The sequence below is a fragment of the Chionomys nivalis genome, chromosome 7, assembly GCF_950005125.1.
Source record: "Chionomys nivalis chromosome 7, mChiNiv1.1, whole genome shotgun sequence".
In the NCBI taxonomy this organism is placed as follows: Eukaryota; Metazoa; Chordata; class Mammalia; order Rodentia; family Cricetidae; genus Chionomys; species Chionomys nivalis.
In genome coordinates this window covers 82448775-82592654 of record NC_080092.1, presented here as the reverse complement: position 1 = coordinate 82592654, position 143880 = coordinate 82448775, and the positions used below count along the sequence as shown (strand labels likewise).

General features: G+C 44.6%; 2 protein-coding genes across 6 annotated transcripts; one reads left to right on the top strand and one right to left on the bottom strand.

The window, feature by feature from the left end:
* Window positions 1–26183: 26183 nt before the first annotated feature.
* Fzd2 (frizzled class receptor 2) lies at window positions 26184–28433 on the bottom strand. Its single transcript, XM_057776815.1, has one exon. The coding sequence runs from the start codon at window positions 28113–28115 to the stop codon at window positions 26403–26405; it is 1713 nt and encodes a 570-aa protein (XP_057632798.1). The 5' UTR covers window positions 28116–28433; the 3' UTR covers window positions 26184–26402.
* A 41522-nt stretch (window positions 28434–69955) lies between these two features.
* Window positions 69956–137237, top strand: Gpatch8 (G-patch domain containing 8). 5 transcript variants are annotated; one of them, XM_057773808.1, is made up of 10 exons: window positions 69956–70206; window positions 83325–83399; window positions 84390–84424; window positions 90040–90057; window positions 93580–93652; window positions 113256–113323; window positions 113891–113977; window positions 117409–117552; window positions 129356–129486; window positions 131056–137237. In XM_057773808.1, the coding sequence occupies exons 6-10, from the start codon at window positions 113297–113299 to the stop codon at window positions 134954–134956; spliced, it is 4290 nt and encodes a 1429-aa protein (XP_057629791.1). In that variant the 5' UTR covers window positions 69956–70206; window positions 83325–83399; window positions 84390–84424; window positions 90040–90057; window positions 93580–93652; window positions 113256–113296; the 3' UTR covers window positions 134957–137237. The 5 variants fall into 5 exon arrangements, with proteins under 5 accessions (XP_057629791.1, XP_057629789.1, XP_057629792.1 ...); XM_057773809.1 differs by lacking the exon at window positions 84390–84424 and adding an exon at window positions 111072–111116 and having other exon boundaries at window positions 70158–70206; XM_057773807.1 differs by lacking the exon at window positions 84390–84424 and having other exon boundaries at window positions 70158–70206.
* The last annotated feature ends 6643 nt before the right edge of the window (window positions 137238–143880 follow it).

The window sequence follows — 143880 nt, the reverse complement described above, 5'->3', positions numbered from 1 at the left end:
GAAGCTTTTCCTGTGACTCAAGAAGTTGCTGTCTTGCTGTTGGCCCCGGGCTGTGGCAGGGACTCACACTCCCATTCATACCCCATGTCCTGTCCGTCACTGGCTCATCTTCCCTCCAACAGCCATGCTTAGAGGCTTGGAACAATGTCTCCTGTGTGCATGAGGGGGTATAGTCGGGATATAAAAGTGTGGGCACCTGGCACTGTTTGGGCGCCTGTGCATCTTGTCCTAGAGGGGCGCATGTGCTCATGCCTGTGCTCACACCACCCCTAGGGTCCCTGGGTGCATGTGTGTGCCATGTGCTGGGGTATCTGCTTGTGTCCACGTGCGTGACTGCTTGTCAAACAAAATCCCTGGGGCTGGCTCTGTGGGAAGGGTCAGACAGCAGTCTGAGCCGCTTTTCATGTGTCAGGAAAGCCGGGTTCCCCTTTCAGGAAGCCCTCCCAGGGAAAATAAACCAGCAGAACTCCTGGGGCAAAGCCGATGGGGGCTGCGGGGTAAGAAGGAGAGGGGGCGCTGAGCAGAGAAGCCTCCAAAGGAAGGCAGTCAAATGATACCCTTTGACCTTTTAACCCCTTGACCTCCTCATAAATGCATTTCCCCCTTCATTCTTTTCCCTCTGCTGCACCTTAAGAGGCCTTTGTCCTCTTTCCCTCTTCAGATTCTTTGCTTTGTTTTAGGTTTTTTGAGACAGACTATGTAGCCCAGGCTGGCCTCAGCCTCACCGTCCTCCTGCTTCAACTTCCTGGGTGGTGAGTTTACAGGCACGCACTACTGTGCTTGTGCCTTTATTTATTTATTTAGTTTGTGACTTTTGTCCTTTGATGCCAAGTGGGCCGCAAGCCCGTGGCTGCTGTTCTTTCACTTGGTGATTGGCTGACAGATAAAGAATATCATACGCTTATGAAGTCCCCGATTAGTGCCAGGTTTGGGGCTTGGCTCTTGAACTTCCATAGTTCAAGAGCAAGAATCAGAAGAATGCCTTGCCTCGTGAAACTCACCAGTCTAAAAGGGGAGCCGGAAACCAATCAAAACTACGTAGTGAAGTGCAAAATTGAAACAACTTATGCTGGTGAGTTGGCTCAGTGGGTGAGGGCTCTGGTCACCAAACCTGACAACCTGAGCTCCATCCCAGGACACACATGGTAGAAGGAGAGAACAGCTTTCTAAAAGTTGACCTCTGACCTACACACACACAGTGTGGCACACACACACTAAGTAAATATAATTTTTTAAAATGTAGGGGCTGGAGAGATGGCTCAGCAGTTAAGAACACTTGCAGCTCTTGCAGAGGACCCAGGTTCGATTCCTAGCACCCATGTTGGGCAGCTTACAACTGATTGTACCTCCAGTTGCAGGGGATCTGAGGCCCTCTCCTGGCCTCTGCCTCCCAAGTGTTCGGATGAAAGGCTTATAGCACCTCACTTAGCAACAGGCAGGGTTTCACTATGTTGCTGCGTAGGTTGTCCTGAGCTGCTGGGTCTAAGTCCTTCTGCTTCAACCTCTTGGCAGTGCTGGGGATCGAACTTAGGGCGTCATTCGTGCTGAACAAACACTCTGCCCTGAGCTATGCGCTCAGTTTCCAGCATGATTTATATGCGTGATGCACTTCATGTGTGTGTGTGTGTGTGTGTGTGTGTGTGAATTTTATTGCTGTTATGAGGGGGGTTCAATACAGGGTTTCTCTGTGTAACAGCTCTGGCTGTCCTAAAACTCGTTTTGTAGACCAAACTGGCCTCTCAGAGATCCACCTGCCTCTGCCTCCCCAGTGTTGATATTATGGGCATGTACCACCACTACCTGGCTTTATTGTTTTGTTCTGAAACAGAGATTATCTGTAGCCCTGACTATTCTGGTACTCACCATGTAGTGAACTTTCAGCAATTCTCCTGCCTCTGACTCCTGAATGCTGAGATAGTAAGTATGAGCCACCATGCCTGACAATGTTTGTAAAATTAAGAAAGTAACACTTATAAGTTTTTCAATGCTTTGTATTTTTTTACAATAATATCCCCCTTACATACTGAAAGAACAGCAGGACGCAGACCTGGGAGACACCAGAAAAATGTTTGTGGATGACACTCGGACCATTTAGGAATCCCCAAAACCCTCAGAGAATGAGGAACACTGTGCTTAGGAAGAAAGAAAGTGAAGCCACAGTTACCCCACTATGTTACAGGGGCCTGGGTCCCATAGAAACATACAAGTTGAGCCCAACTCCACACCCTCCCGACTTGGGCTTCTGTAGGGCACTGACCCTGGGCCTCTGCCACTAGAGCCATGTGATAGCCTTTAACAGCTGGTAGGGCTTGTGGAGGGTGGGGGGAGGGGGGAGGATGAGACAGCTGAGCAGGGACACTCCAGGGGGGTGCGTGTGGCCTATAGACCCTGAGGAGCAGCTGAGAGCCTGCTGGAAATTCAAATTCTCAGGATCCAGACTAGATCTAATCAGATTCCTAAATTGAAGCAACAGATGAACAGGTGAGCCAGCGGACCCCCACGATAGGCATGGCACACACCTGTAACCCCAGGACCTGGGAGACGAGGCAAGAGGCTCAGGAATTCAAGGTCATCCTTAGCTATGTAGTAAGTTTAAAGCCAGTCTAGGCTACAGGAGGTTATCTATCTCAAAAGCAAAAATAAAATAAGATAAAATAAAAATAAGCCACCCAGGCAATTCCTCAGTATGGCAGAGTTTGAAATCTGGGACCATAAGGATAGAGACTGGTGGGAACTACCCCAGGTTAGACTCGGAAATGGAGCTGAGCTCCAGGCTAGACCCGGAAATGGGCCTGAGCTCTTCACCGACCTCATCTCAAGGCTCCGTTGTCACTTACTCTATCTCTGTGTCACCAGAGTGCTTGTCAGGTAGGTTGCCTCTACCTCTCTCTTTTTATTGTTTGAAAGAGGGTCTGCCTCATGGAGGCTAGCAACAGACTCACAAAGTAGATGAGGCTGGCCTCGAACCCCTGACCCTCCTGCTTCCAACTTCCAAATGCTGAAATTAAAGGTATACACTACCACACATGGCTCTCAAGCAAGTCTTCTGGCTGGAACCATGTTGGCCCTGCTTCTGTCTGCTCTTTGTCTAGCCTCTTGCTGGCGTGGGTGAAGAGTCCCTTTATCCCAGCCTTGAGGGCAAGGGGCAGCTCAGGATTGGTGTCAGGCCCTATTTCCTGGACAACCCCAGCTGTCCCTTCAGATCCACACACTACCCTCAGCTCCTCAGCAACAAGCACACCCACCCAGCAGCTGCGGGAACCACCCAACCTGACCCAGCTCGTCCCACTGCCCGCAAGCTTAAGGGAAGTGAAGCACAACCTTTGCTTCTATGTCTGCCCTCCCACACCTCCTCAAGGGAGACAGACCCACCGCAGTCCGAACCGCGGCATCTCCTGAGTCCTCTTCTCCCTCACATAACTGCCAACCAGAGGGTACTGAGGAGGCCCCCCAAGGTCCCCTCAAGCCCCCAGCCTGTACCCCAAATCCCAACTAGTACAGCCTAGCCAACAGCTCCTCCTAGGGTTACAACCCATCCGCACCGGGTACCACCCACACGGTGGGTGGAGCCTCATCACTATACCGGCCAAACAGCTGGCTGGACCACCTGCCTCAAGAGAGAGCAAATGGAGGCAAAAGGAAGGTCAGCCATGAGGGAGGTTGTGAGGGAGAGAAAGCGGGGTGAGAGGGCCGGCCAGGAAGTCCAGGACTTTCCGGCTTGAAGGGATGTTAGGACTCCACTGGTGCCCTCTTACCGGTTCCCAAGCTCAGAGAGGTTGTGTTTTACTCAGCGTCACACAGCAAACTGATACCAGAGCCAGCGCAAACCTAATCCCTCCATCCAATGCCCTTTCCACTGCCCCCCTAGTGACAGGCCCCAGGGTGGCTGTGTCTAGAGGAAGGTCATTTTTCTGTGCCCCTCCACTATGGAGGAGCCCCTAGAGCAGCAGGTCCTTCAGTGGATTCCCGGTTTCCCCTCACCTGTCGCTCCTTATACTCCTCCTCTCTGTCCCTAACTGAGAGCTAAATTCCCTGTGTGCTTCCTGCACTCCCTCAGCCCTATGGCATCTCCAGGCGGGGTGAGGGCTGCCCCACTCAAGGTGGTGATTCTAGAAATGTTCATGAATTCTGTCAGGTCTTGGGGAGTTCAGAGGCTGTGACAAAAATCCTTGTACCCTGTCTGGGGAGCAGAGACGGAAGCATGGAAACCAGGCCTTAAGGAAGGTCTTAGCTGTGACGGATTTACATAGTTGAAAGCTTGGTGACCCAACTGCTCATGGGAGTTGGGGGGTGGGGCTGAAGCTCATAAGAGAGAAGGCTAACGGCCCGGTGGTGGTGGCGCAAGCCTTTAATCCCAGCACTTGGGAGGCAGAGGCAGGCGGATCTCTGAGTTCGAGACCAGCCTGGTCTACAAGAGCTAGTTCCAGGACAGGCTCCAAAACCACAGAGAAACCCTGTCTCGAAAAACCAAAAAAAAAAAAAAAAAAAAAAGAGAGAGAGAGAGAGAAGGCTCTAGTGGGGGCCCTGGGCAGCTCTGGAGATGGCTCTGCCTCAGTCATCCTAAGACTTTGGGCACAGTAATAGCTGCAGAGGTTCTTTCCCCCTCCTTGCTATGGGACTTTGTAGTTCAAAATGTCTCCAGTGTCAATAGGGTTTGTTATGGTTTTCGTCTGAGAGGCAAGCCACGCCCACTCCGGCGGACCCCCCCCCCTGCTCTCCTCCCACCATCTTAGTTCTCTCACTGTCCCTCTGGCGCTTCCCTCTCTCCGCTTCTCCCCTTCTCTGTCTCTTTCTCCTCTTCTCTCTGCCCCCCTTCTCCCTTTCCCCTCCATAACCCCCTGAATAAATATTCAACCTCACTCTACCTGTTGTGTCTATCCATGTCTCTGTCTCCTCCCTCCCCCGCCATGCACCAATCCGCCTGGGATCTTGCAACCGCTCTGGGGACCAGCAGCCTTCTCTGTCTGGGACTGGCTGCTCCCAGGGCCGGCTGCCTGCCTACTGCCGCCGGGGACCCGCCAGCATTTTTAAAAGGGTTCCTTCAAAATATCAGAGAATTCCCAAGGGAGCAGGAGGCGCTGGACCCACAGAGCATCAAGACTGGCTGTCACTATGACAAAATGATCGAGATCTTGGGGATGAGCGAGGAATGGGGACTTCCGACTGAGATTTTGCCAGCTATGCCTCCAAATGCCACCTGTCATTAAGCCACAGCCTTTGGGCTGAAGACTCCTTGTCTGAGGGTCTCCCACACTTGTGTTCCAGATCATGTGGGCAAGGGATTATCAGGACTGCTTGTTAAAGAAAATTGGGATGTCACACACCTTTAATCCCAGCACTCGGGAGGCAGAGGCAGGCAGATCTCTGAGTTTGAGACCAGCCTGGTTTACATAGTGAGTTCCAGGACAGCCAAGGTTACACAGAGAAAAGTTTGAATGTTGAAAAACAAAGAAAGAAAGAAAGAAAGAAAGAAAGAAAGAAAGAAAGAAAGAAAGAAAGAAAGAAAGAAAGAAAAGAAAAAAGAAAGAAGAAAGAAAATTGGGGTGATAAAAAGAAGCCTACAAAATTCTGGAGGCTCAAGTCCTGCCTTGAAAGATCCCCCAATCTGTATAAGGAAGGGAAGGTTCTTTGGAAGGGAAATGATACAACTTCTAGACATACCTAGTGTGAAGATAGAGGCATTGTAGTCTCTGACCTGAGGACCTCCACCCCCATCCCATGTGCACACACAAACACACACACACCCTTGCATGGGTTTCTAAGCTGCAACATGGAGTGAATTTGAACTGGACTAATGAACCACCTGCAATTCCCCTAGCTGAAGATGTGACAGAGATGGCCAAGAGAGCGTTAACTACAAGGGAGCAGGAGCCTCAGTTCTATCCCATGAGATCTGCAGGGCCGCCTGTTCCACTGTACTGGGACTTTTGGGGTATGGGGTGCCTTCCCAGATGTCGCCCTAAGCATGCTGATGTAAACCTGGTGACTATCCCTCCTCTGCGCACCCCACAGCATCAGGGTGTAACTGACTACCCCACACCAAGTGTGAACTGCCTGATGGCCAGCGGCCTCGGGAACCACAGAGCATGCGGCAGGCAGTCATGCTTGATGGATGGCTTGGCGCATGGATGCATAAACGGGCAATGAACATGAATGAGAAGCTTAGACTGGCTGTGGATGGAGCTGGGGTGGAGGGCTTATCTAGCAGACCCTGGCAAATCCACAGAACAGCGAGCTACAGAGGATAGACTGTGTTCGGGTTAGTATACAGGGAAGAAGGGCTCAGAGGCACACGATCTCATGGCTAACCTGGAGAGATGGGACCCATGTCTGGACTGTCTGTTTCACAACTTCCGGCAGTGCCAGTTTAGAATCAAGGCCCCCAGAATCCTAGCCTTTCCCCCAAGAGCGCTGTGTATAGCAGGTCGCACACTGTGCAAAACCTTGAGTGTACGCCTTACATCGGAGCCCCAGTAGAGAGCAGTTCCAGGAGCTGTTGCAAGATGTCACCCTCCTGGCTGTACGCAGACACCCTGCCTCCAGAATCTTCCCTGAGCTGCTTTGTGAACACATTCAAATACTTGGGACATGAATGCATGCTCCCTTTCTCTACTACTCAAGGTACCAGCTAGAAAGAGCTCTTGGAAGACAAGAATGGGTGCCCCAGGAATAGGTAAGATCTGTCTCAGGACCAGTAATGCCTCCTGCCTCTCCCAGGAAGAACTCTGTTAGACCTGGTCACGTCCCCAAGAGGCCCCTCACGTAGTCCCACACCTGGTTCTATGATTATCTCTGTTAATACCGTGAGGTGGGAGGCGCAGATGTCCAGGCTCCTTCCTATCTGAGACACAACCAAGCAGGGGCCTGAGGGCTGGGGCCCACCTCTCCCAACAAAGCCCCCTCCCCCTCCACTCGTGTGCGGGGGCCCTGGCCCCACCCGGGGAACAAGGCTGGGATTAATAAGCGGCCCGGCTCCCTCCCCTAATGGGCTCCAGCTGCACAAACATTCCCAGAATTCAGAGCCGGCTCTGTCTGGGGCGGCCCAGGCCTCAGCCCCAGCATTCCTGACCCCCTCCCCCCAGGCTTGGGACAGCTGCTCCGGAACTCAGCAACTGGCTGGGGATCGAATCCCAATTCAGCTCTTCCAGAGGTGGGGGGCACTGGGAAGGCTGGGGCTGCAGGCTAGGGGTGGGAGCCACGAGAAGGGAAGAGGGAAGGAACTTTAAGGGATTTCTCTGATCTGACTCACAGCCCCACCCCCAGACCCTCCCCCCTCCCCCAGTGCTGCGCCTGCTCTCTCAGCAGTAGGTACCAGGGGTCTGCTCAGTGTTACCTAATTTGTCTCACCAGGCAGTGCCCTTGGCTGGCACGGCCCAGAAGGAGGTAACAGTCTGTTCTGAAAGGAAAGATAAGCATCTGCCCTTGTGTTTAATAAAGAGATCCGGCTGTGTCTTCTCAGACCCTGTGGCCAGGCGGGAGTTAGTACAAACAGGTTCTTATCAAGAATGAGAAAGAGGCTGGGGACGCAGCTCAGGAAAGAGTTAGCCCAACTGTGCGGAAGGCTGGGGTTTGTCACCTGGAGCAGGGAAGTAATCTGGGGATCCGGTGACAGGAGTCCCAAGAGGACACAGGTATGCTGTATTGATAAATCTAGACCTGTCTTCACATATCCACTCTGCAACTCTGGATCCAGGACCAGAGGGGACCGTGCATCTGTCCTGTATCTGTTGCCCAAAGTCATGCCAGCTGTAGACAACAGTGAGGGTCCATCTGGGGAGTTGGGGAACCACATAGGGACTAATGGAAATATAGGTCTGTCTGTCTGTCTCTCTGTCTGTCTCTCTGTGTGTATGTGTGTGTGTGTGTGTGTGTGAAGCTGCTCGGAAGTTGTTAGTGTTTGTGTTCCTCACTCTATACTTGCCTCAAGTGCTCACTCACTAAAGCGAGTTACCCACCATTACCCCAAGTTCTGAGTCCCTACCAACAAATCTATGCTGGAGAGAAGCTGAGGAAGAAAGGATGGGAAGAGAAGGGGGTTTTGCGGTGGGTGTTGGGAGGGGCAAGGGATTGTTGCAAGGGATTGTGGGATGAGGAGGTTGTCGTTTCCTGGGAGGTCAAAAATGGACCTGGCCTCTGGTCAGTCAGGACACACCACTTCCTGACCTGGGCCTCAGTCTCCTTACCTCAGATATGGGAAGGCTGGACAGGAGTCTCTCCTTAGCCCCTTCTCTGACTCTACTGCGACAAGAGTTGGGTTGGGGACCTAAGAAAGATCCCCATCTCCTCAGATCTGCAATAGGACTGTAGAAGATCCTCAAAGAGCAGTCAAAGGGGTCTTTGCAGAGGGCCCCAGATATCCCCAGTCCTTGGAGGGAATTCAGAAAAAGGGATGAGGTCCCTGCCCAGGGGAGCCTCAGACTGTATGGAAGCTATGTGTCCCATAACGTGGGGACAGATAAAGGTTGGTTCCTCTAACTAGCTGAGCGGGCAACAGTCCCGGGTTAGGGGAGGGGAGGGCAATTGGGTCAAAGAGCCTGAAGTCATCACCCCCTCCTTCAGGAGCAAACAAGCAGCACACCCACTCCCCTTCAGGCCTCTGCTGGGGAACGAAAGAAGAGGAGGAGGAAGGGGGGGAAAAACAACCTCCTTGGATCTTTGTTCTGATCAATCACACTACCCTTGCACATCACTTCATCCTCTTGTAGCTCAGCCATTAATCCATGACGAGGGAGGTTGGCCCTTAGTCATTGTTTCAGGTCTCCAGCTCCGCCTCACCTCAGCACCCCCAGCCCCCAGCCGTGGAACCCACTCCTGATTTGGATAGAGAGGAGGGTGTGATCTTTTTCTCATGAATGGAGAAACCAGGGGGCTTTGAAGGAAATAGGAATTCAGGAATTGGAGCCCACGTAGGACTCTATCAGTGAGCCCCAGTTAACCATACATCTCTGGCATTTAGTGAACAGCTACTTGGTCTGTATCCCTGTATTAGAAATAGGAATCTCCCAGGCATGGTGGCTCACATCTTTTTTCTTTTCCCAACATAATGTTTTTATTATCTGAGAATTTCACACAATGCACCCATCACACTCACTTCCCAGTCCTCCCAGGTGTATATCCCCACCTCTGTGACCCCCTCCCCACCCTACCACACCCCCCCAAAAAAAAAGAAAAAAAAGAAAAAAAAAATATACCACGTCCAATTTATGTTGTTCATACACTCAACGGAGCATGGTCAAATGCCCAGTAGCCGATCCCTTAAAGAAAACTGAGTCCTTCCCCACCCCCACGCCTGCCAGAGCCATCAACTGTGAAGAGCTACACTTCAGCATCTCTGTCAGGGTTCTTAAGAGTGCTCTTCAACGGCTTCCTGTCTAGACTGTTTCTTTTTTGGGGGTGAGGGGGAGAGGTTGTCACAGAAGCCCTCCTTTTCAACTGTGAGTCCACAGTCCTAGATACCACTGCAAAAGCTGCTTTCCTTACTCTTCACCGTCATGGGTAGTTAGCACAGGTCATGGACTTCCACGTGGTTTCTGGTGACAGCATGGACCATGGACCTCAGTGTGGTCTCTGGTAGCAGTGCAGACCACAGACATCGACACAGTCATAGGCCACAGCACAGGCCACGGACACCATCGTAGCCTTCAACAACAGCACAGGCTAAGAACATCGACATGCCCTCTGATGACAACACAGACCACAGATACCAACATGGCTTCAGGCGGCAACACAGACCACGGATATGCACACAACCTTGGGTGGTAACCGGACCATAGACATCAGCATGGTCTCCAGCAGGAACACTGACTGTAAACATCAAAACAAGTGGCCCACATCTTTAACCCTAGCCCTGGGGAGACAGAGGTAGGCAGATCTTTGGGAGTTAAGAAGCCGGCCTGGTCTACATATTGAGTTTCTGGATAATCAAGGCTACACAGTGAGACCTTGTCTCAAAAACAAAAACAAAACAAACAAACAAAAACAGAGAGAGAGAGAGAAAAGAAAAGAAAAGAAAAGAAAAGAAAAGAAAAGAAAAGAAAAGAAAAGAAAAGAAAAAGCACATTCCCAGGAGTATGAAGTTAGGAGAAAGAAAAAATTATTTCCCCCAAACTGAAGGTAGATTGGAAACCAGCAGAGGCTGACCCAAGGCAGTCATAATCCAATGCAATTGAATTGCAGAGCTGTTAATGAGTCATAAGAGAAACAACAAATCAAGACCCCTAAACCTCCCGTGTGGAAGCTCTGGACCACAGACCTGCAGCAGCTCACAGGAACACTAAGGCTAGTGGACCTCACACTCCCCTCCTCCCTCTCCTTTCCGTTACTCACTGAGTGACAATCCACCCCAAAATGAGAGGCTTAAAACAATAGTAATTTTTAAAATTTGCCTACAGTTCTGCAATACAAGCCTAGAACACTATAGACAGCTCTTAGCAACATGTAGTAAGGCTGGACTGACTCCTGTGGTTCTGGGAAATCCAAGAGGGCATCACCAGCGAGGAGTGGGAGGTTATTAGGGTGGCTGGCTGGGAGAGACAGGGCCATGGGGACTTCTGCTTCCCTAGGCAGCCACATCCTCCAGGATGCCTCTCTTCCTGCATCTCTTGTTGCATTTGGTTTTTCAGGACTGGGGATGGAACTGGGGTGACTCGTGTCCTCGGGACCTCTCCCTCTCTTTTGATGCAGCCTTTCCCCCCTTCAGAGCGGTTAGACTTCTCTGTCATCACTGGCTCCCAAGAGGGCAGAAGTACTTTAATCCCAGCACTTGGGAGGTAGAGGCAGGTGGGTCTCTGTTAGTTCAAGACCAGCCTGGTCTACAGTGTGAGTTCCAGGACACCCAGGGCAATAAAGAGAGATCTTTTCTCAAAAAACAGCAAAATAAAATAAGCAACTAATACCTAACTAGAATATGGAATAAGTTGCTAAATGGTCTCCATTCTAGGGCTCACTTCTTACCAGGCCAGAGGGATCACCCTAAATCCTGCACGACATCTAGGAAATCTTGATGGCTGGAGACAGGAGAAAAGCGGAGATTTTTATTTCATCATGTGCACCCCCTTAAAAATATTTATTTATGGGCTGGAGAGATGGCTCAGAGGTTAAGAGCATTGCCTGCTCTTCCAAAGGTCCTGAGTTCAATTCCCAGCAACCACATGGTGGCTCATAACCATCTGTAATGGGGTCTGGTGCTCTCTTCTGGCCAGCAGGCATATACACAGACAGAATATTGTATACATAATAAATAAATAAATATTTAAAAAAAATTTATTTATGAGATGGAGAGATGACTCAGCAGTTAAGAGCACTGGCTGCTCTTCCAGAGGACCTCGGTTCCATTCCCAGCAACCACAAGGTGCCTCACAACTGTCTATAACTCCAAGACCTGACACCGTCACACAGACATACATGCAGGCAAAACACCAATGCATATAAAATAAAAAGAAATTATTTTTTTTAAAAAATTATTTTTTTGTTTATGTAGGGGGGGTGTTTCGCCTGCACATATATCCATGCTCCATGCATACAGCATGGAGGAGGCCACAGGAGGGCAAAAGACCCCCGGGAATTGTAGTTAAAGATGGATGCTAGGTGCCATCTGATGCTGGATACTAAACCCGGACCTTCTGAAAAACTGCCAGCCCTCTTCACAGCCGAGGCATCTCTCCAGCCTTCCATTTTGTGCCCTTTGGTGCCCTATACGTTCCTTCTGAAAAACTAAGATGTCTTAAAAAATTGACGTAGAGTCAAATTTAATTATTAAATAAAATACCCCAGCAGGGTGGTGGTGGCGCACACACCTTTAATCCCAACATTCAAGAGGCAGATGCAGGCTGATCTCTGTGAGTTCGAGGCCAGCCTGATCTACAAAGAGAATTCTGGGACAGTCAGGGCTATTACAAAGAGAAACCTTGTTAAATAAATAAATACCCCAAGTTCTCATTATTTCCTTCTTGGACTAAAATCTCCTTGGTCATGGCTCATGGCTCCTTGGATGAAGTCCAGAGTGTAGTTTGAATCTTAAGCATTCCCCACAGGCTGATGTGTTGGAGGTTCGGTCCTCAGCCTGGGTATGGGAGACAGTGAGTCTCTGAAGAGGGGCACCCACTGGGAGGTCTTCCGGTGATGTCTTTCACATCTGGTCATGAGGAGAGAACTGCTCTCCTCCACCAAACACTTCCTTGCTGTGACTTACTACTTCACCACAGGCCCCAAAACAATAGGTTTACCAGGTATAGTGAGTGGCCTACACCTTTAATCCCAGCACTCAGGAGGCAGAGACAGGCGGATCTCTGTGAATTCAAGAACAGCTTGGTTCAGCAAGCTCCAGGCCAGCCAGGAATACACAGTGAGACTGTCTCAAAGAAATAAACAAAACTAGACTGGAGAGACGACTCAGCAGTTCAGAGCACTTAATACTCTTACAGAGGACTCAGGTTCAATTCCCAACACCCAAATTGTAGTTCACAATCATCCACAACTAGTCCCAGGGGATCCTAGATCCTCGCCTCAGCTCCATGGGCACTAGGCACCCAAGTGGTGCATATACACACACATATAGATAAAATGCTCATGCATAAAATAAAATAAATCCTAAAAACCACATCCACACAAGAACAACAGTGCTGGTAGATCATGATCTCTCTCTCTCTCTGTCTCTCTGTCTCTGTCTCTCTCTCTCTCTCTCTCTCTTGGATAGAACCGAGGTCCTCGTGCATGCCAACTAGGTAAGTGCTCCGCCATCCAATGTTACATCTCCAGTCCTTTGATTTTTATTTTGAGAAAGGGATCTACTAAGCTGTCAGGGCTGGCCTTGAACTCTATGCTGTGGCCCAGTCAAGTCCTACATTTGTGATCCTCCTGCCTCATCCTCTGAGTCGCTAGGATAACCGCATGCATCAGCAGGCCCAGCTCACCTTTTCTCTTCACGAATTGATTTATAGTAACCAAAGCTGACTGATACGGACACCTTCTCAGAAATTACAAGGTCCTTAAAAATCTGTCTACATGTCCCTGAAGGCATTTTCCCAGTTTGAGTTCTGTGTTCAGTCAAATGGAACCCTTTGAACTCCTTACAGTTCCTGGGAAGCACCATTTTCTCTTGCCCCACCTGTAGCTTCTGCACGGGCGACTGCCCACAGCACTCTTCCTCCTTCGGGGCTCTGTCTAGATGTCATTCCTTCCAGGAAGTCTTCCGTGGTCCATCAAGTTGGGATTTGACTCATCTATACATTCCCACAGCAACTTTGACATCCCTGGGTGGGGTGGGGGCAGGCTGCCTGTGTGCACATAAATCCCGAGAGCACTAATTCTAATTGGCATTAATAATAAAAACCCGGAGTCAGACATTGGGGGGCGAAAGCTGAGAGCTCAGAGAAGCAGTGCAGTCAGTCACTAGAGAGACCGTTTACCTCGACCAAATCCTCAGATCAAAAGGGCGATCCTGTCCTCAGACTGCATCCTCAGTCTGGCTACAGCTGTCTCCACCAAACCTCCCACTGCATCTGAGCACCTGTCTCCTCCCCTCTTATGAGCTACCTAGTTTTTTTATGCCTAAAAGTTGACAGTAATGGAAGCCACGGTTTTTGGTGTGGCGGCTCTGGGACATGAAGAGTCAGAGTCCGGAAGGAAGGAGGTGGGAACACTGGATGGTCACTGTCTTCCCCATAAACTGGAGGGGTGAGAGGGAAGTGGGGCTGTGCTTTCATAGGGCTTCACAATCCAGACCCCCATGTTACACAGCATCACGTCCGCCATGTTCAGTTGGTCAAAGAAGTCCAAGTACAATGCAAGAGACAGAGACCTTCTATGTTTTTGTTACAGCTTTATTTCGCATGTGGTATTAGTAGGGGTGGCATAGGCTGCCGCGGCAAATGTGAGGACCAGAGGACAGTCTTTAGGTACTGGCTTTCTCCTTCACCTGTGTGAGTCCTGGGGATCAAACTCAGGACATCGGGCTTGATGCAAGTGCCTTTCCCCACTGAGCCATCTTGTCGGCCCTCTCTTGACTTTTTAACACGGGGTCTCCTATGTCCCAGGCTGGCCTTAACTCAGCACGTAGCTAAGGATGACTTTGAACTGCTGGTCCCTGTGTTTCTACCTCCCAAGTTCTGGATTATAGGCATGGGTCATAGCCTGGTAACCCTAACTCTTTTTTTTTTTTACCTTTAAAAGGAGTTTTCGGTACGACTTCTAAAAGGAGTCCAGCCGGGCGGTGGTGGTGCACGCCTTTAATCCCAGCACTTGGGAGGCAGAGGCAGGCGGATCTCTGTGAGTTCGAGACCAGCTTGGTCTACAGAGCTAGTTCCAGGACAGGCTCCAAAACCACAGAGAAACCCTGTCTTGAAAAAACAAAAAAACAAACAAACAAAAAAAAGGAGTCCAGTGAAACCATAGGTCAGATCCTCCTGAGCCTTCGGGATAAGTAATGTCCTCCCTTCCTAGGGTGAGCACGTACACGCCCACACAGCTACAGCTGAGCTCACCAGGATCACACCGCCATGTGGTGAGATCCGATTCAGACCTGTAACTCAGTCTGCCCCCAGCTCTAGCACATCTCAGGTAAGGAAGACCCCAAAGTCCTCCCCTAGAGTTCTTTCCCAGGAAGCTAATTTGCTGACCATTCCTGTCTCTCCTGGTATTAGTACAGGATTGCTGGGGATGGAATCCAACCACCCATCCACTGGGAGGAAGGGATCCCAAACTTGCTCATCTGTGCCTTTGACACGTGGGGATGTGTGCAACTTTCTCCTGGTCTTTTAAGCTTTTTAATTAAATTAAATTAATCCATTCATTCAAGACAGGGTTTCTCTGTGTATCCCTGGCTGGCCTGAAACTTATTTTGTAGACCAGGCTGGCTTTGAACTTATAGAGATCTGCCTGACTCTGCCTCCCAAGTGCTAGGATTAAAGGCATGTGCCACCACCACCCAGCTAAAATTTTACTATTTTTATTTTAATTCAACGTGTATATGTAGAAGCCACATATGTAGGAAACCTCAGAAGCCAGAGGCTGCAGGTCCCCTGGAGCTGGAGTCACAGATAGTTGTGGAATGCCTGACACAGGCATTGGGAGCCAGAAGAGAAATTCATCTCTTAACTGCAGCCATCTCTCCAGACCATTTATTTTTTTAAAGATGTATTTATTTATTATGTTTATTATTTATTTGTTATTATACAGTGTTCTGACTGCATGTATGCCTGCATACCAGTAGAGGGCACCAGATCTCATTGTAGATGGTTGTGAGCCACCATGTGGTTGCTAAGAATTGAACTCAGGGCCTCTGGAAGATCAGCCAGTGCTCTTACCCTCTGAGCCATCTCTCCAGCCCCAGACGATTTAATTTTTTTCTTTAGTTTTTTTTTTTTAGTTTTCAGGCTAGTTTGGGCTCAAGTCGGAATAGATCTGGAGCTCAGAGCAGGAAGAGATGGCTCAGACATCTGCTGCAGGGCCTGGAAAGATAGTATGAGATTTATAGATTTTGCTGGGAATCAGTTCAAATCCTCATTCTGCTCAGCCCTACCGTGTTCTTCTGCACATCCGCCCTGAGTCAAGCACATCCTCATGTACCTGTGACGTAGCCTTCCTTCTTCATGGTGGGCTGTTCCCTCTGCACGGAATGTTCTCAGTTCTCTTTTTCTGAACAACTCCCATGTCTTCCTTTGGTATCACGTGGATTTATGTCTGATCGGTTTATATGTCCGCTTTCCCAAAGCACAGGGAACAGAGAGCCTTGGGGTGTATCTCAATGGTAGAATATTTGCCTGGTGTACACAGGACCCTGAGTTCAAGCCTGAGCACTGCCAAATATGAAGAAGGCACAGCCAGGTGTAGCGACCCACACCAGGAGTTGTAGCCTGCAGGAGGATCACTGCAAGATTAAGGACAGCCTGGTCCACAGTGAGTGACAGGTCAGTCAGGGATACACAGGGAAACCCTCTCTTAAGGGCAAAATCAAAAAGCAACCGTCAAACGCTGTCCATTACCGTATCTCCAGGCCCTGGCACAGAAAAGTACTCGCCAAACTCTGGGTGAACTACAGCACTCAGATTCAGCAAGTGTTCCTTTCCCCTTTCCACCTCTGCAGTGTCCGGCTCCACCCCAACTCCTAGGTTCCCATGGGAAGGGCCAAGGCCTTCAAGGTTATGTGGGAAGTTTGGGCAGGACTCTAGAGACCCCCGAGGCAATTCTGTAGAGTCTCCCAAATAGGAAAGGGACCCAATGTTGTGCTGTAGAGGTGTGGTCCAAAGATCCGCAATCCGATTCTCACACCCTAAGAGAACAGGCCAAAGAATTCCGCAAGCCTTCTCCAATGTGGGGGCAAAATGGTTCCAAATCCTCATGCCTCGGTTGAAATAGTCCGTGAACACACCTGTTTCTGCTGGGGTGCGAGTCAAGAGTCTGCCGGGAAAACTTAGACCTGGGCCCCGGCCAGCACCTTCCCGGCAGATGACCAGCTGCTGAACTGAGGCAGGGCAGGGTAGGCTGAGAATGAGGTGCCCCTGAACCAGCATTCTTCACACTTGAATGTATCAACAAGTCCAGGGAACCTTGTGAAGATGCATCTTCTGGTTTTGCGGTTTGAGGTCAGACCAAAAAGTCTGCTTTTCTCCGCATAGGAAAGCGGAGGATGGGGTATCTGGACTCACAATCTGAGGAATAAAAACCTAAAAGCCGATGACGATCCAGGCACTGGGTTTCTTAAGCTTTCAAGGAAGGGCTGTAGCCAGACATAGAGGCACATGTCTTTGATCCCATCATTTGGGATGCAGAGGCAGGTGAGTCTCATTGAGATTAAGGCTAGCCTGGTTTACATAGGGAGTTCTGGGGCAGCCAGGGCTACATGGTAAGACCCTGTCATGGAGATAGAGGGCCAAAGGCAATGTTTAAAATTGGTCAGGAGGTGATAGAGGACAGCGTATGGTATAAGCCAGCCTGACAAATACCCAACAGGCAAGAAAACGATTCGAGTCTATGACTCTGTGGCCAAGTTAGACATCACTGATGGATCCCAGCACTGTGTTCTGCTAAACCAAGAGATACCTCAGTATCCGTCTCTGGCCAGTACTCTGGGGGTAGCTACATACACAATTCATTATAGTTGGCACAAGCCTCCTCCTCCTCCTCCTCCTCCTCCTCCTCCTCCTCCTCCTCCTCCTCCTTCTCCTCCTCCTTCTTGTTTGTTTTTTGTTTTTCTTTGTTTTTCCAGACAAGGTTTCTCTGTGTATCTCTGGCTGTCCTAGAACTTGCTTCGTAGAGTGAACTCACAGAGGTCCACCTGCCTCTGCCTCCCAAGTGCTGGGATTAAAGGTCTGGGTCACCATGCCCAGCTAATATCATTATTAATATTATTAATACTATAGATGCATAGTGTTTGGTATATGTGCAGTCAGTGGTGACTACTATGAAGAACAGATCACAGTTCACAGGGAAATGAATGGTGACGTGGGAGAAAGAAAGGCAAAGGAGGGGCTGGAGTGACGACTCCAAGGTCAAGCATACCGGCTGCTCTCCCAGAGGCCCCAGGACGGACCCAGAACCCACAGGGCAGCTCACAACCCTGGAACCCAAGTCCAGTTCCAGGGAATCTAAAGCCCTCTTCTGGCCTCCAAGGACACCAGGCTTGTACATGGTGCACAGACATACATGCAAGCACAATACCCATAAACATAAAATAAAAATTAAAAAAAAGAAAAAGAAAGGCAGGGGAGACAGGAACCAGAGATATGGGGTGAGGAAGGATAAAGCCCTAGGCTTTGCCAGCCTGGGAATGGTAGAAGGTTTATCAGCTACAACTGAAACGAACGCTCTTTGATAGGCATGAGTGACACTTGTCATGTTTAGATACCTGTGCTCAGAACTTCCTAGGGAAACTGTGAAAGACGTGGCAATGGGCAAGAAGGCATTGCATGCCCTTGCATGTTTTATTGACCTGGAGCGGTTTTACAGCCCAGACAGCTAATGATAATGGAAGTGATTCCTCTCCTCAGAAACGCAGATGCTCTGCTGGAGACGTAATTGATTACGGCCCATGGATGTGACCCAGCTTGGCACCCATTCTCTACTCATTTCGGCATTCTGGAGAGCCCAGACACGTCTCCGCTTTGGGTTCTCCTCGGAACAGGCTGTAATAGCTTATTGGTTCCTTCATCAATTAATGAGTTAACTGGAAATTCTGACATGTTGATTGCATATTTGAATAATTACTCTGGCTGATAGGAAATCTATTTTTTTTTTTTAAACATTCTCATTAGTGGTGAAGATCGTGTAGGTTTCCAGAATTCTCTGTCCTGGTTAAGCTTTGTCAACATATTTTCAGGGGTGTGCGTGTGTGTGCATGTGTGTGCGTGTGTGCGTGCGTGCGTGTGTGTACGTGTGTGTGCGTGTGTGTGCGTGCGTGTGTGTGTGAGTGGGTGTGCAAACTAAAAGGCTAGAGGAAGACATGAGCTGTCCTTCTCCGTCTCTCACTGAACCCGACGCTTGCTGCTTTTCAACTCGGCTGTGAACCCTCCTGTCTCCCACTCCCAGTGCTGGGGCTAAAGGCACAGACAGCCAAGTTCAGCTTTGACCCTGACACTGGGGATCCAGACTGAGGTCCTCGTGCTTGTGCAGCGAGCACTCTTACCCTCTGAGTCATTTCCCTACACCCATTTACCTATTCTCAATACATGCGAGTTTTATGGAGGATTACTCTGGTTCATTGCTGGGTGATGGATGATTCTTTATTCTTCTTTCTTTTTTCTTTCTTTCTTTCTTTTTTTTTTGACAAGATTTCTCTGTATAACAGGAACTTGCTTTTTTGTTTTATTTTGTTTTTCGAGACAGGGTTTCTCTGTAGCTTTGGGGCTGTCCTGGAACTAGGTCTCCTAGACCAGGCTGGACTCGAACTCACAGAGATCCGCCTGCCTCTGCCTCCCGAGTGCTGGGATTAAAGGCGTGCGCCACCACCGCCTTGATTCTGTACAAGAACAAAACAGTGACTTCCCTCCACCATCCTTGACATCTTGATTGGGCCATGAATTAAACCAACATCAAATGAAGTAGTAGAATAAAATCTAATTAGACGTGTCCACAAGGAGGCCCCTCTAAGCACAAGGGTCAGGTGATAGAAGATTACACACTCCCTGGGCCAGGAAGGACAGATGTTCAGGACTGCTGGGGAGTGGCACACAAAGGATGATAAGAGGGTCAGAGGAGGGATGGGGACAGCGCTCAGCTGGTAGAGTGCTTGCCTATCGTGTACAAAGCCCTGGGCTCAACCCCGAGCACACACACCTATGATCCCAGCATTGGAAGGGGATGAGTGGGAAGAAGACAGAAAGACTGGGGATTCTGGACCAGCCTGGTCTACCCGAGACCCTAACAAAACAAAAAAAGGCTCAAGAGACAAATTGTAGGGCTGGAGAGATGGCTCAGCGGTTAAGGGCGTTGCCTGCTCTTCCAAAGGTCCTGAGTTCAATTCCCAGCAACCACATGGTGGCTCACAACCATCTGTAATGGGATCTGGTGCCCTCTTCTGACCTACAGGCATACATGCAGACAGAATATTGTATACATAATAAATAAAAAAAGAGACAAATTGTATGAGTGAAAATGATTCTATTAGATGGACAATGTCTCTCATGGAATAAGAGCCCTCACCATCCTACCACACACACACCACACACACAGCACACACATACCACACTGTTGTGTGGAGCTGCGGGGCTGCTTCCCGCCACCCAGCTAGCTTTACCCGAAATAATTACACGGAAACTGTATTCTTTTGAACACTGCCTGGCCCATTAGTTCCAGCCTCTTATTGGCTAGCTCTTACATATTGATCTAACCCATTTCTAATATTCTGTGTAGCACCATGAGCTGGCTTACCAGGAAAGATCTTAACCTGCGTCTGTCTGGAGTAGGAGAATCATGGTGACTGCCTGCCTCGGCTTCTTTCTCCCAGCATTCTGTTCTGTTTACTCCACCCACCTAAGGGTTGGCCTATCAAATGGGCCTAGGCAGTTTCTTTATTAATTAACCAATGAAAGCAACAGATTAGAAAGAAGTCACTCCCACATCACCACTCATACAGCACACACCACACACACCACACATATACACACTCACACACACACACCACACACCACACACCACATACATATACACACACCATGCACATGCACACACACATATACATGCACACACACATATACACACACCATACACACCACACTTCATAGACAGGCCCCAGAGCCTGTGGTCTTGAGCCTTTTGCTAAGCTCTGGCATACAGAGATAAAGACACCAAACACAGAAGGAAGATGGTGTCATGAAGACTGGAAGGGATATGGCTGTCTGCTAACCTGAGGCAGTTCTGAGGACCTTGTGAGCTACAGGAAGGGAAGGGTAGGGCATTCAAGTCGCAGGGATTGGTTTTTTTTTTTTAACTATTTATTTATTATGTATACAATATTCTTTCTGCGTGTATGCCTGAAGGCCAGAAGAGGGCACCAGACCTCGTTGTGAGCCACCATGTGGTTGCTGGGAATTGAACTCAGGACCTTTGGAAGAGCAGGCAATGCTCTTAACCGCTGAGCCATCTCTCCAGCCCAAGTCTCAGGGATTGTAAATTACAAAGTCAAATGGCAGTTTGGTCTGAGACTGTGAGATCCAACCCATGTGTCATACGCTGTAGGAAAGAAGGACTTCAGACACTCCTTGGGGCTCTGGTCAGATTTTTCTCTTTTTGCCCATGCTGGGGATTGAACTCAGGACCTTCTCCACATGTGGTAGACCTGTACTCTTCTACCAAGCCACACTCTCAGCCCATCCTGGCTGGGAGGATCTAAGCAAAGGAATTGTGAGCTCTGCCTCCATACTGCCTTTGGCTCTCCCAGCCCCCTTGGCACAAAACACTAAGTCCTGCGGGTAGAACTCCCCTCAAGCCACTTCTACTGGAGAGGTCCTTGGGATGCTTAGCCAGGAAGGACATGTTCCATGCCGCCTGGGAGCTGCAGCTGGGAACTCTCTCTAGCCTTTCCACCCAAAATTTGCTGTCCCCTCAAGCCCTGGCTCTTCTACCTTAGCCCAACTCTTCTATCACCCAGGAGGCCAGAGATAAGAATAAGCCGCCTCCTTTCCCACATCCCTTCCCTGACCACACTCTGCCTCCAGCAGCTGCAGAGCCTGCCTTCCCCAGGCCCTTAGGGAGAGGAAGAAGGACGGCAGGCAGCCAGAGCTTCCTGGGGGAGCGGGGCTCTGACTGCACCCTCCCCTCCCACAGGACTGAGAGGTGATTACTTGTGTTAATTATAACCAAGCTATTTCCGACTGGCATGAGCCCACCCACCCACAGAGCCTGCCCTGAGTCAGGATGCTGGGGGTCAGCTATCCTGGGAAGGTGTCCTGACCCCTGCTATGGCCAAAGAGGGGGCCTTTGTTCCCCTGAGCACCCTCTTACCCCTCCCTCTCCTGAGGCTTCTTGTCACCACCTTCCACCCCACCCTCTTTTTTTGCTTGCCCCCACACAACTCCCTTTCCCTCCCCTCCACATCTCCCCAGGTTTTAAATGAAATCACGGGGCTCTGAGTTCCGCACTAGGCCCTGACATAAACACTCTGATTGGGGCTAATTATAAGGGCCAGATCGGGAAGCTGGAACCTTCAGAAAGCTTTGGCTTTCAAACAAAGGGCTCCGAGCTCAGCCCCCAGCCCAGGTTGGCTCCTCACTAGGTCTCCTTGGGAAGGAGGAGACATCCCAAGCAACTGGCAGTCAAGACTCTACACTGCCAAGTGTGCCCGAGAACCACCTTCTTACTTTTGCCTTAATTCTTCCGGGTTGCAGATGCTGGTGCCTTTGTTGAGGGCTTGGAGGATTAGTCTGCAGGGGCGGGCAAGGTGGCTGGGGAAGGCTCTAAGGCTGGGAAGCCGGGGCAGGAGGTTCGGGAGGAGCGGAATGGGGGGGTGGGGGTGGTGAAGCAGCCGGGAAGCCAGCTGTGACAGCCCTTGCCCTAATTAGCCGTCTTCAAAGTCCATGGAGAGGCAGTCCCACCCTGGTGTGTGCCCTGCTCACTCAGGCAAGTAAGACATTTGTGTCCTAATCAGAGAAGGAGAACGTTGCCCACCACCACCCAGAGGAGCCTCTAGACACATTCAGAACCAGAGATCCAGCCTAGAATCATGGGAAATCATTCCAATCTGTGAAAAGTACCAGCAACAGTAGGTGATAAGGACCTCAAGAAACATACGTCCTTTGTGTCGGCAGCTCCACTTTCAGGAATTTATCCTAAGTAGTTGGGAAAGTGCTAGGGTTTATCTGACACGTGCTCTGGGCTGGCTCTGAGTCACCCAGCTTATCCTCTGGGTGCCTTGCGTGATGGGAGCCATGGCCTTTCTACCTATGGGAACTCTGGTGCAGGTAAGAAAGCCTGCAGAAGGGTGCACTATTGGCCTGCCTCACCGAGGCGTCTGTCCACACACAGATGCAGGGACCTGTCCTTTGCCCCTGCAAACACGCCCTGTTGGGATTCCTCACACTCTGCCATGGCTGGTAATTTGCTACATGAGAGGCATGTGCTTCTATAGGTCCAGTTAGTCATGCCTCGGCCCGTGTGTGTGTGTGTGTGTGTGTTTGTGATTATTGTTGTATTGAGAAAGTTTCATCATAGCTCAGACAGGCCTAGAATTCACTTTGGGCCCAAGCCACCCTCACTCTGAGCCTCCCTAGTGCTGGGATTACAGGTACGAGCTGCCATGTCAGTCACACTGATTGGTGTCGTCCCATAGCAGAGATGAGCGTGACTAGCTGGAGCAGGGGAGTGGGCGAAATGGTCTGGAATCCTCCTGTACTTAAAATACAAAATTGTAGCCGGGCGGTGGTGGCACACGCCTTTAATCCCAGCACTTGGGAGGCAGAGGCAGGCGGATCTCTGTGAGTTTGAGGCCAGCCTGGTCTACAAGAGCTAGTTCCAGGATAGGCACCAAAAACTTGAGAGAAACCCTGTCTTGAAAAATCCAAAAAAAAAAAAATACAAAATTGTGTGTTCATGTGAGCTGGCCTCTCCCCGTCCCCACAGCCTTCAAAGACCTGAAGATTGTTCATAGTTCAAGTCAGTGCATTCTTCCATCATAAGTTTAACTGTAGGGAGTTTGAGGTGATCTGATCCGGCGAGCAGCAAAGGCCGCGGAAGGGATAATTCAACTGTAGGGGCAGGAGTGTGGCTCCATGAGCCCACACGCACGCCCCATAACAGAAGGATGGCTCCATGAACTCACACGCATGCCCCATGGCACCCAGGAGGTGTATCCAAGACCCAGCCTCTTAGAGACGATGCCCTTCTAGGAACCCAGGAGTTGGCAGCTGTAGCCCCACTAAAAAGAACCCGATCCTCAGTCTTTGGGAGACAGGAATTTGTGGGGGAAACGTCAATGCCTTTCTTGGAGGCTAGCTTTTTAACCATCTCTTAAAGGGCTAAGAGTTTGTGACCCTGGGGATGTTTCTGAGATAAGCTGGGATTTGGGGGTGAGGACAACAGTCTGGCCAGGAAGAAGGGGGTCTCCTAGGGAGATGTAGCCACTGCAGAGCTGCACATCACCTGTGGTCTGTGATTTACCAAGTTTTCCTTTTCTATCCTTCCTGGAGTTAAAATGCAAGGCCTTCCTAAGGTGGAAAATGGAAGTTCCTACACCTAAGACCTAGAAATGGCAAAAGTGGACCTGAGGCCACGTGTTTTAGCTGGGTTCTCCAAGCAGCAGAGACACTGATTCCAGTTGTAGCCTCAAGCTCAGGCAGTTTATCATTGGAGTTCCCTTTAGGGCCTTTTCTAACCTACAGCTCCCCTTTCTTTCAGACAGCTCATTAAAGTGGGAGTGGGATGTAGGGAGTCCCCCCCCAGCTTTCTCTCAGGCACTCCAGCTTCTCGGACACCTCTTAAAGGAGGGTGTTGTTTCTTTAAGATCTGTGGTCCCTTAAGAAGCTGATTTATCTTCCCTCCCCGGCCCTGTCAGGAAACCACTTTGTTGTGGCAGACCTTGTATCCCTGTGTTGGCAGACCTTGAGGTAGGGGGAGCGAGCTGGAAAGAAAAGGCAATTGTCACCCATTCACCTCTCTTTGAGCCATTCTTGTGAGGGCACAGAAACGGATGTCACAGAGGCACACAGAGCCAAGACCCTGGGGCTCTTAGGGGTGGGGGAGGCTCTCCCCAAATCTTCAGCAGAAATGAGCATCCCTCTTCCTGTAGGGCTTCATCCCAGGCACTGGTAAGCCCCACTTGACTCCTGGGGTCTCACCTTTATTGCCAGGAGAGGCACTCAGAACTGTGTGGAATTGACCTCTTTCCTATAGCCTTTGAGGGGTTCTTTCAGACTTGAAGGAAATGGAGCTGTGGGGGGGTGACACTGCTCCCCCCACCTCGATAGTTAAGACAAATTTATATTAAAGACTTAGTGAATTTAGCACAAATAATTTGGAGAAAGACTATATATTTGGGGAGGGAGGTCTTTGCCGAAATGCCGGGCTTCAATACAATTGCAAACAAAGCCCCACATATGACTTCAATTACCACCAAACATTTCCACTCCCCTTCCCCCAACATAAACTAACATACACACACACTTGGAAGTCGGGGGGAGGGTCCAACTTACTTTCTCCCTTGTCCCCAAGGCTGCCAACAAAAGATGATAAGAACTCAATTTTTCCCATAACTATTTAGTCAAACAATTGAGGCCTTGGGCGAAGAGCCCGCTCTGCCCAACCCCCAACCAAAAAGGTGAAGGAGAAGGAAGGAGGGGCTGTGGTTTGGTTGGGGGGAGTTACAACCCTGTTAAATACAATTAAAGGGCTAGATCTCTGAAGATAATTAAATGCACTTTATTATGATGATTATTAGATTTTAATTTGCACTATTATCAAGAAACAGGAGAGACGGCAATAGCACAGTCCTGGCATACTAGTCTTCAGTTCTTTAGCCTTCGAATCCTAAGACTCCAAACAGTAGACAGAGCCGATGTGTGTTGGAAACTGGAATTCTCATACTGGGAAAGATACTTTATACATCATCCCTCAGGCAGCTCACTTAAGAAAAATCTTTACTTTTATTTGTGTGCAGGGGGAAGAAACATGTTAGGAACACTCTATCAATCTTATGATATAGAATGTCATGTAAACACTCCACCCCACCCCCACAACCACAAAGAGCCTGCCCAGAGAGACCTTCTAAAGCAAACTTAACCCAGTAGTTTCTGTTCTTTTCCTGGACAATTTCTTTCTTTTTTTTTTTTTAAAGGCCACTCTTGTCAAAAGAAAACTAAAATTCCCACCAGCTCATCCATTCCCCTCCCTCCAACCCAAGCACTTTTACTGCTTTTGGGAAAAAAGAAAAAAAAAACCTCAAACAAAAACCCACACATAACACACAACCCAGCCCTAAAAACTGCTAACCTGGATACCACTGCGAGGAGCAGACTACCGGGAGAGAAGGAAGGGACGACCAAAAGAGCCCGGGGTTTGCTAGTGGTATCCCTAACATTCAGGGAAAGAGGGTGTCTCTTAAAATGGTGTGTGTACTGGGCGGGGGGGGGGGGGGGGGTGTCAAAACACACTTCACAAAGCGTTTTGTTGCCCCTTCTCTGCGCGTGGGCCGGAGCCGAAACCACAGAAAGATCTCGGTGCCCGCGGGAGAGTGGGCTAAGGGGGGTGGAGGCCATTCCTCCCCACATCTCCGCCCTCCCCCTAAAAGCGGTGTGTTTTTCCACGTCTGCATCTGGATTGGGAGGGTTCCAGATTTCGAGTGAGGGAAGACAGAACAAATGAGAAGGGTGAAAAGGGGGTGGAGGGGGGAAGAGGACGGGAAATAAAATATAACAAAACGAATCCAAGTCTTGTTAAAAAATATCCCACAGCTTCCACAGGCCCCGCGTCGGCGAGGAGGCTCGCAAATTCGGCTTTTATAGAAGTTGAGTGGAACTAACTCCCAACTCCTAGAAGCCAACAAAAACAGCGCGCATGCTAGGTGCCTCTCCCAGCAGGCCCAGCCCTGCCAAGTCACCAAAAAATTCGAACCAGAGCACAGGGCGGCTTTTAAAAGGGCACTTAGAAAAAGCGAGACCTCCTCCCCACCCCCACCCCATTCTTCAGCCTAGGCGCCCTCGCTCGTGTTTTTTTCCCCCCTTTTTCCTTTTAAATAGAAAATATATAATTAAATTTACAAACACTATTTACAGTTTTAATCACAAACCTGGTAGGGGGTGTTGGACAGAGTTCTTTTTAAAAAGCGACCTAAAATAAAATGTGTTTTTTTTTTTTTTTTTACTGTTCTTTATTTTTTAAAAAAATAAAATAGGAGTCCATAGGTGCACTCTCTCCCGAGAGGAGGAGGGTATCGTGCGGTCCGGTCCTGGGGGAGGGGGTGCCCACCAGGCGAGGCCGCTTCACACGGTGGTCTCGCCATGCCGGCTGTTGGTGAGACGCGTGTAAAACTTCCTCCAGGAGTGCAGCGTCTTGCCGGACCAGATCCAGAAGCCCGACGTGATGCCTACGATGAGCGTCATGAGGTATTTGATCATGTAGACTGTGAAGTCGGGCGACATGCGCGGCGTGTAGTGGGCCGGGCACGGGATGGCCAGGCTCTTGCAGTGCTGGCTGACCCACGAGCGCTCCCAGTGCTCGCGGAAGGCCTGCTCGTAGAAGTAGCAGGCGATGACGATGGTGGCCGGTACCGTGTAGAGCACCGAGAAGACGCCGATGCGCACCATGAGCCTCTCCAGCTTCTCCGTCTTGGTGCCATCGTGCTTCATGATGGTGCGGATGCGGAAGAGTGACACGAAGCCGGCCAGCAAGAAGGATGTGCCGATGAACAGGTACACGAAGAGCGGCGCCAGCACGAAGCCCCGCAGCGGGTCCAGGCTGTTGAGGCCCACGAAGCACACGCCGCTCAGCAGGTCGCCGTCGATCTGGCCCATGGCCAGGATGGTGATGGTTTTGACGGCTGGCACGGCCCAGGCGGCCAGGTGGAAGTACTGCGAATTGGCCTCGATGGCCTCGTGGCCCCACTTCATACCGGCTGCCAGGAACCAGGTGAGGGACAGAATCACCCACCAGATGGAGCTGGCCATGCTGAAGAAGTACAGCATCATGAACAGTATAGTGCAGCCCTCTTTCTTAGTGCCCTGCACCACCGTGCGGTAACCGTCTTCAGAGAAGCGCTCGTTGCACACCACGCGCTCCTGGAGCACGAAGCCCGCGATGTAGGCCACCGACACCATGGTGTAGCAGCCCGACAGAAAGATGATGGGCCGCTCTGGATAGCGAAAGCGCTGCATGTCCACTAAGTAGGTGGTGACCGTGAAAAACGTGGAAGCGCAGCACAGCACCGACCAGGTGAGGATCCAGAGACGGGCAAAACGCGTCTCCTCCTGCGAGAAGAACATGGAGCCGTCGGGCCGTGCGGGCTCGCAGGGCGCTGCACAATCGCGTTCACCCAGAAACTTATAGCTGAGATAGGACGGCACTTTGAGGACGCGGGGACAGTGGAAAGGGTGCTCCAGAGTGGCGTAGCGCGGGGGCGCGCCACCACCGCCAGGGCCGCCCGGGGTGCCACCCGCGCCGGGCTGCAGCCCGGAGGGCGGCGCGGTGGTGAGTAGCGCAGGAGCTCCGTCCTCGGAGTGGTTCTGGCCCACGCAGATCTGCTCCGCGCCGTGACGCGGGAAATGCTCGCAGCGGAGGCGCTCGGGCCACTGGAAGCCGAACTTGTTCATGAGAGCCTCGCAGCCTTGGCGCGCGCGCTCGCAGATGGAGCGGCACGGCGGGATGGCCTGCTCCAGCACCGTGCACACCGGAGCGTACATGGAGCACAGGAAGAAACGCAGCTCGGGCGAGCACTGCACCTTCACCAGCGGATAGAACTGGTGCACCTCCAGGCCCGCGTCCTCCTGGTTCGTGTGGCCAAGGAGGTTGGGCATGATGGTCTGGTTGTAGGCGATGTCCGTGCACAGCGGGATGGAGATGGGCTGGCAGAAGCCGTGGTCCGGGATGGAGATGCCCTTCTCCCCGTGAAACTGGGCCGGCCCGGCGGCCGGCAGCAGCAGCAGTGGCAGCAGCAAGCGGGGCAGGGCGCTGCGGGGCAGGGCGCTGCGGGCCCGCATGCTGGCCGCCGCCCCCCACTCGGCTCCTGGGCGCCCCCCAGCCCCCGCCCCCAACCCCGAGACCGCGCGCCTTCCCCGCTGTCGCCTAGCTGCCCGGCCGCCTCCCGCGCCTCTCTGCAAACTTTGCTCGCGGCCGCAGAGTTGGGGAGGCCGGGCGGGGGAGGGGGCGGCGCACCCGCCTGCTGGCTCGCCGCGGTCGGACTGAGTGGTCGAAGTCGCCGCGCACCGCTGCCCTCACTTCTCTTCCTCCTCCTCTAGCTCTAGCCTCTGGGCTTCCCCTCTCCCCACCCTCCGCTACCCAGCGACTTCTTTGTGCCTCCTTCAGCCCTCACCTCGGCCTCTCCGATCCCAATTAGTCGGTTTCAAGGGGGCCCCCGCTGGCGGCCCCGCCCTCTCCTCACCCCCCCCTTCAAAGGGATCCTTGAAACCGCCCCGTCGAGCTTTGCACCGTCCCAAAATGTGCTCTCGGCCAATCAGATTTAAACTCGAGGAACAGCCCGGAGGGCTGGATTGGTCGACCGCAACATAATGAGATCAGAAACCAGATGCCAAGAAAACTCTACCCCCCTCCTTTTGCTTTTTTAAAGAGACAAGCTATTATTATATTAGGAGCTGTTTGCTCAATCCGAGATTTCTTCGGAGTCGCCGGGACGAGGTCCGGAGACACGTTTTCCCAGGGTGGCGTCCGAACCAGTCAGCTCTAGCCTGATCTGTAGTCCTGGAGCCCAGGCGCTCTGAGGTACTCGAGCTCTTTGCTCACGGCCCCGCTCCTCAACCTCCTCCACTTTTTCAGTACCATTTATAAAATCAAGTGAAAAAACTCTCAGGTTAAAAAAATATATAAATGTAAATGTGTGTGTTAAAAGCGCGTAAGCGAAGAGTTTGCAAAGACTTCTCTTCAAACCCCTCTCATACAGTGGAGGTAAAAGTGTCACTTCACCCTAAAAAAGGACCCCGAGAAGTTTCCTCGCCCCTCCCCCTTCACACACCCTTAAGTAACCCTCTGAAAAATTGAGAGCCTGTCTCTTTAAGGGGCTCTTAAAGGGGCCGGGACTCCGGGGTGTAATTGCCCCATAGCGAGCACAAAGGAGCCCATTATGGTTCTTTGTGTTCGGTGGCACCTCAAAGTGAGAAAATTCAGGAACTCAGAGGCCAGGCTTCAGGGCTGGGGGGGGCGGGGTTGAGGTGAAGGAGAAAGGCCCAGAGTTGAGGTTTCAATCCACCCCCCTTCCGAGGAAAATCTTAATTATGCAAAGTAAAGTTTAGTTGCCATAAGGAGGAGGTCTTAATGGAAAGTTAATGGCGGGGGTGATGGGCAGTTTCGAGAGAAGAAACCTCTTTAGGTCTGACGAATGTTTTGGGGAATTTGCCTTCTCCCTCCCCATCCCTGCTCCGCCTCCTAAAAGCTTCCAGATTTGATCTCCTGGGAGAAAAGGGAGTTTTACCCAAACTTTAAGTGATTCCACACCCGAAAGATGGTGTGTGTGGCGGGGGAGGAGGCTGGGGGAGTTGTGGTAGAGAATTTCTCCTGTCCAGCTCTCACCTGGCCGAGGGGTGGGGTGGCCCGTAGACCAACACCCCCCACCCTCACCCCACCCCCGCCAAACACACTAGACTTGTAAATTTGAGGTCTGGAGAGGGAAGGGAATTGCATGGGAATCTGTGTCTGGTCCTGGATGATGGATCAATTATCTCTGTTGTCTCTCTGGAGAGAGGAGGAGACTTAAAAAGAAAGAAGACTGTCTAGAAAGCCGCTTTTGCTTCTCAGTACGGGCCGAATCCTTCCAGCTCGGGAAGCTGCTTCCTGCTCTGATCTGGGATTGGACTGCATACAGAAACCGCAAAACAGCAATTTAAGGAGAGAAGAGTATATGATGAGCCTGGGCTTCCCAGGGTTGAAAAGAGGTGCTCCCCCGCACCCCCACCCCGACTAGGGGAATGAATGTAAATTTTCAGCAGCTCACACCTGTGATCCCAGAAGTCGAAGCTGAGGCAGGAGAATTACCAGGAGTTCCAGGCCAGCCTCAGGGGCAGTGTCAGTACGAGAATGAAAGAAGAGAAACAAACAAAAATGTTTAAGTTCTTTACAATCTGAAAGTGCTCCTTATTGGAATTTTTTTTCTTTTTTTTTTCTTTCTTTCTTTTTTTTTTTTTTTTTTTTTTTTTTTTTTTTTTGTTAGACAGGGCCTCACGGTATAATCCTGGCTGACCTGAAACTCTCTATGTAGACCAGGCTGGCTTCAAACTCACAGAGCTCTGCGTTCTAAATGTGCTGAGATTAAAGGCATGTATCAACACCCTCAGCATCTTTAGTGGAGTCCTAAATATGTTCTCTTTTCCCTCTTTTAAAGAAGAAAGTGTTGTGGGACTGGAGAGACGGCTCAATGGTTAAGAACTCTGGCTCCTGTTTCAGAGGACCTGCCTGGCAGTCCCAGAACCCACAGCCTCTATAACTCCAATCAGACGCCCTCTTCTGGCCTCCCTTGGTACTACATGAACGTGATATACCTATATACTGGCAAAATACCTGTGTACATAAAATAAACAAATTAATAAATCCTGTGTCGTATGCCCTCCTCCCCCAAGCCTTCCACACACTGGGGTTTCTTACTTTAAGTCCAACTGCAGGGGCTGAGAGGAAAAGGCTATGTCCTTGTTGTTACCCAGCCTGGTCTCAGACTCATTTCACAGTGTGAACCCTTGGACGGACTAACTCCAGGACGTGCCAATGTTCTGAAGGGCTGCTGAGACAACTCTGTGGGTAAAGGCCCTTCCTGACAAGCCTGATGATTGGAGGTCATCCTAGGACCCACACAGAAAAAGAGAACTGAATGGCGCAAGCTGTGCTCAGACCTCCCCATGCACGCGTCTACACGCAAAATAATTAGATATGATTTTTAACAGTTAAAAATAGGTCAGGTGGTGGTGGCACACACATTTAATCCCAGCACTTAGAAGGCAGTGGCAGGTGGATCTCTGAGTTTGAGGCCATCCTGGTCTACAGAATGCGTTCCAGAACAGCCAGGGCTACACAGAGAAACTGAATTAAAATAAATAATTAATAGCCGGGCAGTGGTGGTGCACGCTTTTAATCCCAGCACTTGGGAGGCAGAGGCAGCAGGATCTCTGTGAGTTTAAGGCCAATCTGGTCTACAAGAGCTAGTTCCAGGACAGGCTCCAAAGCTACAGAGAAACCCTGTCTCAAAAAACCAAAAATAAAATAATAATAATAATAATGATGATGATAAATAAAAATACAAAAAAATTAAGGTGCTGGAGAGATGGCTCAATAGTTAAGAACACTTATCCTTGTTGAGGACCCATCTCAATTCCCAGCACCCACATTCTGCCTCACAACCATTCATAAGCCCAATTCCAGAGGTTCTGACACCCTTTTCTAACCTTAGCAACCACCAGACATGCAAAGGGCGCACAGACATACATGTAGGCAAGACACACATTCACATAAAACTGAAAAGTCTCAAAAGAGAGCCAAGCATGGTGGCTTGTGTTTTTAATCCCTGCACTTGAGAGGAGGAGGCAGAGGATCTCCATGAGTTTGAGGCCAGCAAGAGAAGATAGCGAGATCCTGTTTCAAAAAACAAAAAATAAAATCAAGTTGGCTTGGATATAATTTGGTGTTGCTAGGGACTGAATTTATGGTCTTTCATATTCTAGGCAAGTGCTCTACCACTAAGATACATTCCTAGTCCTGTCTTTTTTTTTTTTTTTTTTTGGTTTTTCGAGACAGGGTTTCTCTGTGGTTTTGGAGCCTGTCCTGGAACTAGCTCTCGTAGACCAGGCTGGTCTCGAACTCACAGAGATCCGCCTGCCTCTGCCTCCCAAGTGCTGGGATTAAAGGCTAGTCCTGTCTTTTTAAAAAATAATTTATTTATTTTTATTTTACATGCATTCATGTTTTGCCTAAATGTGTGTCTGTGTGAGGGTGTCAGATACCCTGGACTCAGAGATATAGACAGTTGTGAGCTGCCATGTGGGTGCTGGGGATTGAACCAGGGTCCTTTGGAAGAGTAGCCAGTGCTCTTAACCTCTGAGCCATCTCTCCAGCTCCCCTAGCCCTGTTTTTCATTTATATCTGTGTATGTGTACAGTTATTATTAATTTTGTTTACTTGTTTCACTTTGATCAGGTCTGCCTCTGCCTCCTGAGTGCCACCACACCAAGCTATTTTGTTAAAGACTTATTTCTTTACACTTTATATGTATGAGGGTTTTATTTTATTTTATTTTATTTATTTTGGTTTTTTGAGACAGGATTTCTCAGTGTAGTTTGGAGCAGATGTTAGTGTGGACCAGCTCATCATGGGCCATCCAAGGGCTCTATAAGCAGATGAATTCTTTTCTTAAAAAAGTATTTATTTATTTATTTATTTATTTATTTATTATGTATACAATATTCTGTTTGTGTGCATACCTGCAGGCCAGAAGAGGGTACCAGACCCTATTACAAACAGTTTTTTTTTAAAGATTTATTTATTTATTATGTATACAGTGTTTTGCCTGCATATCTGCCTGCAGGCCAGAAGAGGGCACCAAATCTCATGACAGATGGTTGTGAGCCACCATGTGGGTGCTGGAAATTGAACTCAGGACCTTTGGAAGAGCAGTCGGTGCTCTTAACCACTGAGTCATCTCTCCAGCCCTAGGCAGATGAATTCTGAAGCCCAGTGCCCAGTAGAAGGGCCCTAGCCTCGAATGGGGAGCTGTGAACGAGACCAAGAGCATCCAGAGAAGACCGAATGGGAAAGCTAAAAGTTGTCCGAGATGCCAACTGTTAAGAGCCAAGAAGGGAGACTGAGGAAAAATGAGGCCAGGCCGGATTCTAGACAACAAGAGAATGCCACGGGGCTTGTTTTTCCTGATCCCAGTTCAGAAGTTTTATTTACCTTGCTTCAGTTGTGAAATGGCATGTAGCCCTCCCTTGACCTAGTGATGAGCTAAAAGCTTGGTTAATTTGCATTGCTATTTCTTAAATTACATTTATTTATTTGCTTTGTAGGTGCAAGGGCCTCTCTGCGCATGCAGAAATCAGAGGACAAGGTCTGGGAATCCTGTCTGTTCTTTCACCATGTGACTTCCCAAGATCGAACTCAAGTCATTTAGGCTTGGTGGCAAGGGCCTTCGACTGCTGAGCTGGGTGGCAGCTGTTTCTGTTGTTTTTTAATCCAACAAATTATGGGGCACCTGTCTTATATAGAGCAGATAGCCTCGGTCAGAGCTGGGATGGCGCATACCTGTGACACTAGCACTTGGAGGCAGACGCATCAGGGGTTCGAGAGCAGCCTCAACTACACAGCAAGCTGAAGGCTAGCCTGGGTCACATGTGACCTTGTTCCAAAAATTAAAAAATAAAAAGTCCAAGTATGGTGGCACATGCCTTTAATCCCAGAGGGTAGGATATCTCTGAGACTGAAGACTAGCCTGATCTCCAAAGCAAGTTCTAAGCCTAATAATAAATAAAGTTTTTTAAAAAGAGAAAGAATTCTAGTTGATGTTGGGGGGCTGTGAGAATGCTATGTTTAAAGCCTCCCAGACATGCTTAAAGACTTGTGTGTCACACACAGGGAACGAATGACAGCCTGCTCATGATACCCTGCGCACCACAGGCATACTCAGAAGACGGCAGAGAACCAGTGCCCAGCGCTGCCTAGGGCTCCCTCTTCCCCTCAAGTTCTCCATGTAGGCCTCCCGCCTTAGGACAGCTGTCAAAGTACTTACCTTGCCCATCCCTTCTCCCCCCAACCACACTCCTTCTTCTCAGAGAAGCCGGCTTCTCTCCCTCTCTCTGCTTTGTCTACAGAACCCCTAGGGGATCATGCCTGGTGTGGGGTGCTCATAAGGGAACTGCCTCTTCTCCAGGAAGCCCTGGCAGAGGGCGAGCCCCACCTTGTCTCTTCCATAATGGGTAAGTGTTCTTCCTTCCCAAGGCATTATTGTCCTTCCGCCCTGAAGAGGGAGGGATTGTTGGCATCTGTCTGGGAAATATGAAAAGAGAACAAAAAAAGGAAATATAATTTCAGATACTTTCCAATCCTTAAAGATTTTATTCTTTAATCAAAAATACTCTGTTCGGGGCTGGAGAGATGGCTCAGCGGTTAAGAGCATTGCCTGCTCTTCCTAAGGTCCTGAGTTCAATTCCCAGCAACCACATGGTGGCTCACAACCATCTGTAATGGGGTCTGGTGCCCTCTTCTGGCCTGCAGGCATACACACAGACAGAATATTGTATACATAATAAATAAATAAATATTTTAAAAAAAAATACTCTGTTCTTGGGCTGGATGTGGGAGAGCATAGCTTTAATCCCAGCATTTGGGAGGCAAGCGGGGGGTCTGCAAGTTCAAGGCCAGACTGGTCTACACAGTGTGTTCTAGTCTAGCCAGTCTAGTCTACACAGTGAGACTCTGTCTCAAAAACAACAACAACAAAACACACACACACACACATGTCTTCTTGGGCCTAGAGACTCAGATGGGGCTAGAGAGATAGCTCAGTGGTTAAGAGTACTGGCTGCTTTTCCAGAGGACCCAGGTTCAGTTCCCAGAACTCACAGAGCAGCTCACAGCTGTCATGCAATGCCAGCTTGGCTGGAAGAGTGCTGGTCTAGCATGCACAGGCCTGTGAGTGGTGATCATGCCTGTAGCCCCACAGTTAGAAAGCTAATGAAATAGGATCAATGGAGGTCAGCCTCATCTACTTATGTAGTCGAGGTTATTTGGGTCTACCTAAGACCCAGGGGCTGGAGAGATGGCTCCCTGGTTGAGCTTTTCCAGAGGTCCCAGGATTTACTTCTCTGACATCTCCATAGGCAGGCAGATAAATAAAATTAACTAAAAGATCCTGCCCAAAAAAAGAAAAAAGAAAAAAAAAAAGGAAAAATGATAAAGATAGAAACCTGCTTTAGATTAACCAAAAACCTAGGATTCTGGGACCGCTGCTTCCTGGCCTCCTGAGTCCTCCATGCCTGTCACCTCAGCAATGCCAAAATCCAAGGCTGTTCAGTTAGCTCCTTCATCTTTCCAGCACCTACACCAATGTTTCTGGAAGGCAAAATGGGCTTTAAAAGGATTAAACAGATATTACAGAGAATCTATTAATTAAGGGCTTTAATTAGTCCAGGCCTTAAGTTGAGCAGAAACAAGCGTGGGTGGCTCAGGGCAGACTAGGCAAAGCGAAGCACCGAAATCCATTCTGAGTTTGATGAGTGAAGTTCTTGAACTGACTCTACTTTTTACATGGAAGAAATTAGGGTTCGTAGGAATGAATGGATCAAGTATTGTCTCCTAGAACCTTCTAGAACCTAACACCAAGAAGGCAAGAAAGGGAAGCCTGAATTATAGGTTGTAGGTGTGGAGGGGCTGTGAGGGAAATGTGTGGGTACCCGTTGCGAAGGTTGGCTTTTCTCTCGGGGCTCCCTTCGGTTCCGGTCACCAGCTTCCACTTGGGAGGGGGTTTCTCCTCCTCTCGGTCCTCTCTCCCAGGATTCCTCCCCTTCGCCTCAAGGCAGGGGGTCACCTTGCCCCCTCCCTTCGCTGCTCGCTCTTTCCTGTAACTTAAGCTGTTGTTGGGAATTGGAGGAGCGGGGCGGGTTTGAGAGGAGGCCCCACTACTTTTCAGGGTGGAATTGAAACCCCGGAGCTGGGCTTGTGGGGGAACACAGAGGGGGAGGGAGGAGGGAAATCAAAGCGGCGGCTGGGAAACCAACTTTGATTTACTAGCAAGGACCTGGCTCTCTCACCACCCCCACCGTCCCCACTCCCCCCTCCTCCCCCCCAACTCGGCTTTGTGGGGATAACTGGGGGGATGGGGAACCGGCTTCTTCTCCCAACTTGAAAACCAGCTCTTGTGGTGGGAGGACCCTCCAGCGGGAGCAGACTTAGGCAATGCTGGACGTCTTGTCCAGCTGCGGACTCTTAAGGGGGCCCAGAGTCTCAGAAACTAGGGAGGGTGTACCCTTGGAGAAAGTAAAGGCCTCAGCCCCGGCAGATTCATGCCTGCTCTGGCTGAGCCAACTCCCTGTCTGAGACTAGGGGACACTACAGTGGGGAGCTGCGGATACTTTCTGTTATTTATCTATGACCTAGGATCCCTTTAAATTGATGGTAAGAACCTATAATATAAGAGGATAACTGGGGGCTGGAGAGGTGGCTCAGCAGTTAAGAGCACGTGGGTTCAATTCCCTGCACCATCATGGCAGCTCACTCCTGTCTGTAACTCCAGTTCCAGGGCTTCTGACCCCTCACACAGACACACATGCAGGCAGAACACCAATGAACATAAAATAAAATAAAAATGAAGACATCTGAGAAATAAAATGTAAAATACTATTTCAGGGGGCATGAAGACCTGAGTTTGGGTCCCCACATGTGTGTAAAAAGCCAGATGCAGCCCTGGGGCTAAGGAGGGGCTGAAGGGTTCCTTGCTGGTCAGCCAGTTCAGCTGAATTTGCTAGCTCTTGGTTTAGTGAGAAATCCTTTCTCAAAAAAATCAAGAGACTGAGTTGGGTACTTAGGACCCCCCATGGTGGAAGGGATCCTCTGCCTCCACTTGGGGCTCATGCACACAATTTTTTTTTAAATATTTATTTATTCACTTATTTATTATGTATACAATATTCTGTCTGTGTGTATGTCTGCAGGCCAGAAGGGGGCACCAGACCTCATTACAGATGGTTGTGAGCCACCATGTGGTTGCTGGGAATTGAACTCAGAACCTTTGGAAGAGCAGGCAATGCTCTTAACCACTGAGCCATCTCTCCAGCCCCCACACAAATTTTTTTAACTTACTCATTTTGAGGCAGGGTCCCTCTACATAGCCCTGACTGTCCTGGAACTTGCTCTAAAATCCAGGCTGGCCTTGAACTCGGAGATCTGCCTGCCTCTGTCTCTCAAGGGCCAGGACTAAGGGCATGTGCCACCACATCTGGATTCAAATAAATTGTAAATGTAATTTTTGATGGGACCTTAAAATATTCTTATTGCATTTATTTATTCTTTGGGGGGGGGGTGCATGCGTTCCTGGGGAAATGTGAATAAATGTCTACCCGCTCCAGGCAAATGGCAAATAAACCAAAGTTATGTACAGCACCAAGGTCCAACTTGGTAAGCCAATGAGTACTATGGTGGTTATGTACAAAAGTATGGGTGAAAGATTACAGGAACAGAAATAACCTAAAGACAGTCACGTCACCAAAAGCCCAAGCCAGCATGGGTAACAGGTACAAAAACTGGGAGCCGAGTGCTCACTGTACAGTTTTGAAGGCAGCTTGGTAGATTGGAGAATCTCCTCCAGGCAGGGCAGTTATTCTCAGAATGTTTCTAAGAGAAGGAAAGGGCCAGTGAATCTGGTCAGTTTCAGGGACTTCCTAAAACTTCTGAATTGTTTCCTTGCTTAGTTTTCAGGGACTTCCTGCAGGATGGCATGTTTTACCTAGGAGGAAACTGCCACACGACACCACAGCAGGCAGCAGGACTGTGCAGGTCAGAGGGAAACTTGCAGGAGTTGTCTTTTCCACACCATGTGGTACTGGGGGTCGAACTCAGGATGTGAGGCTTGACAGCAGATGCATTTGCCTGCTGAGCCCAGAAAGCTTTGTAAAATACATAAATAAGGAGTAGAGCTATTGAGGAAGACACTGGACACCCACCTCTGTCTCCCGCGTGCACACACACACACATGCATATGACCATATGTTGCACAGACACTGACTAGAAGGCAGCTCACACCCAACACTGACACGCATATCCACCACCCAATACATGCACCACAAATATCTCATCAAATTCTCTGTGCTTAAGTTCTGTGTGAACCATGGAGGATGCTGGCTTCCAGTGGAACCGTTAACCCCTCTCTCGCTTATGACCCCACACCCACCCTTCTCTCGTCACATCCTTAAGCCCCTCAGGGTTTAAGATGCTCTCTAGCTAAGGCCCTCCAGTAGAAATAGGATCATGAAGATGCTTGACCTCAGCATCAGAATGGAAAGAAGACAGTGAGTCATAGCTTGAGGGGGTGCCATGCTATTGGCTTGATGCTGCTCCAGCTGGGTGTTCATCCTCAGTGGGATGGGATGGGATTAATCCCCAGACTCTTGTGTTCTAGGCAGAGCCTTCACCTCACCAGTATTTCTTTTTCAGGTTCAGTATCCAACTTTAGTACAAGTGAGAAGAAAGGACTAATTGAGTATGTGCTTAACACAAATAGAACTATTCTTTCTGAGATAGGGTCTCATAGAGACTGGACAGGCCTCAAACTCACTAGATAGCCAAGGACAGCCTTGAATTTCTCACTCTCCTGCCTTCATCTCCCAAGTGCTGTGATTTGTAGGCATGTGCCACCATGTGCAGGTCAAAAAAGAAGCTTTTTAGAGCTCAAGTGTTCCATCAGAAGTAGGGTCAGCTGGGCAGTGGTGACGCACACCTTTAATCCCAGCACTTGGGAGGCAGACGCAGGCGAGTTCAAGACCAGTCTGGTCTACAGAGATAGTTCCAGGACAATCAAGGCTATACAAAGAACTAAATAACAAAACAAAGCAAAAAACTCCTACAGTCTACAAATATCAAAATCATGGATTGGATTGAAAGGAGGGGATTGGAAGCCCATTTCTTGGCCTTGCCTATTAATCCAATTTATAATCTCCAAATAACTCTGATGCACACTCTAGACCTATAGGCTTCCCTCTTGACAGAGGCCCAGTCCAGCTCTGTTCTACACTATTCAAGGCCGGACAACAACTAGCAACAATGTGTCCTTTTAGCATTCAGTTTAGCCACATTTCACCATTAGAGTGGGCAAAACCAACTGGCCCCTAGCATCTTTCCCCACATAACTCCTGTCCTGCAGAGGTTGGAAGACAAAAGCATCATCTCCTAGTCCCTTAGAGTATGGGTTCCAGATCTCAAAAACATTTTTTTTTTTTTTTTTTTTTGGTTTTTCGAGACAGGGTTTCTCTGTGGTTTTGGAGCCTGTCCTGGAACTAGCTCTGTAGACCAGGCTGGTCTCGAACTCACAGAGATCCGCCTGCCTCTGCCTCCCAAGTGTTGGGATTAAAGGCGTGCGCCACCACCGCCCGGCTCAAAAACATTTTTTTAAAAATATTTATCATGTATACAATATTCTGTCTGTGTGTGTGTCTGCAGGCCAGAAGAGGGCACCAGACCTCCCATATAGGTGGTTGTGAGCCACCATGTGGTTGCCGGGAATTGAACTCAGGACCTTTGGAAGAGCAGGCAGTGCTCTTAACCGCTGAGCCATCTTTCTAGCCCCTCTCAAACACATTTGAAGGCATCAAAGATAATCTACGCAGTCCCTTGCCAGTCCCGGTAAGATGCTGAACATCTGGAGGTCCCAGTCACCTCGTCAAACTCCCATGGCTCTTTTGCTGATACTCCACATATCAAAAACCTTCTGTTTGACAATCTTTAGATAATTGCATTAGTGTAGAATAAAATTCTGGCGCTTGAAAGGCTCCCAAAACCTTGTAGCCATAACATAATGCAAAAATGCATTCAGTCCAACTTCAAAAGTCCCTATAGTTGCCGGGCAGTGGTGGTGCACGCCTTTAATCCCATCACTCAGAGGCAGAGGCAGGCAGATCTCTGTGAGTTCGAGGCCAGCCTGGTCTACAAGAGCTAGTTCCGTGACAGGCCCCAAAGCTACAGAAAAGCCCCAAAGTCTATAACAGTCTCAAACTTACTTAAAAGTCTAGAGTTCAAAGTTTCTTCAGAGATTCATGCAATCTCTTAACTGTAATCCCCTATAAAATCAAAATCAAAAAGCAGATCACATACTTCCAACATATTATACATTACCATTCCAAAATATTGGGGAGGGACCTAGACCAAACACTGGGAAGAAATGCTGAACCAAAGCAAGATCAAAAACCCGCAGGGCAAATTCAAACTCTGCACCTCCATGTCTGGTGTCAAGATGTTCTTCAGATCTCCAACTGCTTTGTTGACTGTAACACACTTTCTTCTCTTGGGCTGGTTCCGCCCCTGTTCTCAGCTTTCTTTGTCAAGTATCCCACGGCACTGGCATCTACATCATCTTGGGGTATCTAAGGCAATCCAGGCTTTAGCTTCACAGCTTCATAAAATGACCTGTCTAGGCCTCCATTCAGTGACACCCCTAACCCATGCCTGGCCGGGACAGGTTTTTTTAGTCACAGAAGCAAGTTCCATAGTCCCTTTCTTCTTTCCTTAACTCCAGAACCATGTGGCCAAAGCTGCCGGGTTCTGCTGCTTACTGGGGCTGGAACATGGTCACCTCGTTCAATTACATCTTCACCAAAGTTCTCTTTTTTAGCAGTTTCCTTCACTACCTAAGCTTGGCTCTCCTGAAACTGGATCTATTGACTAAGCTGGTCTCAGATTCAGAAATCCACCAGCCTCTGTCTTGTGAGTGACGGCACTGAAGGCATGCACCACCACATACTGCATTAAGCTTTTATTTAATTCCTTTTCAGAAGCTGAAAACAGCTGGGTGGGATCTTGCCCTGATAGCACCATTCCCTTTATTCCATTTCTTTTTTTCTTTTTTCTTTATTTATTATGTATACAATATTCTGTCTGTGTGTATGCCTGAAGGCCAGAAGAGGGCCACCATGTGGTTGCCGGGAATTGAACTCAGGACCTTTGAAAGAGCAGGCAATGCTCTTAACCACTGAGCCATCTCTCCAGCCCCCCTTTTATTCCATTTCTTAATTCGTTCATCTCTTTGAACACAAGACCTAGCTCCATTCTATTTCCTGGTGCCCCTTCTCACTATAAATCTTTATAAGCATGAACATTAGTAATCCCTCAAAAGAGTCTATTTATTTATTTATTTATTTATTTATTTATTTATTTATGATTTTTCATGACAGGGTTTCTCTGTAGTTTTTGTGCCTGTCCTGGAACTAGCTCTTGTAGACCAGGCTGGCCTTGAACTCACAGAGATCCACCTGCCTCTGCCTCCTGAGTTCGGGGATTAAAGGTGTGTGCCACCACCACCTGGCCCACAACAGAGTCTATACTAGGCTCTTTAGAGATTTCCTCTGCCAATGGAATTAATCCAAATCTCTTCACTTTCACCTCAAGCACACTCTTTGGACAAAGGCAAAAAATAGACACTTTCTTCACCAAAATATCACAAGAATAATCTCTAGGCAACATACTAAAAATTCTTCTCTGGAACCTCTCGAGCCAGTCACCCACTGTTAAAATCAATCTCAGCACCTTTGTCTTCTATGCTCCTCCTAGTGTGGCCCATTAAACAGTGCTTAAAGCAGTCAACTGCTTTCCTAACCTAAAGTACCAAAGTCTAAATCCTCCAAGGGCAAACATGGCCCAGCCTATCACAGCAATACTCCAGTCCCTGGTACCAGCTTCTGTCTTAGGGTTTCTACTGCTGTGAAGAGACCAGAGACCATGACTATGGTAACTTCATTTTGTTTTGTTGTTGTTGTTTTGTTTTGTTTGTTTTTTTTTTAATTATTTGTTTTTATTTGGTGTGCATTGGTGTTTTGCCTGCATGTTTGTCTGCATGAGGATGTCAGATTCCTAGGAGCTGGAGTTACACACAGTTGTAAGCTGTGTGAGCTGCCATGTGTGTACTGGGAATTGAACCTGGCTCCTCTTAAAGAGCAGCCAGTGCTCTTAACTACTGAGCCATCTCTCCAGTCCTTGTTTTGGTATTTTGAGACAAGGTTTCTCTGTGTAGCCCTGGTGGCCTCAAATTCACAGAGATCAACTGCCTCTGCCTCCCAAGTGCTGAGATTAAAGGTGTGTGCCACCACTGCTCAGCTACAGAAACTCTTATAAAGGAAAACATTTAATTGGGTGGCTTACAGTCTCAGAGGTTTAGTTCATTATCATCATGGAGCAACTTGGTAGTATGCAGGCAGACATGGTGCTGGAGAAGGAACTGAGAGTGGAGGAGCTACATCTTTATCCTGCAGGCAACAGGAAGTGAACTGAGTGTCATACTGAATGAAGCTTGAGCAAAGGAGACCTCAAAGCTCACCCCTACAGTGACCCACTTTCTCTAAAAAGGCCACACCTACTCTGACAAGTTCATGCCTCTTAATAGTGCTACTACCTTTGGGAGCCATTTTCTTTCAAACCACCACACAGCATATGCTTACGAATGCAGACTAGCCAGGTATGGTGGCTCATTCCTTTAATCCCAGCAGAGGCAGGTGAATATTTGATTTGGAGGCCAGATTGGTCTACATAGAGAGGTTCAGGACAACCAGAGCTATATAGAGAAAACCTATTTCCAAAAGAAAGAAAGAAACAACAACAAAAACCTTGGGCCACTTTGATCTCCATATCATAAAGAAAAAATAACAATAATAAAGGGTAGTATTTTTCTGTCTTCAATTTTGGCAAGAATACCAGATGGAAAATGGGGGAAAATGGCTCCCCAGAGGGTCACTGTATTTAAAACCTGAACATGTTTTCCTGAGAAAAGAAAAAATGGGATGACTGTCTGTGTAAGCAAGATTTCTTTGCTTTGAGAGGAAAACCTGATATATGATATATGTATCATATATACATACACACATACATATATATATATCATATATACATATACACATGAAGGACTGAGGAGACGGCTCAGCACTTATTGCTTTCCAGAGGACCTGGTTTTGGTTGCTAGCACCCACCTGGTTTGCTCACAACCAGTTCCAGGGGATCTCATGCCCTCTCTTGACTTCCATAGTTACCCGGTATTCACATGGAGCATATATACACATGCAGGCAAAATACTTACACACATGAAATAAAAATAAATTTAAAAAATGTTTAAGCTTAAGCTGCATGGGAGGCTGGAGATGGCTCGGTCGGTAAGACCACTTGCTGCTCTAGCAGAGGACCTGCATGTGGTTCCCAGCACCCATGTGGAAACTCACAACTGTCTAACTACAGTTCCAGGGGATGTGATGCCCTCTTCTGGCCTCCATGGGCCCCAGGAACACACATGGTACACATACATACATGTAGGCAGAATTTTCTGACATGGAAAATAAAAACAAATCTTTAAAAACAAACAAATAAACCACACGGGTTCACGAATTCTAGCTGTGACTTTTGACTCAATCCCCAAAGCCTTCAAACAGCACATTGGGGGAAAGAAACTGTCTCATAAAAGACAAAAAAGCCTCCATCTAGGAAGGAGTACCTACAGTGTCTCCTTCCTGCCCACCCTATGCAGGGTAACCAAAAGTCCAGACTCCCCTCGACCTTTTGCCCTTGAGAGAGGCATACCTAGAACCCCACAAAAGATCCAACCGGGTCCATACTCTCCTTTCCCTCCGAGACTGAAGGCAAATTAAAACCAACCTGAGACACTCCTGATTAGTAGGTATTTCCAGGAACTAGCCAATCCTGTGATTTGACACGGACTTGAAAAGGCATACTAATGTTTAACCAAACCTTAACACTCCCAGAAGACTGCAGTCTCACGGACTGCAATATTGTATGGGGATAAAACATAGCAGGTAAATTCCACAGGAGACTGGCCCAGAGAGGAGATTGTCCCCCTACTGATGGGGGCAGGCAATCCCCATGAGTGACCCTGAATGGTACTGCCTCCTGGGGAGACTGACACAAAAGCATTTCTTACTGTGCACCTTAGAAAGCTGAAAAAGAACCCACACTAAACCCTTCAATTACTCCAAGCTCTCTCAAGTCATTCAAGGCATAGAGACTCCCACAGCCTTCCTAGAGAGACTCCGGGAGGCACTAATCAAATGTATCAGCTCAGATCCCTGGTGAACAGGCCGACTCCTCCTGACCTCTTTCATTTTTTAAGATTTATTTACTTGCTGTTCTGTGTATGTGTGTGTGGCCTTACATGAGTTTGTGTGTACCATATACATGCAAAAGCCTGTGGAGGTCAAAAGAGGTCAACGGCTCCCCAGGCACTGGAGTTAGAGATGGTTCTGAGCCACCATGTGGATTCTGGGAACAAACCCAAGTCTGAAGCAAGAACAGCAAGGGCTCTGAACTGCCGAGGCTTCTCTCCACCGCTGAGGGACTCCTGATCTTGATAGATCACATTTACAACAGGGACAGCCCTGGACATCAGACAAACAGTACAAAGGATCCTCTAGGAGCTAACAATACCCTATATGATTTTTTAAAAATTAAGGTTAGTTTTTATGTGTATGGGTGTTTTGCCTGCATGTATGTCTGTGTGCTACATGTGTGCAGTACCCACAGAAGCTGTCAGACTGAGTTGGGGCAGGATTTATACATGGTTGTGAGCTCGTATGTGGATGCCAGAAGTTAAACCTGATCCTCTGGAAGAACAGCCAGTGCTCTTAACCACTGAGCTATCTCAAGACCCCTAAAGATTATTATTTTTAATTTACTTATTTTTATTTTATGTACACTGGTGGGTTTTGGGACAGGGTTTCTCTGTGTTGCAGTCCTAGTCCTGGCTGTCCTGGAACTAGCTCTGTAGACCAGGCTGGCCTCAAACTCAGAGATCCGCCTGTCTCTGCCTCCCAAGTGCTGGGATTAAAGGCGTGCATCACCACTGCCTGGAGTACATTGGTGTTTTGCCTGCCTGTATGTCTGTGTAAGGGTGTCAGATCATCTGGATCTGGAGTTACAGACAGGTGTGAGCTGTCATGTACGTGCTGGGAATTGAACCTAGGTCCTCTGGAAGAGCAGTCAGTACTCTTAACCACTGAGCCATCTCTCCAACCCAAGATTTTTTTTTTTTTTTGGTTTTTCGAGACAGGGTTTCTCTGTAGCTTTGGTGCCTGTCCTGGAACTAGCTCTTGTAGACCAGGCTGGCCTTGAACTCACAGAGATCCGCCTGCCTCTGCCTCCTGAGTGCTGGGATTAAAGGCGTGCGCCACCACCGCCCTGCCAACCCAAGATTTTTTTTTTGTTGTTGTTGGTTGTTGTTGTTGTTTTTCAAGGTACAGTTTCTCTGTAGCTTTGGAACCTGTCCTGGAACTCAGTCTATAGTCCAGGCTGACCTCAAACTCATAAAGAACCACCTGTCTCTGCCTCCCAAGTGCTGGGATTAAAGGTATGCACCACTACTGCCCAGCCCAAGATTATTTTTTAATGTGTATGAGTATTTAGTCTGCTTCTATTTCTGTGCACCACATGTGTGTATTGCCAGCAGAGGCCAGAAGAGGTCATTGGATCCCTTAGAAATAGAGTTACAGTCAGCTGTGAGCTGCCATATAGTGCTGGAAATTGAACCCTAGTCCTTTGGAAGAGCAGCAAGTGCTCCCAATTGCTGAGCCATCTCTCCATCTCTCCCTGGACAAATTTCTCAACAGTGCCACTAATTTAGTCTACAGTCAAGGCCAAGAGGAAACCAGCGAAAGAGCGGTGAGATCAAAGAAAGACTTCCCTGTTAGTGTCCTCCCTCCCAGCCGGAGCTGTCAGGACATCAGGTGTCTCCTATCCGATGGTGCTGATATTGTCAAAGGAGAGGACTATTTTTTTTAAGATTTATTTATTTATTATGTATACAACATTCCTTCCAAGTATGCTTGCAGGCCAGAAGAGGACACCAGATCTCATTATAGATGGCTGTGAGCCACCACGTGGTTGCTGGGAATTGAACTCAGGACATCTGGAAGAGCAGTCAGTGCTCTTAATCTCTGAGCCATCTCTCCAGCCCCCCCCCCTTTTTTTTTTGGTTTTTCGAGGCAGCAAATGTTGTGACGCTGTGGGTGCTACTAAGGCTTGCTCAAGGGGATACCCTCATTGTTCTTGTCCTTGAACTTTCCATTTTTAGGACTTACCTGCTCCTTTCTCAGGGCACCCTTCTCCTAATACTTACCTTTTGTCAACCCTGCCCCTAATGGGTGACATTATAGGTTTCCCTTTCCTGAGTGTCCTTCTGCTTTTAACTCTCCAACCAGGAAGAGGGCTTCTCCCGTTGGGGTGGGGGTTGTGGCACACACCTTTAGTCCCAGCACTCGGGTGCTGCGGAATAATCCTTTTGTACACTGTGTGGATATATGTCACTATGGTTGGTTTAATAAACAAGCTGACTGTCCAATAGCTGAACAGGATAAAGTTAGCCAGGAAAGCCACATGATGGGATGAGGAAGGGTGGAGTCAGAAGAGTCGCTAGGTAGACACAGAACTAGTTGGATGAGCCTCAGGGCAGCACATAGAGTAATAGAAATGAGTTAAATTGTAATAGCGAGTTAGTAACAAGCCTGAGCTACTGGCCAAATATTTAAAATTAATATAAACTTCTGTGTAGTAATTTGGAAGCAGCTTCCGGGACAGGAAAACTCTGCCTACACTCAGGAGGCAGAGGCAGGCGGATCTCTGTGAGTTTGAGGCCAGCCTTGTCTACAGAGTGAGTTCCAGGACAGCCAGAGCTGTTACACAGAGAAACCTTGTCTGAAAAAAAAAAAAGGGGGGCTTCTCCTTCTCCTGTTCTGGGGTACTAGCCCTTGGTCACTGAAATTGCTACTCACCCTCTTACCCTAGTGGTCAGCCTACCTTTCTACTGCTAGCTCTGTCCCCTATGGCACCCACCAGATCCTGAGCTTTTCTCCATAATCCTATGTCTTAACCATTTGGAAATGGAACAGTCTCGCTGACAGCGTTCCGGTTTCTCACACACCCTGTATACTGAAACCATCAATAACAGAGGGGAAGGCAGTGTCCAGCTGCCCCAGGCTGGCAACAAACAGACTCCTTCCAACCAGCCGGATGGGCCTCGCTTTGTTCTCCACACGCTAAGGAAGACGGAGTCTTTTCTCTTTCTCTCTGCAATGAACCCTAGTGCTCCTTTCGAACACAACAAATGGGAGCGCGTTCACCAGATTCCTGGCTGGTAGCCCAAAAAATGACTAAATCGCTCTGAGAACATGGAAGCTAACAATCATGCCATCAGTCTGTGGTGAGGCAGTCACCAACACACACATGGTCCATGAACAACTCTGCAGTCATAAGCACACACATGGTCCACGCACAACACACACATGGTCCACGCACGACTCCGCAGTCATCAGCACACACATGGTCCATGCACGAATCCTATTTAGAATTGAATGGGTAGCCTGGAGGTGGTGGCACGCCTTTAATCCCGGCACTCAGGAGGCAGAGGCAGGCAGATCTCTGTGAGTTCAAGGCCTGAAGAATGAATTCCAGGACAATCAGGGCTACACAGAGAGACCCTGTCTCAAAAAATAAAACAAAACAACAACAACAGCCGGACGGTGGTGGCGCACGCCTTTAATCCTAGCACTTGGGAGGCAGAGGTAGGCGGATCTCTGTGAGTTCGAGACCAGCCTGGTCTACAAGAGCTAGTTCCAGGACAGGCTCCAAAACCACAGAGAAACTCTGTCTCGAAAAACCAAAAAAAAAAAACAACAACAACAAAAACCAGAATTGAGTCATTAAGTGATTCCTATGGGGGCACGCAAACAGGGGAAAGATGGGTATTGCTATAGACGTCACTCCCTCCATGGGTGCCATTTTCCACTCTCACTCATATTGCTCTCTGGAAGTGTCTAGTGCCAAACACCTCATAGTCATTCCACCTTAGACTGACCTCTCAGTGGATAATTATTCCCAGGGGTAAGACCTTCAGATTTTTACCTAAGGGATCCATGGGACTTCTCTGTTAGGACTAATCAGATATGGATATCTTCCAATTAAATCTTTACTTAAATTCCCGGTTAGCCTAAATGCAACAGGCTTCTTTTCCTTGTGCTTTCTCTATCTAATGCTACCCACCTGCTGGTGGGGTCCAGTACCATAGCAAATGCCTTCCCAATGCATCGCCCATAAAGCTTTGGGCTTCCTTTCTTTTTAAGGATTTATTATTATTATTATTAGTAGTAGTAGTAGTAGTATACGTTTTGCTTGCGTCTGTGTGCACCACGTGTGTGCCCAATTCCAGAGGAAGTCAGAAGAGGGCATCAGATCCTCTGGAACTGGGTACAGATGGTTGTGAGCCACCTTGTGGGTGCTGGGATTTGAACCCAGGTCCTCTGCAGGAACAGTAAGTGCTCTTACCTACTGAGCTATCTCTCCAACCCCAAAGCTTCTGATTTTTCCTTCATCAAAAGACTGTTCTAACTTTGATTCCTTTAGATTCTAACTGGATTTCCTAACTTAGATTCCTTAGATTCTCTCCCATAAAACCACACTCGAAATGTGATCAATCTCCTGCCTTCTCTAGCCTGTCTTTAAATCCATAATGATGGCTTGGTTCATCCTTAAGAATTTCTTCTTGCCTTCCAATTTTGCTCCACTGTCATTCCAATCAAATACCCGCGGTCCACCTGGGCCTCCCATTCAGACTGCCGTAGCTCATTGGCCAGTGTGGTCCTTCCTGGGGTAGGTCACACAGCGATACAATGGAGACATTAATCTTCTTCCTCAAAAGGTTGAGCAGGTCAGACAAAGTGATCGCGTCTCTTGATGGACGCTCAGTCCTCGCCTGCACTGTTTATTTTCCCTCCATTCCCTGGGTCAGGGAGAAGCAATGGGAAAGGGGTGCCTCCCAGGGAGAGGAGCAGGTATGAGGACCTCTGAGCCTGGAGATAAATGGGAAGGGGGCCCAGGAGTTTCAGGTTGTCTCCCCCCAGGGCCAGGTCACCCTGATAACTCCTGAGGAATTCTGTGGTCTGGGGTGGCAGGGTAGAAAGACAAGTCCATTGCCCGGTTAAAGAAGAACTTTGTGGGGGCTGGAGAGATGGCTCAGTGGTTAAGAGCATTGCCTGCTCTTCCAAAGGTCCTGAGTTCAATTCCCAGCAACCACATGGTGGCTCACAACCATCTGTAATAAGGTCTGGTGCCCTCTTCTGGCCTTCGGCACACACACAGATAGACCATTGTATACATAATAAATAATAAATAAATATTAAAAAAAAAAGAAGAACTTTGTGGATTTCAGTCTGGGGGATTGATGGGATAGGATGTGACTTCTTTGAAGCTGGGACTGAACCCAATCACTCTCCAGGCGATACCTCTTTTGCTCATTCTCCTTCCCAATGCATCCTAGCATCCCCTGGGGATGGGGCGGGGGCTCAAGAGGAAGAAAAGGAAAAGATCTCAGCCCTGAGTATTGCCCCTATATTGGGAGAGACCTTAAAGGGGCAAGGGCCTCTGGCTACCATCGGTGCAGGCTGGTCCTAGGGTCCTACTCGTGTGGCTGGGGGGTCAGCTGATGAAAACAAAGATAGATCCCTCTTCCCGAGGCAGCTGGTGCGCCAAGGATGCTCCTCCCCACCACGGCCCTTCCCTTAGAGAGCCTGCTGAGCCTGGAACGAACGGAATCTGAACTACAAACAGACTTCTTGGCTACCTCCCCAAGTCCTCTCCAACCACTCCGAGGATGCAGGCTTCCAGGCAAGGCTGAAAGGGGGTAGGTGGGCAGACCCCACACACAGACCCCGGAGAACGGGGTGCAGGAGATGAGGGGGAGACTGGACAAGCACACTTTTTCTTTTAAGATCCAGTTAGCCTGGAACTTACCCCCATAGTCCAGGCTGACCTTCAATTCTTGGCAATCCTCCTGCCTCAGCTTTCTCAAATCCTAGAATTATAGATGTGAGCCAGTACTTCCAGCTTGAAAAAAAAAATCATATTTTCCAAATCAAAACCTTTCCAAGTCAACTTGCTGGAGTCATGGGATTAGGGATTTGAAACCAAGCTCGCTCTAGAATGATCCAGGCTGCCAAGCCTCCATCCATCCCAGGGTGACAAGGAATGATCACGAACCTGAGACCTTAGCCCTTGCCTTTCCTCTGCTTGGCTCTGTTCTCACAAGGGCCGAGCTCTCCTGCTGCTATCTAGGCAGCATTACAGGCCGAGAATGCCCTGGGTAGTCTGGGAGAATCAGGAGAAATGGAGAGTGGTCTCTAAACAGATGGCACAGAGCCAGAGGCCACTCCTGCCTGCCACACTTCCCCAGACCTCAGCATCCTGCCCACCATCTCTGTAGCCTCCTATCTACGCCACCTGAATGGTATGGAACTGTGGTGCAATTTAGCCAGGGCTGTACGTGCCCCCAGACACCCAGGCAGTGTACTAGAAGGGTGACCCCAGGAGAGGACCAGGGAACAAGAGAGTAGAGGTTTCCTGCCAGGAGCAGGAAACTGCCTGAGGCAAGATGACCTCTTTCCAAGGGCAGCTCTCTCCAGCTTGTATAACACAGCTCCTGCCAAGGGTGGTATAGAAAGGCACAGAGCCCACAGCAGGCTGGGGAAGGACATTGAAAAGGCAGCTTAAGGGCTTCCTGCTGGGTGAGATGGATTAGGGGCCTGTGGGGAGTGAGTCCAGCCGCAAGAAAGGCCCTGGCCTGGTGCCAGAGCCCATTGGCCAAAGCCGCTCTGAGACTTAGAAGCCCCGGGTATCTGACAGCCTGGAAGTCAGTATCTTCCACCAGGCTGAGTGGCCCAGACAGGGTGACATATGGAGATGAGGTGACAGGCCACAGAGCACAAAAATTGAGGAAGGAAAGGGGGCTACGCTTGTGTGAACTAGAGGACCTCTCGCAGGGAAAGAAACGACCTTCCAGTGATCTTATCCGTGTCCCCCTGAGACCTTGAACTACCTTCGTCCTCCAGAGCGGCTTCACTCCTAGCTCTGCTCCTCTAGTCTGTAAAATGGGAGTGCTGAGGCCACACTGGCAGTAAGGTAAATAGTGGAATCACGCTTTGTTTTAGTTTGTTTTGAAACGGTCTCTCTGTGTAGAACAGACTGGCCTGGAACTCGCTATGTAGACCAGGCAGGCTTTGAACTCACAGGAATTCTTAAAACATTTAGCGTATGTTTCTTTCTTGATATTGTTTATATTGGTTGTAACTCTAATTTTTATACTAGATATCTGTTCTTATTGTATATAGTTTTGTATTGGGTTTGAAACTCATATTTAGACAAAAGGGGGAGGTGATGGGTCACCTCCTTTAGCCAATGGCCTTTGAGAGGCTGGACCGGGTGGGGCGTGGCTTTGGGTACCAAAACAGCCAGTGGGACCGCCCTCTCACAGCCAGTGGGACCGCCCTCTCACTCTCGACTGCTTGCCACACCTGTATATCCGGCTCTGTTTCTGTTTCCTCGTTGTGATCCGTGAGTTTCCTTTTTAATAAAGAACACCTTAGTATACCATATTAAGAACTACTGTGGGGTTCCTTTATTCACGCCCCCCCCATGTTCCCCTCCAGAAATCCACTTGTCTTCCTGAAGGCTAGGATTAAAGGCGTGCTCCACTATACCTGGTTATATGTGGCACTGGGGATCAAACTTTGTGCATGCTAGGCAAGCGTTGACCAACTGAGCTATACTGCCAGCCTATTTCCAATGATCAACTTTTCTGTCTTCACAAGACTCTTTCTGTGTAGCTCTGGTTGGCCTGGAACTCAACAGAGACCCTCCTTCCTCCACCTCCTGAGTACTGGACCACTCCTTCCACAAATCTAAAAGTGCATGGCTCAGGGCTCTACCTGGGAGACGGAGGACGGAGAATAACAAGCTAGAGGTTATACAGTGATACCCTAACTCAGAACAAAAATCAATCTACCAAAGCTAGGTTATGTGATATGTGCTCTAATCCCAGAATTCAGGAGGCAAAGGCAGGCACATCTCTATAAACTTGAGGCCATCCTGGTCTACACAGTGAGTCTGAGGACAGCCACATAAGGATACCCTGTCTCGAAGAAAGAAAAAAAATATCAATCCTAATCCCAGCACTCGGGAGGCAGAGGCAGGCGGATCTCTGTGAGTTCGAGGCCAGCCTGGTCTACAAAGGGAGTTTCAGGACAGGCTCCAAAGCTACAGAGAAACCCTGTCTCGAAAAACCAAAAAAAAATAATTATATATATATATATATATATATATATATATATATATATATATCAATCCATCAGTCGTGTGGCCCCAGGGATCAGAAGCACCAGTATTGTGATTATTATTTTGAGGCTAGACTCTTATTAAGTTGCCCAAGCAGGCGGCTATCCTTGGGTCGTGATCCTCTTGCCCCATTCCTCCTCACATCTATGCGAGAGCAGCCCAAGGCCTGTGTTTAGAGCAAAGATATCTCCTCTGATAGGTTGTTAGGAAGCAGGCTAATATCCTCACATCTTCACCCCACCTCACAAGACAAACTGGGAGAGAGGGTTCACTCAGCAGGTGAGAAAGGGTCAGGCAACCAGAGTAGACGTGGGTGACCACTGAGAACATCCTTAGGGAAGACGAGACTTCAATGCTGGGTCCTCCAAGCTCAGGATGTGCCCCGATCAGAGCTGCCCTGTCTCCCAACTCACTGGGCCAGCCCTTTCTTTGTGCTCAGTTCTTTCCCACAGCCCAGCAAGGGGGGTGCTAGGATCCCAGGCCCACCCCCTCCTGCTGGGCAGCACCCCATCAATCCCCACATAAAAAGCTCGAGAGCGGACAAGGAGGTGGGGACGTTCTCACTCCGAGGAGGCCTCGGCACCCTTCTCCCTTTCTGGGGAACAAGAAACTTGCCAAAGGCTTGGGCCCCTTCCCCAGCCCCTGGCCCCAGCCCTGGCTCCCCCAGACAAAAAGCTGCTTTGCATGAGAAGAACGGGCTGGCCTGGCCTTACCCGGGCACTCAAAGAGGCGGTAGCCCCTGTCAGCCCGGGCTGCCCCTTCCCCCACGCCGAGGCCTCGTTTAGTTGCAATTAGCAATTCTTTGCAGACGCCCCTCGAGACTGGAGGGACTCCGATCCTCACCGCCTGTACCCAGCCTTCAACCTTCCGGGAGGGATACTCCTGCTCCTATCTCCTTGAAGCCTCTCCTCTCCTCCCGGCCCTGTCCTAGCTGGGCACCGAGCTGCCTAGGAGTCCTCCGAAGAAGGAAGCACATTAGAGAAGCCAAACCAAGAAATCTAAGGGGTGGCGGGGGAGAGGGGGGAGACTGGGGTTGTGCAAGCTGGAAGACCCATCACAAACCCCCCTGCTGCGACTCTCCTCCCTTCCTAAGCCATGCCCTCTCCAAAGCAAGCCTAACTTTTGGGCGGCATAGAAGAACGACCAAAGGGAAAGAGGTTTTTAGTAAGAGATCCAGTGGTGAGGTGGTTGGTAGGAGGTAAGGTGGGAGTGGCAGAGAAGGGGCTGCATGCGGGGTGAATCAGGGGCTCCGTTCTCCCGATGGCTCGACCGTCTCTCATTTCCAAGAACTTCTATGTAGGGCACACCTAAGAGTTTTTCCAGGGACCAGAGAGGGAGTAGCAGGGTGGGGGCCAGGCTTGGAGGAAGAAAAGAAGTGATAGGAACCCGGGTCTTCTTTAGGCTTGCTTTCAATTGAAATGGATGAGAGCGAGGGAAAGGGACTGTCTCTCAAGAGAGGACTCCAAGCCTTTGACTCACATTATTTCCAGGGTCTGCCCTTCCAAGTTTCTGCTAGGTTTTTCTTGTCTCCGCTAGGGGGAGCCCTCGGTTCAGTGGAAACTTCTCTGGGCTGGAGGAAGCGCCTATAGCCACAGGGCCTTACTTTTCTCCTTGGACAGAGAAGAAATGTCCCACTGGGAGAGGCGATCCTATCTTGATCTCTGTGAGAAATGGAGCAGGGTATGCAATACCCTGTGATCTTGCTGGGCAATAAAGGGGTGTGTCAAGGCAGCGGGGCTGTGAGGCCATGCCACAGGTCCCCGAGTGGCAGCAGGCAGCAGGCCATGAGGGCCAGCGGGGGTTCCAGGGAGGGAGCCACTTGGCGGGTGAGAGACAGACAGGCACGCCATGCTGAGTGAGGTTGGATATTTATTTAGTGGGTTATGGAAGGAAAGAAACACATACAGAGAGAGAGAGAAAGAGAGAGGGGGCAAGGGAGGATACAGCAGTAGCCACCTCTCTGAATGAGAGAGAGAGAAAGGCACGGAAAGACTGGGTTGGAAGCTGAAGATCAGCTTGCCTGGGCAGATGTGGGGGAGGTGAGGGGGTGGGCGGGGCTTGTCTCTTTAAAGGGACAGGACATTACATTCCCATTTCTTTTTCATACTAAAAAGGCGGGAGGTTAGGCACAATAAGGAATTGAGACGGCAGATTCTCAAGACTGCTTCCTGCTTATTTGTTGGCATCATTTTGTGGGGGGGACCTGAAAAAGCTGGGTGCTGGTCACATCCTAGCGTAGTTGGTCTCTTTGCTCCTGACCAGTGTTTTTGGTATGGAAATGTCTGGTGTCTCTTACACCTGTTTAAGGTACTGGCAGAACAGAGGACAGAGTTAAGTTTAGGGAAAAAAAATTTTAGGACCAGGGAATTGAGAGGGGTGTATCTGACCTATTTAAGGTGGATCCTTCAATTTGGCTCCCTGGAACTCACAAGAATTCTTTGGGTTTGTGAAAATATAAGTCTTTTTTTTTTTTAAAGATTTATTTATTATGTATACAACATTCTGCCTCCATGTATGCCCGCATGCCAGAAAAGGGCGCCAGATCTCATTACAGATGGTTGTGAGCCACCATGTGGTTGCTGGGAATTGAACTCAGGACCTCTGGAAGAGCAGCCAGTGCTCTTAACCACTGAGCCATCTCTCCAGCCCCTGAAAATATAAGTCTTAAACTGCAGCATATTTATATCAGAATGACTGTAACAGATACTTTTGCATAATGAAAAGTATCTTTAAGACTATGAAAGGCAGCATGAGAGAGAAGTTTGATAACTTGTATATGTCCTCACACCTTTATAACTTGCAGGTACATACCTTAATAACTTGTATTTTGCTGAAATTTGTTTGGTGAGGTTGTCCTTTTAAACTGTATCAGAGATCTTTGAAAAGGATAAAATTTTACTTGAGTTACTGATTAAAAAACGACAGAGAACTTACTTGGTTGGCACCTAGAACTAATCCTCAGAGTCCTCCATGGTCTCTGAGGGTCGTGTTTGCCTTTTGCTGTTTAGCTGCCAGGCTCCAGAAGGTCCTGTGGACTAAGAAATCTGTAGGAAGACAAGCCTACCTTGACCTGAGTAGCTAGGCTGTCAATTCCAGCGATTCTTTCCACTGTCTGGTGATCTTCGGTTTAGATGAAAGGCAGTTTTACCCAGTGGTCAGCGCTTGGCAGTTGAAGCAAATTGTGGATGGACATTGTTCTGTGCCCATTTGTCTTCTGTCTTCTTTAAAGGAAGTATAGTGCTTCCGCTAGGAGCCAAACTGTCTCTTTTTGTTATGAAAAAGTCTTTGAATAATTAAGTATTTAAATGCCATATTCCTCAGATCTCTGAGCAGTTGAGGGCTGTTTATCAGGTGTAACTACAGAATAAAATCTGCCTGGAGAGTTGGATCCAAGATTGACTGTACCGGTTCTCAACTGAACAGGTAAAGCAGGGTTGGACTAAATATAAAGTAATTTTGTAAGAGACTTGGAAGTAAATACCAGTTAAAACATGAGACTTATTGTTTTTATAGTTTGGAATGAGATGCAATGAACAGACAATTATAACATTTAACAGAAAACATAGGCGCATTTAAGTTACATGTATGAACACGCATACACAGAATGAACAGGAATTGGGTGAAGTGGATGTTCTTGGTGGGCCCTACCAAAGGCATGCCAGTGCACAAAACACACATGCAACGGAGTCAGCAAGAGGAATTTAAAGACAAACACATAAGTAAACTGGGGTACCAGGCAGGGTATACCTCAGTAAAGAAAGATGGTGGGACTTGAACACCTGACCTGGCTCTCAGTTAAGATGGCGGAAAGGTCACAGGCAGAGGTGACGAAAACCATGGGAAGGGAAGAAAGGCCTGCTGGGGCTAAAGTCCTAGGGTGCAGTGAAGCCTCTGCTCCTTCCTCCAAAATCTGCCTCAGGAGCTTGCAATATCCATGCCTCAGAAGGCCGCAGATGTCTGTGATCCTTCAGTTTGCTGAGGACTTGTGGGGGTCTCTGGACTTGTGAAGCCTTCATGGCCACCTAACTCCCCCTGAAGGAAGGAATTTAATGGGGGTCAAGTGTTGGGAGTTTGGGGCAGGAAGCAGTGTCAGACTGTAGGAAATTCTGGAGAGCCTCCTCCTTAGGTCCCTCCTGGAAGCGCTCTCTCCCCACACCCCAGCAAGTGCCTTCTCCTCAGGCTGGAAGGAGGACCTGAGAAGAGACACCTGAGCAGAGGGAGGAGGCTGGTGCTGGGATTCACTGCCTTTCAATTCCTCCCTCACCTCATAGTATCCCCCAGCCTACCCCTTCCAGACCTGGGACTTGTGGAGTCAAGGCCCCTGCCTCAGCCTGTGCTAGCCTCACTAGGTGCCGGAGCCTGCTGCTGCCTTTGCCCTCTTCCTTCCCTGCTTTGCCTCTGCTTCCCTCGGCTCTTCTCCCCAGAACCATATTTGGACTTGGAGAACTCCCTGGGACCTGCCACAGCAGCATCCCCTCCCCCGGGGTTCTCTCCTCAGGAAGCTGACCACATTCCCTGCTCTCGATGTCAGGGTTGCCCCAGATCTTCCTCCCCACAGATTCCACACCAAAGGAGTCAACCAATCAAGACTAAAACATTATGAGGGGAAAAAAAGGTGTGTGTCTACATTAAACATCTTTTTTTATTCCTTCTTATTATTCCATAAACCATAACAATTATTCACATGACACAAGACAGGAGGGATTGTTAGTTTCCAAGAAGATGTGCACAGGCTGTACTCAAATACCACATCATTTTATATGAAGGATTTCATCACCTGAATATTTTGGTACCCGTATGGTTACTGGAAGCAGCTCTTCTGGATACCAAGGGAGGCCCATATTTGAATCATCTGTCTGTCTGCATTGCGCAGACAGCTCCCAGAGCAACTCTGACTCACAGAGAAAGAATCTGAGTCACCCGTGATATTTAAAATATCCTAGTAGCTACATATTTGAACAGGAAAAAAAATTAAGACAAGTGAAATTAATCCTAATAATATTTAATTCAGTGATCGAAATTATTTCCATATGTAATAAATATAACTGGTGCTAAGTTTGCTTTCTTTTTTCTTTTCTTTCAAATTGTCTTTGGAATTAGTTTGCACTTACAGTGCATCTCAGTTTGGTACAGTTGTGTGTTCACGACTCATCTGCCACCAGTGGCTATGATATCAGACAGCCACTGGGTGTGCAGGTGCACGCCATTTGATCCCAGTACTGGGGAGGCAGAGACAGGCAAATCTCTGCGAGTTCAAGGCCAGTCTGTGTTACATAAATAGTTCCAGGCCAACCAGGGCCATATAGTGAAAGCCTGTCTCCAACAACAACAAAAGATGCTGGATAGTGGGGCTCATAAGATGGCAATTGGCACGCAAACCTAAGGACCTGAGTTCAATCCCTGGAACCCACGTAAAAGGTGGAAGGAGAGAACCAGCTGTACAAAGTTGCCCTTTGACCTCTACTCACGTGCTGTAGCATGTATTCACTTATGCACATGCATGACACACACATGATAATGATAAGATTAAGAATTACAAAAAGATGTTGAGCAATGTGTGGAGCTTGCTTGGTTCCAACAAAATGTCAAGGTGATATCCCATTTAAAAAAATTGTTGGATGGGGCCGCATGTGTTTCATCCTAGCATTCAGGAGGCAGAGGATCTCTGTGAGTTTGAGGTCAGCCCAGTCTACAGAGAAAGTTCCAGGACAGCCTGGAATTGTTACACAGAGAAACTCTGTCTCAAAAAACAAAACAAAGGGGGGCTGGAGAGATGGCTCAGTGGTTAAGAGCATTGTCTGCTCTTTCAAAGCTCCTGAGTTCAAATCCCAGCAACCACATGGTAGCTCAGAACCATCTGTAATGAGGTCTGGTGCACTCTTCTGGCCTGTAGGCATACATGCAGACAAAATATTGTATACATGATAAATAAAAAAAACAGTACTGGATTAGTTTAAAAACAAACAAAAAATAGTTATTCCAGAGCACCCTGGTTCCATTCTCCTCATCAGCACGTGGCTCCAGTTCCAGGGAATCCAGTGTCCTCTTCTGACCTCCACGAACACTGAAAACATATTCTGGAAAGACAAAATATTCATACATGTAAAATACATTTTATTAAAAAAAAAATTACTGGGCTGGTGAGATGGTTCAGTGGGTGACGGTGTTTGACACCAAACCTGGTAACCTGTATTCAATCCCTGGGGTCCACGTGGTAGAGGAAGAGAACCAATTCTTGCAAGTTGTCCTCTGACCTCCACACATCCACTGCAATGTGTACATGCCCTCATCTCATAAACAAATGCAGTAAAATTCTTGGGGCCTGGAGAGATGGCTCAGGGGTTAACAGCACTGGTTGTTCTTTCAGAGGACCTGGGTTCGATTCCCAACACCCACATGGTGACTCACAACCATCTATAATGGAAGCTGATGCCCTCTTTTGGTGGGTAGGTATACATGCAGACAGAGCACTCATACACACACACACACACACACACACACACATATATTACGTATATAAATCCTTTAAAAATGTTATTGAAAGGCACTAGGGCTGCAGTAATACCACTTTTGGGTATATATCCAAAGGATGCTCAATTGTGCCACAAGGACATGTGCTCAACTATGTTCATAGCAGATTTGTTTGTCATAGCCAGAAACTGGAAACAACCTAAATGCCCCTTGACCAAAGAATGGATAAGGAAAATATGGTACATTTACACAATGGAGTACTACACAGCAAACAAAAACAAAACAAAAAAACCACGACAGTTTGAATTTTACAGGAAAATGGATGGAGCTAGAAAACATTTTGAGTGAGGTAACCCAGACACAGAAAAACAATTATCACATGTACTCACTCATAAGTGGTTTTTAAACATAAAGCAAAGAAAATCAGCTCACAAATCACAATTCCAGAGAACCTAGGCAACAATGAGGACCCTAAGAGAGACTTACATAGATCTAATCTACATGGGAAGTAGAAAAAGACAAGATCTCCTGAGTAAATTGGGAGCACGAGGACCTTGGGGGAGGGTTGAAGGGGGAAGGGGAGCAGAGAAAAATGTAGAGTCAATAAAATTCAATTAAAAAAAGAATTTAGTAAAAAAAGAAAGAAAGAAAAGAAAAGAAAGGCTAGGGCTGTTGCTCATGGTATAGCATTTGCCTGAGTTTAATCCACAGGGCTCCTGCTAGAGGAATTGAACTGACCCCACAGAAGATGCTCGGAACTCCACAGGAACACCCCAATCTGCCCTGGAGTGTGCAGAAGGCAACACGCAAAATTAACTAATTAAAAAAAATTAAAGTTTTTTTTAACTCATATGAGTTAAAAAACATTTATGTTTGTGTACCATATGTGTATCAAGGAGGCCAGAAGGCGTAAAATCCTTGGTACTGAAGTTATGGACAGGTGTGAGTTGCCATGAGGGTGCTGGGGACTGAACCTGGGTCCTCTGCAAGAGCAATGAGTGTTCTTAACTGCTGAGCAAGCGATCTCTCCAGCCTCCTGTCCCCTCCAAAAGTTATTTTAAATGAAAAAAGTGCCTGTGGCCAGGCAGTAGTGGAATATGCCTTTAATCCCAGCACTTGGGAGACAGGCAGGTAGATCTCTGGGAGTTTGAGACCAGCCTGGTCTACAGAGTGAGTTCCAGGCTCTAAAACTACACAGGGAAACCCTATCTCAGGAAAAATAAATAAATAAATAAATAAATAAATGTGTTTTCCTTTGAAAATAGCCTTGTCACTGTGTGACCTTAGACCTGTCCCGTAACTCCTCTGCTCCTCAACTGTCTCACCTATTAAATGGGCCTGAAACCTCTCAGAGTTATTGAGAGGACAAAGTCAAGTGCTTGCTACTCTGTGGGTGTCCAGTAAAGGTTAACTCTCTTTGCAAGTTGGTAATCTTGGTCCCAAACAACTGTCTGAAAAGAATTGAGAGAAGTGATCTTTTGTCTTCCGGCAGAGTGAAGCAAGAGTCATCTCGACAGTGTGTGGATTTTGTTTGGAGGAGCTGGACTGGGATAAAGATGGCTGCGGGTGGCCAGAAGGCTAAGAAGAGGTTGTTGTTGTGGAATTTGGAACAGTAAAAGAACAGCATAAAGCCGATGATTCACTACTGGAACGAAGCTTCTAGGGTTTAAAAAAAAAGGGGTGGGGTGGGATCCAGAGGGCTAGGAACTTGAGCCATCTCATCGCAGAGCAAGCGAGGGTGATGTTCACACTGCGCAAGCTGCGTGACTGCTGTGAGGTTTGCTGAGTGCTTGAAGAAAGGCGTTAGTTGGGACAAAGGGTCTGACGGGGGCGCAGCCAAAGCGCCCCAGTGGGTACCGTCCCTCCCGCCCTCCCTCCACATGCCTTGCTAAGGGGGTCGAGGGCGGGGAGAGAATTGCATCTTGAGGTCACAGCGCCCTCTGCTGGACCACGGCTCTAGCGGGCAGCAGCAAGCGTAACCCTACCGGGTGACTTGGGAAGTGGGTGAGCTGAGGTTCAGTCAAGGCGTGGTTTCTTCCCATTCCACTCTCTTAGGAAGATCGCGCTCTTAGAATCTTTTAGTAAAAATGCACTAAGTAACAGCGGGACATGGTGATGCACGCCTGTAACCCCCAGGGAGGCAGGAGGCTACATTGTGAAGAGACCTCCCAAAAAAATATATATATATAAAATGAGCAATCCATAAAATTTGTTCATCAATTGGTTACCTTTTGTTTACTCACAGTTGGTGTAAATAAATACATGTTAGAGGCAGGCGGATTTCTGTGAGTTTGAGGCCAGCCTGGTCTGCACAGCACGATCCACGACAGGCTCCAAACTACTGAGAAATCCTGTCTCGAAAATACACACATACACACACACACACACACACACGAAAAAAAATGCATGCTGTATGACATGCACCCTTCCCTCACAGCACTTTGGAATTATGGTGCTGTAACTTAAAAACAAACAATCGAAGCTGAGCCAGGCAGTGGTGGCACATGCCTTTAATCCCAGCACTCAGGAGGTAGAGGTAAGTGGATCTCTATGAGTTCGAGGCCAGCCTGGACTACAAGAGCTAGTTCCAGGACAGGCTCCAAAGCTACAGAGAAACCCTGTCTTAAAAAACGAAAAACCAAACCAAAACAAACAAACAAACAAAAAGTCAAAGCTGAAACAAGGTACTATCAATTTTTTACATTCAGGAAACAGAGGGACATATTTAGGTCACCTGCCTAAAGGCACACAACTAGAAGAGCCAGAATAGACTGAGCAGTATTGAACCACCCAGGAGGGACTTACTGTTGCTTTAACATGTTCACACCTGGTCCAGCAAGATGGAGCTCGGTGATGAAGGGAGTGGACTCCTGAACCCGTCCGCCACACTTATGCTGTGGCATGTGGGTGACTGAAATCAAATTCATGCATCACATATACATGCCGCATAGTGAGAAATAAAATTTCTAAAAAGGTTAAAAATATATTTAAGTGACCCAAGAGATGACTCAGCACGTAAAGGAGCCTGTGGCTAAACCTAATGACCTGAGTTCAATCTCCAGCACCTAGTTGTTGGAGGGAATTCTCAAAACAGCTGTGAAAACTAGCTCCTGAATGTTTTCCTCTGACCTCCACACATGTGCCTACCTACATACATGAAATAGATATGTATATATACATATAGATATATATGAATCTACACACACACACATATATTTAAGCCCATTCTCTCTTACCTGAGGTAGCATGGATCCTGCCCCATCCCGTCCGTGACTGTCTGTCCCCTATCCCCTACCCCCAACCTCACAAGACAGGGTTTCTCTGTATAATAGCCCTGGCTGTTCTAGAACATTGGGTTTTTTTTTTATTACATTGTGTGTGTGTGTCTGTGTGTGTTTGTGTTCGTGTGTTTGTGTCTGTGTGTGTATGTGTGTTGGTTTGTGTGTGTGTATGTGTGTTGGGGTGTGTGTGTCTGTGTGTATTGGTGTGTGTGTTGGTGTGTGTGTTGGTGTGTGTGTCTGTGTGTGTGTATGTGTGTTGGTGTATATGTATATGTGTTGCTGTGTGTGTCTTTGTGTTGGTGTGTATGTCTGTGTGTTGGTGTGTGTGTGTGTCAGTGTGTGTTGGTGTGATGCTCTCCAGGATCAGCCATTGAGCTGCTAACCACCCAGCCATTTATCAGGCCCCAAGCTTCTCTCTTAATAAGTGAGATCCTAAGGGTAGCACCGGAGGTTCCTTGGGTAGGATTATACTCGGGTACAGTAAAAACTGGAGCCACCAGGATTGTACAAAGAGTTAAGGACACAGTTTTTTTCTGCAAATGGCTTTGGTGAGAATCTTAGAGAACTGAGGGTTCGCAGCTGAGAAAGGAGAAGGACATTAAGCAAACATTTTTAGTTTTGGCTTTGAGACAAGGTCTCTCTATCTAGTCACGGCTTTCCTAGAACTCTCTAGTAGACGAGGCTGGCCTTGAACTCACAGAGATCCACCTGCCTCTGCCTCCTAAGTGCTGGGATTAAAGGTGTGAGCTGCCAGGCCTAGATGGCACTAAGTAAACATTAATAAACTGGAATTCTTCATTCACAGCCCCTGAGAGGCTTCAATTGGACTCTGGAGTGAGGGACTATTCTGCTTTTCCAAGTCACCATAATTCCTAGTATTTTTATGCTGCCCTAGACCACCCTGCAGGAGAGTGTGGGTCTCAGACAGTGATAGCTCAGTGATGGGCAGAACCACACCTTGGCCAGAACTGCTTTGTTATACAGACCTCTTGCCCTCCATCTAAACTTAAAGCATGCCAGAACCAGGACGGCGGACGTGGCAGGTGTTAGATCTCTTTGTTCCTCTTCCAGTGTGACCACATTGAATTTGTCTCCCTCTTTTTCGTCTAACTCTGATTTGTCTCTGTGGTCAGTGTGATAATGACCAAACCTAGCTTGTTGTTATCAGAAGAAGGTTCCAGATGAATATGTAGTGTGTTCTTACTTTTTCCTGGAAAAGTAACAAGAGGAGGCCACAGGAGGTGACTGGTGACCAGGATAGACCTTCTTGTAGCTATCAGTGCTGCGTCCAAGGAGCCTGTGCTTGCTGGCTAATTTTTCTTTCCTTCATTTTTTTTGGGGTGGGGGGTCCAAAACAGGATAGCTCTGGCTGTTTTGGAACTCACTATATAGACAAGGCTGGCCTTGAACTCACAGAGATGCTTCTGCTTCTAACTCACCTGCTGGGATTAAAGGTGTGGGCCACTATTGTCAGGCTTTTTTTTTTTTTTTTTTTTTTTTTTTTTTTTTTTTATTTGACACAAGCTAGGGTCATCTGGGAAGAAGGACCCTCATTTGAGAAAATTCCTCCATCACATTAGTCCATAGAAAAGACTGTGGGGGCGTTTTCTTGATAGATGATTGATGAAGGAAGGCCCAGCTTGCTGTGATGGTTTCCACTCTGCACAGATGGTTCTGGGTTTTATAAGAAAGCAAGCTAAGCTAGCCCTAGGGAGCAAGCCAGTAAGCAGCACCTCTCCAAAGCCTCCGCATCAGTTCCTGGCTCCAAGTTCCTACCTTGAGTCCTTACCCTGACTTCCTTTCATGAAGAAAGCTGTAAACTGAAATAAACTCTTTCCTCCCCAAGTTGCTTTTGATGGTGGTGTTTATCACAGCAATAGAAACTCTTTAGAACAGAGCCCCAGGGGCACAATGGGATATACCTGGCCTCAGAGGAGGGAACTTGAAATCACTGTCTCTTTTTCTGCTCTCCACGATAAGAAAAAAAACAGTTTGAAGTTCATATGTGAAATATTGTTACTCCTCTCTCTGCAAAATAGTATGAAAGTTACCCTTTTGTTCTTTTGATTAAAAACTTTTTTAAAATGTGCATTGGTGTTTTGCCTGCATGTATGTCCTTTTGAGGTGTCAGATGCCCTTGAGCTAGAGTTACAGACAGTTGTGAGCTGCCCTGTGTGGCCTGGGAATTGAACTGGGGTCCTCAGTAAGAGCAGCCAGTGCTCTTAACTGCTGAACCATCTCTCCAGCCCCTCAATTAAAAAACAATCCAAAATTCTATGTTCTTCCCAAATGAATTGCCCTTCAACTTTTTGTTTTGGTTTGTTTTGTTTTAGATGGGTTTTTCACTCTGTAGCCCAGTCTAGCCTGCCTGGAAGTCAATTTGTAGCTCAGGCTAGCTTCAGACTCACAGCAATCCTCTTGCCTCAGTGGCTAGATTATAGATATTTGCCACCATACTTGATTTATGCAGGTTCTACTTTCTTTTCTTTTTTTCTTTTATATGCGTTTGTGTTTGACCTTCATGTATGTCTGCGTGAGTGTGTTGGAGCTCCTGGACCTGGAGTCACAGACAAGTTGAGAGTGGCCATCTGCGTGTTGGGAATCAAACCTGGATCCTCAGAAAGAGCAATCAGTGCTTTTATCTATTGAGTCATCTCTCCTGTCCCAGGTTCTACTTTCTTTTTAAAATTTTATATATTTTAGGGCTGGAGAGATGGCTCAGTGGTTAAGAGCACTGACTGCTCTTTCAGAGGTCCTGAGTTCAATTCCCAGCAACCACATGGTGGCTCACAGCCATCTATAGTGAGACCTGGCGCCCCCTTCTGGCTTGCGGGCACACATGGAAGGAATGCTGTACACATAATAAATAAATAAATAAATAAATAAATAAATAAATAAATAAATAAATATTTTTAAAAAATTTATTTATTTTAATTTAATATACATTGGTACATGTCCCTGCATGTATGTCTATGTGGTCCCCCGGAACTGCAGTTACAGATGGATGTGAGCTGCCGTGTGGGCGCAGGGAATTGAACCCAAGTCCTCTGGAAGAGCAACCACTGAGTCTTGGTCTATGTAGTGAGTTCCAGAAAAGTCAAACAGTGAGACTCTGTTTCAAAGGGGAAAAAAAAAAAAAAACACAACAACCTGGTCTACAAGAGCTAATTCCAGGACAGGCTCCAAAGCTACAGTGAAACCCTGTCTTGGGAGAAAAAAAGAAGAAAAAAGATAATGAAAATGGGCCTGGTGATGCATGCCTGAGATCCTAGCATCGGGGAAGCTGAGGAATCTGAGGTCAGATGGGGTTAAAAGAGAACATAAGGCCAGTCTGGGCTACATAATGAGACTCTTGTTTCAGAAAAAACAAAAGCTCACAGTGTATCAATGTCAATCCAAAGAGGACTGAATATCAGCTGCTAGGAGTCCGCAGTACCACAGTGGTATCCTGAAGAGATCCCACTAACAACTGTAGGAGTGGCAGAATCTGAGCACTTATTTACTTGCTGATCAAGACAAGGTCTTACTACGCTTTGGAGGCTTTTCTGAAACTCACTATGTAGCCCAACCTGGCCTCTAAAGTGCTGTAATGCAACAGGCTTTTTTTTTGGGGGGGGGGCACCAACTACCTCTCAAATCATGACATGAAGACTTATTAGTTATGAATGTTTGGTCTTAACTATTATTTTAATCTGCTTCTCTTTATCCCCATTTTGCCGTGGGGATTTTTGATCTTTCTTTCTGTACGTCTTACCTTCCTACTGGCTGGCTGGCGGCTGCCTGGCTTCTGGCCCTGGTGTGTCACTGTCTTTCTCCCTCATTCTCTGTTCCTTCTCTCTTGAGCCCAGATTCCTACTTACTCTCTCTGCCCACCAGCGCTGCCTGTCCTTCTCCTGCCTACCCATTGGTCATTCAGCTTTTTGTTAGACCATTTGGGTGCCTTAGGCAGGCAAGGTGAAACAGCAACACACCTTTACGTAGTTAAACAAATGCAACACACCTTTGCATCGCTAACAAAGGCAGCAGAAGCATATGTTACATTAGCTTCACGTAGCTAAGGTAATATTCTGCAGCACAAAACAAATGTAGCATATCTTTACATAGTTAAATATTCCACAATCCTCCTGTCTCAGCCTTCCTACTGGCTGAGACTCATCATTTTATAAGCATTGTTAGAGTAAATGGTTCATACAAGAACCATCAGGGAATGACAAAAAACATCAGGTAAAAGGTGGTGAGGGGCTTGGTGTGTAGCTCAGTCAGTAGAGTGCTTGCCAGCATCACGAAGGCTCGGGTTTGAGTCCACGCAAAACAGGTGTGGTAGAGCGTGCCTGTATTCCCAGATCTTGGGCAAGAAAATCGGAGGTTCAATATAACTCACTACATAATGAGTTGGAGGCAGCCTGGCATAGAGGAGACCCCATCTCAAAAACGGGGGATTGAGAGATGGCTCATCAGTTAAGAGCCCTGGCTCCTTCCTCTTGCAGAGAATCCAGGTTCAATCTCCAACCCCCACAGAGAGATTCACAGCTGTCTGCAGATTCAGGTCCATGGTATCTGATGCCTTCATCTGGCCTCCTCTGGCACCAGGCACGAACATGGTGCAGAGACATACATGCAGGCAAAGCACCTCCACACATAAAATAAAAGTAGATAAATCTTTAAAATAAAATGTCACTGTCAGGGCAGACATGGTGCTGCATGCCTGTAATCCAATTGAGCAAAGGGGGGGGGCACACCAGGAATTCAAGGTCATCCTCAGTTACGTAGTGAATTTGATATCAAACTAGGCTACAGGAAAGCCTATTACAAAGCAAAAACATTAACATCAGGAAAGGTAACCAAAGTCAACAGAATAAAATGGTTTTTTTTTTTTTTTCCAAGATTTCTCAGTAGCTTTGGAGACTGACCTGGAACTCACTCTGTAGACTGTTTACTGGCCTTGAACTCACGGAGACCCACCTGTCTCTGCCTCCCAATTATTGGGATTAAAAGTGTGTGCCACCACTGCCTGGCCAGAATAAATATGTTTTAATTTCCAAGCTGTTCTCTCTCTCTCTCTCTCTCTCTCTCTCTCTCTCTCTCTCTCTCTCCATTCACTTTGATTTTATGTTAGGAGTGTTTGCAAGCATGTATGTCTGCATACTGCTGGGTAGCATTTTCCCCTAATATAAAACCTTCAATCCTTCAGGGAAACTCAATCCAGGAGTAAACAACTGAGAAGCTTCAGGAAGTTCCTGAAACTAATGAGATTCACGGGACCTCTCCCTCCCCAAGCATATACAAGCAGTAAGGACTTGCCAATGAGGTGTATGCTAAGGCTGGGTCAGCTACCTAGAAGAGGTTCAGACATGGCAAACCACCTGGAAGAAGTAGGGACAAGCTGCGCTGCGGGCCAGTTGTGCAGTGTGCTCCAGGCCCCCACCTTTAGTCAGTTGTCACCCTTGCTGGGTGGGCTTTGAGGATGCAACTGTCTTTGAGTCATTTCTCCTTCTGTAAATAACCTGTCACCTACATTCCTGTAAGTAACCCCAATAAAACTCATGTGTTCGCTGAGTTGGACTTTGACGCTATTTGTACTTTAGTCTGTACTCAGTTCTTTATCTGGGGTAAATAGATGATTATTCTCCTGAGGAAGAAAGTCACACAATGTGTACCGCAGGGCTGCAGTGCCTCTGGAGGCCAGAAGAGGGCATCAGAGCCCCTGGAACCGGAAATACATGCCATGTGGTGCTGAGATGCCATGGGAGTGCTGGGAACCAAACCTGGGTTCCTCTGTAAGACCAGAAAGTGTCCTTTACTGCTGAACCATCTCTCCAGCCTCCAGGATTTCTTCTTAGTCTTCAAATATTCATTCTGGATGGTTTTTCCAGAATGATGGATTTTCCATGGGGTATTTGGGCAGGAACAAGATCTTTATGCTGGGGTGATACCCCCACCATCCCAAGAAGACCTTGCTTCTGGAAGTCAGTTTCTCAGGGAAGGGTCTTATGTTTTCCTGGGGGGAAATCTGACTCTCTGACTAGAATATTGGTGTGGTGATTTGAATAAAAATGGTTTCCATAGGCTCATATATTTGTACACTTAATCCACAGTGAGTGGAACTGTTTGAAAGGATTAGGATTAGGAAGTGTGACCTTGTCAGAGGGAATGTGTCACTGGGGGTGGCTTTGGCCTGGTCCAGTGGAAGTCTCAGCTTTTCTCTCTCTGGCTCTCAGCTACTGCTCCAGTGCCTTCCTGGATACTGCCATGCTCTCTGCCCTGATACTAATGGCCTAAACTTTTGAAACTGTAAGGCAGCTCCCCCCGCCCCCTTAAACGCTTTCTAAAAGCTGCCTTGGCTGTGGTGTCTCTTCCCAGCAACAAAACGGTGGCTAAGACAGCTGGTTCTTCACCAGCTCCTCTCCTCTCAGCGAATTAGCTCCTTCTTGGTTCAGCTAACATGTTAAGGTCCAGGATGTGGTTAGCATTGCTAGAGAAAGCCTCCAGCTGCTGTCTGAACTAAGAAAATGACTTAGGATCCAACTGCTCTCTAGACTGGCTTGGGCCTAGTCCTTGTGTGTTCAACTTTGCCCACAGCTGCACCTTCCCTGGTACCAGGAGCAGGCTCTTGAGGCCTGCTAGTCAGACCAGGGAGAGCTCCAGGTTTAGTGAGAGACCGGGACTTAAAAAAATAAGGGGGCGGGAGCTGGAGAGATGGCTCAGTTGTTAAGAGCACTGGTTGCTCTTCCAGAGGCCCTGAATTCAATTCCTGGCAACCATTTGATGGCTCACAACCATCTATAATGAGATCCAGTGCCCTCTCCTGTCATGCAGGTACACATAAAGGCACTGTATACATAATAAATAAATCTTAAAAAAAATAAAGTGGTGGGGGCTTGAGAGACGACTCAGTTGCTAAAAGCGCTTACCTTTATAGAAGACCAGGGTTCAAATCCCAGCACCTTTATGGTAGTTCACAACTACCTGTAACTCCAGTTCCAGGAAATCTGATGCTCTCTTTCAACTTCCCTAGACACCAAGAGCATGCAAAGTACACATCTATACATACACGCAGGTGAAACAGTCACACATAAAGTAAGATGAGTAAGTCTAATAAAATTAAATAAGTTCCCCCCCTCCAGGAGAACATTAAGAAAATAGGAGCTGGAGAGATGGCTACGTAGTTAAAAGCACTTCTCTTGTAGAGGGGTTCATTTCCAGCACCCACACGGTGGCTCATAACTGTCTATAACTCTAGTTTCAGGGGATCAAACAGCTCATACATGAGCCTCAAACACATATGGAAGGAATAAGAAAAAAAAATCAAGCTCTTTGTAGACATGCAATGTTGTAAATTCCTTGTTATGTCTTGATTTACACATAGTTTTAAGATAGGTTGTCCTTTTCATTAAAGCTCCCCCCTGCCCCGCTGTTTCACTTAGATTTTTTGTTTGTTTGTTTGTTTGTTGAGATAGGGTTTCTCTGTGTAGCTTTGGAACCTATCCTGGAACTCGCTCTATAGACCAGGCTGGCTTCAAACCGCCTCTGCTTCCCGAGTGCTGAGATTAAAGGTGTGCGCCACCACCGCCCGGCCATCACTTAGATTTTGTTGAGGCAATGTCTTGTTTAGCCCAGGCTAGCTTCGAACTCCCTAAGCAGCCAAGGATGAGTTTGAACTCCAGATCTTTCTCAGCCTCAATCGTGGCTATACCTAGTTTTAGTCTTTGACACTCGCAAATATTTACAACTATTAAGTCATTTTTCTTGTTATCTGACTTCCTGCCCGATGAGAAGAGAGACTTTGTTTTCCTACGTCTCAACTAATCCTATTATGTGTCAATTTAAAAAGTACTCTCTTTGGACGTGGGAGGCGAGCCTCGGCTACCCAGCGAGCTAGAGTCTAGTCTGGGCTATACAGGAAACCCTGTCCAAAACCGACAAAAACACTTCAAGTCCTCTGGCTCGCTAAAGTCCTATCTCATGCTACTGTATACTATTTGCCAAATACCGGATGGGCTTGACCAAAAACAAGAGCAGAAGAAAGAAAGACCATTAAACACCAGTAAGTGAGCCAGCAGACACTCCCCAAAGCCCCCACGCCCAGCCCGTTCCTCCGCTGATCTTTCCCTCCGGAAGCGCTTGGGGCGCTCCGGCGCGAGTGCGCATGCGCGCGGCCCGCCAGGGTCGCTCCGGGCCGTGCGCGAAGCCGGGCGGCGAGCGAAGGTTCCGCCTCTGGGCCGGCAGAGCGCTTGCGCCTTCGGAATTCCCGTCAGGACGCGTTCTTGCTCCCTCCCTCCTTCCCTCCCTCCCTCCCAGCGCCCGCCCCCCCTCCGCCAGCTGCGCGCGCCCGGTGGGCGTGGGAGGAGGCGTGGAAGCAGGGAGGGGGCGGGTGTCGCGGGAGGGAAGGAGCGAACCGGAGAGCCTCGTCCTGAGGAGGAGTGAAGGCGGCAAAATGGCGGACCGCTTCTCCCGCTTCAACGAGGACAGAGACTTTCAGGTAAACACGGGCGTCGCCGAGGACCCCCGCAGGGCTCGCGGCGGGCCCGGGGCCGCCTTCCTCCCGGCCTCTCGGCTCTCCGTCCCTCTGCGCTCTGCTCCGCCTTGCACACCGTCTCCCTTTTTCGCCGCTGGTTTCTCCAGGGGCCTCCGAGCCGAGATGAGGCCGCGTCTCCGGCTTCGCCCCCATTCGCTTCGCCCCTTCCGCGCGGGCTTCCTCCTAGGTGGCCCTGGCTTTGGGCTCCCCGGCTGGGTGCTTTGTTGGGGCTGCGCTTTGCTTGGCTCGGGGGCCTGTGCAGGCGCCGGGCTGGCCCTCGGGACAGGGCTGGGCTGGGGAAGGCTTGGGGCCAGTGGTTTCCAGGCCAGGGCTTCCGAACCCTTGGCTTTTGCTCGCCCCGATCGTCTTGGGAGTTTTCTCTCCTTTTCCTCATTGTGATAAACAAACCCTTTGTCTATCTAACATGTCCTCGCCCTGGAAAAGCATACCCGTACTTATCAGACGCCTTTTTGTTTAGGCGAGCATTGAGCTTTCTCTGGGCATAAATACTGCTGTTGTTTTCAGGCCGTTAATTGGGCTTGGGAAACAGTAAAGTATTAGGACTGTGGACTGGTGTAAACTTAACTTCGCATCCTACCAAGATTTGTGAGGACTATAATAATGGCCTTTCCGAGCGTGAGATAGATAACTCGTGCCTAAACCTTGATTTTTTTTTTTTTCTTTCCTCATCTGCAAATGTTGATCTGGAAAGGATGTCCTTGCGAAGGCAGGCCTTGGGGGTGGGGAGAGGAAACCACGGCTGAATTAGGATAATTCGTCTTTTAGCTGTTGAAATTGTTACTGCAGAAATAATTGGAACTATAAAGGATTTAGTAGCCTTTGGCTGTTCTAGGTAAAATGCATCCTCAGAGTCGCAAATCGCTGCATTACTACCGCATCTCAAGGGATGAGTCTCAGAACTCAAGTTTTTCTCCCCCCCCCCTTTTTTTTTAAATTATTCAAAGCAACACGGAAATACTGTAGCTCGGTGTCAGAAGGCAGTTTGAAGGGTTTGAATTCTTGGAGATGCTTGGGTTGGTAAACAGACAAAACAATTGAACAGCTTTAAGTCAACACTATTTGACAGTCCTGTGCGTAGAACGCCATGAGAAGTTTTGCAGCACTAAGGAATTGGGGGGGTTGATGAAAAACCCTTGTGGTCATGTGCCTGCTGTGTAGGCCGCTGCACACAGCTCTCAAGGGGTTTTTAGAACGCGTCGCAGGTCCACAGAAGTTTGAGTAACCAGAAGTTTTTGTCTGTCTGTTTTAAATAGCAAACCCTATAGCAGGTGCAGAGTACATGAGCTTATTAATTTTATTAAATTAAAGTCTTCTAAAGAGACACACAAACTGATGATGAAAACCTTTGGATGCTTTTCAGAGAATTCAAGGTGACCTAATAAAATTGAAACCAGACAGTGCGGATAGTTAAAGTTTTGAGGAAAAAATGGTCCTCAACTATTTCAACAGGCTCAAACAGGATTCGAGTGAAGATTTTGAGAACTGGATATCAGGATGTGAGTGCTGTCATTTAGAAACTAAGTGGGAACCCTGTTTGATGCTTTAGTTGAGTTAATAGAAAATCTAATTTTATGGGCCAATGAGATGGCTCAGGGGGTAAAAAAAAACCCTTGCCCCACAGGCCTGACAACCTCAGTTTGATCCCTGAAAGGTGGAAGGAGAGACTGACTCCAAGAAGATGTCTTCTGACCCCCATGTGTGTCCTCTCACATAATATACACAGAAGATATTAATAAATTAAAAAGTTTTAATTTAAAAAAATCACAAAACACCTGATTTTAGATGATTGAAAAAAGAAGAGGAAATTGAAAATAAGTTTTAAAAATAGTAGCTATAAAGGTGATTCAGGGACTTAAGGCATTTGCCATCAAGTCTCACGACCTGAGTTAGATTCTTGGGATCCACAAGTAGAAGGAAAGAACCAAATCAGCTCCTGAAAGTTGTCCTCTGATAACCCCATGAAGTAAATATAATAAAACCTTTTCCAAAATCAAAAATTGACATGTCATAGTTCTTTGTTACCACATACATTTTTAGATGTCTTTTCTATACTTGCTCTGACGTAACCCACTTAAAATTTTGAATGCCCTAGCATTTGCATAGAGAATATTGGAAATCGAAGAAAAAAATTTTGAGGCCATGTCTTACATATCCCACACAGCCTTAAATCTGCAATATAGCCAGAATGACCATCCTTTGTGATTACCTCCTGCCTCAGCAATGCTGGAATGCAGGTGTTCTCTTCTACACCCAGAATTAATTTTTAAAATTTATTTTATGTATATGAATGCTCTACCTGCATTTACAACTTTATGCCAGAAGAGGGCATCAGATCCCACTAGAGATGTTTGTGAGCCATCATGTGGTTTTTGGGAATTGAACTCAGGACCTCTAGAAGAGCAGCCAGTGCTCTTAACCTTTGAGCCATCTCTCCAATTCCACACCCAGGGTTTTGTGCATGGTACTTAAGCAAGCACTTCACCCACTGAGCTAAATCACCAGTTTACAAATAGAATTCTTTTTATATTTTAATCATTATCTATGTTTGTGTGTATAATGTGTGTATATGTGTAGCAGGTTCTCAACTACTGAGTTAAATTCCCAGACTGTTATGTAAATTATCATGCTATTATTTCTTTAAAAAATCCTTTAAAAATACTTAAGGGTGGGCTGGAGAGATGGCTCAGAGGTTAAAAGCACTGGCTATTCTTCCAGAGGTCCTGAGTTCAATTCCCAGCAACCACATGGTGGCTCACAACCATCTGTAATGTGATCTCGTGTCCTCTTCTGGCCTGCAGGTAAACATGCAGGCAGAATACTGTATACGTAATAAATAAAATCTTATTAAAAAAAATACTTAAGGGCAAAGGCAGATCAATCTTAAGTTTGAGGCCAGCCTGATCTACAGGACACAGAGAAACTCTGTCTTGAACCCCCCCGCCCCCCCAAGAAAACAAAACCCCCCCAGAAAACTAAGGGCTGGGGATATAATAAACTCAGTGGTAGAGTACTTCCCTAATATGTGATGGGCCCTGGATTTGACCCTTGTTACTATTATTACTACTATAGTACTAATAAAATGAGAATAGTCAGTATATTTATCTCTAGATGTTTTAATAAAAGAGAAAAACATTGATCTACTGTCAGTAATGTCCTTTGGTTTAAAGCCATTGAAGAGGGAATGAAACATAGTAAGATGCTCTGTGAGTAAATGCAGCCTCCTTTGAAGGGTTTAAGGATTTGAGCATAATAGTGAAACTTTATATGTCTACCACTGGGAGGCAGAGGTAGGAAGATTGTGAGTTTGAGATCAACCAGGAATACATAACAAGACCCTGTCTAAAGAAAGAAGAAGAAGCCAGGCAGTGGTGGCGCACGTCCTTAGTCCCAGCACTTGGGAGGCAGAGACTGGTGGATCTTTGAGTTCGAGGCCAGCCTGGTCTACAGAGGGAGTTCCAGGACAGGCTCCAAAGCTACACAGAGAAAGCTTGTCTCAAAAAAAAAAAAAAAACAAAAAAAAAAAAACAAAGCAAAACAAACAAATATATAGAAATTGGAAAAGCCAATCTATAATGTAGTGTGTATTAACCAAGTTACAGAATTGTCTATGCTGTAATTATTTCATTTAAATAATGAGACCAGGCTGGCCTCAAACTCACAGAGATCTGCCTGCCTCTGAGTGCTGGGATTAGAGGCATGTGCCACTGCCTGGCACAATTTTTTTTTTTTTGTTAAAGAGGTTTATTTATTATGTATATAGTATTCTGCCTGCATGCCAGAAGAGGGCACCAGATCTCACCACAGATGGTTGTGAGCCACCATGTGGTTGCTGGAAATCGAACTTAGGACCTCTGGAAGAGCAGCCAGGGCTCTTAACCTCTGAGCCATCCCTCTGGCCCCTAATTTTTATTTTTTAAAAATATCTATATGAATTATTTGTGAGCCGGGCGGTGGTGGCGCACGCCTTTAATCCCAGCACTTGGGAGGCAGAGGCAGGCGGATCTCTGTGAGTTCGAGACCAGCCTGGTCTACAAGAGCTAGTTCCAGGACAGGCTCCAAAAACCACAGAGAAACCCTGTCTCGAAAAACCAAAAAAAAAAAAAAAAAAAAAAGAATTATTTGTGAGAGGTTCATGTTTGTGAGTGCGGTGCCTGTGGGAGCCAGAAGAGGGCATCAGATCCTGTGAAGGTGGCCTTAGAGGCAGTTCTGAGCTGCCTCACATTGGGTGCTAGGAGCTAAATTTGCAAGAATTATATGTTCTTAACTACCAAGCCATCTCTCTAACTCCTAGATTGGCTTTTTAATTACATATTGGTGTGGTGGGGAGTGCGTATGTGGGCATGACACAGTGCATATATATAGAAGAAAGATCAGATTGCTACTTTATAGAATTTTATAGAGTCAGTTATCTCCTTCCACCTTTCTAAGGACTTTTGGGATTGAACTTGGGTAATCAGGCTTTACCTGCTGAACCATCTTGTGCCTGACATTACTCCTGAACCTGTATTCAATATCAATCAGGCTTTACCTGCTGAACCATCTTGTGCCTGACATTACTCCTGAACCTGTATTCAATATCTTTTCCACTAGCGGTTTTATCTAGTTATTATTCATCTGTATTTATTTGTTTATTTTAAAGATAGGGGCTGATCACATTGCCCAGGCTGGCTTCAAATTTATTAGCTGAGTCTCATTGAACTTATTGAACTCCCTCTCTACCTGACAAATGCTGGGATTATAGGCACGCACCACCATGCCAGTTGTACTGCAGTTCCTGATGAACCTTGGGCCTTGTGTGGACAAGACTAATACTATCAGCTGAACCATATCTCTAGCCTGAATTTTATATTTTACGCAAGTGTAATTGAATCATCAATTATGGAAGGTAGACTTATAGGTCATATAAATAATGTGACCTTTTAGACAGGCGATACAATTACTGTTTAGGTATGTATCTTTTCTTTCAAGGGTTTCTAGGAAGACTTCTGACTGTGATAAGTTCCACTGTCATAAAAGATACATTATAATATTTCAGGGTTTTTGTTTGTTTGTTTGTTTGTTTGTTTTGGTTTTTGATGCAGGGTTTCTCTGTAGCTTTGGAGCCTGTTCTAGAACTTGCTCTATAGACAAGGTCGGCCTCGAACTCCTTCCTGTCTCTGCTGGGATTAAAGGTGTGTGTTACCACTGCCTGGCAAGGTTTTTGTTGTTTTGTTTCTGTCTCAGGACCAGGGTCTCAGGTAGCTCAGACGCCTCAAATTCACAATCCTCCTGCCTCTGCCAACAGAGCACTGGTGGTTTACAAATGGTAAGCATTCACCTCTATGCCCAGCCCTCTTTCTATTTTGAGATGGGGTCTTACCAAATTTCCTAGGCTGGCCTTTAATTACTCTGTTGTCTAGGCGGCTCCTATTTGAATTTACAGTCCTCCTACCCCAGGCTCCAAATTACTGGGATTGCAGGCCTGCACTGCTAGTCTTGGCTTTTTAGGTGGACAGTGGTGGGGACTGAGTTACACGTGTAGCTTTTCAAAATGGCATTTTATCTCTAGAAACCTTTGTAATCTAGACTGACTTTTGTTTGTCTAATAGAGCTTTGATGACTCCTTTAAATCTGACCACCGTTTCAGAGTGAGACATCACCTCTTTCTGCATTTACTAAATAAGACATTTGTTCACAGTTTCAAGTGTTGCACAAATTACTAAAAATATATAATGTAATTTATGCTAAGATAACATTTTGGGTTTGAGATTCATTAAAGTAAGTTTTAGCTGTACTTACTACGAAGCTGTAAAGTCCTGTTAAGGTTAGCATTTTGTGGTTGTGCAGCTTTTAATGGTGATGCATCTAGATGCTAGAGAGGAAATACTCTTTAGTATTTATATCTGAGAGGACTGATGGATTTTGGTATGTGCATTGATGTTTAATGAAAAAAAGATTATAACCATAGGTGTGCTCAGCTACAGAAACAAATACCTCTTTAAGTCAGGGCCTTACCTTTTAGTCTGTTCTTGTCTGAAACTCAGTTCTCCCCAGGTATTGGGATTATGCAGGCATGAGCCACCACATCTGGCTCAGGCTGTTTCTTTTTTGTTTGTTTGTTGTTCCCTTTGAGACAGGGTTTCTCTGTGTAACAGATCTGGTTGTCCTGATCTCACTTTGTAAACCACACTGGCCTTGAACTCACAGAGATCTGTCTCCTGAGTGCTGGGATTAAAGATGTGTACCACCACGACCACTGGGTTGTTTTCAAGGTTTTTAGAGGCAGGGTTTCACTGTGTAGCCTTGACTGGCCTGGAACTAACTCATTGAGATGTGCCTGCCTCTACGTCTAGTGGTGGGTTAAAGACATGCATCACTAGGCTTGGTGATAATAATTTTTATTTTTAAAAAAATCCGTGTAAGAAATTATTACTAACTGCCCACAATATCCTAATTTTTTTAATAGATTTATTTATTATGTATACAACATTCTGCCTCCATGTATGCCCGCAAGCCAGAGGGGGGCGCCAGATCTCATTACAGATGGTTGTGAGCCACCATGTGGTTGCTGGGATTTGAACTCAGGACCTCTGGAAGAGCAGCCAGTGCTCTTAACCTCTGAGCCATCTCTCCAGCCCCCTCCTGATGTTTTCTTTAAAAAAATGTACTCATTTTACTTTATGTGTATGGGCTTTTGCCTGCATGTATTATTTGAGGAAGCTATTTTTCCTATGTTTACATTTATTACATCTATTTGCGTGTGTGTATATGTGTGGGCACCCAGATGCCATGTTGGGTGTATGGAGGTCAGAGAACAATTTGTGAAAGTTCTCTCCACTAGGTTGGTCTCAGGGATCAGATTCACATAGCAACAAGGGCCTTGCTGAGCCATCTTGTCAGTGCTTGATTTTTGGATTTTCCTAGGAACTGAACATAATCTGGCACTGTAGTCTGTATTTCAGTTTGGCCGGTATTTGTGTGCCTCTCATTCTGTAGCTAGTTGAACTGAGACTGTTGAGACCATTAGAAAAAAAACGTGGAAGTTCTTTTGTCAGTGGCCCTGGCTGATTCAGTACTAAGGGGTAGGAGCAGGGCCTAGACAACCCCCCCCCCATACACCTTCTTAGTGCTGGCCTTAGAGGTGAAGGGGCCTGGTGTTTACTGAGCAGACCTAGCCTGGGTGCTCTTCTTGGCCTAGGGTGGGGACATATCATAATGATCATTATAAAAATGTAACATTTACTCAAGGATTTTCTAGAATCTGTTTACATGATCATAGTGTTAAATAAGTAGCAGTAAGAAAGCCATCTGTTACTTTTATGTAGTATGTTTATAGGATTCCTTTTAGGGCCCCTTTTCTCTCTTTCCCTCCTCTTATATTGGGAATCAAAACTCAGGGGCTTGATCATGCTATACAAGTATTCTGCCATTGAGTTGTACCCCTGGAATCTTTTATGTGCCATCTGTGCTAACAGGATTGGACTTTCAGAAGAGTTTTACTTGAAAAGAGGTTCATAGTTTTAAAATATTTAGGTCACAGAAATAGGTTTTATGTGTATGTATGTGTGGGCATGTGTCTAGTACTATGAAATAAAGTTGCTATTTTAATGCAAATGTGAAAGAGATAACAAATAGACAGATTTTATTCTTGTTTTTGTCCTTTTTTCCTTTCAATTGGAAGAAATGCATAAGCTAAAAAAATGTCAACTATGCTTGGGATACTAAAACTTAGATTATTACCATTCACATTCCCAAAGTATGAGAGATGGAAAGGATTTGATTCAGGGATGAAACCAATAGTGAGTGACCCAAGGAAAATCAGCTGAAGGTTCCCTAGAAGTCATTAAAAAAATAAAGGATGTGAGACATGCTGGTGTCCCTGGTGTCTGACTATGTAATCTCAGTATTTAAGGATGCTGAGGCAGTACTGTTGAGTGTTCAAGGCAGGTGGGCTTTTTTTGTTTGTTTTTGTTTTTCTATTTGATTTTTCAAGGCAGGGTTTCTTTGTGTAGCTCTGGCTGTCCTGGAACTTGCTCTATAGACCAGGGTGACCCTAAACTTAGAGATCACGTGCCTCTGCTTCCTGAGTGCTGGGGTTAAAGGCCTGCAGCATCACCCAGCTTCTGTTAACTTTAAAATTGCAGTGTAAAATGATGCCATTAATATCCAGAATGCCCTATGATCGGGCTGGGAAAAAAATTGATTAATTAATAAAAAGAAAAATATCTAAAATGCCCAGTTTTCTTGAAATAGGGTTTGTTTGTGTAGCTCAGGCTGTCCTGGAACTAGCTCTGTAGATCATGCTGGCCTTGAACTCATGAGTGCTGGGATTAAAAGTGTGTGTTATCATCAGCCAGCCTGGTTTTCTTTTTCAATGATAGTTTTTTCTTTTTCCTCTTGATACATTTTTTTTCAATAGTAATATTTATTTATTTGGAATTTGTAAAGAAGCCAGCAATAAAGTCTTATTATTTGGTGACAAAAGAGAATTGTGTTTGTTCATAGAGGAAATATGACTGTCTTGTATGGTTGTGTCTGCCTCGTGCCACTTTTAAAAAATTTGAGGTTTAGCGGGATGTGGTGGCACATAAAATTAATCCTAGCTCTTAGGAAGCAAAGGCAGGTGGATCTTTGTATTCTGAGCCAGCCTGGTTTAATAATGAGACTGTTTCTAAAAGAGAGAGAGAGACAGACAGACAGACAGACAGACCGACATTTATTATGTTTGTATGGATGAGTGTGGACTGTGAGTGCCACAGTGTGCTTGTGATAGTCAGTTCTCACCTTTACCATATGATTACAGGAATCACTGCCCTCTCCGTTGTTTCTTTCTTCTCCCTTCCTCCCTTCGTGTGTGTGTGTGTGTGTGTGTATGTGTGTGTATCCCAGACTAGCTTTGAACTTGCTTTGAGCTGATGGTGACTTTGAATTTCTCATGTTCCTTCTTCCACCTCTGAAGTGCTGGGATTGTTGGTGTATGCTACCATACCTGGTCTGTGTGATGTTGGAGATTGAACCCAGAGCTCTGTGCATATTTGGCATTCTTTTCAAGTGAGCTATGCTTATACACCTGACATTACATGGCTTGAATTTAGAAGTCCAGTTTGGGGTCAATAAATAGCTCAGTGGTTAAAGGTGCTTGCCATCAAAAGCCTAGTTCAATCTATAGGACCCACATAGTAGAATGAGAGAACTAACTCATACAAGTTGATCTCTGACCTCCATATGTGTGCTGTGACACAAATGTGTACACGTGTGCATACACACACAAGAATGACTATAAATATAATAGTAATAAAAAGCATCCTTAATTATAGATAAGTATGTCATTTGAGTTGTGAGTAGGGCAACAGTATTTAGTTTGCTCAGTCTCTAAGGAGTGTTGATTAATGAAGTAGAAAAGATAAAGCTGGGTGTGGCAATGTATGTCAGTGACCTCAACTCTTGAGACATGGGTACAAGAAGATCAGAAGTTCAGTATCATCCTCAGCTCCTTAAAATGAGTCCAAGAACAGTGTAGGCAACCTGAGACCCTGTCTCAAGAAGCAAACATGCCAGGCATGGTGGTGTATGTCTTTAGTCCCCACACTAGGGATGTAGAATCAGGCACATCTCTATGAGTTAGAGGCCAGCCTGACAAAGCAAGTTCCAGGACACATAGGGCTGTTTCACAGAAAAACCCTGTCTCAAAAAACCAAAAGCAAAAAAGGAATTTTAGTTGGTGAGAGCAGGGAAAGACAGAGACATCTGTGTAATATACTTACTAGCCAGAATCAAGTTAAAGGTAGACTAAGAGGCATGTCAAAATTAAAATCAATTTAAACTTGGCGCACACCTCATCTAGATGGAAAAAAGTCAGATGTTTACAGCCAGATGATCATTCATCAGGAACTTGGGACCTGGGCCGGCTATGGTTTAGCCAGTGAGCTGGCTGGGAAGCCTGGTGACCTGAGTTTGATTCCCCAGAACCTACAGTTGTAGGCTTTTTCTTTTGGGCCTCCAACCAGCTCCCAAATCATGACACAGAGACTATTAGTTTTGAATGCTCGGCCCAGTTTAGGCTCACTTCTGACTAACTCTTTTAACTTAAATTAACCTGTTTATTTTTCTTTTGCCTCGGAGCCTTTTTATCTTTCTGTACGTTCTACTTTGTCTCCTGGCTGGCAGCTGCCTGTCAGCCCCAGACACCTCCCTCTTTCTCCCTCCCTTCTCTCTTGAGTTTAGATTTCTCCTATTTATTCTCTCTTCCTGCCGCTCCTGCCTGTCCTTCTTCTGCCTAGCTATTGGCTGTTCAGCTTTTTATTAGACCAATCAGGTACCTTAAATAGGCAAGGTAAAAACAGCAATGAAGCACAATTAATGAAAGCTCAGGGTCAGAAATTGGGGTTCAACCTGAAGATCCAAAAAGTAAACAGCTAGCCACTGACTCTTAACTTGACCTCAATCCAAAAATGGCGATCCTGCCTCTAGGAATCTCAGTAGGAGATTGTGTCTGAGAGTTGTCTTCCCCATTTTACATTCCTGTCTAGGGCTGGGATTAAAGGCGTGCACCACTGTCAATAAAGGTATTCATCACCCAGTTTCTATGATAACTAGTGTGGCTACTGGGATTAAGGTATGTGTGTTACCTTAATCTGCTCTGTAAAGATAACCAGTGGGGCCAGGTGGTTGGCTCAAGCCTTTAATCCCAGCACTGGGAGGCAGAGGCAGGTGGATCTCTGTGAGTTCAAGGCCAGCCTGGTCTAGAAGAGTGAGTTCCAGGACAGGCTCCAAAGCTGCAGAGAAACCCTATCTCGAAAAACCAAAAAAAAAAAAAAAAAAGCTATCTTTAGGCAGTCTTTATTCCATTAAAATACAATTCAAATGTCACTACACAGAACATATCTTTCTATAATTAAACAAATGGGACTGGAGAGATGGCTCAGTGGTTAAGAGCATTGCCTGCTCTTCCAAAGGTCCTGAGTTCAATTCCCGGCAACCACATGGTGGCTCACAACCATCTGTAATGAAGTCTGGTGCCCTCTTCTGGTCTGTAGACATACACACAGAATATTGTATACATAATAAACAAATAAATATTTTTAAAAAATTAAACAAATGCAGCATAAACAGAAGTAACACCTTAACACAGCTAAAGTAATATTCCCCAGCACAAAGAAATGTACCACATCTTTACATAGTTAAAATAGTCTACAAAAAAAAAAAGTCTACAACACCTGCAATAAAGTGGAGAGAACCAGCTTCCAGTTATCCTCTAACCTCCACACAAGGTCCGTGAGTACTTGCCCCCCCCCACAGCATACCTGAAAGTGAGTGCTTGTGAAAAAATACACACACACAAATAATAAATAAAATTAACTAAAATGACTAAAAACTAAATGGATAAAAACCACATGGGGAGTAGGCGTGGTGGTTCATGCCTGTAAGAGACCCAGCACTCAAAGGTAGAGGCAGGAGGATCTTTGTTGGAGGGTAGTCTGGATTACATATCGAGTTTCAGGACCAGCCAAGACTAAATAGAAAGATCTTGTCTCAAAAAAGAAGAAAAAACCAAAAACCTGACTTTGCGTCCACTGACTTTGATTATAATGTTATTGTTTTGTTGTTTTGTTTTTTGTTTTTTTTTCTCAATACAGGGTCTCTTTGTATAACAGCCCTAGCTGTCCTGGAATCCTCTTTGTAGACCAGGTTGGCCTCAAACTCACAGATATTCACCTGCCTCTGCCTCCTGAGTGCTGGGATTAAAGGCCTGCGCCGCCACCATCTGGCACAGTCAGTGCTCTTAACTACCAAGCTACCTCTCCAGCTCCAGACATAGACTCTTAAAGTTTTTTCATTTTGTTTTGCGTGCCTGGCTTCCTTTCACTGTTTCTTCTTTTCTTTTTGTTATTTACCTATGCTGGTGGTTGAACTTAGGGTCTTGGTCATAGTAGGCAACACGTGTGGTTGAGTCAGGATTTCTCTCTGTGGCCCCACTCCCATGGAATTCACTCTGGCCTCAAACTCAGACATCTGCCTGCGTCTGCCTCCCAAGTAATGGGATCAAAGGCATGTGCCAGGTCTGCTAGGCAACTTTTTTTTTTTTTTTTTTTTTGAGGCAAGATTTCTCACTAGGCAACTTCTTTATCAACGAATTATTGTTTTTACTCTAAGTTGTTCTATTTACCAATAGAGACTTGGGAGTCAGATGTTGGGGTGAAAACCTACAAGATCAGAGAAGCTGAGAAGCAACCAGTTGACCTTCTTTTTCGGCCAGAACCCAGCAAGAGAGTGTCTCTCTATCCATTCCAACAAAAAAGACCCAAGAAAGTCCTTCCCTACTGCTTCCTGTGCATCTCTCTGTTCATCTTCCTGGGTTCTCCATACTCTCTATGGCTAATTTTTGTCAGCTAGTCGTTGGTTCTGCCCTGATCCAAGGTTAATTTTATTAACACAATCTTGGAGTTTCACAGTTTGATCAATTTCGCAACAAATTAAACCTCTAAATTCTACTGAAGAGTCTGTGTTTGCATGTGCAGGCTCATGACATAGCTTACATGTGGAGGCCAGGGTATGATTTTATGGAGTTCTTCTCTCTATCCACCTCTACATGTGTTCTGGGATCAAAACTCAGGGTATCAGGCTTGCATACTTGGGCAGCAAGACTTACGTTTTATGGGTGAGTCATACCTTCTGTCCCCATGATTGAACCTAGGACTGCGTGTGTGCTGATTAAGAGCTCTACCACTGAACTGCATCGTCTGGTGGCAGGTTTTTTTTTTTAATTATTTGGCAATATGTGGGATTTGTGTTGTTTCATGGCACACATGTGGCTGTCAGAGAACAACTTGGCTGAAAGTAAGTTCTTTTCCACCGTGTGGGTACCAGGGTCAAACTCAGGTGGTCAGACTTGGTGACATATGTCTTTACAGTATGAAGCCATCTCATTGGCCTTACAGATTTTTTTTAAGAGTCACAATTTGTAGTACAGTTTTGGTTTTCTACTGAAAAATACTAAAACTTACTTGTAATTAGTTGGCTAGATTATCAGTCACTTTAGTATTAATTACTTTTGAAAAATAACTGCAGATTTTTTCCCCCAGGGTAATCACTTTGATCAGTATGAAGAAGGACACTTGGAGATTGAACAAGCATCCCTCGACAAGCCTATTGAATCGGTAAGATGACCCGTGCATATTTTGGGTCTTAGCCAGTTAGTTAGGTAGAGCTCGTGTGACACTTGACGTGAGTGAAGTTAAACTTAGGTAGAACTAATAGTGCAGTTGAGAGCCATTTTCTTGCATGCTCTGCAGTAATCAGGTGGAGTTTTGGATGTGGTTTAATAATGTTGGGAAATCAGTGTAAAACAGAAAAAAGTTAGGATTTAATGGAAAAATATCATTTTGGCCCATATTAAGCTTTGCTAAAGATAGAAAGTTGGGTGTAGTGTTTTTGTAAATTGAATAAAGGAGTAAAATGTATTTTGATCCTTTAATCCTTTCTGGGCAGAATAATCATGTGTGAGATGCTCCAGTGGAAGCAGTTAAGACGTAGCAAACTGTTAGACCTTGTGAGACGTGGTGGGCTTAGTCTCTGTCACTTAAGAATATCTGCTGGTTTGGTTTTGTTTTGTTTTTTCAGGTCAAGCTAGTTAATTTGTCTTCTTATACCTCTTAGTCTATGATGTTAATAATACCAAGTCATAGAACACGGAGATTTATTTTTCTCTGTCTCTTAATTTAAAAAAAGTTTTAAGTTTTGAGCATTTAAAAAACACATTTTAAAATAAGTATCCATTGTTAAAGTATCTAAACTTGTTATTATCAGCATTTAAAATTCATGCTTACATTTCCATACTTAAAAGGATTTCATTGAAGCATTGGTAAAGTTTGAATGGATAAAAGATCAAAAAGGGAGTCCTAATTTTATATCTGTCAAGATAGAGTCCCCTCCCTGTAAGAAACACTAGCTTTCTTTCCTTCTGTGAGATAACAAAGCAGTTAAGAAAGTATAGACAATTTAGCTTTTGTTTTCAAAACTATAACATAGTAAAGGATCAACATATATTTATGTTCCTAATTAGGTTGGTGTTGTGTGTGTTTGTGTGTGTGTTTAGATGTTTACAGAAATTTACACAACTTGGGGTGTTCGACATTTTTCTTCCACAGCAGTTGGCCCATATTAGCTAAGCAGCCATGATCTGGTTTGTATTGCACGGTCTGCCTTTTTTTAATTTCTTCTCTAGGGTTTCTTTCTCCCCCACCTCCCCTTCTTATTTCTGTCTTTCTGGTCCAGTGAACACTGCATATAGTACTTTCTGTCTTAATGTGCTGGCATGATGCTAGACTAGGCATGGCAGTAATTGATGGCGCATGTGATAATGCTGCAGAGGGAGAGTTCGTATCTGATAATGTGCTGAAAGTCTAGTTTGATATTTTAACATAAGATTAAAATGCCACGCCCATTTTGCTAAATTAAAACTCACCAAGGTATGTATAGGCCTTGTTCTGTATCAGATTATCATCAGGCAGAATTTTATAATGAGATCCATAGGCAAAATGCATGGTTTGTACTAGAAAATAATTTAGTTTTCCATTTTAATTTAAAAATATTTTTTTGTGTCAGAGTTTTAAGAACAAATTACTGGTAGTAACTCCCCAGCATATATTCTGTGAGGCACATGGATAAACTATTTCTGTTAAGTACACTGACTTGTCAATATTAGGAAGTTTAATTAGCCTGAGTCTGTAGCCTGGTTCACTGTACCCAATGAATTTTTTTTTTAAATCATTGACCTTTAGTATTTTTAAATCCTGTGTAGGTCCACATTGTAAATTCTTTAAATCTGTTTTTGTGACATGAAACTAATGATACTGTTTCCTCACAGTGCTCAGGATTTTTTTCTTGGACATGTCGTATTTATAAGCAAAGCACTGTGACAAGACAGTCTGCTTGTGTAATCTCTGCCCAGTAATCTCAGTGAGTAAGAGTAGAACCGGCTTAAGTCTTGTTTATTAGATAATGTTAATCTTCTCCATTTAAAGTAACAAATGATATTGTGCTCAGACTGCATCTTTACTTTTAAAAATAAATGTGTGGTCAGAGACATATATATTTTATTAAATTATAGTTCTAATAATAAAATATTTTTCCATAAATATGCACATTAATTGTGAATTGGTAGTTTAATAGTAGGAAGACCTTTGTAGGATGCATTGTGTTAAATAGAAGTAGGACTCAAAAAAAGAAAAGAAAAGAAAAAAGAAAAGTGGGACCCAGAAAACAAAGGGCTTTATTTCTGCTACCTAATCATTTGGAAATAAAATTTGAAGTTTTAAAAAAACTTCTACATGATTGATACCAAAGTAGGTAGTGCTCCTTCTCGTCCAAAGGCAAAAGTTCCCTATCATCTGAATGCCCACCAGATAATAAGATATGTTTACTTACAGGGCTGGCTGGCTATTTCAAGCTATTTTGTTCTGAGGGGGAATGTTGCTTCTAACACAGAAAGAGCCTCTGCTGAATTAAAATCTTTCTCTGCAGCAATATCTTGAGAGGTGCTGACTGTTTTGCTACAGCATGCAACTCGAAAGTGGCTGGGAATACACAGCTTTGGGAGTCTACAGATCATTGCAGGAGCTAAAGTTGTAGTCATTGAAATAAGTAAGAACGGTAATCTGCAACAGCGGATAACTATGGAGGTCTGCCCAGGTTTGTGTCAGGAATATGCCTGTATGAAGGGCTACTATGAGTATGGAATTAAGACTATTTGTTTCATAATAGAGCATATTTGATACAAACCAGCAAAACATGAAATGAGACTCAAAGAGATGCTAATAAATTATACATTAAGCAATCTTCTGAAGTCTGGATCTGTTAGTGAGATGATACAGTTATTCAGTTTTAGTAGGCCAGTGTTAAAATTAAAATCTAAGATTCATAAATTATTTCATAGATTTACTATCTAGTTTTATTTTCATTTATTTCAACCAATAATATATCCTTGTGGTCAAGAGTAAAACATTTTCTACGAAAATTAGAATTGGTAGGTAATTTGATTATCTGATTTATGGTGAGAAGAAAATAAAACATTTTTTTTCTTTACTGAAAACAACTTTTTTAGTATGAACTTTAAAAGTTGTTAGTTTATAAGATTTTTAAGTTCAGGCCATGATTACGATTTTAATCACTTAAAATATTTGGAAAGCTAAATGTAATCTAAAGCTATAGTCCAATCTTAGGTTCTGTTATAATTATAAGAATTGATTGGTATGGTTTAGGATATATGGTTTTTTATGACCTTTATCTTAGTTTGAAGGTGATAAACAACATGGGATAATATAAGTTGGACAAACGACCAAATGCCTACATCATATATTTGAAAAGATGCTGTCATTAATGCAGTTGTACCTATGTACCAAGTACAACTGTTCCTTAGCCATTAGTTGCTTTTTCGTTCTACCTGACTAAAATCTTGACTTTAGGAATTGTCAGGTTGAGTGGGTTTTAAAAATTAGTGTTAAGTTTTCAAACTCTGATTGCCAATGTTTAGTTTACTTATCTTAGGATTTAGTGGTACAGGTATAGCTAGAGTTTTGTTCTATTGCATATCTGTTTAGATCTGTGGACTCCACTAGTTCCAAAATGTAACTGTGAGACTGCTAATTTGACTCTTAGCAGTGACTTTATGTGGACTGCACAATAAACAATATGCTTCTTGGAGCTGAATGGTGTAGCATTACTATATGGCTTTTCTCTCTAGTCTTCATTTGTCATCTGTAGTGAGCTATAGATTTTTTCATTTGGGGAATTTTTACAAATTTGTTCTTTGCATGGGTTCACCTGGTAGCATTGGTTCTTGCTTATAGAGTCTCTAATACACAATCAGCAAAGCTTACAACCCACTCAAGAGACCAATTTTGTCCTGCTGAAAATGGGCTGAATTTTATAAACTGAATGTGGTTGTCAACTAAAAGAAAATTGAGTGTGGGATTAATATTTATCTAGTCACTGATATATCAGAAGTGTAGTTTTTCTATTGAGATATGAAATTCTATTTTCTAGTATCAAAATTTTCCAGCCCCTTGCACTAAAATAATTTTTTTATCTGTGTTTTGTCAGGCTCCTATCATACGTGATGGTGGTGTTGCCAAATAGTCTTTGTCACTGTGGTGGTGTGTGGTAACATGGAGCAGAGAACAGTTCCTGGAAAGCTTTTCTACTTCGTGTTTAATTCATATATAAAAGATCTGAGGACCATCAAAAATAGTTGAAGAAGTTTTTGTTAGTCTGCTTTTTTAATGTTATTACATTTTAAGCAAAGTGGTGGTTACTTATAAAGTACTTCTTGCTTTTGAAGATCTTCCCATTTGAAAACTCTCACATAATAGGCAGAACACATGTTGGAGGTTGAGATTTTTTTCTTTCTTCTTCTTCTCCTCCTCTTCTTCTTGTTTGTACGTGGTTTTTCAAGAATGGATTTCTCTGTGTAAGAACCTTGGCTATCCTGGAACTTGCTTTGTAGGTCAAGCTAGCCTTGGACTCACAGAGATCTGCCTGCTGGAATTAAAGGCGTGTGCCACCATGCTTGGTGGTAATACATGATTTTAGCTTATGTTTTAATTTTAGAAATAGAAAACCAAAATAAGTCAATGGATATAATTTTGTTCCCCTTCCCCCCCAAAAATGGGTTTTCAGTTCAGCTGAACATTTGAACACAGTAGGACTTCATTTTCAGCTGAAGAACATTTATAGCTGCCATTTTGAAGCTCAGCTCTGGAAACTGAATCAGGTAGAAAATCATGGTTGTTTATCCTCCTTAAGAAAAATTCATTTACCTTATTTCTTAGCTTAAAAGTGAAATTTCTTGTAATTCTTTTTTTAATCTATTTTTATTTATGTGCACTGGTGTTTTGCCTGCATGTGTCTGTGCAAGGGTGTCAGATCTTGGAGTTACAGACAGTTTGAGCTGCCACGTGAGTGCTGGGAATTGAACCTGGGTGTTTTGTTTTGTTTTGTTTTGTTTTGCAAGACCAGCCAGTGCTCTTAACTGCTGAACCATCTCTCCAGCCTCCTTGTAACTCTTACACGTCCATTTAAGTTGTGAAAGCCTAGTCTATTACCGCCACATATTTTTGTAATTGTAAATTGCATTATTTGAAAAGACTAAAAAAATTAAATTTTGTTTTTGTAAAATAATTTAAAACAAATTATATCTACATGTAGATATTAGACTTTTTCTTTTTTCTCTTTTTTCTCTCCCTTTCTCTCTTCCTCTCCTTCCCTCTTCCTACCAACATTGTCTCCCTGTTGTCCTTGTCAGTATATAGCTTAAGATGGCTTTGAACTCATGGAGATATTGCTTTAACCTCCCAAGTTCTAGGATTTTTGGCATGAACTACCACACGTGGCTAGTTTGTTGAGATCATTTGTTGTTGACTTCAGGTTCAATAGGATGTCCTTGGATCTCTAGTCTTATCCCTCTGAGTGGGATTATAGGCACATGATATTATACCTTTTTTTTTCTTTTTGAGACAGATCTCGCTATTATGTAGCTCTGACTGTCTGTACTCACTGTGTGTAGATCAGACTGGCCTTAAACTCAGAGATCCATCTGTCTCTGTCTCCCAAGTTCTGGAATTTAAAGGGTAAGCCACCATGCCTGGCTTTCTCTTACTTTTTGGGGGTGGAGAGGTTCAAGACAGGGTTTCTCTGTGTTGCCTTGACTATCCTTGAATTAGTTCTGTTATTATCACTTTATTTTGTTTTATTGAGACAGGGTCTCCTTGGGTAGCCTTGACTGTCTTTGGAACAGGACATGTTCTGTAGACCACGCTGTACTTGAACTGAAGAGATCTGGGTGCTTCTGCATCCTGAGTGCTGTGAATAAGTGTGTGCTACCACTCCTGCCCTTGTTTCTCTTCTTTCTTTTCTTTTTAGATTTATTCTTTAGGCTGGAGAGATGACCCAAGTGGTTAAGAGTGAGTATTGTTCTTGCAGAGGACTCAGTTGATTCTCAGCACCATATCAGGGAAGCTCATAGCTGCCGTTAACTCCAACTCCCTGGTGTCTGACACTCTGACCTCGGGAACCTGCAGATAAACACACACACAAATATAAAAAAAAAAAAACAACTTATTTTTTGACAATTTCTTATAGGTATACATTATGTCTTGACCACAGCTACCACCGCTTGTTTATTTTTCTTTTTGGTAGGAGATCATACTGAATAATTCCATGGAGAGCCACACAGCAGCTTTTCTTCCAAAAACAGGTAGTCTGAAGTGATAGGAGAGGCCCAGGTTCCCTTTATGAGCTACTCATTTACTTGAGGCTAGTGGGAGATGCGTCTACAGTTTTGTTGTCTGTTTTAGTCAGAAGACCTCAGTGGCATGTTCAGTAGTTTATAGCCTCAAACATTCCATTCTCTGCTCCTGCTCAGAAAAGTTGAGAAGTTAGAACCGTTTAACATTAGGCTTCAGAAGAGTGACACCACTGCCATTCCCTGTCAGCAGCTTTCCTCAGAGGTGACAGCCGGTCTCTTGAGTGGCGTTGTAAAGTGCTAATGTGTATGACCTAAACTTTTCTTTTCTCCTTTAACATTTGCTTCTCCTTTCACTGTTGTCAGTCACAACACGCTGCTCTTGAATCTCTCAGCTGGTCTTGACTCGTGGTTTACTTATGCTTTCAGTCTTCTTTAATAAATACATTACTTGCAAGCAGTGAATTGAAAACAAGACAAAAAAAATAAAAATAAAGCGACCATTAGTGATCGGACAGTTTCTTACTTTGTGTTACATTTAACTGTTCTTTTGACAGCCCAGTTTTTAAAGCCAGGTTCGTATGGAAATGCTTTCACTCCACTTGCACTGCTTTTGGAAATAGCATACTGCTTCATCTGTCTGTTTATTTTAGTGCGTTCATAATATAACACGTCAGCATAATGTCTCATCTCATGGGCCAAAGACTGAATTCAAAACAAAACAAAAACCACAGATCACAGCGAATGGGGGAGGGACAACAATTTTTGTCATCATTTTTAATACATAAATCTTTGTGCCAAACAAATACAGTTATAGCATTAGGATAGCAAGGGAATAAACAGTGATAAACTGAAAGGTTTAGTTACTACGTTTTTTGGAGATCTCACAGTTTAGTCCTGACTGTCACTGAACTGAAGGTGATCCTCCTTTCTTAGCCTTATTGTTGCTAGTATTATGAGGAGTGTGCCACTATGTCAAGCTCCACTACATGGTCTAAGAGTCATTTTGTTATCCTTGTCATTTCTAGAGGTGCACAATAGATATATATATTTTTTGGTAGTAGGAAAATAAGAGTTGTTTTTGTTTTTTGCTGTTCTTAGCTTTCATATATTTTTGTTTTAATTAAAAAAGTTTTGAGGTGGTATGGCTCAAACCTGGGCCTCACACTGCTAGGCGAATATTGTGCAGCTAAACTAAATCCCCAGGCCTTTTTTATTGTAGCCCAGGTTGGTTTTAAATTGGTTAGATAGCTAAGGATGACCTTGAACTTCTGATCTACTTGCAGTCTGACTCTACCTCCCTAGTTCTAGGATTAAAGATGTGATTAAATATGATTTGCCATTTGCCTTTTTTTTTTTTTCTTAAAAAATAATGAAGTTGCCGGGCGGTGGTGGCGCACGCCTTTAATCCCAGCACTTGGGAGGCAGAGGCAGGTGGATCTCTGTGAGTTCGAGACCAGCCTGGTCTACAGAGCTAGTTCCAGGACAGGCTCCAAAACCACAGAGAAACCCTGTCTCGAAAAACCAAAAAAAAAAAAAAAAAAAAAAAAAAAATGAAGTTATTTATAAGTAGTTGGGCGAGATGATGCTTTTCTTAGCAATGTAGAAGAGAAGAGAAACAGAAACTGTTCAATTAAGTTTTTGTGATATTTAATAATGTGAACATCATCACTTGGGATTGCATACAGACTTGTTTCCTAATTCGATTTTTAGCAAAAATAATTTCTAATAGCCTTTTAATATACCATATTTTATATGTGTGTGAATATACCACATATCGCAATAGTTTCTTTTGTTTTAAAAACAGCTTTGTATTGTTTGGTTCCACCTTTTGTTTTTTCAAAACACCTTGGAGCCCCATAAAATTAAGTACTCCAGGCATGGTGGTGCACTTGGAAGGCTGAGGCAGGAATATCACAAGTTCCAGGCTAGCCTGGTAGGCTGCATAGTGAGACCTATCTAGAAAAAGCAAAATCACAAAAGAAGTATCTTGAGGGCTACCAATAATTCAGTTGGTAGAGTGTTTGCCTAGTGTGCATGTAGCTTTAGGCTGTCTTTCCAGCACCATATAAACCAGGTATGGTGGTGCAAACCTGTAATCTCAGCCCTGCCTAGCTAGATACAGGAGAATCAGATGTTTAAGGGTATATAGCAAGTCTATGACCAGCCTAAGATAATGAGATCCTTCCTGAGAAATCAAAGTCTGGTTTCTCATCTCCACTGGTAAAATAGCCATCACTCAGCTCAGCTGCATGTTGTCCTAAATTTGTAGAAGGAAATTTGTACTGATATTTCATTTGTATTTTAATAAATAAACCTTGCCTGAAGTTCAAAGAGTATAATAGCCCCACTGATCAGCCTTACAGACCAAGCGGTGGTGACACACACTTTATTCCCAGTAACTATACTAGTTTCCATAGAAACGGGGTGGTAGTGGTGTACGTTGTTCATCCCAACACTAAGGGGAATGTAAAATGGGAGATGGCAGCTCTCAGACTCAGTCTCAGTTTCCTTCTGAGATTCTGGAGGCAGGATCACCATTTCAGACTCAGGTAGAGGTAAGAGCCAGTGGCTGGCTGTTTTATTTTTTTGACTTTTAGGTTGAAACTCAAAATTGATCTCTGGGTTTCTATTATTTGTGCTACAGAAATTGTTCTTTTAAGAAAAATAAAAAGACTCCATGCGGTGGTGGCACACACCTTTAATTCCAGCACTCAGGAGGCAGAGGCAGGTGGCTCTCTGAGTTTGAGTTCAGCCTGATCTACAGAGTGAGTTCCAGGACAGCCAGGGCTACACAGAGAAACCCTGTCTCCAAAAACTGAAAACAAAAAAGAAAGAAAGAAAAGGAAAAAGCAAAAAAACAAAACAAAAAAAAAGGAAAAAGCAAGTAGATAATTTACAAGGCTTTTTAAGTTGATTTCAGGTATAATAGAATTTATTTCAGATGATAGAATTAGATTACTTTTATAAATTACTCGAACTATATATTGAAGATTTTTTTTTTTTTTTGGTTTATTTTAATGTGTGTGTGGTGCTGGGGATTGTACTCAGCCTGGTGTGTTTTAGGCAACTGCTCTTCCTCTGAGCTACAGCCCAGCCTTTAGCTTTTTTCTGGATTAGTAGCATTTTTCCCCCGTGGTGTTCAGTAGTTCTTTAGCTTAGTCTTGTTGCTTTCACAGCAGTTTTTAAAAGTAGAGAATTAAACAGAGGGCTCTGAAAGTTCTGATTTCTTGATTTCATACAGTAGCTGACATTTAATTGTTGTTTGTAGTATCTTTCATATGATTTTCATTGAAATACCATTTCCAGATGAGACATTATGTATGTTGACCCCACATGCACTAATGGTTCTTTACTGTTGACTTATTGCTAGGCCTGTTTCATTCTAACATCTTAGCATTTTTGTTAGACTACACGTTGAAATGCATCACTCAGTCTGTGCTTGAGCTCATTTTATTTTTTGTTTACTCAATTTAACTTCTTGTTTTACTAACCTCAATGTTTTCAGTTTAATATTGGCTGCATGCTGGTTATATTTATATGTTATATATATTAAAGCCAATCAAGCATAGCCTGGATTTGGTGGTTGTCTCCATTTCTCGTGCTGGGGTAGCCTTACACTTACAACTTACTTTATATCATGAAAGCCTGACACATAAACAAAATAACTAAACACAATGCAGATTTTCTTTTCTTTTCTTAAAAAAAAATTCTTAAAGTGGTGCTGTCTAGGTGGTGGATATGATCGTATAAATACCTTGATTTTATGCTTTTTAATGTTAGTTTTTAAAACTTCATAAGTGGATTCTCCCCCTTTTTCCTTCCCCCCCTTTGTCGTTTTAAAGTGTTATGTACAGAAGTTGCCCAGCACACTATCAGAAAGGACCCTTTCCCATATGTTCTTCCCGTATAAAATACTAGCCAGCATTTCTTTTTACATTAATGTCCCTTTTACTGGGCACATTTACCCTTTTATTAGCACCTTTTTGCATGCATATATGTAGAATTATCTCGTCATCACCTATTTTAATGCCACTAGGAAGGGAAGAATATATTATTGGAATATTTTTGGTTTGTCTCTCTGTTCTGTCTGTCAGGATAATATTGGACACCGCTTACTCCAGAAACATGGGTGGAAGCTGGGCCAGGGATTGGGAAAATCTCTTCAGGGTAAGTTTTTTAAATTTACCAAATTGAATGAAAACATTGTTTATGAAACAAATCTTGTTTCTAGATATATTTGTTGTCCTTTTAAACAAGATTTTGGCTTCTCCCATCCTCTCCCCTACTAGAACAGTCTGGTTTTCCTACAACCTTATCTTAAGTCGTTGTATAGCCTCAGTATTTGCCAGTAATTGGTGAGAATGAGTTGCTGTGTCATTAAACCATACATAATATGGATGGCCCAACCTGTTTGGATTTTGCGTGTGTGGAGGCGATAATGGTGCTAGAAGGAAATACATTATTCAGATACAATACTCTTTATGCCTTTCAGTGATCCTTTATGTGGCTACTGTATCGTAAAGAACCCTTCAACAACCAGGTTTAACTTTTGTCCTCCTAAGCTTTCCCTGAAGCTGGTGACTTTCCTGTGATCAGAGTAGATGTAGTGGTGGAGAGGAAAATTAGCCTGCATGAAATGTAAAAGGAGAGAAGAAATTTCCTAGGCCTGTCCAAGCTGAGGCCATTTCTCCGCTGTAGACAGGCTCTGGATAACGTATGGTTTAAAGTTTCTGTTGTAGTTTCCCTTTAAACTATGCTAGTGTTCGGTAAGCCCCAAATACTGACATGTCTGCTTCTGAGCGCGCGATAGTTGGAAAGCAACCAGCTGCATTTACATTTTAGTTCTTTCTTGTTTCAAACTATTAATGGTTATAGATTCGATGTGAATGATATCTGAGAAATAAGGTAAAACTGCATTTGGCCATAAAGAGCTTTAGATAAAGGGAGGTTTGGAGATAATTGTGCCAATAAAAAGCTTTTGAATTTTGGAAATGACTCTTCACATGAATGCTGAAGTCTAAATCCATTTGTTAAGATGAGCAAGAGAGCAGGGAGTGTTAGAATCTTTCATTTAGTAAGACTTGCTTTGCCAGGCAACTGTGGTAATGCATGTTTATAATTCCAGAACTTGGGAGGTAGAGGCAGAAATTTGAGGTCAGCCTGGGCCACCTAGTGAGACGCTGTCTCAGAAAATCTAAACCAAAACCCTAACAAACAACTATTGGTTTGCGTTATGGATTAAACTGGAGGTTTTATGCATGCTGGGTACACATTCTGCCAATGAGCTAGCTACATTCCTAGCTCTGCTTTTAAAATTCTTTGTTTTTCCTGAGTTCAATTCCCAGCAACCACATGGTGGCTCACAACCATCCATAATGAGATCTGGTGCCCTCTTCTGGCCTGCAGACATATATCAGACAGAACACTGTGTACATAATACATTTTTTAAAAGTTTTTGTTTTTAGTCTTTTTTTTTCTTTTTTCTTTTTCTTTTTTTGACTGTCCTAGAACTTGCTCTGTAGACTAGGCTGACCTTTAGCTAGAGATCCATCTGTCTCTGCCTCCCCAGTGTTGGGATTTAAAAAGAGCTCTATTGACTTTTAATTTAATTCTCTTTAAATTTTTACTTTCTTAAAAAAAAAAGACCTATGGGGTCTGGGTTTTTTGTATTTTGTTTATTTTGTTTAGTTGAGATAGATTATTACTCAGGGTAGCCGCAAAATCCTATGGTTCTCCTGCCTCAGATTCCTAGGTATTAAAAGTATAGGTGCACAGTACCATGCCCATTGCAGTCTTTGTGAAAAAATGAATTAGATTTTATTGATGTTGTATCTCCAGCTCCGTTGTAACATGCATTTAATGAACCCACAATAACTCATAAGTACATAAATGGAAAGGAAATTTAGAGCTTATTTGCAGTTTTTTTCTTTTTTTTCTTTTCTTTTGAGACAGGTTTTCATTATATGACTAGTCTGAAACTTGATATGTAGACTCTGTCCTTGGTTTTATAGCAATTCTCTTGCCTCTGTTTCTTAAATTTTGAGATTACAGCTTTTGTTTCTTGTTTGTTTTCTTATTCTTGGGTTGGAGGTGAGGATGGACCAGGGCCTCCTTTTAGCCCAGGCTGGCCCTGAACTGTGTGACCCTGCAGCCTCAGCCTATTAAATGTAGGAATTACACACTTTTGCCACCACGCCCGGCCTCTTTTCTAGTCCAGTTGTGATAAATCATACAACTAATTATTCTATAATAACGTCTTTCTCCTTTTCCTGTCTTCCTCTTTGTTTTGTGTTCTGAGTATCCATCCCAGGACTTCATATATCCTATGTCCATGCTCTACGGTAGAGCTGTATCCCAGGCTTCCTCTGTTTTAACTTCTTGCTTTGCTGTTTGTTTGTTTGTTCTTTTGAAACAGGGCCTATGTAATGTAGCCCTGGCCTCTGTCCTCTTGACTGCTTGGGTGGCTTCACTTGGCGGTTTTCAGGGTGTAGTTTAGTAGTGTTAAGTATATTTACATTGCTGACCTTTTGAAAATAGCTAATAAAAAACTTTTAAAGATTAAGTGTCCTCGGGGTGTCTCTGTGAGTTCAAGGCCAATCAGGTTCCACAAAACGAGTTTCAGGACAGCCAGAGCTGTTACACAGAGAAACCTTGTCTCGAAAAACAAAATAAAGATTAAGGGTTGAGTTATTTTCAGGAATAGCTTATTTCTTATTATCATATTCAACAATGTACAGGTATTATGCTGGACTTTGGAACTTTCTCCAGTTAACAGTATTTGATTAGAATAGACCATAGTAATAGTACATTTAGGTAATTTTAACAGACTTTTTCATTGTTCTAAGTCTTTGCTGTGAGTAGTAGTTATAGAAGAAAGCCCATTACTCTAATAAAATGATAATGCTTCTTGGTATCATACTTTCACTGTAGGAATTCTAGGCTCACGTATTGTAAATTCTAGTTTCATTTGTCAACTTTTATTATTTGAATTTAGGGCCCTTAACATATTGAACATACAACCATTCACTAAAACTTAAACATGATCTCTTAAACTTTTATTGTTGTTGTTCAAAAGTTGAAATGCTATTTCAGCCCATGCAAAGCTTTTACAGGTGACTCTGTACTCCTTGGTGCTCCAGTATAGGTAGTGGACACTGGCTAGGTTGAGGATAGGGCATGTTGATGCTAAAATAAATTGTTCTCTGTATCTATCCGGATATAAAATTGTACGTTGTAAAACATTGTACTTTGTAAACTAGATTTGTTTCTGTATTCGAGTTGTATTATTATATTATCTTTCCTTTGTGTTTGGTTCAGCCAGCCAAGTTCTTTGTTGGGATTGTCAGAGTTAGCTACCACACCTGACTTTGTGCACTTTCTTCTTGAACAAAATTAAGAATATGACTTTCCTGAATATTGCTTTGGTCTTCTTGAGAATAAGGATTTTCAGTTACATTTGTATAGAAGTATTTCATTTGGGTAGGGAGCAGTGTTGTGGTTTTGTGATTGGATCTTGCCCTGTAGCTCCTACCTTGCCTTCTGAGTGCTGGTATTACAAGCACACATTGCTGCTTCTACCTGGGTCCATCTTTAGATAGCTTAATTTTTTTTTTAAAAGTACATTTATCTATTTATAGTTTGTGGAGGGGGGTACATACATCGCATGTGGACATCAGAGGACAACTTGTGGGAGTTGGTTCTCTCTATAGTGTGGGTCATGGGGATCAGACTCAAGTTGTCAGGCTTGGCCTTGGTGCCTTTACCCACGGGGTCATCTTGTTAGACTTTTTTTTTCTTTAAATTTTATTTATTTATTTATTTATTTGCTGCATGCCTGCATTCCTGCTTGCATGCATGTATGTTAGTGCACCGCTTAAGTAGGTTCTCTCCTCCCATATGGATCCCAGAGATCATGGCAAGCACTTTTCCCACAGAACCATCTCTAACTCCATTATTTAGATGTTTTAACTGAATTAGAGGTAATCCATTTCAGGTCTGTTATGAATATCATAACCTGGGTTACTTTCATCTTACCAGTCTGTTTTCCAGTATTGGACCCTAGTATCTAATGTGACTTGTATATATTAGGTCTGCTAGACTCTAATGTCTATGCTTTAATCGTCTATGTGTTTTAGTTTTGCTTATATCTTAAAATCTTAATCTTATCTTGAAGTCTTTATGTTAAAGTCTCACTTTACACTCAAGGCTGGCCTGGAATTCACTGTGTAGTAGACTGACTGAAACCTGGGGGTAGTCTTCCTGCCTCAGCCTCCCAAAGTACTGGGGTTACAGGTAGGTACCATCTTGCCTGACTTGTTCTAGAGCTTTACCAGCTCAAGAATTACTGTTTTTAAGTCAGGAATGGTGGTGCATGCCTTTAGTTGCAACACTGGAAGGTAAGTGTTGGACTATCGTGGTTCCTGAGAACTGTGTTAAAGGGAACATCATCCACAGCTTAGGTATTAAGTGGAGGTATTTTTCATTCTGTGGGAACACATGACTGTCTTCTGTATTTGTGTTTGTGAAGGCACAAGAGACTTTGAATTGCTCTTTAGTGCATCCTTTAAAAGTTGAAACCCTTGTGCTGGTGTGCATGTACATACACGTCAAATTTTTATTTATTTTGGCAGTGTTGGTGATTGAATCCAGATCTTCATGGTAGCTGGTTAAAAATTTTAAATTAATTAATAGTGAAATTGGATCTTACTGTGTTTCCCAGTTTGGTCTTGAACTCCTGGGTTCAAAAGATCCTCTTTCCTTAGTCTCCTAGATAGTTAGCACTACTGGCACAGGTACTGGGGAGACTGTCTGGTGCTGACGTTTTTATCTGTGGCATGTGACACAGTGTTCTACCACTGCCACTGACTGCACCCCCGTTTTCACTAACTTCATAAGGAAAAACTTATACTTTTGTAAGTTTTTTGTTAATTAGTTTGAGTGTATGTGTGCACATTCGTGCATATTCAGGCACATTGTGCATGGCACACCTGTAGGTTAGAGAACAACTTTCTGGAATTAGTTTTTTGCTTCTTCCTTTTTAAGACAGGGTCTCTTCTTTTTTCTTTTTCTCCTGATGTGCTATGTACTCTAAGCTAGCTGACCCAAGAGTTTCTGGGTTATTCTCCTATCTTCACCTCTGATCTTGAAGTAGAATGATAGGGTTTCAGTAGCCATCACTGTATCTGGTTTTCTTTGGGTCCTGGGGACTGAATTCAGGCTTTCATGCTTACATGGCTAGTGTTTTACCTACTGAGCCCTCTTCCCAGCCCTGATTTGTTTTCATTCCTTCTGATTTATTTTCTTTTGTGCAGGTGTGCTGGGGTGGTGGTGGTGCTTGATACAGGGTGTTTCTACATAGCTCTGGCTATATTGGAACTCACTATGTAGACCAAGCTGGCCTTGAACTCAGGTCTGCCTGCTTCTGCCTCCCGAGTACTAAAATTAAGGACAAATGCTGTGATTAAAGATCTGTGCCATCACGCCTGGCTCCTTCTGCTTTTTTTTGTTTTAATGATTCATTTATTTTTATTTTATGCAAATTTTGTTTTGCCTCTATTTATGTCTGTATGAAGGTGTTGGATACTCTGAAACTGGAGTTACAGGCAATTATGAGCTGCCATATGAGTACTGAGAATTGTACCTCAGTCCCCTAGAAGAGTGGACACTGTTGCTCTTAACCTCCCAGCCATCTCTCCAGCCCCCTCCTTCCACTTTTTTGAGACAAAGTCTCAGAGAGTCTGGCCTCAAAGTCATTATATAGCCATGAATGACCTTGAATTACTGGTCTTCCTCCTGTATCCAGAGTGCTGATACTATGGGTATGCACCACCACACCCAGTCTTATAAGTGCTAGGGATTGAAACCAGGACTTTCTGTGTGCTAGACCAGCACTCCACCAATTGTTCATCTCCCCATCACTGTTGACCAATTTTCTCTACATAGTATTGTGACAGATTTTGGGTTTGCTTTTGTTTTTTTGTTTTCTTTTTTGGTTGGTTGGTGGTGTTTTGTTTTGTTTTGGTTTAGTTTGGTTTTGGTGTTTTTGAAACAGGGTTTCTCTGTGTAACATTTCTGGCAGTCCTGAATCTCTCTTTGTAGACCAGGCTGGCCTCAAACTCACTGAGACCCACCTGTCTCTGCTTCCCAAGTGCTGAGATTAAAGGTGTGTGCCACCTCCACCCAGCCCAGATACAGGTTTTTTGATCCTTCTGGGTCAGCCTCTGAATGTTGGGGTCGATCACAGGTGAGCATCACATCGTGCCTGGCTCATTTGGTTGTTTTGAGATGAGGTTTCACTGTGTAGCCGGTGCTGGCCTCCAGCTCTCAGTTATCCTGCTGTCCTGTCTTCATAGTCCTGGTATTGTAGATATGAACAACTGGGCCAAGTTAAGTATGCTCATTTTATAAACTGAAACCATTTTAGAAAAGTCCCACAGCTACTGAGTATCTGCCATCTAAGTTTAAGCATGACTTTAAATCTACTTTATACCCTTTTTCCTTTCAGAAAAAGCTGATACTGAAAATAGGAATGGAATGGGGGAGGTCAGGAAACATAGCTCCTCTGAATCACAAAGCAAGGTATGCATTGTCAGGAAGGCTTGGGCCTAGTCTGGGGTGTGTTGTGACCCAAGCCTCTGGAAGTTAAATTGTCACGATTTCCAGTATGAGGCCTGTAGTTTGAGACCAACGTTGTCTCCATAGCTTAGATTACACAGAGCTCATGTAGTTTAAGAAGCACCAATTCCGCTCCCTGGTGATCTAAGTAGGTCTTAGTACATTTGTTAAAGACAAGCCTAATCTTAGTAATTTCTGAGTTAACGTTTAGTAAGATTCAGGTTCTGAGAGCCTTTTTAAAAGCAAAATCCTGACTGGCTTTGAACTTGTAACCTTTTTGCCATAACCTTCTGGGTGCCAAGATTATAGAACACATCTGGCTATCTTTAATCCTCTTAGTAGAATCTTCTTAGTAGTTAATGATAAACTAGATAGTAAGTAAAAATTAGAATTCTTGAGTCTATTTTTTGTTGTTTGGTGTGTGTGTGTGTTGCTTTTGTTTGAGACAGTTTTTCTGTATAGCCTTGGCTATCCTAGCTCTGTAGACCAGTCTGGCTTCGAACTCACAGAAATCCACCTGCCTCTGCCTCCCAGGTGCTGAGATTAAAGGCAGGCACAATTACTGCCTGTCCTAATTTTTTTTTTCAATTTGTTTTTAGAGGTAAGAGAGATGGCTCAGTGATTAAGAGCACCCGTTGCTCTTTTTGAGGACCCGAGTTTACTTTTCAGCATCTACATGGTGGTTCTAACAACCGTCAGTAATTCCACTTCCTAGGGATCTAATTAATGCCTTTGACCTTTAGCCATGGTGCACATGCGTATACAGGCAAAACACCGACACAAATAAAACAAACAAATCTTAAAACAAATTAGGATTTACTTTTATTTTTGTTTATATATGTGTTTCTTTGAGACTATATGCCATGTGTGTGGGGCTCCCAGTAGAGGTCAGAAGAGGGTGTTGGATCCCTTGGAGCCAGAATTATAGGCTCCAGTCCTCTGTTAGAATAGTATGTACTTTTAGCCATTGAACCATATTTCCAGCCCTAGGAGGTCTAAATTTTAAAGCTAAAAAGAAGGTGGAGGGAGGCTGGAGTGATATAGCTCACCAGGTAAGAGCATTTGTTGCCCATGTAAAGGACCAGGGTTTAGTTCACAGCACCTAGTGACTATCTGTTACTTCAGTTCCAGGGATCCAGCCCTCTCCTCTGACTTCTGTAGACACCAGCTATGTACATGGTACCCATACACACATTCAGGCAAAGCACTCATATACATAAAATTTTAAAAATATATAAATTTAATGCCGGGCGGTGGTGGCGCGTGCCTTTAATTCTAACACTTGGGAGGCAAGGCAGGTGGATCTCTGTGAGTTGGAGGCCAGCATAGTCTACAGAGTGAGTTCAAGGACAAGGCTCCAAAACTACAGAGAAACCCTGTCTCGAAAGATCAGTGTGTGTGTGTATGTATGTATATGAGAATGGGTCCAGCCTAGTGGCACATGCCTTTAATTCCAGCACTTGAGAAGTGGATCACCATGAGTTCCAGGACACCCAGAACTACATGGTGACCTTGTCTCAAAAAACAACAGCAAAAAGTTAATAAAATTAAGAAAGAAAGGGATTGCAGAAGAATAGGAGGGGAGCGGTGAACTGTAGAGAGAAAGAATATAATGGAAAAGATTGTTTTTCATTATAGAGATCATCATATTTAAAGAGTACATCAAGGAGCTAGAGAGATGACTCAGCATTTAACAGCATACATATTCTGCTCTTAAAGAAAACTGTGTTTTGGTTCCCAGAACTCCTATCAGTTGACTTACAACTCCTTGTAACTCCAGCTCCAGGGGATTCAGACACTGCTGGCCTTGTGTGCATGTATCCACAGATACATGTCACGAAAGTGATAAAAATTAAAATTTAAAGGATATGCCAGGCAGTGGTGGTGCACACTTTTTAATACCAGCACTTGAAAGAGGCAGAGGACCTCTGTGAGTTCGAGACAAGCCTGGTCTTCAGAGCAAATTCCAGGACAGGCAGGGCTAGCTACACAGAGAAACCTTGTCTCCACCAAAAAAATTGGAGGATATGTGAAAATATTAATTAATGTAGTAAGTCCATGGCATAATAATAATTTTAGATTGAAATTAAGAACAAGTGAAAGTAGGTAATTTTTGTTTTTATCATTTTACTTTGTATTTTTTAGTTACGTAGAAAAGAATGTGGAGCTGGGGAAATAGCTCAGTCAGTAGAGAGTTTGTCATGCAAGTATGAAGATCTAAGTTTGATCCCTAGAACCTATGAAAAAAGGCAGTCATGATGGTGCACACTTGTAAGCTCATCCAGGGAGGCAGAAACTGGCAGCCTGCCAGCCATCCTAGATAACCCTGCAGCTTCCAAGCCAAACAGAGAACCAGACCCTGTCTCTAAAAACAAGGTAGGTGGCACCTTATGAACAACCTGGGGATTACCTCTGATGCATACACATGTGGGGGTTGGAGGAGAAGAAGTGACTTAGTTATAGAAGCAGTTTGGATAGTATCAAGGTAAATTCATTTGGAAGAATAATTACAGTTTTGTCTGTGAAGCAGGTACTCATGTAGGTCAAATTGGCCTCAAAGCTTATTGTATGGTAAAAGATAACCTTCAATTCCCGATCCTCAAGCCCCTACCTTCAAATGCCAAAATCACAGGCGTATACCACTATGCTGGCTAACTAAATGGAAAAACATTTTTTTATTTGTTTGTTCTTTTTTATTTTATATTTTTTCTTTCTTTCCCAAGACAGGGTTTCTCTGTAGCTCTTTTTGTTTTTAAAGACAGGGTTTCTCTGTAGCTTTGGAGCCTGTCCTGGAACTAGCTCTTGAACTCACAGAGATCTGCCTGGCTCTGCCTCCTGAGTGCTGGGATTAAGGCGTGCACCACCACCGCCCAACTCATTCGGTTTTTTAGAGTCAGGCCTGGCTGCCCTGGGACCATAGTGGCCCCAAACTGAAAGAGATCCATCCACCTCTGCTTCCTAAGTGCTAGAAATTAAAGATGTGTGCACAATGCTCAACATAAATGAAATATTTTTTAGAGATCATTTTTATTGATTAATTTTTAGGAAAATCTTGGATGATGATGTGTGTGTGTTTTATGTGTGGGCATGTGTATGGAGGTCAGAGGTAGTTTTGCCTCTGTATACACCAGGCTAGCTAGGCTAGCCTATAAACATCGTAGTATTTTTATGTCTCTGAGATAAAATTCCCTTTTTTTTTTTTTTTTTTTTTTTTTTGATTTTTCGAGACAGGGTTTCTCCGTAGCTTTTTGGTTCCTGTCCTGGAACTAGCTCTTGTAGACCAGGCTGGCCTCGAACTCACAGAGATCTGCCTGCCTCTGCCTCCCGAGTGCTGGGATTAAAGGCGTGCGCCACCACCGCCCGGCTAAAATTCCCATTTTTCAGATCAGAAAATTAACTCTCTCTCTCTCTTTATTTTTAAAGATTTATTTATTTATTTATTTATTTATTTATTTATTTATTTATTTATGCAGTATCCTGCTTGTAGGCCAGAAGAGGGCACCAGACCTCATTATAGATGGTTGTGAGCCACCACGTGGTTGCTGGGAATTGAACTCAGGACTTCTGGAAGAGCAGTCAGTGCTCTTAACTGCTGGGCCATCCCCCACCCCCTTGTTTTTTGAGATAAGGTTTTCCCGTGGCTCTGTGTGAACTATGCTGGTCCTGAACTGCGGGTCTTCTGCCTCCACTTCCTGGGTGCCTGTTTATATATATATACCTATGCCTTTAATCAGTGTGCTATATGATGTATGCCTAAACAGTTTGCTGGATCCTTCAACTTTGATGATAGAATTGTAATACAGGACAGTTATCTACCTTACTCTCCAACAGTTTGAAAATGGCTCTGAATATGATGTTTTCTTTGGAAATTTGAAGTGATCATATGTGTTTCCTCAATATAAATTCACTAGAAGCTAAACGCTGAATTAGGTAGTCAAAAAACTTCACAAACTAGCTTTTTTCTTTTCTTTTTTTTTTTTCCTTTTAGCTTTTTGAGAGAGGGTTTGTCTGTGTAACAGAGCCCTTTTTGAGAGTTAGCTCTCTCTACCATGTAGAGGATCAAACTCAGGTTGTCAGATTGATGGCAAGTACCTTTACCTGGTCTCACAGTGTAGACAGGTGGGCCTCAAACTTGAGGTGTTTTTATGTCTTCTGAGTTTTGATATTATAGGTGTGAGCCACTGTGCCTAGTTTCCTCCTTAATTTTTTTATGTTTTATTTTCTGTGTAATTTTTAGTGTTCCATCATGTATAATTTTTATTATTTGTGTATTTCTTTTGCCCTTCTTAAACTAAGTTTCTAAAGATTAGTAATTAGTGTGTTTTTGCATGTTGTATGTTGATATTTTCATGGTTTTTATTGTATGTATATTTACTAACAGAATAGCCTACATCTACACTAATTCTTCAAGGAAGATCAGGAGCTAGTGAAATGCCTCAGTAGGTAATTGTGCTTGCTGTCAAACCTAACAAACTGAGTTTGATACCCATGACCCATAGTGGAAGGAGAGAACTGACTCCGGCAAGTTGACCTCTGATCTTCATGTACACACCATGACATTCACCACCACCACCAATAAAGAAATAAATGAATACTTGTAAGTTGGAGGGGGAAGGGGAGGATAAGTTAGGAGCTGGGCAGGTAGGGATGGTCCTGTGATCCCAGCAGGCTGTCCTTGCTATATGACACAAACCTGGGGGTGAGGAGACTAGAACTGTAAATCATAACCCATGCCTACTTAGAGCTGATGGGGAGACAGACAAAACAAATACAAGTATATGATGGTGACACTAAAGAATTGAACAACTTAACTTAGAATTTCAGTTTGTTTAACAATTCAGCATGCAGAAATCTCAAGTTACAAGAATATTGAAGCAAGCAACTATTTCACATCTGGTCAAATGTATCTATGGATTGTTGATGTTTCTTCCATGAGAAACATTCGCTATTATTAATCTTATTTAAAATTTTTTATTACATTTATCTGTATGTGTTGTGTGTGTGGAGGTCAGAACAACCTGAAGAGATTATTTCTCTCCTGTCAAGTGATTATCAGATATTGAACTCAGGTCATCAGGTTTGCAGTTTGCCTGCTTCACCCCACCCCCTTTGGTAGATTTTAGATAGACTCATGTGGCCAAGGCTTCCTTGAGTCATACTCAGTGTGTAGTTGAAGATGCCTCTGAACAATTTCTGATTATTTTGCCTCTGCTGATCTAGTGTTGAGATTACAGTTTATTACAGATTATGCATTGCTGGGGGTCAATCCCAGGGCTTTGTGTGTGCTAGGCAAACACTGTACCAACTGAACCATACCCCAAATCCTCAGGAAGATTATAAGAACACCAAGTAAAAAGTATAATTTAGCTGTCAGTGGTGACACATACCTTTAGTTCTAGCACTGCAGAGGCAGAGGCAGGAGGACCTCTGAGTTCCAGGCAGCCTGATCCAGAGCATCTGGAGCTACACAGAGAAACCTATCTTGAAAAGCAAAAATCATCATCATCATCTCAGTACTTGGAAAACTGCAATAGGGAGAATAAAAAACTCAGAAGCAGCCTGGGTTACATATCAAAGTTATCTCCAACAACAAAGAATGACGAGATTACTACCAACATAAATAGCCGGGGATATTATTTAGAAAAGAAAACATGTAATATATCCCATGCACATAAGGATCTTTTTTCCTTTTTCGAGGTGGTGAACAGTGTCACTCTGTACCCTGAAATAGCCTCAAATTAAAATCCTCCTGCCCCAGCCGCCAGAGTATGGGGATTTGGGGCATTTACCTACCACCTGTGCCCTGCAAATCTGATTTGTTGTCCATTTGCTTTGAGGTAGGGTCTTTCTAGGTATCCCTGGCTGTCTTGAATGAAACTCATTAAGTAGACCAGACTGACCTTGAGTTTGCAAAGGTCCACCTGCGTCTGCCTCCAAGTGATGTGTGATATTTTTCTTTCTTTCTTTTTTTTGGTTTTTTGAGACAGGGTTTCTCTGCATAACAACCCTAGCTGTCCTGGAACTACCTGTTGTGGACCAGGCCGGCCTCGAACTCACAGAGATCCACCTGCCTCTGCCTCCCAAGTGCTGGGATTAAAGGCATGTCCCCCCACCACCCAGTTCAGGCACATGATGATTTTTTTTTTAGTTCTTTTTTTCGTTTGTTTGTTTTTTCTTTTCCCCTTAGCATAGACTCTCCCAATGTAGACCTGACTGACCTGTACTCAGAGGACTCTTGACTGCCTCTGCTTCCTGAGTGCTAGGATTAAGACATGCACAATTATACCTGACAAAAATCTGAATTTTTAAAAATAATCTAGAAATCCAGATTGTGTGTGTGTATGTGTGTGTGTCTGTTTCTACGTCCTGAGTGATGGGATTCCAGGCCTGCACCACTACTGTGCCCAACCATGAGTGTGGTGTGTGTGTTTGAAAGCTGTGGCATGTGTGTAGTCAGAGGACAGCTTTATGGACTTAGCTTTCTCCTTTCACTTTTACGTAGGTTCCAAGGATTGAACTCACATAGTCAGGCTTCACAGCAAACATTTTACCTGCTGAACTATTTTTTTTTATTTATTTATTTATTATGTATGACAATATTCTGTCAGTATGTATGCCTGCAGGCCAGAAGAGGGCACCAGACCTCATTACAGATGGTTGTGAGCCACCATGTGGTTGCTGGGAATTGAACTCAGGACCTTTGGAAGAGCAGGCAATGCTCTTAACCGCTGAGCCATCTCTCCAGCCCTGAACTATTTTTTGTCCACTACAAACACATTACTTTAGATCATAACAGTCCACCCTGATTCCTAAAGACTCATAATCAAGGATGTATTTAGTCCATCTCTTAAAAGTCCCCGTAGTCTTTTAACAGTCATACCACAGTTCAGAAGTCCAAAAGGTCTTCCAAGACTAAAGGCAGTCTGCACAGAAACCCTGTAGAATCAGAGTCACATTTGTGTACATCGATGTACAATGACACAGAGTAGACGGTTCCATTCCAAAAGGGAGAAATGAGGGCACAGCAAAGAAAGGCTGGAACAAACCATGAAGATCCAGGTCCAGTGGCTGGGGCTTGTGACAGAATCATCTGGGCTCCAGAGTGCTTAAGTAACCTGCTGCTGCAGGTCTGCCTCTTAGAGAGCACACACAGCCCTTCTGGGCCAGCTCCATTCCATGCCTGCAACTTTTCTCTAGGGTTTTCCCATTGTTTCCATTGCAGCGGAGGCTTCACCTTCATGTGATGACTTCTTGGGGCTGCTTTGCAGGGACTCTGATACATTGCCTGGTGTCAGTAGTTCTGTCCATGGAACCTCAGCATAAGACTTCTTACTTACTCAATGTACTACCATCTTTCATGCCTGCAAAACATGTACATGTACCAGGTGGTTGATGCTAATAAGATCTGGTGCTAGCTTGGGAAGTAGTCTGTCCTCCTGGACCACAGTTGTATCATTTATTCACTGTGTGCTGCTGACCCTGGGGAAACGCTTCCCCGATGATTATTTTCAAACAGGAAACTCCATGTGCCTATTAGGTTTTTAATGTTTTGTTTTTTGTTTGTTTTTGAGATAAGGTTTCACTATATAGCCCTGGACAACTTTAAGCTTACTATGTGTAGACCTGGCTGACTTGGAACGCTTGACAGTCCTCCTGCCTCTGCACTAGTATTATAAACGTGTGCCACCATATCTGGAGAAGGTCACTTTTCAAAAATATTTCTGCACGCCTTTAATCCCAGCACTCGGGAGGCAGAGGCAGGCGGATTTGTGTGAGTTCGAGGCCAGCCTGGTCTACAGAGCTAGTTCCAGGACAGGCTCCAAAGCCACAGAGAAACCCTGTCTCGGAAAAAAAAAAATATTTCTGAGCAGAGTATATAGTTGATTCAGTAAAGTACTTGAAAGACCTTTAAGAGTTGGATCCTTAGAACCGAAGTTGCAAAAAACTGGTCATGGTACCCTTGTAGTCCCAGTGCTGGGGAGGCAGAGACATGTAGATCCTTTGGACTGACTAGCAAGGTAGGCTACATGGTAAACTCCATGAAAGACCTTTTCTCAAAAAACAGCTTGAATAGTACCTGAGGAACCATACTGGAAGTTGTCTTGTGGCCTTCTTAGACATGTGCACCTGCGCATAACACATGCACCTGTGTACTTGCACATACAGGTGATAATAAAGCCTTGTGAAGACTGGTAAGAGTTCAGTCTCCTGTGTAGTAATTTAAATTTATAAAGCTTGACAATTAAAAATTGCCACTTACAGGCTGTAAGAAGGCTCTTACTGTTTAGTTGTCTCTTCTTGGAGAATTGAGATTTTTATAGCCCAACCTTTTAGGAGGGACAGTCCTAAAAAGATGTACTGAAGAATTAATGGTTGTGTGTGTTGGGGAGGATAACAGTGAAAAGTACAAGAAAAGTGGTTTACATGAAACTAGAAAGTCTTCAGGGGTTTTAGAATGATCCTGCAACTGTAAGAACTTTTCCTTGTGGTTATGGAACACTTAACACCCCCAGTGGTAGGAGATAGAACTGCAAGAAGCCATTTGGTTGTCAAGGTTTTTATACTAATTTCTGCTGCTGCGTCAGCTGTATAGCACCCCAAGTGTTTTCTACCATTTAGACATTAGAATTGAATGTGCAGTAGTGGCACATTCCTTTAATTCCAGTGTCCAGGAGGCAGAGGCAGGCGGATCTCTGTAAGTTCGAGGCCAGCCTGGTTTACAAAGTGAGTTCCAGGACAGCAAGGCTGTTACACAGAAAAACACTATCTGGAAAAAAACAAAACAAAAAAACCCATGGCGTTCAGGTTGTCACTTTGTAAGCACATTCTTTGTTGAGGTGGTGGTGGTTCTCCTTGCTTTGCTTTTGAGACCAGGTCTCACTCTCCAGCTTTGGCTGGCCTAGAACTCACTATGTAGCCCAGGCTAACCTCAGGTTTGCTGTAGTTCTCATCCCACAGCCTCCCAAGTGCTGGTAATTCCTGGTGTGAGTCACCATGCCTAGCTCTTTTGGAGTTCTTTGATATAAACAGTATTCACATAAGGGTGGCTGAGAGATGAATAGTCAGTAAAGTGCTTGTGTTGCAAGTTGCTAAAATTTGGATTTCAGTCCATGTGTATAAACATGGAGATAGTAGAAACAAAGGGATCACTGAGGCTTGCTGGCTTACTAGCCAGTCTGAGAACTCTAGGGTCGTTGAGAGACATTGTCTCTATAAATAAGGTAGAAAGCCAGAGAAGACACCTGAGGTTGAACTTTAGTATCCACATACCAGTTCAAACACATGCAAAGTTCAGTCATACACAAACATATGTATGAGCATAGATACACACAATGGAAATAAAAACTTAGATCATTAGAGCTGAGCTTGTAGCTTTGTGACAGAGCATTTGAGAGTTCATGGATTCTAAACCCACTGCTACAAAAAACAATAAGAAAAACATAAACAAATTTCAGTTTATTAGCAAAACATCAATTTGCCATTTTTATTTAGAAAGTATGGTTATTTGGTCGGGAAGCTCACTTAGCCAGGTAGGTTCTGAACGTGGAGTAGATCTCTCCTCCTTCCTTTAATGTGTATCCCAGAACTCAAGCTACCAGCTTCCAGGGCAAATGCTCTACCCACTGAGCCAGCTAACTGTCCACAGTTCATCTTCTTATAGTTGGGCCTAGTGAAAGACACAACAAACATGTTTTTAATAATAGAAATTAAATTTTAAGAAGTTCCACACTTTGAACTGAATTTAGCTTAGTGTTTTAAAAAGAAGTTGACTCTTTGAGGGAGTACAGTTTGGTTACTGCTGCTTGCCCTTAAAAAATTTTTGATCATTACAAATTGTTACTTATTCTGTTATTTTTATGATTTATGATTATTTTATGTGCATTGTGTTTTGCATGTGTGTCTGTGTGAGGGACTCAGATACCCTGGAACTGGAGTTACAAACAGGTGTGTGTACAGACTACTGCCATGTGGGTGCTGGGAACTATACCAGGTCCTCTAGAAGAGCAGCCATTGCTCTTAACCACTGAGCCATCTCTCCAGCTCCTCTAAGTGATATTTTTTATGGTAGGATCAGTCATTGACTAGAAATGAATAAGTAAGGGATTTTTAAAAAATGGTACAACCCCTTCTTGTATATGTTCTTTGGTGTCTTTTTCCCACTGTGATTTTTCCTTGGGTGATTTTTCTTGGTTGTGTAGTCACTTTAATAATGTTAGGAAATTACTGCTTCACGTAGGCAGTGATTTCATCTTCAGATTGTTTTGTAGTTTGAATCTTTTCCGTGAGTTAACTCTGGAGAAATTATAAATGAGGTTCTTTTGAGGCTGTTGTTTTTGTTGTTGTTGTTTTCTGGAATTCTTTTTCAAAGGTTGGTATAGTTATGTGTGAAGGACAGATGTTGGTGATGAAGTCTTTTAACAGGAAGCAAAGATCTCAGCAGAGCTACTTAGAGTTTTAACTCATTCTTAACAGAGTTCAGTTCTAGACTTCTGTTAACTATTTTGAAGTGGTATTGAAGCCCCGTCAGCCAGGCTCCTTATAGTTCTTTTGTGAAAAAATTACCTGGTCAGTGTCTGGTTGATCCCATCCATTCTTTACTGTGATTTATTTAAGGAGTCCCATCTTGCACCCTAAATACTGATTTGCCAGAATGAATAAGTTAAATGAAAGATTAGAAGCTAGAGTTAGTTTTCTCCCTTTAAACATGATTGACATCCCAGCCCATCCCCACCCCTGTGTTATTGAAGAGGAGATTGTTCATGTTCTCAAGTTGCAGTACAAAAATCTCACACCCCATCCTGACCAGTACAAAAACAGCTGCTGCAGCACAAAATGTCCTCCCTCTGTCCTCACTGAAGTCGGGGGAGGGACAAAACCCAACCGGTACTTTACCCCATCCTGTCTGCCTGCTAGAAGGCCTGTTTCCTGCCCTCATGGTTTCTGCCTAACAGACGGTGTTTCTTTTTTACAGCGTTATGATCCTGGACTTGTTGTGGTGATGGTAAACTTAGCAGTGGTAATTTTTATTTTCAGACTGAATTATTCCTTTGTCATCAGTGCACCAATATGTTAGGCTTACTCTCTGTTGTAGCCTCATCCTTCTGCTTGGTCTTTTCATTTTCCTTTCCTTTCCTTTCCTTATGCAACTTGTCTGATCCTTGTTCATTGAAGGGTAATATTAAGAAGGGATGTATCTATGTTAGAACTGCCAAAAAGAATCAGTTAGAATGTTAAATTCTAATACTGTCAAAAAGCTTGATTTCTCCACCCCAGTATAATGGGCACTAGCACTTGCTACTGCAATTTATAAATAAGTTAAAACAAACTTTGACTGCCTTAGAAGGCAAAAGTACTAATGCAGAATTTATAAACAGGGGTTTACAGAGGTAATCAATCTGTACCAAAACGTTGTTTATTCTTACAAAATAAATTCTGACCAATCAAAAAATATTCTAAAATAAATTTCTTTGATGTTTCTTTTCAATTGTTTCATTGGACTATTTGTTTTTACCAGTAAATCCCTGATTGAGACGTTATGAAAGTGATATTGCACCTAGGAAGTCATTTTTATAACCTGTCTTTACCTTGGTCCTTTTGCTAAAGATTGCAGTCACTGCTTATTTATTATACCATTGGGCAGAAGAGAGCACTGTGCTTTCATCTTATTTGACTGGCAGTCTGGGAAAGATCTAATAGAAGACTGTGCTCTAGAAAGTTTTTGTTATTACTTGGGTGGGGTTTTTGTTTTGTTTTTAACTATGAAGATAATTGCTTGTTTTCTGTTTATTAAAAACGATAATGGGATCTTGTTGATAAGCAGTTAAACTTCTGAGTGTCAATAATAGAATATTGTTGACAAGTAGTTAAGCTTCTGGGTTTGTTTTTCAGTATGATTTAAAGATGAAAAATATTAATTCCATAAATATATAGACCAGATGCAAGTGTTGCTGGTTATTTTCTTTTTTCTTTGGGATCCAAACAAACCAATTATTCTAAAATTTTTTTCTTTGATAATACCTAAGATTTAGCCTGACAAAACTTGAATTTCTTGCCCAAAGGTATAATATATGTATATATGTGTGTGTGTGTGTGTGTCTGCGCGCGCGTGTATAACAACAAAAATAAAATTAAAAAAAAAAAACAATTGTTTACACCAGCCTGAGTGAAATGATGAGGGAAGTAAACATTGTGTTTTTTCACTAAAGGTGTACCTGGGTAAGGTAAGTCCTTTTCAGTTACATCACAATGAAAGCGCAAATTGTGATGTAAAACAGCTGTGGTAGTAAAGTGCTTGTCTGCCCCATTTGCTTTGTTTGGCTGGTTATGAGTGGATTAAATATATATTTTCAAAAAATCTCCAGCATAGATCAATTAGTCGAAAGTCAATTTTCTTCGCAACTAGTCCTTTTCACAGCTTACCAATAACCATCCCTAGCCAGTGGTAAATTCACTCTACAGAATGCGACCTCAGGCACCAGTTTTAAAATAAAACCAATCTTGTCCCTAAGGGCAAGTAGCTGTTGTTTTTATTTAAATTTTCATTTGATTAGAAAAGATCTTTTGAAAAATATTTTTTATAAACATACTGAGTTATAATTGTATTGGTTTCCTTTGTTTTCAATGTTCTCTTTTCCCCCCATTCAAGCATTTAAGATGTTCATCACCAGTTTTAAGGGATGACAAGGAGATGTTGGCACAAATTTGTTCTGATTGCTACTTGGGATCCTTTAAGAGTTTGTGCTGGGCAAGGTGTCAGTAATCCCTGTATTTGGGAGCTTCAAGGTCATCCTCACTTTTATAGTGAGTTTGAGGCCAACCTGGACTACAGTCTTATAAAAACAAACAAAAAAAGGAACTTCTAAAGTTTTTTGTGATAAACTTGCTGGTGCCATTGACATTTCCCCCATTCATTTGCTTAGTTTTGCCATAGTTACCTGGAGTTCTCTCCAGCTAGGAGGTCAACTAAAAATGGTTGGTTGGGTTTAATCCAGGAAAGGAAGGATTGGATGTAAGCTGTGAGAATGGCTTTTGTTTGGTTCACTGTAGCTTTCTGGTTTCTGCACTCCAAGGCAAGATCTAACCACCCAAACCTAATGTTTAAAGTGAGCTGTTGGCCTAATTATACGCCTCAACTTGATTCTGTGTTCCTTTACAGGGAGAACAGACCCTATTCCAATCGTTGTCAAGTATGATGTCATGGGCATGGGTCGCATGGAAATGGAGGTAAAGTGGTCTCATTAAGCAAATTTAATTTTATGGGTTATATAAAATCGGCTTTCATTTCAAACTCATATCAGTATAAACATATTTATCAGGTGAACATAATTTTAATTTTTCTTTGAACAACTAAAAATATATTTTATATTTTCATTTTGTGTTATTTTTGAAGCACAGAAGATGTAAATACTGCCCCCTGTTTTAACGGGGGTGTAAACAATGTGTTTTCTTAGTATCGTACAGAAAGACCAGGTCAGACTCTGGACTTGTTTTAATAGACAGTGTTGCTTTGTGCTTAAAACACTTGTGTGGTAGAAGCTCTGCCCATGTAGAGTTGGTTACAGCTATTGTCCGCAATACTGTCTTATTATCTGAAATATGGGTGGTGAATATTCAACTGAAGTCTTGTTATCAATAGTTGGGTCTGTTAGACCTGCCAGGAAAGAGGTTAAGGACTGAGAAAACACAAGTTTCTTGCTTTCCAACACAGCATTACGCTTATGTAAATGATATTTTTGTAGCTAATTCTGGGATACTTTAGGAAAAAGAATAAATATATCTATTTTTGTCAAGTTGGATTATGCCGAAGATGCTACCGAACGGCGTCGTGTCCTAGAAGTAGAAAAAGAAGACACAGAAGAGCTGAGACAAAAGTACAAGGTACCTTGAGCAAAGTCATTGTTGTTTGAGAATGTCCACACAGAGAAGAGGTGTTTGTTTTTGGTGAAAAGGGTTCCTTCAGTGATAGCATTTGTCTACATTTGCTGGTGATTTGCGTTAATCTCAGTTTGCAGTTACTTTTTTATTTTCTCCTGCAGTAAAATCTGTGTTGGAAAATTGTGTTGTGTTTGAAAGTACTAGTCCCAGGTAAGAAATACAAAGAAGTCAAGTAGTAGCAGCAAAACAGACAAAACAACAAAAAAGGGGTTAGGAGTCCTTGGAGACTTTCCTTTTTAAAAAGGAAAAGAATGAGGGTATTTTTGAGGAGCAGGCATTCATTTTATGTAATGCTACAGTGTGCATAAAATCCAAAGAACAACTTCCCAGGGTTGGTTCTTTCCACCCAGAGATCAGACTCAGACTCTGGCTTGGCAACAGGTGTCCTTACCTGCTGAGCCATCTCACCAATCCTGAATGAGGTATTTTATTGTAATTTAAGAATTTTCTTTTTCATTGGTAATTACACTCAGCCCTGAAGCACAGGTTTATCTCTTACTTCTCCATGTGGGCATGAAGTTGAATTCTTTTTGGTTTTTGGGACAGGGTTTTTCTGTGTGACAGCCCTGACTATCCTGGAACTTGCTTTGTAAACCAGACTGGCCTTGAACTCATACAGATCCTCCTGCCTCTGCTTCCCGAATGCTGGGATCACATGTATGTCTGATGTCCTCAGAGTTCAGAAAAAGGCTTCAAATACCCTGGAACTGAAATTACAAATGATTGGGAGCCACCGTGTTGGGATCTGGGAACAAAACCTTGATTCTCTTTAAGAGCAACCAGTGCTTTAAAATATTGAGCCATCTCTCCAGTCCACAGTAGTTTCTTTTTATAAGGGACTATTCATAACAAACTGCAGTTTAGAACAAGCATATAAACGTTCAGGAAACTTTCCTTTCAGGGTATTATAGTATGTCCAGTCTCTGTCATAAAATGGGCAAATTAGAAGATAAAAATAGATCTTATTAAGGTTATCATACAGAAATGATGTTTTTGTTGTACTTAAGCTGAAAATGGAAAAGGGGGATTTAAAACAATATGTTCTGCCATTTAAAGGGAAAGTAAAGCCATAGCCTGCCTACTCAAGGATCTATTGAAGATCTTTCAAAGTCTCACTGCTTTGAAGTGCCTATAAATTTAGCCCAGGTATCTAGACTTTTCATTAGTATGGAAAAGAGAAAGGGGTGATATACTAGTCAGAGTCTTTGTCAGTCTTGGAAAAATTAAATAAAATAGCTATAATTTTACAGACTTAAAGATGAAAAACAACAAAGATTGAGGTGATAGCATACTTATAAGGACTCCTGAAATCCAGGATATTCAGACATAGTGGTGCCTGCCTGTCTTCCTAGCATTTAAGAGGCAGAGCAAGGTACTAGACATGACAGCACACACTTGTTTTCCCAAGCACTTGGCGGGGGAAGGCCACCGGTTCTAGTACAGCACTTAGGGTCACACAATGAGACTGTCTCAGAAAAGAAAAAAGGTATTTAGGAGATGGTTCACTATGTAAAGCACTTACTACAAAAATTAGATGAACTGAGGTCATCTTACAAAATGCCAGATGTGGCAGTGTGTGTCTGATTTCAGTGCTAAGGTGGAGAAATAGGGGCAGTGACAAGATGATCCCTGGAAGCTTGTGGACCATGTAGACTGGTGACAAAAGAGAGGCCTGCCCCAAACAAGGTAGAAGGTGAGCCTAGGCACCCAAGGTTGTCCTGACCTTCTCACACTCAGCATACCTAAGCATGCTCCACATTACACAAACAAAACAAATACTTTTAATATTGTTTTTAATGTCTAGAGAAAGAGCTCAGTGCTTAAGAGCACCCAGAGGACCTGGATTCAATCCCCAGCACCCACGTGACATCTCATAACTATCTAACTCTAGGGGATTGAATGCTCTCTTTTGGCTTCCACAGGCACTTCATGTAGGTGAAGCCTCAAGACATTCAAACAAGCACAAGCACTCATACATATGAAATAAAAAAAAAAATGAAACTTTTTAAAAACAAAATGGAAAATTTGAAGATTTCTTGCTGGTGTTTTGAGATTTGAGTGCTTTCTAAGCTCACTTTTATTTTATTTTATTTTTTGGTTTTTCGAGACAGGGTTTCTCTGTGGTTTTGGAGCCTGTCCTGGAACTAGCTCTTGTAGACCAGGCTGGTCTCGAACTCACAGAGATCCACCTGTCTCTGCTTCCCGAGTGCTGGGATTAAAGGTGTGCGCCGCCGCCACCCGGCTTTTCTTGTTTTTTTTAATTTGCCTATTTATTTATTTGGTGGTGGTGGTTGTTTCAAGACATGGTTTCTCTGTCTAACTCTAGCTGTCCTGGAACTCAACTCTGTAAACCAGGCTTGACCTCACACTCAGAGATTCACCGGCCTCTGCCTCCTGAGTGCCAGAACTAAAGGCATGTGCTGCTGCTGCCACTTGACCCACACCCAGCTTTTAAACTATTTTTTTTCTTTCTTTCTTTTTTTTTTTTAAGATTTATTTATTAAGCAATGTACTACTGGCAAGGAAGGCACCAGGTCTCATTACAGATGGTTGTAAGCCACCATGTGGTTGCTGGGAATCAAACTCGGGACCTCTGGAAAAGCAGCTAGTGCCCTTACCCTCTGAGCCATCTCTCCAGTCCCCTAAACTATTTTTTTCTTGAGTTCTGGGAATAATCATGTCAGGTTTCCTCTCTTTATGATAAATTACACTGATTAATTTTTTTTTTTTTTTTTTTGATGTTGAACCTTGAGTCCTTTGCATAGCTCTTACTTCTCTTGCTGAGTAATCCTGTTTAGTATATGCTCTATTCCAGTTACTGGTTTAAAAGTAAAATATAGTGACATAATGGGACTGGGGAGATGGCTTAACAGTTAAGGGCTCCCGCTAGTCTCAAAGAGGACCTGGATTCAATTCCCAGTACCTACATGGCAACTCACAACTGCCTCTAACTCCATTTCCAGGGGATCTGAGCTCCCTCTCTAGGCCCTGGCCAGCTTAGCACTCACTATATACTAGGGATAGCTTTGAACTCAAGGAAGTCTTGTCAGCCTACGGTGTGTTATGGGCATGTACCAACCCTGTGCCTGGTTAAAATTGTGCCTTATATTGAATCTAGTTGGTTTTTGGTTAAGGACAAAATAGGAAATGGTTTTGTCTACCATATTGCCAAAAATGAAATAAAATTACACTCTCTTGAACACTTGTTAATACATATATAAAGTGTTACCCTACCAAATTGCCCCTTGTGTTTTATCCTGCATTTATCAGTCCCATTGAATTTTACGGAAAGTTATTTTTTCTTTCTGCTTGAGTAATAGCTGTCTAAATCCTATGGAGTTTATGTCTTGTTTGTATTTTGTTATTCTTAACAGGATTACGTTGACAAAGAAAAGGCAATCGCCAAAGCCTTAGAAGATCTTAGAGCCAACTTTTACTGTGAACTCTGTGATAAACAGTATCAGAAACACCAGGAATTTGATAACCACATTAACTCTTACGATCATGCACACAAGCAGGTAAGGAGTAACTACTTGGTGTCAAGGGAAAAGATTCTTGTTATAACCGTTGATGTTTATGAGTGTGATGGGTTTCTTGTGTCAACCAGTTTGTACTTTTGGCTACCTGATACACTAGCTCCCATTTACCATGGGAGCTGTTCCAACATAGATACCCTCTTCTCCCTGCCACTCCATCACCATTTTAAGTAAAATAATAAATTGTGAGTTTCTTAAACCTTAGGTAATGCTTGTGATTTTGATTAATTTTTAATTTTTTGTTTTTAATGTGGCGATTGAGCCTAGGACCACTGAGAGAGCTTTATGTCAGTTTTTCTCCTTCTCTCAACATTTTAGACTTGTGGTCTTCTGAACCTGTGAGTGTAAGAGTTATGGCTACTATTTCCTGTCAGCAAGTCATCTTGTTATTCCATATTCCTTGGGAAATGACTGAATCCTGATGACAAAGGAGATATGCTATGTCTTAGTAACAACAAACCCTTCTTGTCTCAATTAGAGTTTCTGTGTGGGGAAACGCCATGACCAAAAGCAACTTGGGGAGGAAAGGGGTTATTTTCTAGGTCACAAGTCATCACTGAAGGAAATAAGGAAATACCTGGAGGTAGGAACTGATTCAGAGGCCATGGAAAAGTGCTGATTGCTGACTTGTTTCTCATGGCTTACCCAGTTTGCTTTCTTATAATACCCAGGACCACCTTCTTAGGCTCTTGGTAGTTACTTCAGTTAAATTGCTTTCAGACAAGCAAGATCTTACTAAATGGTTCAGGAACTCCCTATGTAGACCAAGCTGATCTTGAGCTTGGGGTGGGCCCTTCTGCCTGCCCCACATATACCCACCCAGTGTTAGGATTGCCAGCTCTCAAAGTTGCTTTTTAAGAGGAAAGAATTTTTTTAAAATATTTATTTATTTATTTATTATGTATGCAATATTCTTTCTGCGTGTATGCCTGAAGGCCAGAAGAGGACGCCAGACCTCTTTACAGATGGTTGTGAGCCACCATGTGGTTGCTGGGAATTGAACTCAGGACCTTTGGAAGAACAGGCAATGAATGCTCTTAACCAGCTGAGCCATCTCTCCAGCCCCCGAGGAAAGAATTTTTTATACAAAATATTTAGGAGAAGTGCTGAACCAATAAAATTCATATTGACATTAATACCTCAGTGACATAGCTGCCAACTTGAGTGTAGTAGAAATTGTTATAGTGGGGGGCCAAGGCAGTTTCTTTATTAGCCAATGACCTTCCTCCATCAATGCTTCTTTCTCTAAAATAACCTGAGTGTGAAAACACCTGCGCTTGTGCATGCTCTGAGAACCTGGGCCATTAGTCCGGGTCTGTTCAGCTGTGGATAAAATAGCAGTTTCCTGAACTTTGAAACAGCATGCCCATCACAGCCAGCAGTGATCTCACTAATCTGAATACGTGGAGTAGAGGCTCCTTCTAATGCATAGTTTCCCTAACTCTCTGCTCTCTGCCTGGATTTGTGACAGCATTACCTACCTGTAGTTGATTGTTTCCATACTTAGTATTGCCAAAGAGCCAAAAGGTTTTCACCCAGTGCTCAGAAATGAATTGGCCTCTGAATTAAAGTGTGTTCTGAGAAATTCCTTGGTGGTAGAAGGAATGATTATCTCTTTGGACTTTATAAAAATTTCATCTAAGTTTGGAGTGGCTGCTTTGCTCTTGAGGCATCACTGTTTACTGATTGTTTGGGGGTTTTGTTTCTTTGACTCAAACTTCTTTGTCAGTTTGTCATTTAATTCTCTATTGTGGGGATGGGGAAGTGACCAGAACAAACTCATCAAAACCAGTTGGATGAGGGAAGATAATCCTAGGGCTAAAAGTAAATGAAAATAGCACATTGTCTAGATTCTACACTGTAAATATGTTCCGTGTCTGTTTTGTGTTTATAGTGTTTGCCGTAGAAAACCATGAAGTGATTGGTGGTAGAAATGGAAAACCACAAGGTGGTTTTTTTTGTTGTTTTATTTTGGTTTGGTTTGGTTTGGTTTGGTTTTTTGAAGTCTGAAGCTTCATAGATGTTGATTTAAACAACACAATTCCCTCTCAAGCAATCACAGTATGAGAAACAGGAAGTGTAAAGGGAGAAGTACGTAGTAGAACCTGGGTACACCCTGAGGCACAGAGATTTTGATGCAGTGGTATTTGTGGTCTATCACTCTGGATACCATTTTTTTTGGAACTGTTTTGCCTAATAGAGAATATAGTCATTTGGTTAGTCTCTAAAACCTGAGCATGTTTTGGTCCCTTCACCTACTGAGAGTAGGTTACTTACCCTGTAATCATAACCTCATTGGCTCTGGGAAAGTGTCTATAGGAGAACCATATGCTCTTACAGCTAGTTGATGGCAGACGTGTCAGGAGCTAGTATTGCAGATAAACCACATCTCCTCTTCTTACAATTTCTTTCAATTGTTCTTGATCTTGGCATACAGTCCCAAATAAAAACCAGCTTACCATGTTTGTGTTCCACTGTTTCAACTTGTTTTTCTCTGTAAATTTAAATTTATCACAGTTATACACTGTGATAGTAATTCTAAGATTAAACATGTTCTGTTTTATCTGGATGACTAAAGCACCCTAACAAACAGTCTGTAAGTGGCGGTGCTGTGGAGAGCTTTGAACCCGGTGCGGTAGTATAAGCCTAACAAGTCCCCACCTTTGAACGGAAGGCCAGACTTCCAGGACAGACTGAACTATGCATGGATTTCAGTGGTAAGATTTGCCTGGCTTGTGTAAGGCCCCTAGGTTGAGTCCCCTATTGCGTTGGAGGGGTGGAGTATAATGGTCTCTCAACTGGGGTGCCACTCTTCCATTTCATCCAGTTAAATGTGAAGCTCTCTACATTATTTCCCTGGCACCATTGGATAATATCCTGGGTGGTCCTTTTCTAGAGACATCTAACACTGGAGATTGAAGTAGATGCGCTGGCCAAACACTTGAGGGATTGCTTTAGTTTGGCTGAAGGTGGTCACTGTTACATTGCATTGTGTTACATTGAACAGTGGTGAAAAGAGGCCTGGGGTTTTGGTATATAGGATTATTGATATGAGAGGAGAAGAAATGTTTGCAGGTTGACGAAGATGAGAGCAGATATATCCAGAAAGGAAGAAAGTCTTTAATCCAAAAACTACAATTAATTTAATTGGTCTTCAAGTACTGGGTCATCGTTAAGGTTCCTGCACAAATGTTTTGGAAAGTTTAAGGAAAAGGCCAGTGAAATAGTCAACAGAAAATGTTTCTTCTGTTCTGTACTGTGCTGCAACTGCACACTTGGAAAAATTACTACTGAATTTTGATGTAAACAATGTCTTTAAATTATCCCTCCTTCCCATCCTGTCTCCTTCCCTACTTCCCTACTTTCTTTCCCTCATTTTGTTCTTTTTCTTACCTTTTCTGAACTCTAGGGAGCAGCCTGTCTTACCACCCAAGCAGCTCAGGCTATAGATACACACCACTATACATGAACCTTTCATTTTGAGTGCTAATGTAACATTCAGTTGTTGGGCCTCTTCCTTCCCTTCCCTCCCTCCCCCCCCTTTCTTTCTTAAAATATTTTTATTTTTCAATTAAAATATTTTTCACTAAGGAATGTGGCTTAAATTTCTGTGAATAAGATTTAGTAGTTCAGCAAAATAAGCTACCTTATTTTCAGTTCTTCAGAACTTTACAATTTTTTTAAATATTTATTTATTATGTATACAGTGTTCAGCCTCCATGTATGCCTGCAGGCCAGAAGAGGGCACCAGATCTCATTACAGATGGTTATGACCCACCATATGGGTTGCTGGGAATTGAACTGAAGATCCCCGAAGAGCAGTCAGTGCTCTTAACCTCTGAGCCATCTCTCCAGCCCAGAACTTTATAATTTTTAGAGCTAAATCATGCTTTTCTGTCCGTTTAAATGATCCAGTGTATCCATGTGGTTTCACTGTGTATCTCTTAGCTGGGGGTCCATGTTGGATTTTTGTGCAATGCAGACTTTGTACAAACCTTGACAAGAGTTTTGCAGTGAAGACCTACCTGCAGTTTCTTGGTTTTCTCACAAAAACTCTTGTTTTTTTCTGACATTTAGGTATGTTGCTCCTTTATTTTTGTGTGAAATTGTGCTCCTCTTTAGAATTTAAGAGAAGGGCACAAATACACTTCACAAAGAGAATTTTATATGAGCATGCAGTAGCAAATGAGCCAAACCTAATAACCCATTGGATAATATCTGAGTTTTAGAAAACTGACTGACGAAAGCCTGTGTCTTTATAAAAATTGCTATTTTACCAGACTTGGTAGAACGGTAGAGGTGGTAGATCTCTGTGAGTACAAGACCAGTCTGTTCTTTATAGTGCCTTCCAGGTCAGCTAAGACTACATAGTGAGACCATTTTGACCGGAAGAGAGAATATGGCTCAGCAGTTGAGAGCATTGACTGCTATTCCAGAGAATCTGGGTTCAATTCCTAGCACCCACATGACAACTCACAAATGTCTATAGCTCCAGTTCCGGGGACTCAACACCCGTACATAGACATACATGCAGGGAAAACATCAATGAACATAAAATAAATAAATTTACAAAAGAAAGGAAATTACTTGGGTTTCTTTTTTTTTTTTTTTTTTTTTTTGGCCGTGTCTTGTTTTATAGCTCAGGCTGGCCTCAAACTCAGAACAACCCTGCCTTCATCTCTCAAATGCTGAGATTATAGGCAATAGCTACTGTGACTGGCTCTAAAAAAAATTACCCTTTCAGGAGCTGGAGAAATGGCTTAGTGGTTAAGAATGATTGCTGCTTTTGCAGAGGATCCAGCTTCAGTTCCTAGCACCCACATGACAGCTCACAACCATCTGTAACTTCAGTTCCATTGAATATGATAACCTCTTATGACCTCCTCAGGCTTCTGCATGCAATTGGTGCAAATACACTCAGGCATGCATATGCATACACATAAAGTAAAACATTTAAGGGACCCTTTTAGGCCATGTTATATTCAGCCAAATGCACACACAATCTTGAGTTAGATCCCAAGCATCAGCACTCCTCAAAAAGCACAATACTGGCCGGGCGGTGGTGGCGCACGCCTTTAATCCCAGCACTCGGGAGGCAGAGGCAGGCGGATCTCTGTGAGTTCGAGACCAGCCTGGTCTACAAGAGCTAGTTCCGGGACGGGCACCAAAGCTACAGAGAAACCCTGTCTCGAAAAACAAAACAAAAACAAAACAAAACAAAACAAAAAAAAGCACAATACTGTTAAATGAGGAATTACGTTCCTTTTTAGTGTTATCATTGTTGTTGGCTTAATTCTGTATAGAAGTAAGGAGTGATTGTTTTTTGGGCTTCTTGTTTTTCTAAAGAGATTTCCCTTGAGACTGGGTTGATCTTAGAGATGCAGAGTGCAACCATGGGCAGCTCATGACTGCTTTAGTTTGATTTTGGTTTTGGTTTTTCAAGACAGGGTGTCTCTGTATAACAGTCCTGGCTGTCCTGGAACTCACTCTGTAGACCAGGCTGGCCTCAAATCAGATCTATCTACTTATCTCTGACCCCTGAGTGCTGGGATTAAAGGCATGCGCCACCATTGCCTGGCCAAGAATTTTTTTTAAATGGTAGTAATTCCCATCCTACTCCCAAAAAATTTTGTTGTTTTTCGAGACAGGGTTTTTTTTATGTAGCACTGTCTATCCTAGAACTCACTCTGTAGACCAGGCTCTCCTTGAACTCTCAGAGATCCACCTGCCTCTGCCTTCCTGAGTGCTGGGATTAAAGGCGTACACCATCACCGCCCGGCAAAGGTTTTATTTGTATGTGTGTGTATGTTTGTGTGTGTGTTTTAAAAATACATATAAAAGGGAAAATAGTATCTGGGCAATGATGGCATATGCCTTTAATCCCAGCACTCAGGAGGCAGAGGCAGGCAGATCTCTGAGTTTGAGGCCAGCTTGATCATTCCTGGACACCTAGGGCTCATTGAGAAACACTGTCTCAAAGAATACATACATACATACATGTAATTATTGACTGCTCGTTTGTTCCTGGCCACCCAGACCCAAAATAATCACACATAAATTGTATTAATTACAATACTGTTTGGTCAATAGCTTAAGCGTATTTCTCACTAGCTCTTACATCTTAAATTAACCCATTTCCACTATTCTGTATTTTACGAGTCTCGTGGTTTACTGGCAAGTATTCAGCTGGTCGCTTGCCTATTTTTCCTCCAGAGACTACATGGCATCTCTGACTCTGCCTTCTTTCTCCTCTATCTGCTTGGAAGTCCCACCTTGCCCTATTCTGTGCTACAACAGGCCCAAAACAGCTTTTTTTATTTATTATTATTAACTAATGGTATTCATAGCATACAAAGGGGAATCCCACATTACCTCCCCTTTTCTGTCTAAATGAAAAGGAAGGTTTTAACTTTAACATAGTAAAATTACATATAACAAAACAGGTATCAAGCAAGAATTACAGTTACAATATTTATAACTACTTTATCTTTTATCATAACTAAGGAAAATTATAACTATCTATTCTTCAACTCTATCAAAGACTCCAGAAGGCTGTATTACCTAAGTAACTAGGAAGTGCATTGTAAGCAACTTGCAGAGACATCTTGTTACCTAGACAGTCACCAAAGGTCTTCGGTAATGCTGCAGGCACCCATCTTCAGCCTACAGACCCATAGTATCCAGCAGACTTTTTCACGAAGCAGGAAATTTCAAAGACAGGTGTGCCTATATTGGCAATTTGTCAGTCACTTTCTTCTGTGTCTGCAGAATGTCTTGCAGACTCTTCATGAAGCAGGAACCCTGATGGACTATCTCACCTTTAGGCAAGTTTAGCAATCATTTCTCTGTGGGTCCTGCATCTCCAGTTCATACAGCATAACATCAAACAGTCCAAGAAAGAGCAGTCTCTTAAAAAAAAAAAAAGCCGGGCGGTGGTGGCGCACGCCTCGGGAGGCAGAGGCAGGCGGATCTCTGTGAGTTCGAGACCAGCCTGGTCTACAAGAGCTAGTTCCAGGACAGGCTCCAAAACCACAGAGAAACCCTGTCTCGAAAAACCAAGAGCAGTTTCTTGCCCAAATGGCTAACAAACTCCATGAGGAGCCTCTTCAATGTCCATCTTTCTCTTGAAGTAGATTAGTGCTTCCCGAAAAGTTCTAAATTCTTAAAACATTTTAAATGCCATCTTATGTAAGTCTTTGAAAGGTTTGAAGAATACCTATCTAACTGAAATAAATATATGAAATAAATATATCTCTATATATCTAGAAAACCTAACTAACATGACTACAGGCTTGACTATTATAGATGACTATCTATTAACCTTTATTTCTTAATTATACATTACATTTTTTTTTTTTTCCCCGAGGCAGGGTTTCTCTGTAGCTTTGGTGCCTGTCCCGGAACTAGCTCTTGTAGACCAGGCTGGCCTCGAACTCAGAGATTCGCCTGCCTCTGCCTCCCAAGTGCTGGGATTAAAGGCGTGCACCACCACCGCCCCATACATTACATTTTTAAATGAGCTGCACAATACCTTAATCAAGAGCAGAAATACACATATAACAAAATTGACCTTAAATTTGTATCAGTAAACCAAGATCTACACCATTGCAAAGTATTCATCTCTATATCACATACATACATACATACATATATACATATTTTGAGTTATATTTGAGGGAAAACAAAAGACGCTTGCTTGCTTGTTTGTTTCCCAAAGCTGAAGACCAATCTTGGGGCTTTGAGCACTCTTACCCCCAACAGACCCAGTCTTAACCCAGATTATTCAGCAGACCCCTTCTATAGACAGTACTGTTCAGTCCACTGCTAATTTGATTATGAGAATAAACAAGGGGCTCAAGACAGCCCAGTGCTTAAAAGCACTTGCTTCTTTTACAAAGGACCCAGGTTTGCTTTCTATAGGACCTACATCACGCAATTTACAATGACATGTAACTCCAATCCCAGAACCCTCTTCTGGCCTCCAAGTTTTCCTGCACACAAATGGTGCACATACACATGCACAAACACATACATATAAAATAAAAGAATAGATACTTTTTGTTTGGTTGGTTTTTTGTTTTTTGAGACAGGGTTTCTCTGTAGCTTTGGAGCCTGTTCTGGAACTAGCTCTTATAGACCAGGTTGGCCTCGAACTCAGAGATCCACCTGCCTCTGCCTCCCCAGTGCTGAGATTAAAGGTGTGCGCCACCACCGCCTGGCCTAGATACTTTTTTTTTTAAGTAAGCAAAAGTAAAGCAGTATGAACAATGTGACCTCCTAGATGTTTCTTTGTGACTGACAAAATGATGAATAAATTGAAAGTCAGCCTGGTTTTGACCCTTTCTCAAAAAGCAAAAAGAGGGTTACAAACACAACTCAATTGTAGAGCACTTAATCCATCATGACTGATGCCTAAGGTTCAACTACTGGAAGGGAAAGGGGTTATTTTGGCATTTAATCTCATAATCCTGTTGATACATCACTCTACTTTTGTAAGAGGACAGCTGAGACCGTGGGATAGAAACTCAGTTGACTGGGATTAGTGGGTTGACCTGCATCTTCCTGACTGAAGTGTTATGCTTGCTCCTTTCTGAAAGACAGGAACAGCTGCATTGAGAACAGAGTCTGACAGTCATAGATGAGAACTAGGGCAAGGTGCTGACACTGGAGAGTGCTGTTCTGGGTTCTTGAGGGGGGGCCAACAGAGACTTTGTGAAGGAAATTCTTTGACCTCAAGTGGGAAAGAGAGACTTGGAGTCAGGTAAGGAAAACTGGAGTCTTAACCCACATCTTGGAGCCAATACGCAGATGAGGGGCTGCCACCCAGCCAGTCCCTGGGACCCCATAGAGAAAAGGGAGGGCGCTAAGTCCTGCCAAGACCTGTGGTCATAAAAGCATAATGAATGAATGAATGAATGAATGAATGAATGTTTAAAAGAAAGCCTTGTTTTGCCATTCCATGAGAATGTCACCATCTAAAGGTAGCTTTTTTGCATGCTAGGTTTGGGGTGGTTATACCCTGTTTCTTGGATGTAGCTAGACTTGTGAAGTTTTAGTTTCTTCCTGAGACTCCAGGCTTGACTATGAAGTTTGTAAGGGTGATGAAAGACTATTTTCTGAACTTTATAGAATGCCCAGGTAGGTTTTATGTAGAAGGAAGCTTGCAATTTAGATTTGTCTCCTTGACAACGTGTGTGTCTGTGTCTGTCTGTCCTCGTACCTGTGCCAGGTCTTTTGAATAGACTTTGTTGAGAATGTTGTGGGCTTGGGTCTGTTCCTTCAAGAATGAATAGAACCAGCATGATGGCCCACTCCTTTTAATCATGGCACTCAAGAGGCAGAGAGTTCTAGGCCAGCCAGGGCTAAATGATACTTTGTTTCAAAAACCAACAAAAGAAAGAGGAGGAGGAGGAAGAAAACATAATCCTTATCTGAAGGATTCAGCGTTGTTAAAAGAGATCATTGCTTTGAACAATGTTTTACAGTTCAACAAATGTCTGCTAAAAGTGATGAAATGTGGCCAGAATGGTGACTTAATTCCAGCACTCCGGAGGCAGAGGCAGGTGAATCTCAGTGACTTCAAGGCCAGCCTGGTCTATAAAGTGAATGCCAGGACAGCCAGAGCTGCTTCAGAGAAGCACTGTCTTGAACTGCCCCCTTCCAAAAATACTAATGAGATGTTTGTAAGAAGTTAAAAAAAAAAAGTGATGAAATGTTTGTAAGTGAAGAAATGACTGAGTGTAGAACTTAATGAGGTGTATAAGGGAAAGAATGGCAGACGTGGGGGAAAAACATTGCGTTATTTTTAGGCTTGGTAAGAGAACCTTCTAAACACTGGTAAGTGTTTAGAAAGAAAAAAGATATATCCATAAAAACTGGTGTAATAGTCATAGTGGATCCTTTCTGCCCCTTCTTCTCAGAATGACAAATTTGGCATTTATATTTGCTTAGAATAGTTGATCCTCACTGACCCTGGTGGTGCAGGCATGTAGTCCTAACTATTTGGAAGGCTGCAGTAGGAGTTCAGAGCTTGCCTGGGCCACAGTCTAAGGTGAATCCAGGCAAGTTACTGAAACCTCTAAAAATAAAAGAGGGCTGGGATATATAGGTGGCCTGTTTTTTTATGAGGCCATAAGTTCAAGCTAAAAAGAAGTTTAGTACCAAAGAGGAAAAAAATTGATGAGTTTATAAAAATCTTAATATATGTAGGCCCTACAGCAGTAATAGCTTTGTTAGCTGTTGGTAATTGAGGGTCTCCAAAGTAAGGCTAACTGAGCACAAACTACTTTTAGACAGCAGAGTTTTCCTTGAAGTTCATGATCATTTCTGTTGCGTAAATGGAAATGATTACAGAAAAACAGAGAGATGGTTTCATTTATCTAGATGTGATTACTATGTCTGTCTGTGTGTGTACACACGTGTGTTTTCAGACTCTTTGCCTCTCCCCAGCCCTTGTAGAGTGTATGGTTTTGTCCCTGATTGTTCAGTATAATCGTTTGTAGATTCACTGAGAGCTTATGTAGTAATGCCTTATTTTTTTCTCTTCCACTCTTGTTTATTTTTTACTTTTTTTTCCCCTCTTTGTGATGTGACATTTTCAGCTGATGTTTTGAAAGCAAATCCTTCTAATTTGGGAGCCCAGATCACAAGAGTGAGTTTTTCTATAGTGTCTTTAGCTGTTTATCTTTTTTGTGTGTATGTCTTTTCTTCCCTTCCCCCTCCCAATTTTAAGAGATTTGAAATACATTTCATAAATATTAGGTAAGAAAATTCCTATCTGTTGAACACCATGCCTTTCTAAAGCAATGTCCACTTTATATTGGGTCAACTCCCTTTCCTAAGCTGTTGAAGAAGCATAGGCTAATGGGTAGGCCTCGCTTCACTTTTTATATTACTGTGTTACACTGTCATCATTGCAGATGAGTACGTCTATGCTCTGTCACCAGCCTGTCTCATGAGACTTCTTTCTTTAGTTTTTGTTTCTTTTGTTTTGAGGAAAATTACACAGTAGCATCTGGAAACAAAAGACGCATTCTGTTACTTGAAGTTTAAGTAACAAAATCTTTATCTTTCCTGTAGTCTCCTTCTCCCTGGTGTTTCTCTCAGGGCTATGAAGGAATGAAAAATTACATAATTATTTTCATTTCAGCAGACGGGCTGGGTGAAAGTGGTCAGGCTGAGTTTTGAGCATGCTATGGTTGGAAAACACCCTCCCTCCCCTTGACTTTAATGGTTACAGGAAATCTCTGTTAGTGCTGAAACCAAACAAAACCTACACTTTTTATTTTGTGGTGGGGGGAAGTATTTCTGTTTGTTCTGAATTTGATAGCCCCCCTACCCCCATGTAAGCTGTACATTGCTTTTTTAGCTCTTACACCTTGGGTAATTTTCTGTACCAGCCTAACCCCTCTCTGTTCACTTGGGCCTGTGTTGCTACAATGTATCTCGTATTTGTTTGTCTGGTTCTGCATCCTGGAAGAGCAGGTGATTGGTCTCTCTTCTTTCTTCCTTATACTCTAAAGTTTGCCTGTTTCTTCTGAAATCATTTTGTTTTGTACAATAAGACAAATGACTTGCTGTTCTGATTACAAATGCCCATATCCAAGTGTCATCCTCAAAGTAATTAGCCATTGTGTTTCTGGGTACCATATAAATATAATAGTGCATCCCACGCTAGTGTTCCAGCAGTGATTAAAGGTAAATATTTTAAAGGCTTGGCCTTCACATCTGTATGCCACTGAAAATCACTCACCCTCTCTTTCTTTCTTTCTTTCTGTTAACTCAGAGATTAAAAGATCTCAAGCAGAGAGAGTTTGCCCGAAATGTTTCTTCAAGATCCCGCAAAGATGAAAAGAAACAAGAAAAAGCCCTTCGGAGGCTCCACGAGTTGGCAGAGCAAAGAAAACAAGCTGAATGGTAGGGAAATTTCATGTCAAGAGTGTTTTGTGAATAAATAGAATCCGCAAGGTTTAAATTGACAGATTTAAAATTGGAATTCAAACACTGATGTGGCAGCTCATGCCTATAATTCTAGCACTTAGGAGGCTGAGGCAAGAGAATTGCTGCTAGATTAAAGCCATCCTGGACTACAGTGTGAGACCCTTGTGAGTTTCAGGACAACCAGCTCTATATAATGAATTCCATTGTCTTAAAAACTAAAAACTTAAAAGTAAATAAACAAATTTTGTTATTTAAAAAGTTTATTGGACATCGGGCAGTGATAGAGCGTCTCTTTAAGACAGAGCCTGTCCACTCTTACCTTTCCACTCTTAGCTTCACAAGTTTAGCGCCTTAGCATGTGACGTGTGTGCAGCTAAGTGAATGGGTCACTCTGCAGAGAAACCCTGTCTCAAAAAAACAAAGTAAAGGGGCTAAGAAGGTTGCTCAGTGGTTAAGAGCACTAAATGTTCTTCCATAGGACCTGGATTCGTTTTCCAGCTCCTACGTCATGGCTCACAATCTTCTATAACTCTAATCCAGGGCATCTGATGCACACATGTGGTTCACAGCATACCCATAAAAGCAAAATATACACATAAAAATAAAATGAAAAGAGTTTGGTAACAGATACAGAAACTGAAGGTATTAGTAAAGGAAATGGCCAGTGAACCAGAAGAGGCAGCAAGCCCTATCATCCCCAAGAAGAAAAGGAAATTTTCTTCTGAGGAGCCTGAAGCTGCTGCTAGCTCTACAAAGAGTACAGAGAAAAAGAAGTCCTAGAAAGCATCCCAAGAGGATTAAAATGGACATGCTGGGTGGGAAGGGCACACCTTGAAGGTGACAGTTCCTACCCATGATTAACCCCAATACACACACGCACGCACAAAGAAACCATAAAGAAAAAGTTTTTTTTTTTTTTTTTTTTTTTTTTGGTTTTTCGAGACAGGGTTTTTCTATGGTTTTGGAGCCTGTCCTGGAACTAGCTCTTGTAGACCAGGCTGGTCTCGAACTCACAGAGATCCGCCTGCCTCTGCCTCCCAAGTGCTGGGATTAAAGGCGTGCACCACCACCGCCCCGCTAAGAAAAAGAATTTTAATTGTAGAGCCTGGAGAGATGGCTCAGAGGTTAAGATTACTGGCTACTCTTCCAGAGGACCCACGTTCAATTCCCAGCACCCCATAGCTATCTATAACTCCAGTTCCAGGAGATTGAGCACCCTCACACAGACATACATGCAGGCAAAACACCAATGCACATAAAATTAAAATAAATTTTTTTTTTTTAAATTTGAGTTATGAGATAATCCTTTTTGTAGGGCAAATAATTTAAGAGCCAATACCTAACTGGCCTTGGAAATTTAGTATGTTACTTTAATCAAATGAAACTTTGCCTAACTCTGCTCAACAAGTTCCATGCATCACATTGGTAGGGACCTACTGCTCTGCACCTTTGAGATTTACCTATGATGAATGGAAGGACGAAGAAGATAAAATATATAACTCTAACCCTATGTGCTAATTTTTTACTTTCTGAACCACTATATAGTGCGCCTGGAAGCGGTCCCATGTTCAGACCAACCACGGTGGCTGTAGATGAAGATGGTGGAGATGAGGATAAAGATGAGTCATCAACAAACAGTGGTGCAAGTGCTATTTCTTCTTGTGGCCTTGGATCTGAATTCTCCACGGATAAAGGGGGTTCTTTCACTGCAGTACAGATCACTAATACCACTGGAGTGGCACAGGCTCCTGGGTTAGCCTCCCAAGGTATCAGCTTTGGCATTAAGAATACTCTGGGGCCCCCACTACAAAAATTGGGAGTTTCATTTTCCTTTGCCAAAAAGGCTCCCGTCAAACTTGAATCAATAGCATCCGTTTTCAAGGACCATGCAGAGGAAGGAACCTCTGAAGATGGAGCAAAAACTGATGAGAAGAGTTCTGACCAAGGGGTGCAGAAGGCGGGAGATACTGATGGGAGTAGTAATCTTGAAGGGAAGAAGGAAGATGAAGACCCTGCGGATGGAGGGTCCCTTGCCTCAACACTGTCCAAGTTAAAAAGGATGAAGCGGGAAGAAGGAACTGGAGCTACAGAGCCAGAATATTACCACTACATCCCCCCAGCGCACTGCAAAGTCAAACCTAATTTTCCCTTCTTACTGTTTATGAGAGCCAGTGAACAAATGGAAGGCGATCATAGTACACACTCGAAGAATGCCCCAGACAACAAGAAAAGCAGCTCTCCTAAGCCTAAAGGTTGCATTAAGGCAGCAGCAAACCAAGGAGTAGAAAAGGCAATTGGTGAAGTTTCTGAGCCGCCGCAAAAGGAAACCGCTCTGACTGAGCCTTCAGAGCCTGGAGACAAATCTGAGTCAAAGAAGGGCTCAGGAGGGGGTATAGGTGAGCAGAGTATGGAGAGCCAGGAGACTTCAGAGAGCCAGACGCGTGACTCCAATCCTAAAGAAGTTCCGCAGGCCACCTCAGCAGCAATAGCAGGCCAGGGACCCAAACATCCCACTGGTCCATTCTTCCCAGTTTTGAGCAAGGATGAAAGCACTGCCCTCCAGTGGCCATCAGAACTATTAATCTTCACCAAAGCAGAACCCTCTGTTTCCTACAGTTGTAATCCTTTATACTTTGACTTTAAACTTTCAAGAAACAAAGATGCCAGGGCTAAAGGGACAGAAAAACCAAAAGATGACGGAGGCTCCTCAAAGGATCGTCTCCAGGGCCTTGATTCTAGAGAGCCGGATAAAAGTAAGGAGGGGGAGCAGAGTGTAGAACACTCCTCAGAAGGCAGAATGGATGAACCTGTCTCAGGGGCTGCCTGTAGCAGCCTGAACAAGCAGGAGCCTGGTGGTGGTCATGGGTCAGAGACTGGAGACACAGGAAGAAGCCATCTTAGCAAGAAAGAACCATCAGGCAAGTCCCACAGACACAAAAAGAAAAAGAAACACAAAAAATCCAGTAAGCATAAACGGAAACACAAGGCTGATGTGGAAGAGAAAAGTTCTAAGGCAGAGTGTGGAGAGAAATCTAAGAAGCGTAAAAAACGAAAGCGAAAGAAGAACAAGTCATCAGCCCCAGCTGATTCTGAGCGAGGACCCAAACCAGAACCACCAGGGAGTGGTAGCCCTGCACCACCAAGACGACGCCGGCGCACCCAAGATGATTCCCAGCGGAGATCCCTTCCTGCTGAAGAAGGAAACAGCAGCAAAAAAGAGGATGATGGAGGTGGTAGCAGTTCCCAAGATCACAGTGGGAGGAAACACAAAGGTGAACCTCCAACTTCATCCTGCCAGCGGAGAGCTGGCACTAAACGTAGCAGCCGCTCCAGCCGTCGGAGCCAACCCAGTAGTGGGGATGAGGATAGTGATGATGCCTCTTCTCACAGGCTGCATCAGCAGTCTCCATCCCAGTACAGTGAGGAAGAGGAGGAGGAAGAAGAGGAAGAAGAGGAGGATGAAGACGAAGATTCAGGCAGTGAGCATTCTCGTAGCCGCTCTCGGTCTGGCCGTCGCCCTTCCCCACACCGTTGCTCCAGGCGTTCTTACTCGAGCAGCTCTGATGCTTCTTCAGACCAGAGCTGCTATAGTAGGCAGCACAGTTACTCTGATGATAGCTACAGTGACTACAGTGACCGGTCCCGAAGGCACTCGAAGCGCTCTCATGATTCAGATGACTCAGACTATGCCAGCTCCAAACACAGGTGCAAACGACACAAATACTCATCATCCGATGACGACTATAGCCTCAGCTGCAGCCAGTCCCGAAGCCGATCTCGGAGTCATACGAGGGAGCGCTCAAGATCCCGGGGCCGAAGCCGCAGCAGTAGCTGTAGTCGCAGTCGAAGCAAGAGGAGAAGTCGCAGCACTACAGCCCACAGCTGGCAGCGAAGCCGGAGCTATAGCCGAGACCGAAGCCGTAGCACCAGGAGCCCTTCCCAGAGATCAGGCTCCAGAAAGGGGTCGTGGGGCCATGAGAGCCCAGAGGAGAGGCGCTCTGGCCGTCGGGATTTCATTCGGTCAAAGATCTACCGCTCCCAGTCTCCCCACTATTACCGATCAGGTCGGGGAGAAGGTCCTGGAAAGAAAGAAGATGGCAGAGGAGACGACAGTAAAGGAACAGGCCTGCCCTCCCAGAACAGCAGCACTGGCACAGGAAGGGGATCAGAGAGTGACTGCAGTCCTGAAGATAAGAATTCTGTCACTGCTAGGCTGCTATTAGAGAAGATCCAGTCCAGGAAAGTGGAGAGGAAACCCAATGTGTGTGAGGAGGTGCTGGCCACCCCTAATAAGGTTGGGCTCAAGTACAAGAATCCCCCACAAGGTTACTTTGGGCCTAAGCTCCCCCCTTCTCTTGGTAATAAGCCTGTCCTTCCACTGATAGGGAAGCTCCCAGCTACCCGGAAGCCCAGTAAGAAATGTGAAGAGTCTGGCTTGGAAAGGGGTGAAGAGCAGGAACAGTCAGAGCCAGAAGAAGGGTCCCCAGGAAGTGGCGATGCTCCATTTGGGCATCACTTCTCCTCAGAGGAAACAACTGGTCCCTTATCAGACCCTCCCCCAGAAGAGCCAAAGTCTGAAGAAGCTACTGCTGATCACTCTGTGGCTCCGCTAGGTACCGCAGCACACACTGACTGCTATCCTGGGGATCCAGCCCTCTCCCATAACTACCTCCCTGATCCCAGTGATGGGGATACCCTGGAGTCTCTGGATAGTGGCAGTCAACCAGGCCCTGTGGAATCCAGCTTGCTGCCTATAGCCCCAGACCTTGAGCACTTCCCCAGCTATGCTCCCAGTGGAGAGCCTAGTGTTGAGTCAACAGATGGGACTGAGGATGCTTCCTTGGCTCCTCTAGAAAGCCAGCCCATCACCTTCACCCCTGAGGAGATGGAGAAGTACAGCAAGCTCCAGCAGGCTGCACAGCAGCACATCCAGCAGCAGCTTCTGGCCAAACAAGTAAAGGCCTTTCCAACCTCAGCAGCCCTGGCCCCAGCCACACCAGCCCTGCAACCTATCCACATTCAGCAGCCAGCCACAGCCTCTGCCACCTCCATCACAACTGTCCAACATGCCATTCTACAACATCATGCTGCGGCTGCTGCCGCCGCCATTGGCATTCACCCTCATCCTCACCCCCAGCCACTTGCCCAAGTACATCATATTCCCCAGCCCCATCTGACTCCAATTTCCTTGTCCCATCTCACTCACTCAATCATCCCTGGCCACCCTGCCACTTTTCTTGCTAGTCACCCTATCCATATAATTCCTGCTTCAGCCATCCATCCCGGACCCTTCACTTTCCATCCTGTCCCACATGCTGCCCTCTATCCCACCCTGCTTGCACCACGGCCTGCTGCTGCAGCTGCCACTGCCCTTCATCTTCACCCTCTTCTTCACCCCATCTTCTCAGGTCAGGACCTGCAGCACCCTCCCAGCCATGGTACTTGAGTTGGGACTTAGAAGTTTAAGTTGGGCCAGGGAAGGTGACCTGTTCTTCCCTTGGGGGTGTTGAGCCATTTATACCAGCAAGTGAAAGCTGGAATGGGCAGTGTCTTGACAGCCAAAGAAATGAGTTTTGGCTTGCAGGGATGGATTTAGATTTGAGGTTTGCTTTGGGTTTACTATCAGGGATATTTTCCCCCTATCTATTCGTTCTCCCTCCTGTGTTTCTACCTTAGGGAACACCAGTAAGTGCTACCCACACTCCTCTGCAGCAGACTGTCAAGCATAGATACTTCCTCCTCTACTTTGTAGTCCTCTGCTCTTCCTCCTGTAAATTTAAAACATTTCCCTCCTCTAATGGGTTGTCACCAAAGCACTTGCCATGGGCCCATCTGGCCTGGCCTTCTCAATGCCAGGCTGTCTCTCTTCAGCAGTGGAACCTCCACCACTTTTGGGCAGTGTCTTTGAACAACATTTCGTGACATTATCCCAGATGAGGTAGAAGAGGGAGTCTAACCTAGAACCAAAAGCAACTCAGGCTGCAATTCGATCCACTTTCCTTACAAACAGAGCCACGCATTTGGCACTACTGTCTTCATGCCCCTCATCCCAGAAGAGGCATCTACATATCCCAGAAAAGAAGATCCTATCATGAGTAGAAGCTGTGCGGACATAGAGTCACTCATGTGCTTCCCAGAAAGGAGCTCATGTCTGGAGGGTATATTTTCTTCTGTTATGTTGATGTTTTCTTCTTAATTTATAGGATTTTTTAATGTAAAATTGCACTGAATCTATAAACGTAAATGCTGCTTTTTGTAGCCCATATTAAAAAGGTTCCGTATTTGTAGTATACTGCAATAATATTTTTTACATCCAGCTCTTTAAGTGATCCTTGTTCTGGTGGCTTTCTGTAAATATGTTTGCCCTAGTTGAATTAAGAAACTTTAAAGGTTATAAGGTTAAAAAAATAAATAAAGTATTTGTTTTCTGCTAGATACAAAAGTGACTAAGCATGTATATTTTATCAAGCTCCTGTATTTTTTGAAGTTATGAACTATAAAAATGTTTTTGTTTTTTGGTTTTTTGTTTTGTTTTTGCTGGGAAAAGTGTTAAATAATTTGCAGTAATTGGTTTATTCTGCACTGGGATTTTTGAGTTGATGGGCAGCAAACAGCTGCAGGCATCAGAAGGATGCTCAGTTGCAGTGGTCTCCCTGACATGCTTTGTTATACAGAGAAACAATTGACTCCGTGGAGGAGGGGAAGATTGATTCAGCAGCTTTATTCTCTGGAAGCAGTGACACTCAGTGATTGTCTGGGAAGAGGGAGGGACCCTTGGTTTCCCTTGGTACCTTGTTCCAGACAATCCTTTTGCCTTCCTAGTATTTAGCCCCCTCTGACAATTTTTTTAATGTGCCTTTTGGGTTGGCTAGAAACTAAAATAGAAGTAGACCAGAGGATAATAGAGTTGGGACAGTTTTCTCCTCTTTTTGCTGGGAGGTGAGCACATTTATAGGTACTTTTAGGTCTTTGGCTTCACAGTTGTATGCCGTCTGCCTAGCTCGATTTCAGCAGTAGAGATTCCTTTTGCTTTTCTCCCGTGACACTGACCAGAAGTACATCAGTCCCTATTCCCCGCTTGCCTTCACCCAGGCTCTCAGCCCTAGTTAACACTCTGACCCAAAGGTGCTTGTAATGCAGGTCTCATCTCCTCTGCTGTTAGTGCTTGCTCTTCTTGTAACTGGGACCGGTTAAGCTGACAGCTGACAAGATAAGCCCTACTTGCCTAGGCCAGGGTTTTCTATTCATGGCCTTCTCAGATCCCCAGAAGGAAGAGGTTTTGAGTTTCTGAGAAACAAGTGCTGAGCAAATGAGGCCCTTGTTTGAGCCCATCCTACCTGCTCAGTCTTCACCTAATTCGGAAATACCACTCTTTGGAGAACTGGCCCTGGAAAAATGAAATCATCGATTTGAAGTGAAGGGACTCATTTTCCTTGCTTTCAGCCCATGTAAATATTGAAATAAAACAGTATTAACATTTGTGCTGCTTCCCGTTAGGTTGTAGATTGAGCCATACTCTGGCTGCCTCTCTGCTTTCCTGGAGGCAATTTTTTCTTTAACTTCCAGAATAGTAGTTTTAAAACTTCAGAAAAAAAAAAAAAAAAGGAAAAACAAAATAACCTATCCTTACCTACAAGCATAACAGATTGTATTTAACTTTATCACATACGATAGAGATATATATGCTGTAAAATGAGGGAAAGGAACTTTCTAATAAACCAATGCTTTGTGGAAACTTAGCAGAGTCCGTTGTGATTGTTGCCACTTCCACTCCCTCCAGCTGGGGCAGGTTGGAGGTGTGGGTTATAAACAATGTCTTGTTGGGAGTAATTAAATTATAGATCCTTGTAAACCTGGTGGGGACATTGGAATTGTTCTTCTGGAGCTCAGTTTACCTCCAGGATTTACTTGCATGTGGCCTTCCCATTCATAGGCAGATGACTGGGGGTGCACACTACTTTTAAGGGCAACTTGAATTACAGGATTTGTCCAGCCTTTGACCTCCGGCTGTACCCGTATTAACCCGGCTTGAATTACTGTCCTCAACCCCTAACCAGCACACACCAGGGAATCTGGCTGGCATAGAAGGCATGCACAGTGATGGAGTTGTGTTGTGTCTGTCTCCTCCCTCCCTTTGATGCAGTTGTGTGCTCTCTTCTACAGAAAAGCTGAATGTTCAGAATTGTTTGCCTGAGATGGTGGAGAGCTGTGTCTCAGAAAGGTGTTAGAAAATGAAAAGGGAGCCGGGCGGTGGTGGCCTTTAATCCCAGCACTTGGACGGCAGAGGCAGGTGGATCTCTGTGGGTTCAAAGCCAGCCTGGTCTACAAGAACTAGTTCCAAGACAGGCTCTAAAGCTACAGAGAAACCCTGTCTTGAAAAACCAAAAAAAAAAAAAAAATGGAAAAACGGGGCTGGAGAGTTGAGTCAGAGCACTGTCCCCAAAATCCCAGATTCAGTTCCTAGCACCCGCATGGAGGCTCACCACCTCCTTGGGCTTCAGGCATACACCCAACTAATACACAGACATACTTGCATGAAAAACATTCATCACAAAAAAAATTGTAAAAATACATTTTTAAAATAATGAAAAGTGAATTTCTGAGAGCAAGGAAGGCAGCAAGCAGAAGAGACAGGGCTACCTAGCCTGTGCTGTGTGAAGTCAGCCTGCCTGCAAAGCCTGTGCTCTGTGACGTCGGTTGTCTTGTGATAAGAGCTCAGCCATGTAGGCTGGAGACTCTTGAAGTACTCCCTCCTTTACAACCTTGATGCCTGATCCAGACTGTGTCAATCATTTCTATTCTCATTGACACAGAAAGCTCTACCTTCCTCATACCAACTGATCTGCTCATTGCAGCATTTTCCTGGCTGAGGTCCCTTACTAGGATCTAACCCCCTACCCCATGTATGTTTATCAGCTTTTCAGAACCCGAGTGCCATCCATTTTATATTCACTGCCTGGTAAAAGGGTGAGCTCTGAGAAGACAAGCTAAAATTGTGTCTCCTTAAAGGCAAACAAAACATGCACTTTTTGTTACCTTGCTCAATGCCAAACCATGATAAAAAAAAAAAAAAAAAAAAAAAAAAAAAAAAAAACTTGATGGTTGCTGATTAAATGAAGCCAAAACAGAACTGGGTTCATTGAGGGATTCTAGGACCTCGGGCCCATGGATAGTACCCACGTTCAGCAGAGAGGTGACCCAGTTCTGACACCGAAAGAATGCAGTCCTCTCCTTGGCCCAAATCTCATCTTCTCTCCTTGGGGTTCTGGTTTTAGTGAACACAGTCCACCAACTAGCCAAGCACCAAAACTTTTGAATTACCTTTGGCAACTTCCAGCTGTTGATTCTGTCCTTAGCTGCTGTTTCTCTCTTGGTTTTTGGAGATGGAGCCTTGCTATGTAGCCTTGGATGGTTTGGGTGACTTGCTGTATGGTCCAGGCTTTCCTCAAACTTGGTGTATCTCTTCTTCCTGCTTCATCCTCCTGCTGGGTTGTAGTCCTGTGTCACTATGCCTATCTCTGCTGGCTTATTACTACCAGTACCTGGTTCAGGTATCACCTTTAGCCCAGAGTGCTGCCCTACCCAGCTGGTCTTTCCACAAAGTCCTTCCTTCCTCGGGCAGCCAGTGTCATGTTCTAAACTGGAGCAGTTTGTCATTGAGGCTCTGTCTTAGGGTTTCTACTACTTCAGTGAAACACCACAACCAAAGCAACTCGGGGAGGAACGGACTTCTCTCAGCCTAGACTTCCACACCACTGTTCATCATCAAAGGAAGTCAGAGCAGAAACCCGGAGGCAGGAGCTGATGCAGAGACCATGAAGGGGTGTACTTACTCTTGCTCAGTCTGCTTTCTTGTAGAACCCAGGACCACCAACCCAGGGATGGCACCACCCACAATGGGCTGGGCCCTCCCCCATATATCACTAATTAAGGAAATGCCTTATGGGCTTGCCTGTAACCTGATCTTATGGGTGCATTTTCTTTTTTGTTTGTTTTTTCTGGTTTGTTTGTTTTTTGAGACAGGGTTTCTCTACTTAGCCCTGGCAGTTCTGGGGATTTGCTCAATAGACCAAGCTGGCCTTGAACTCTGAGATCTACCTACCTCTGCCTCCCCTGTGCTGGGATTAAAGGTGTGCATCACCAGCACCTGACTTGGAGGCATTTTCTCAATTGAGGTTCCCTCCTCTTAGATGACTTTAGCCTGTGTAAAGTTGACATAAAACTAGCCAGCACACTCTCTTGCTAATTTATTTCTTCATTATTGTGTTTAATATTTATTTATTATGTATACAATATTCTGTCTGTATGCCTGCAGGCCAGAAGAGGACACCAGACCCCATTACAGATGGTTGTGAGCCACCATGTGGTTGCTGGGAATTGAACTCAGGACCTTTGGAAGAGCAGGCAATGCTCCTAACCTCTGAGCCATCTCTCCAGCCCTCATTATTGTGTTTGAATGCTAGCAAGCATATGGAGGCTAGAGGAGCTGTGCTCTTACCACCTTGTCCAGTCTGATGATGGGATGCACAGTGTCAAGCCTGAAGTAGTTGCCTCTGGCCTGTTGAGTGACCTCGCTAAAACTGATGGCTTAATCTCTTATTTCCTGACTTTTAATCTTTAGACAGCTGGACATGTTAACACACACCTCTAATCCCAGCACTCAGGAGACAAAGGCAGGCAGATCTCTTGAATTCCAGACCAAACTGGTCTACATATTGAGACCTTGTCTCAAAACCAAAATAAAAGTCTTTAGGATTCTCCATCTCCAATGGCCCGAAGTTCATATTCCTTAGTGTGGTTTTGAAGTACCCTCCACTGGTGTGTGTTCCTGCCCACCTCTCCTGCCCTTATGCCCATCTGCCCCTTTAAGTGCTCCTCACCCTCTTCTTAGCTATCCTTATTCCTGACCTTTCTCTGCTCAGGTTGCTTGCATTATTCCATGTCAGCAGGACAAGGGAATCTGGGTTGGTTTGGTTTGGTTGGTTGGTTTGGTTTTTTGAGACAGGGTTTCTCTATGTAACAGTCCTAGCTGTCCTGGAATTCACTCTGCAAGACCAGGGTGGCCTCAAACTCAGAGACCCACCTGCCTTATAAGTGCTGGGATTAAAAGTGTGAGCCACCACCACCCAGTAGGAAGCTGAGTTTGAATCCTAATTTTGCTGCCCGTTGGCATTCTACATGTAGGCAGTTTACCCAAAATTCTTCTGCTAGTTTCGCCCTTGTGGTATAGTCGGAGTAATATCCATTTCATAGAGTCACTTCCTCATTTGCTTTCCGAGGTGCACCTGCTGTCACCCGGTGGCAGTCCTGAGTGTCCTGGGCTTGACTGTCTCTGGGCTAAGTTGAGGATCCTTGACTGTTGTCGTAGCCACTATACATCAAACAGAGGAGGTACTTTTTTAAAACTCGTGCATGGGAGCCGGGTGTGGTGGCACTCAGAAGAGGTGAGCAGATCTCTTGTGAGTTCGAGACCAGGCCAGCCTGGTCTACAGAACTATTTCCAGGACAGCCAGGGCTACATGGTAAAACCCTATTTCAAAAAAAAAAAAAAAAGTCCTCTAGTGCATGGGGCTAGAGAGAGATGGTTCAGCAACTCAGCATTTACTGATCTTGCAGAGGACCCCAATTCAGTTCCTACATCCATGTCAGGCAGTTCCAGGGGATACGACATCCTCCTCCTCCATGGGTGCTTGTATGCACATAGTGCAGATAAGCACACACACTTGAATAACACATTTAACAACAACAACAAAAATCATAGTGGTGCATGTTTTTAATTCCAGCACTTGGGAAGCAGAGGCTGGCAGATCTCTTGAGTTGAGGTTAACCTGGTCTAGTCAGTTCCATGATGTCAGGGCTACACAGAGAAATCCTGTCTTGAAAAACAAAACAAGCTATTCTAGTCCATAAACTACAGTTGGTGATGGTATTCTTATAATATCAGTACTCCAGAGATGGAGGCAGAAAGATCAGAAGTTTACAAGTCAGCCTGGACTAAATGAAACCCTGATTTAAAGAGAGGTCTCTTTTTTTTTTTAAAAAAAAAAAAAAAAAAAAAAAAAAAGGATGTTGGGAGTGGGGATTAAGCCCAAAAAGAAGGCGCAATGAACAACGGCACGTGACTGCCAAACCTGGTGACTCGAGTTCAGTAGTCCTGCTAACTTCACGCTCATGCTTCAGCACACGCATGTACACAAAGCAGGTCTTAAACTATGATTAAAAGTGGGAGGGGTTTTTGTTTGTTTTTGAGACACAGTTTCTCTGTGGCTTTGGAGCCTGTTCCGGCACTGATTAAATATTTTTGAAGCAGGTGGTGGCGCACGCCTTTAATCCCAGCACTCGGGAGGCAGAGGCAGGTGGAGCTCTATGAGTTCGAGGACAGCCAAGGCTACACAGAAAAACCCTGTCTCAAAAAAAAAAAAAAATTAAAACAACTACAATGTGATGTGAGTTCCCATTGTTGGGCTACACAGAATATGCCAGCAATGCAGGAAGCCTCGGTGAAGAACAGCGGGAAGACGGGTGCTCAGCAGAGGCCGTGTGGAGCATCGTTCTGATGGAAGCATTGCATGCCTGCCATGAGGGCGGCACTGAGAACACACCCGTGAAGAAAGGCCTAAGTAAAACCTGCAGGGCGTTTCACTTAGTGGGGGATAAAATCTTTAGCTGTTTGCTGAGGTGATGAAGTATGAGAGGAAGGGAGGAGCTAAAAGGACTTCAAAATGGGATAGGTTGACCCAGTAAGGTAAGGCAGTGGTTAATTTAATCAGAAATGAAGATTAAACCTGAGTACCTGACTCGGTAATAAAGCACTTGTCTTACAAGTGTGAGGCTGTTCCTAGTACTGGAAGTACTGGGGAGGGGGAGAGAGAGAGAGAGAGAGAGAGAGAGAGAGAGAGAGAGAGAGAGAGAGAGAGAGAGAGAGAGAGAGAGAGAGAGAGAATATGCAGGCTAAAAGGAGGGTGTGGTATCTTCTTTTATTTCTTTGCTTTGGGGCCAAAGGCTCGCAAGACCAACAGGGCGTGGTGCTCCTCTACTTCCCTCGCCCACAGAAAAAGCGTTTCTACTCGGAGCTTGACCCTTTCCACTCTGCCACCGTCTGCTTCCTCCATCCTTTGGGAAGACTTTGGCAGCAGCGCGTGCTGGGACAGCGGAAAGGAACTGCTCTCCAAGGATTCGGATACTCAACCCAGTAGAGTGACATCAGGGTCATCAGGGGCCAACCCGAGGATGCCATCCAGAATCCGTTCTTTTTCTGTCTGTTTTCCAAGACAGGGTGTCTCTGTGTAACAGCCCTGACTGTCCTGGAACTCGATTGGTAGACCAGGCTGGCCTCGAACTCACAGAGATCCTCCTGCCTGAATGCTGGGACTAAAGGCATGTGCCACCCGGCTCAGAATCAGTTGTTTGTGGCTAGATGTACCCTGTCACCCAAGAAGGAGTGAAGCTGTCCACCTGAACAGCTGGTGCCTGAACACCTGAACACCCCAGCATGATGTCATTTTAGCCCCATCGCCTTTCCTCTTAGACCAGGATCTGTTCACCACCCTTCCCCCAGTATTGAAGGCACTAAGGTAGCCGCACTAGGACTTGGTGCAAGGTGGAAACTGATGAACCAATACTGCTGGCCGAGGCTGTCCAAAGGCTCTAGGAGGAAGAAGTGAGTAGATGCTGTTCTCAGAATGATGGCAGTCTCAGGTCTTATCAGGGAAGAGCAGTTTCCTTCCTCCTTCCTCCACCTCGGGCCAAGTCATAGTGTTCAAGAGCAGGACAGTCAGCTAATCAGGGAGGAAAGAGCTGTTCAACTCTGGGCCACAGTGAAGTAGAACAGGCCAGTTCACAGTTGCACTTTCCCAGAGAGAGAGGGACAGTGGCTGGGCTAGCGTGTGACAGTGGAGATGAGAAGGGTTTTCAAAGCTGGGTGGCAGCAGCACACGCCTCTAATGTCAGCACTCGGGAGGCAGAAGCAGGTGGATCTGAGTTCCAGGCTAGCCTGGCCAGAGTGAGTTCCAGCTCAGAGAGAGAGAGAGAGAGAGGCAAAGAAGGAGAAGAAGAAAGAGGAGAAGGAGGAGGGAAGTAAGAAAAGAGAAAGAGGAGAAAGAAAGAAAGAAAGAAAGAAAGAAAGAAAGAAAGAAAGAAAGAAAGAAAGAAAGAAAAGAGAGAGAGGAAAAAGTATTTCAAGGGATGCAGCCAAGCAGCAGAAACAACAGGATTAACAACAGGATTAGGAGATGGACTGTCCTGGACAAAAGGATGAGCCATAGCTTCCAGCAATAAGTGTCCATCCCGCCGGGCGGTGGTGGCGCACGCCTTTAATCCCAGCACTCGGGAGGCAGAGGCAGGTGGATCTCTATGAGTTCAAGACCAGCC

Bases quoted from the DNA above. Each gene is read 5' to 3' on its own strand.
- Fzd2 (XM_057776815.1), bottom strand. From the start codon at position 28,115: ATGCGGGCCCGCAGCGCCCTGCCCCGCAGCGCCCTGCCCCGCTTGCTG.
- Gpatch8 (XM_057773806.1), top strand. From the start codon at position 70,162: ATGGCGGACCGCTTCTCCCGCTTCAACGAGGACAGAGACTTTCAG. The intron at 113,978-117,408 runs GTACCTTGAGCA...TATTCTTAACAG, and splicing joins AGCTGAGACAAAAGTACAAG to GATTACGTTGACAAAGAAAA. The intron at 117,553-129,355 runs GTAAGGAGTAAC...CTGTTAACTCAG, and splicing joins ACGATCATGCACACAAGCAG to AGATTAAAAGATCTCAAGCA.